The sequence below is a fragment of the Callithrix jacchus genome, chromosome 4, assembly GCF_049354715.1.
Source record: "Callithrix jacchus isolate 240 chromosome 4, calJac240_pri, whole genome shotgun sequence".
NCBI lineage: Eukaryota > Metazoa > Chordata > Mammalia > Primates > Cebidae > Callithrix > Callithrix jacchus.
In genome coordinates this window covers 92348670-92492848 of record NC_133505.1, presented here as the reverse complement: position 1 = coordinate 92492848, position 144179 = coordinate 92348670, and positions in this window count along the sequence as shown.

The following is a 144179-nucleotide window of genomic DNA, read 5'->3' as shown; positions in this document are numbered from 1 at the left end:
GTCCCTGCTATACAAAAAAGTTCATGACTCCCTTCTTGTACATGTCTCATTTTCTCTCTGAAAGGTTCTTCCCTTCTTATATCTCTTCTCTTGATATTAAACACTTTCTTCAAAATCCAGCTCCAATGTCATGTGCTCATTAAGGCTTTTCTGAATTTTCTGCTACTCTCAGGCATGGTACAGTATGTGTTCTCTCCTGCATCCTCATGCTAAACCATATGTGTCTGTGTCCCTCTGAACACATATTTTACAGTGCTCTGTTAGATTCCTGTACCTAGCAGTCCATCGCCACTAACATGTGGGTTCCTTGAGTAGAAATGGTGTCTCATTCGTCTTTTCTTCTACTAAAGTATAAAACAGTACCTGTTATGTAATAGCTGCTCAATATTTTTTTTTGGCCACATAAATCAATGGGGGGCCACATAACTGTAGAAACACAGACCAACAACTTTCTCATCTAGGAGCTGGTGGCTGTAGTGAGACCTGCTTCCTTAACATGATTTTCTCTCATAGCACTTTGCCTGGGCTCCATATGGAGAAGACTTTTGGGAGTGGGAAGAGGAAGGTGCATAAAGAAGCGCTGAAGGGGCCTAAGAAGGTCCACTCTTCACGTGAATGTTTGGATTCTCATTTGGAAATGTATTTGAGGACAATTTCAATGATGTCACACCAAAATTATTTTCAAGAGTTTAAATCTGGAAGAAAGAGAGAGAAGAAAAGAAGAAAGAAATAAAAGAAAGGAGGGAGAAAAAAGGGAGGGATGAGGAAGGAAAGAGGGAATGAAGGGAAAGACAGGGAAAGTGAGAGAATGATGAGAGAGGGGAAGGGAGAGAATGAGAAAAAGAAAGAGAAAGAATGGAAAGAGAAAAAAGGAGAGAACAAAAGAAGAAAAAAGAGGGAGGAGAGAGAAAGAAAAGGAAAAAAGAGACAGAGGCAGGGAGGAAGGAAAGAGTAAGCAAGCTAGCGAGCTTAAAAAGTAAAGATTTCTTTATTCTTTTTCCACCAAACACGATATTTGCAATCTTCTTGAGATGTGGGAGGCATTTCACAGGATGTATCTATGACTAATGATTATGTTCTCCTCTAGGGTAAGTGTGATGCTTGTGGAGTGGGTTCAGCCTCCTCTGAAACTGTCATTTCTCAGTTGGATTTAAATTCCCATACTCCAGGTGGAGCCCCCTCCTATCTCTGGGCTCAGCAGACTAGAGTGTATGCTGGGTGCATATCCGCAGCTCATTCCACTGTGAATCTGCCATGAACTCCTACAGAAGGAGCCTTTACCTTCAGTGCCCAGGGGGATTTCTTTTCTTGAAGAATTTGTTCTGAGTGGGAAAGTTCTCTCGACTGCTCCTGGCACTTGTTTGGGTGTCCCCACTTATCTCACTTCCCATAATCCATACAAAAAATTACATCTAAAAGAGCATTGAAGTACAATTTATTTTCTCTGCTATTCAATTGCAATTTTTTTCATACCAATCAGTTTATTAAGAAATAAACAACTTAAGTTTGCTCTAAGGAGTCTCCTCATTTTGTAGATAAAGAGACAGACCTAGAGAAAGAGAGGATGTGAGAGAGGTGACTCTGGATGGTGACATGGCTACAAATAGAATTCATATTTACTGAATTCTGGGCAACCTCAATCTCTAACATGCAGAATCTACTGTGTACTTTTTACTAAACTATGTGGTTTTGTGGTTTGGGATCAGATGACCTGTGTTCAAGCCCCAGAGCTATGATTTTCTAGTTTTTCCTCTTCTTGTACTGAAATCAATATTCTCTCCTATAAAATAGGCATAACAATAATTACTATTTCTATAAGGTTATTGATAGAAACAAATACAATTATGAATAAAGAAGCACTTTATAAAGACATCATATAAACATTAATTATTACTTCTTTCTAACAGTTTGCTAGTTTTTGCATAAAGATTCTAGTATAATTTTGTGCCAGTCACAAAGCTAATACAAACTGATTTTAAAAGCACTTAAAACTTCAAAAGTGTACCTGTGCCCTATACAAGATGATGGAATTTCTTGGTGAGCTCTAAGAAATGATGGAATTTCTTAGCTGGTCCTGCCTCAACATACCCCTTAATCAGTGTTGAGCATGTCACTTATTCTGAGAATTAGCCAGCATGTTCCAGACACTGGTTCTTGTCATTATACCCTATATCATTTCCCCCACATTGGGACATTTAATGCCAAACAGAATTCTAAGATGTTGTCAAATAAATGATCCATGGGCACTTTCCACAAGTTTCCTTGGAATTCAACAATTCAACAGAATTTTATCAAGTACCAACTGTAAGAATGAAAATTCACACTTGCATAGACTCTAACAATATGTAGTCTGCTCTGGCTGCTACAACAAAATACCACAGGCTGGATGATTTACGCAACAAAAATGTATTTTCTCACCTTTCTGCGGCTGGAAGTTCATGATCCAGGTACAGGAAAATTCATTTCCTGGTGAAGGCTCTTTTTCAGACTTGTAGATGGCCACCTTCTCACCATGTCCTCACATGACCTTTCTTGGCACATGTGGAGAGAGAGAGCTTTGGTGTCTTTTATAACATCAGGAATTCTACCAGATCAAGGACACACCCTTAAGAGCTTATTTAACCCTAAGTACTTTCCTAGAGACCTTATCTCCAAATGCAATCATGCCAAGGGTTAAGACTTCAACAGGCAAATTTACAGGCACACTCAGTCCATAACAACCAGTAACAAAGCTGTTATCCCTACAGTCTGCAGAGATCATGAACATCTTTTCTCATTTAACAGAGACATCTCAGTGATGTAAAGTAACTTTGTCAGGTTCCTTGGTGGCAAGTTCTGATACTAAATGCAGTGTGTTTCTTATTTAAACGCAAACTGTTGCCTCTGGCTATTCCTATGATTTAAAAGAAAGTGTAATACCTTGCAGATGCAGTATCCAATTCATGAGTACAAATGAGGGTGGGAGAAGGCCTGTTATTCTGAGACCCCTTTTGTCCCTCATTTGTAAATCCTTATACAGTATATGTAAGACTATTAGCATCCATGCTAAAGCAAAATAGTCAAATGAAAGACATTAAGGATAGGTAGTCATTATAGTTGTTTTCATGTAAATACACATTTCTCTGTGACGTGTTAGCATGAAGGAAGGAAGAAAGTGCACATTGGTGTTTCTATCAGCCTCCATGAGGACAGGCTCAAAGTTGGAAGCTGAGGGTGGGAAGCAAAAGACATTCTGTCTGCGAATATCACTCTATTTGGCAGATGTGGGCAGAGAGAACTGTGAAGTTTAGATGCATTTTGTGGTAATGCTTGCCAGCTGCTGCCCAGATGGGAGACAGTTCCAACCTCCAATAATATCTTTGCTTTTCTGTCTCACAGCCTCCATTTACCCTAGGGTTGACATAGCAAAAGCATCATGATCTCTTATTGCTTTAGACATCTGGTGCAAAGAGAAATTTTCCCTGGGCTACTTGAAAACACACAAGATATGGTTTGGCTGACCATAAGAGTTTAGAGCTTAAGTTTAGCAATAAATATATAAGAAGTTGACAGAATGACAGGAAACACCACAGCTCGGACACTGCACATCACGCATACCTCATTCTACCGGTTGCCAGCACTTGTCCTTTCTTCTTCCAGGGACATTTCTTTCTAAGGTCCTCATAGAAACCATTTAAGTGCCAGAAAACGGATTAGGAAGCTTCAAGGGAATCACATGTCCTTGAGACTTGTTGGTGTCTTCATCAAGGCAGTCCTTGAATATTCACCTGGGCTCCTGGCCTTGTGTTTACTTTAATGGGCATCCTTTAGTTCATCTGAGTTAAATTCCAAACTGGTGACTCCTATTTTCTTCCTGATTTTAGCCTTGCCTTGTTGCTGAAGATTCCTCTGCTCTGTCTGGGAGAAGCAACTCTGTCTATATAGCTTGTACAATCCAGGGCAAAATGAAAATGCAGGAACCTCTGTTCCAAAAGCAGGAAATTAAGTATTGTGAAAAGTACTAGAACATAAAGATTTGTCTTTCTCTTTCCACTTATCATGGTGGGTTTTTTTTTTAAATGTTATTCTAAGTAGAGAAAAATTAATATTTTAAATTATTAGCTTGAATATTACCATTCATTTTTTATTATACAATACTAGTTTTAAATTCAAGGATAAAAGCATTTAACTCATTTGTGGATCATCAAAATGACTCAATTTGTATTTCATAACATATACATGCATATCTCTTTTGTTCTTTCCAGAACAGTGGAAACACTGCACAAAACCAAATCAACTGTTCTTCTTTTTCTTTGTATGCACCCATTCTACCTAACGTCTCTACCTTCAATTTACGGATGAAGAAGAAAGAATGAAATGATAGGAAACTATAGATTTCCTTGTCTTTCCCTTTACTTGAATGTCATCATTTTCAGCATCAGTGGTTGACTGATCCAAGAAAGTAACATGAGTAAGAAGGAATATGATGGAGTTCCTTGATCAATCCTGTTTCTGAAAATGCCATTGCCTTCCTTCTGCATTTGAAGCAAGTTCTGGTTAGAATAAAAAGTGTGACCTATTAGGATTGTCATAACTGCCAGATAGTAATTGCTTTGGTTTCTATCTGTGTCTCCACCTAAATTTCAGAACAAATTGTAATCCCCAGTGTTGGAAGAGGGGCCTGGTGTGAGGTAATGGACCATGGGGGCAGAGTTCTTATTAATGGTTTAGCATCATGCCCTCTTTACTGTTCTTGTGATACTGAGTGAGGTTATTGTGCCATCTAGTTGTTTAAAAGTATGTAGCAGACCCCACTCTTCGCTCTCTTTCACTCGTGCTCCAGCCGTGTAAGATGTTCCTGCTTCCGCTTTGCCTTTCACCATGATTGTAAGTAATATGGTTTGGCTGTGTCCCCACCCAAATCTCATCTTGAATTGTTGCTCCTATAATTTCCATGTGTTATTGGAGGGACCTGGTGGGAGATATTGAATCATGGGGGAAGTTTCTGTCATTTCGTCCTTGCAGTAGTGAATATGTTTCACAAGATCTGAAGGTTTTATAAAGGGAAATCCCTTTCACTTGTTTCTCATTTCTCTCTTGCCTGTCACTATATAAGACATGTCTTTAGCCTCTGCCATAATTGTGAGGCCTCCCTAGCAATGTGGAACTGTGAGTCCATAACTTTTTCTTTATAAATTACTCAGTCTCATGTATGTCTTATCAGTCCCTCCCATCATAGGCCCAGATGCCTACAAGGACAGAATGGTTTCATGAGCCATGTCCAGGGCCCTGCTGCCTTGCACAACCTTGGGACACGGCTTCCTGCATTCCAGCTATTCCAGCTCCAGCTATAGCTCAAAGTGGCTCAGGTATGGCTCAGGTCACTGCTTCAGAGGATGCAAGCCATAAGCCTTGGTGGCTTCCACATGGTGTTAAACCTGGAGGTACATAAAATGCAAGAGTTGAGGCTTGGGATACTTTGCTTAGATTTCAGAGGATGTACGGAAATGCCTGGATGTCCAGGCAATTCCTGAAGCAGGAGCAGAGCCCTCATGTAAAACGTCTACTATGGCAGTGCAGATTGAAAGTGTGGGGTTGAAGCCCCATGTAGAGTCCCCACTGGGGCACTGCCTAGTGCAGCTGTGATAAAAGGGCCATAGTTCCCCAGATTCAAGAATGGGTCCACTGACAGCTTGCACCTCATGCCTGGAAAAGCCTCAACCACTTAACACCAGCTTTTGAGAGTAGCCTTGCGGGGTGGGGGGAACCCTGCAAAACCACAGGGCAGAGCTTCCCAAGGCTCTGGGAGCCACTTCTTGCACCAGTGTGTCCTGGATAAGAGACATGGGGTCAAAAGAGATTATTTTTGAGCTTTAAGATTTAATGACTGCTCTGCTGAGTCTCACACTTGTAACCCCTTTGTTTTGATAAATTTCTCTTTTTTGCAATGGAAGTATTTATCCAATGCCCAGATCCCCATTTTATCTTGGAAGTAACCAGTTTTTGATTTTTCAAACTCATAGGTGGAAGAGACTTGCATTGACTCAGATGAGACTTTGGGCTTTGGACTTTTGAGTTAATGCTGGAATGAGTTAAGACCTTGGGGGACTGTTGGGAAGACATGATTGTAATTTGAAATGTGAGAAGGATATGATATTTAAGAGGGACCAAGGGTAGAATAATATGGTTAGAATCTGTGTCCCAGCCAAAATCTTATGTCTAATTGTAATTCCCATTATTGGAGAAGGGGCCTGGTGGGAGGTAATTGCATCATGGGAGTAGAGTTCTCATTAATGGGTTTGTACCATCCTCTCACTGCTATTATTGAGATAGTAAATGACTGAGTTATTATGAGATCTGATTGTTTAAAAGTGTATAGCAGCTCCCACTCCTTGCTCTCTCTTGCTCCTGCTCTGGTCATGTTAGACATGCCTGCTTCCCCTTCATCTTTTGTCATAATTATAGGTTTCCTGGTGCCTCCAGAAACTTCCAGGACCAAGCAGATGCCAACATCATGCCTTCTATACAGCCTGTGGAATCATGGATTTCTTCATAAAAACCATTCTCAGGTATTTTGTTTTGTTGTTGTTGAGATGGAGTTTCACTCTTTTTGCTCAGGCTGTAGTCTTGGCTCACTGCAACATCTGCCTCCTAGGTTCTAGTGATTCTCCTACCTCAGTCTCCTAAGTAGCTGGGATTATAGGCATCCATCACCATGCCGGGGTAATTTTTGTATTTTTAGTAGAGACAGGGTTTCACCATGTTGGCCAGGTTGGTCTCAAACTTCTGATCTCAGGTGATCTGCCTGCCTTGGCCTCCCCAGCTGATGGAATTACAGGCATGAGCCACTGTACCCAGCATCTCTGGTATTTCTTTATAGCAGTGCTAGAATGCACTAATTAGTCCTATATGAAACAAATTTACCTTGTTTTCCCTTTGCGTCTCTCTGATGTCCCATGTACTCAGTGCACATCAGGCACCTTGTGTTCATGAGTGCCCTATGCTTATAGAGATCCTGTGCTCATGGGCATCCTGTGCTCATGGATACCCTTCCTCATGGGGCATCCTGTGCTTGTGGGCCATGATGAGTGCTATATGCAAATAAAGAGGGAAGTTATTAAGGACATACATATTGCACATATGTCCTCTATTAATGTGTATCTTCCATTGCCCCGCTGGACTTCACTTGCAAAAAAAGTAAGTGAAAAGGTGTAATTATGAGTAATTTCAAGATGGTAGCAGCAGAAAACTAAACCTGGTGTGAGGCTCTTTTGAGCATGGGACCTTGTGCAACTGCATGATTCCCTTCTGCCACATTGTAGGGAATGACATTGAAGAAGAATATGGTCATCAGGGATGTATGGGGAATGCTTTGGGATCAGTCCCTGATATTTTATGTCCTCAGGGAATATATTTATGCATAATTGTGATGGCATAATTCAATCCTTACCACATGATGAGGCATTTTCTACAGAAGATAAAACATGCAAATGCAAATAACTGGAACCATTAATTGAACATGACTCATGGGCTACATGTGATTTTTCTCCTACAACATAAGTTCTTTTAAAAGATGCTGATAATGTTAAAGAAATATTGCAGCATTCAGGTTATTGTTTCTTCTGATGAAGCAGGGAGAGTGTTCCTTGTGAAATTTCATAAAATTAATTAATTCATTCCTTTTGGATTGATACAATGTTATTTAAAAAGCAGAGTAGTGAGATAAAATTCTTTCTCTGATTCTCTCTTTTCTTTAGAGAATATTTGAAAATTCTTCCTAGTTTCTACTTCCTACTCCTTCTGTTCCAGGTGATTTAGCAGATTTTAACCTGAATTCTTATGGTTACTGCACAAATTTAAAATTCGATTTTCTTTTCATAGAAGAAAGAAACTAGACACCCTGCCACTGCCTTTAAAATTTAAAAAAGTGGTATTATTTATAAAAATTGACTTAAAATTCAACAATAACAAAAGAACCTGAGTTTAGACCTCAATGGAGTAGGTAGAATATTCGATATTTATTGGAGTGCAAGTCATCACATGGTGTTAGTATATATATATATATTTTTGTATATTTATTATATATAATTGTTTGCTATATTTAGTATATTTATATATATAATTGTTTGCTATAATTATATATATTATATATATATAAATATATATATAATATTTAGTATATTTATATATATAATTGTTTGCTATAATTTGCTAATTTTAAAAAGATTTTATATATATATTATATTATTATATATATATTTATATATATATTTATTATATATATATTTATAATATATATAATATAATATTTATATATATATAATATAATATATATATAAAATCTTTTTAAAATTAGCAAATTATCACAAACAATTTTAGGTCTTCATAAATGATAAAAGTTAATATCTTACTACTTGTATTAGGTTATTTATAACAGGAACCTCTCTGACTTTTTTCCTCTTTGACTCACAGCTGGAGAGGCCTTGCAATCATGGCAGGAGTCAATGGAGCAAAGTTACATCTTACATGGTAGCAGGCAAGAGAGAGAGTGTGTTGGTGAGCTTATAAAACCATCAGACCTTATGATACTTATTTACTATCTCAAAAAAAGCATGGGAAAAACACACCCTCATGGCTCAATTATCTCCCACTGGGTCTCTTCCATGATACATGAGAATTATGGGAGCTATAATTCAAGATGAGATTTGGGTGGTGACACAGCTGAACCACATCATTCCACCCCTAACCCCTCCCAAATCTCATGTCCTCACATTTCAAAACCAATCATGCCTTACCAACAGTCCCCCAAAGACTTAACTCATTTTAGCATTAATTCATAAGTCCACAGTCCAAAGTCTCATCTGAGACTAGGCAAGTCCTTTCCACCTATGAGCCTGTAAAATGAAAAGCAAGTTAGAGATACAATGAGGGTATAGAAATTGGGTAAATATGTTCATTCCAAATGGGAGAAATGGGCTCTATGCAAGTCCAAAATCCAATAGGGCAGTCACTAAGCTTTAAAGTTCCAAAATGATCTCCTTTGAAAACATGTCTCACACCCAGGTTACACTGGTGCAAGAAATGGGCTCCCAGAGACTTTGGATGCTCTGTCCCTGTGACTTTGCAGGGCACAGCCCCACTCCTGGCTGCTTTCATGGGGAAAATATCTCCAGGGAATGTCAGAACCTTAGAGGTAGCTTTTCCCATCACAGGCCCAGAGGCCTAGGAGGAAAAAATGGTTTCCTGGGCCAGGCCTATGCAGCCTCAGGACTTGGTGCCCTGCAGCCAAGCAGGTTTAGCTATGGCAAAAAGGGGCTAAGGTACAGCTGAGGCCATGGCTTCAGAGGGTGTTGAGTGTTTGTGTGTTTTCCTGATGCACAGTGCAAGCTGTTGATGAATCCACCATTCTGGGGTCTGGGGAATGGTAGCCGTCTTCTCACAGCTCCACTAGGCAGTGCCCCAGTGGGGATTCTGTGTGGGGGTCTCCAACCCCACATTTCCCTTTGCACTGCCCTCACAGAGGTTCTCCATGAGGGCTCTACCCCTGCAGCACACCTCTGCCTGTCTGGACTTCCAGGCATTTCCATACATTCTCTCAAATCTAGGCAGAGGTTTCTAAACCACAATTCTTGACTTCTGTGCACCTGAAGGCTCAACACCACATCGAATCTGCCAAGGCTTGGGGCTTGCACCCTCTGAAGCCATGGTCTGAGCTGTAGCTTAGCCTCTTTTAGTCATGGCTGAAGTAGCTTTGCTCCAGGGTACCAAATCCTGAGGCTGTACACTGCAGGAGGGTCCTGGCCCTAGCCCAGGAAACTATTTTTTCCTCCTAGGCCTATGGGCCTGTGATGGGAAAAACTGCCTCTAAGGTCTCTGACATGCCCTGGAAACATTTTCCCCATTGTCTTAGTGATTAACATTTTGTTCCTTGTTACTTATGCAAATTTCTTCAGCAGACTTGAATTTCTCCCCAGAAAATGCATTTTATTTTCCTATCACATCATCAGGCTGCAAATTTTCCAAACTTTTAAGCTGTCACATTTTGAATGTTTTGATGCCTAGAAATTTCTTCTACAAGATGCCCTAAATTATCTCCCTTAAGTTTAAAGTTCCACAGACCTCTAGAGCAGGGGCAAAATGCTGCCAGTCTTTTTGTACAGTAAGTGTAACCTTTACTCCAGTTCACAAGTTCCTTATCTCCATCTGAGATCAACTCAGTCTGGATCTTATTGTCAACATCAATATCAGCCTTTTTTGTCAAAGCCATTCAACAAGTCTCTAGGAAGTTCCAAACTATCCCACATTTTCCTATCTTCTTCTGAGTCCTCCAACATCTTTCAACCCCTGCCCATTATGCAGTTCCAAAGTTGCTTCCACATGTTCAGGTATCCATACAGCAGCACCTCATTCTACTAGTACCAATTTACTATATTAGACTGTTCTCATGCTGCTAATGAAGACATACCTGAGACTGGGTAACATATAATGAAAAGAGTTTTAACTGACTCACAATTCCACGTGGCTGGGGAGGCCTCATAATCATGGTGGAAGGTAAAAGAACAAAGTCATTTCTTACATGGCAACAGGCAAGAGAGAACCCATGCAGGGGAACTCCCCTTTATAAAACCATATTTTCTCATTCACTATTACAAGAACAGCATGGGAAAGACTGTGCCCCAACTACCCATGTTTCACTTGCCTCCCACTGGGTCCTTCCTATGACACATGGGAATTATGAGACCTACAATTCAAGATGAGATTTAGGTGGGGACAAATCAAACCATATCAGTTCAGTTGGGTGAGTTCTCTGTTTTATTTTCCAGATTCTTATATCAACAAAATGACCACTATAATTGCCTATGAGTATTAGGTTGCATTTTTTCTTTCTTTTTTTATTGCATTTTAGGTGTTGGGGTACATGTGAAGAACATGCAAGATTGTTGCATAGGTACACATGTGGCAGTGTAATTTGCTACCTTCCACCCCTTCACCTATATCTAACTTTTCTCCCCATGCTATCTCTCCCCAACTCCCCACCCCCACTGTCCCTCCCCTATTTCTCCACAACAGACCCCAGTGTGTAGTGCTCCCCTCCCTGTGTCCATGTGTTCTCATTGTTCAACACACACCTATGAGTGAGAACATGCAGTGTTTGATTTTCTGTTGTGTCAGTTTGCTGAGAATGATGGTTTCCAGATTCATCCATGTCCCTACAAAGGACATGAACTCATCGTTTTTAATGGCTGCATAATATTCCATGGTGTATATGTGCCACATTTTCCCTGTCCAGTTTATCATTGATGGGCATTAGGGTTTGTTCCAGGTCTTTGCTATTGTAAACTGTCCTGCAATGAACATTCATGTGCATGTGTTCTTTTACTAGAATGATTTATAATCCTCTGGATATATACCCAGTAATGGGATTGCTGGGTCAAATGGAATTTCTATTTCTAGGTTCTTGAGGAATTGCCAAACTATCTTCCAAAATGGTTGAACTAATTTACACTCCCACCAGCAGTGTAAAAGTGTTTCTATTTCTCCACATCCTCTCCAGCATCTGTTTTCTCCAGATTTGTTAGTGATTGCCATTCTAACTGGTGTGAGATGGTATCTCAATGTAGTTTTGATTTGCATTTTTCTAATGACCAGTGATGGTGAGCATTTTTCATATGTTTGTTGGCCTTATGTATGTCTTCTTTTGTAAAATGTCTGTTTATATCCTTCACCAACTTTTGAATGGGCTTGTTTTTTTTCTTGTAAATCTGTTTTAATTCTTGGTAAATTCTGGATATCAGCCCTTTGTCAGATGGATAGACTGCAAAATTTTTTTCCCATTCTGTTGGTTGCTGATTCACTCTAATGACTGCTTCTTTTGCTGTGCAGAAGCTGTGGAGTTTGATTAATTACTATTTGTCTATTTTGGCTTTTGTTGCCAATGCTTTTGGTGTTTTGGTCATGAAGTTCTTGCCTACACCTATGTCCTGAATGGTTTTCCCTAAATTTTCTTCTAGGGTTTTTACGGTGTTAGGTCTTATGTTTAAGTCTTTAATCCATCTGGAGTTAATTTTAGTGTAAGGTGTCAGGAAGGGGTCCAGTTTCTGCTTTCTGCACATGGCTAGCCAGTTTTCCCAACACCATTTATTCAACAGGGAATCCTTTTTCCATTGCTTTTGTCAGGTTGGTCAAAGATCGTATGGTTTTAGATATGTGGTGTTGCCTCCAAGGCCTCTGTTCTGTTCCATTGGTCTATAACTCTGTTTTGGTACCAGCACAATGCTGTTTTGATTACTGTAGCCTTGTAGTATAGTTTGAAATCTGGTAGTGTGATACCTCCTGCTTTGTTTTTTTGGCTTAGAATTGACTTGGCTATGTGGGCTCCCTTTTGGTTCCATATGAAGTTTAAGGTGTTTTTGTCCAGTTCTGTGAAGAAGGTCATTGGTAGCTTGATGGGGATAGTGTTGAATTTGTAAACTACTTTGGGCAGTATGGCCATTTTCATGATATTGATTCTTCCTACCCATGAACATGGAATGTTTCTCCATCTGTTTTTGTCCTCTCTTATTTCGTTGAGCTGTGGTTTTTAGTTCTCCTTGAAGAGGTCCTTTACATTCCTTGTTAGTTGTATTCTTAGGTATTTTATTCTCTTTGTAGCAATTGTGAATGGCAGTTCGTTCTTGATTTGGCTCTCTTTAAGTCTGTTATTGATGTATAGGAATGTTTCTGATTTTTGCACGTTGATTTTCCATCCCGAGACTTTGCTGAAGTTGCTTATCAGTTTAAGGAGATTTTGGGCTGAGATGATGGGGTCTTGTAGATACACAATCATGTCATCTGCAAATAGGGACAATTTGGCTTCCTACTTTCCTTTTTGAATGACCTTTATTTTTTTACTTGCCTGATTGCTCTGGCTAGAACTTCCAGTACTAAATTGAATGGGAGTGGAGAGAGAGGGCATCCTTTTCTAGTGCAAGATTTCAAAAAGAATGCTTTCAGTTTTTGCCCATTCGGTATGATATTGGCTGTTGGTTTGTTGTAAATAGCTTTTATTATTTTGAGATACGTTCCATCAATAATGAGTTTATTGAGGGTGTTCAGCATAAAGGGCTGTTGAATTTTGTCAAAGGCCTTCTCTGCATCAATTGAGATAATCATGTGGTTTTTGCCTTTGGTTATGTTTATGTGGTGAATTGCATTTATAGACTTGTGTATGTTGAACCAGCCTTGCATCCCTGGGATGAATCCTACTTGATCATGGTGGATAAGCTTTTTGATGTGCTTTTGCAATTGGCTTGCCAGTATTTTATTGAAGATTTTTGCATCTATGTTCATCATGGATATTGGCCTGAATTTTTCTTTTCTTGTTGAGTCTTTGCCGGGTTTTGGTATTAGGATGATGTTGGTCTCATAACATGATTTGGGAGGGATTCCCTCTTTTTTTGGATCATTTGGAATGGTTTTAGAAGGAATGATACCAGCTCCTATTTGTGTGTCTGGTAGAATTTGGCTGTGAACCTATCTGGACTTGGGCTTTTTTTGTGTGGTAGGCCCTTAATTGCTGCCTCAACTTCAGACCTTGTTATTGGTCTATTCAGGGTTTTGACTTCTTTCTTGTTTAGGCTTGGGAGGATGCAAGTGTCCAGGAATTTATCTATTTCTCCAGGTTTACTACTTTATGTGCATAGATTTGTTTGTAATAATCTATGATGATTGTTTGAATTTCTGTGGAATCTGTGGTGATACCCCATTATCGTTTTTTATTGCATCTATTTGATTCTTCTCTCTTTTCTTTGTATTAATTGGGTTAGGGGTCTGTTTATTTTGTTGATCTTTTTGAAAAACCAGCTTCTGGATTTATTGATTGTTTGAAGGGTGTTTGTCTCTCTCTCTCTCTCCTTCAGTTCTGCTCTGATCTTAGTCATTTCTTGTCTTCTGCTAGGTTTTGAGTTTGTTTATTTATTTATTTATTTATTTATTTTGATATTGCTTCTCTAGCTCTTTCAATTTTGATGATAGGGTATCAATTTTAGATCTCTCCTTTCTTCTCATATAGGCACTTATTGCAATATATTTTCCTCTAGGGACTGCTTTCAATGTTTCCCAGAGATTTTGGTATGTTGTGTCTTTGTCCTTTTTGGTTTTAAAGAACATCTTTATTTCTGCTTTCATTTCATTGTTTATCCAGTCAACATTCAAGAGCCAGTTGTTCAGTTTCCATGAAACTGCAATTCTGAGTTAGTTGCTGAGTTCTGAGTTCTAACTTGATTGCACAGTGGTCTGAGAGACTGTTTCTTATGATTTCCAGTCTTTTGCATTTGCTGAGGAGTGATTTACTTCCAATTATGTCGTCAGTTTTAGAGTTGGTGTGATGTGGAGCTGAGAAAAATGTACATTCTGTGGATTGGGGTGAAGAGTTCTGTAAATGTCTATCAGGTTTCCTTGTTTCAGGTTCAAGTCCTGGATATCCTTGTTAATTTTCTGTCTGGTTTATCTGTCTGATATTGACAATGGGGTGTTAAAGTCTCCCACTATTATTGTGTGGGAGTCTAAGTCTCTTTGTAAGTCATTAAGAACTTGCCTTATGTATCTGGGTGCTCCTATATTGGGTGTGTATATATTTAGGATCGTTAGCTCTTCTTGTATCGATCCTTTTACCATTATGTAATGTCCTTCTTTGTCTCTTTTGATCTTTGTTGCTTTAAAGTCTATTTTATCACTGATGAGAATTGCAGCTCCTGCTTTTTTTTTTTTTTTTGGTCTCTATTTGCTTGGTAAATCTTCCTTCATCCCTTTATTTTGAGCCTTTGTGTATCCTTGCATGTGAGATGGGTTTCCTGGATACAGCATACTGATGGGTTTTGGCTTTTTATCCAATTTGCCAGTCTGTGCCTTTTGATTGGGGCATTTAATCCATTTACAGATAGGGTTAATATTGTTATGTGTGAATTTGATCCTGCCATTTTGATGCTAGCTGGCTGTTTTGCCAGTTAGTTGATGCAGACTCTTCATTGTGTTGATGCTTTTTACCATTTGCTGTATTTTTGGAGTGGCTGGTACTGGTTGTTCCTTTCTATGTGTAGTGCCTCTTTCAGGAGCTCTTGTGAAGCAGGCTTGGTGGTTATGAAATCTCTGAGTACTTGCTTGTTCACAAAGAATTTTACTCTTTCTTCACTTATCAAGCTTAGTTTGGCTGAATATGAAATTCTGGGTTGAAAATTCTTTTATTTAAGGATGTTGAATATTGGCCCCCACTCTATTCTGGCTTATAGGGTTTCTGCTGAGAGATCTGCTGTGAGTCTGATGGGCTTCCCTTTGGGTGTGACTTGACCTTTCTCTCTGCTGCTGTTAGCATTTTCTCCTTCATTTCAACCCTGGTGAATCTGAAGATTGTGTGCCTTGGGGTTGCTCTTCTTGAGGAATATCTTTGTGGTGTTCTCTGTATTTCATGGATTTGTATATTGGCCTGCCTTGCTAGGTTGGGGACGTTTTCCTGTATGATATCCTGAAGAGTATTTTCCAGCTTGGATTCATTCTTTTTGTCACATTCAGGTACACCTATCAAACGTAGATTAGGTCTTTTCACATAGTCCCAGATTTCTTGGAGACTTTGTTCATTCCTTTTTACCCTTTTTTCTCTAATCTTGCCTTCTCATTTTATTTCATTGAGTTGATCTTTGACCTCTGATATCCTTTCTTCTGCTTGGTCAATCTGGCTGTTGAAACTTGTGCATGCTTCATTAAGTTCTTGTTTTGTGTTTTTCAGCTCCATCTCTTCACTTATATTCTTCTCTAAGTTGTCCATTCTCATTAGCATTTCATCAAATCTTTTTTAAACGTGCTTAGTTTCTTTGCATTGGGTTAGAACATGTTCTTTTAGCTCACAGAAGTTTCTTATTACCTACCTTCTGAAGCCTAATTCTGTCATTTCATCCCACTCATTCTCCATCCATCCTTGTTCCCTTGCTGGTGAGGAGTTGTGATCCTTTGTAGGAGGAGATGTGTTCTGGCTTCACATGTTTTCATCGGTTTTGTGCTGGCTTTTTCCTATCTTTGTGGATTTATCCACCTGTTGTCTTTGTATTTCCTCACTTTCAGATTGGGTCTCTGAGTGGACATCCAGTTTGTTGATGATGAAGTTATTTCTGTTTCTTAGTTTTTCTTCTAACAGTCTGGCCCCTCTGCTGTAGGACTGCTGAGGGTCACTCTAGGCCCTGCTTGCCTGGGGATCACCTGCAGCAGCTGCAGAACAGTAAAGGTTGCTACCAGTTTCTTCTGCTGCTATCTTTGTCCCAGAAGGATGCCCTCCAAATGTCAGTCTGATCTCTCCTTTATGAGGTGACTCTGGATATACAGGGGTCAGGGAGCTGCTTGAGGAGACAGTCTGTCCTTTATAGGAGCTCAAGTACTGAGCTGTGAGCTCTGTTGTTCATTCAGAGCTGCTTGGCACGTATGTTTAAGTCTGCTGCAGCAGAACTCATAAACCCCTTTTTTTCCCTAGGTTCTCTGTACCAGGGAGTTAGGGCTTTATTTATGAGTTTCCATTGTGCAGCTGCCTTTTTTTCAGGGCTGTCCTGACCAGCAAGGGGGCAGCCTATTAACTGTCTGCCTGCAGAGGCTTCACTGAGCTGCTGTGGGCTCTGCCCAGCTGCCATGTGAACTTCCCTGCAGTCCTATTTATATGGGTGTAGTTAGAACTGCCTCGGCAAAGATGGCTCACCTCTGTAATGGCAGAGTCTTTCTGTAATGGTGGGTTGCCTCAGCAACCGTAGACTGCCTCAGCAATGGCGGACTACCTCCATTGTGGTGGAGTACCTCGGTAATGGCAGACACCCCTTCCCTACAGAGCTGTACCATCCCAGGTTCAGCTGTGCTTGCTGTGAAACTCTCAACCCAGAGTTTTCCCAATTGCTGTTTTTCTGTGTGTGGGGGTAGGACCAGCTGAGCCTGATCACCTGGTTCCCTGCCACCGAGCCCTTTTTTTTTTTAGTGGAATGGGAGACTCTCTCCCAGGTTTTCCAGTCACCTGTTGAAAAGGCGCCAGGATCTGTGTGATTTCCCATGTAGCAATCTACTGCGCTGACTGAAACAGTGGTGCTGAGATTCTTGGTGCTTTTTAGCCTGGGAATTTCCTGGTCTGGCTCCCTTTTCCAGTCCCCCTTTTAATCAGATGAATGGGCAACTCCGCCTTCCCAGAGCTCCAATCGCCAGCTTAAAAGGGCACCCAGACCAGTGTATTTTGTACAGAGAACCACCACACTGGGGCACCAGCAAAACAGCTGCACCAGCCAAAACAGCCATGCTGGTGACCTGTGGGGCTCCTCCGCCTGGGAATGTCCTGGTCTGTGGGCAATAAAGATCTGTCTGGAAAGTGGCATCCACTCATTCTCTGTGCTTTCACTGGGAGCTGCAATCCTGAGCTGCTTCTAATTGGCCATCTTGGAATCTTCCTATCTAGGTTGCATTTCAAAAGAGCAGGGCCAAAGCCAAATAATACCAGCACTTAGCAGATGAAAACTGAGTTTCCTTTGGTTGCAATTGTTGGTACTCTTGGTCTATTACATACCTTTTTAACCCTGCATCTTATAGTTACTCTACACTGAGACACTCTTAAGGAAAAATAGGAGGTATGGGTCCTTTCAGGTGAGTTCACTTTTTTTCTTGATATTTTTTAGAAGATAACTTCTAAATTGATAATCCTTTTCTTTGCAGTGGCACATTAGTAAATGTTAAAGAACCAGCACTAGGGGAAGGAAGAGGGATGGAATGAACTGATTTGTATCTCTTGCTGAGTTCCATAATGTAAATATTCCCACCATGGCTGATTCTGAGTTACCAGCTTGTCATCACTGAATGGGGAGTTGGGAAGAAATGTTAGCAACCAGGTATTATAAGCTGGTATAGGCCTGCTTCAGTACACACAACTGCTACCTTGATTTTAGAAAATTATTAGAAAGATTATCAAACAAATCAGAAAGTTAAATAAGTCTAAGTCAACCTCTTGAAGAGGCAGCAATACATCTGCTTACAATATTTTCAAACTTTGTCAATTGGGATATTTTGTACAACTTTAAATTTGTATTTTACTCAATTTGATAAATAGATGCTTCTACTTCTCTACCTCATCAATTTCTTGGACTGTATTTTTTCCCCTAAATCTTCTAATCTGTCATGTTTACTTACCTTAGGTTTTTCTAATGTAATGATTTTTCCTTCTATTTCATTCTAAAGCAGAATGGTAGTAATTTTTATAAAATAAAATTGAATAGAGATAAGTTTAAGATTCTGACCTTGGTCCAAAAATTCAACCTCTTGCTATAGAATAGGGGCATCAGAATTTAGCAACAGTACCAATAAAAATAATTTGGACTACTAGTTTAATATATCCATATGATATAGCTGCTGAAGACAGAACAGAATTTTAACCTACCTTATTAAAGACTGTTATCATTCTCTAACAGTTGTTCTGAGGCATGACTGCACCCTTGAATGACCTTCAAAATTGCAAACCATCCTCAAGCCCAGACCATACTCTAGTTTTATCTCTCAGGGATCCAGACATCAGTATTTTGAAAAATTTCCCAGGTGATTCAGATATGCTGTCAACTTAGAGAACTACTGATCTGGAACAATGTTTGAAAAAGTTAATATGAGTTCATATGTCACCTGGAATTTCACTAAAATAGAAATTTTGATTCAGTAGACCTGGAGTAGGGCTGTGAAATTTTATTTCTAACAACTTCCTGGGTAATTCTACTGATTCATATGACAATTGTAGTAAGGGTTTAGAACAAGGGAAGTGTCCTCTCTTGTTCCAGGTCATACCTGGATTATTGAGTTAATTTTGTAGAGTGACATTCAAGCACATTTATAGAGGCAGGGATGATGAAAATTTTACCTCTTGTCCTAAAATGAGCAGTTGAAGGAACTAGAGCTATTTAGCTAGCTGAAGGGAAGACATTGTAGAAACATGATCGCTAGCTTTAGAGAACTGAAGAATGATTATATAGAACAAAGATTAAGTTTGTTTATTCTTCCTCAAGGAATATAAATACAAGTAATGGGTAGACACTACAGCAAAACAGATTTTGGATAAATATACAGTAGAATATAGTAGCCAGAGCACAAGAAAGAGGGAATAGATTGCCTTGGGAAGAAATGCATATTCCATAACAGGATATGATTTGGTGATAATTTTGTGAGGCTTCCACAGAAATAAATTAAGCATGGGATGGAAAATGGATCAGTCAAGATGACATTTAACACACTTTCCAAAGCTGAGTCTATGATGTTCTACATCTCTTTTCAGTCTAGTGCCTGTAGCTTCTAGTTTATGGTAGGCAGTCAAGCCTAGGATTTTAACAGTGCCTACAAACCAGGGATATCTTTCCCTTACTTTTTCATTTCTTTGTGAAATTACAAAGTTTTGTTTACCTGAATCTTTAAGCAGATACCTGCCATTTCCCTAAGCCTCTTACATCTTTTCTGATTTCATTTTGAATACGTGCTTCCTTTTGAACTCAACTGGAAAATTCTTACTGACGAGCAACTAAAGTTGGTATTCTGATTAGTCTAAGCATCCTTCCTTATCACATCATTTTAACTCTCTCATTTATGGATGCTGATAAAGCATTTAATTTATAAGACTATTTTTTCCCCAAACTGGTAATCATTTTAAAGGATCTCTGTAATTTATCTTTCTTGTTTATTTTTGCATCTGGGTGATGGCCTGCAATTCTATAAACCCAATTATTCCAAAAAATAACAGAGTACCTGAAGAGGTGAAACCTTTGCTTAATAGTCCTAATCAACATATTTGGTTTATTTCTTTCTTTATGGATTAAACTGAGAGTGGACAAGTCAGTACAACCTGCCTTTTATTTAATTTATGGTTAATTTAATTCCTAGTTGTGTATAATGGCTAGGAAGTAATATTTCTGAATGCCTATACAGAATTTTTCAGTAAATTTCAGATTCTGAGGTGCTAGAAGTATACTAATAGACTGGCAATTTAATATGGCAGCATAAAAATTAATGTGGTTTCTGAGCTATGGGTCTCATAGATACTGAGACCTGGACATGTTTATAGTTTTCACCTTGTTTTTTTAATCCTAACCTCATGAGTTATTTAAAGCTCCCTGCTGTTTCACAAATCAGTGTTTTTCTTTATTTCAGTTTAATTCAGTTTGTTTTAACCTCACTTGTCAGAATTTTATGGAGTTGTTTAGAACCTCAGTTTTAATAAAGTTTTCATATGCAATGATTTTCATGTCAATACATTTTTATGTGTTTGACAGTATAGTCAAAGACTTTTTAAGAAGTTCCGGGTGTTATTATCCACAGCAAGGTATATTGTATTCTCAAATAGTGAGGAATAGTGAACAAAATTGTAGTTCTATTCCCAGTGTTATTTTTCCACAAGTGGCCTTCCATGTGAAGAAATTTGATGTAATGCTATTGTCATACTCCTTTATTTTAGCCCTTAAAAATCACTCTTGTCCATTCTACAACAAATACCATTAGCCTCTATCTAACAAAAAATCAAAAATTTACTTAGGAAAAGAAATAAAATCTAAACAAATAGAGAGCCACACCACGTTGTTAGGTAGAAAAAATCAGCAGCATAAAGATGTCAATACTGTATAAGTTAATCTGTAAATTTAAAGTAATACCAACATGATATTGTTCATTAAACAAGCTGAGTGTAGAATACATATGGCAGAATAAGCAAGCAGGAATAATCAGAATAATTCTGAAAACTAAAAGGAAGTAGACATATGAGATATGAGAACACCTTGCAATCGCTGAAATAATTAAGATGGTGAAGAACTAAAACAAAAATTATTATGGTAGAGACTGTTCATTTTTATTAATAATTTTACTGGAAGCATCAATGTACCCATAGTTTAAGAATACACTTTCTAGCATTTTGTTGCAGTGGGTGGACATGTGACTAAATTTGGGTCAGTGTGGATTAACTAGAAGTTCTTGGCTGAGTGTATTAGTTTCCTATTGCTCTTGTAACAAGTTGCCATAAACTGAGTGTCTTGAAGCAACACAAATTTATTACCTTATAGTTTTGGAGGTCAGAAGTCCAAAATGTGTCTTATGGGGCTAAAATCATGTCAGTGGTGCTCTATTCCTTCTGGAGGCTCCAAGAAAGAATCCACTCCCTTGCCTCCCAGCTTCTAAAAGCTGTTTGCATTCCTTGACTCATGGCCTCCCTCTCTCATCTTCAAAGCAAATCACTCCAACCTTTGCTGCTGTCACCACAAATGCCTTTCTAATCTCGACTCTCCCACTTCCCTCTGTGAATCCTTTTGATTACATTGGGCCCACCAGGTATTCAGAATAATCTTCCTATCTTATGACCCTTAACTTGACTATATTTGCAAAGTCTCTTTTGCCATAGAAGGTAACAAATTCATAGATTTCAGGGAATAGAACGTTTTTGGAGTAGCAAGAGTCTGCCTGCCACAGTGGGCCTTTGGAAAAGCTTGTTGGAAGAAACCTGAGAACTCCCAATGCCAACCATAGTAGCAAAAAACAGGACTTGCCTTCTCGCCATAAACATTTAGAAAACTGAAAAAAATATCTCAAGCATCTGCTTTCAGTTATTGTAAAATACTCAGCACCAGACTTATCTCTAAAATAGGGGCACAGATTAAATGACCACCACAGTGACCCTGGATTTCTTTCTGGAGGTAGTTTCCAGACATGTGAAGGTAAAGGAAACCAGTCTTGGGGGCTCTGAATTAAAGAGAAAAAGATTGGAATTCAGTTGGCTAAAAGTGGCAGAAAGTTGCAAGCAAGAGTTCTAAAAGTGAAAAAGCTACACAGAAAATGAACTTCAAGAATTTGTGTAAGGATCACCTTGAGTCTTTAAAGAATATTAAGCCATGCATGCAGAAAGTAAAATTTCACAAAGCTGGCCAAATAACTACCAGGGATTTGTGAGATGAATAATAAGAGGATGCATAGGCATGGAGATTTTGCATCCCAACTAAATAGAATAGAAGTCCTTGGCAGTTACCAGGTCATTCAGTGGAGACTGAGGATCATGCCTTAGCAGTGGTACTGAACTATCACTTAAGTGAAAATTACTTTGGAGAAGGAGAGAAAAAACAGCATGGTACTGGTACAAAAACAGAGATATAGACCAATGGAACAAAACAGAGGCATCAGAGGCAACACAACATATCTACAACCATACAATCTTTGATAAACCTGACAAAAACAAGCAATGGGGAAAGGATTCCCTGTTTAACATATGGTGTTGGGAAAACTGGCTAGCCATGTGCAGAAAGCAGAAACTGGGCCCCTTCCTGACACCTTACACTAAAATTAACTCCATATGGATTAAAGACTTAAACATAAGACCTGGCACCATAAAAACCCTAGAAGGAAATCTAGGCAAAACCATCCAGGACATAGGAGTAGGCAAGGACTTCATGACCAAAAACACCAAAAGCATTGGCAACAAAAGCAAAAATAGACAAATGGGACCTAATCAAACTCCACAGCTTCTGCATGGCAAAAGAAACAGTCACTAGAGTGAATTGGCAACCAACAGAATGGGAAAAAATGTTTGCAATTTACCCATCTGACAAAGGGCTGATATCCAGAATTTACAAAGAACTCAAACAGATTTACAGGAAAAAAACAAACAAGCCCATTCAAAATTGGGCAAAGGATATGAACAGACACTTTATGAAAGAAGACATATATGAGGCCAACAATCATATGAAAAAATGCTCATCGTCACTGGTCATCAGAGAGATGCAAATCAAAACCACAGAGATACCATCTCACGCCAGTTAGAATGGCGATCATTAAAAAATCTGGAGACAACAGATGCTGGAGAGGATGTGGAGAAAAAGGAACACTTTTACACTGTTGGTGGGAGTGTAAATTAGTTCAACCATTGTGGAAAACAGTGTGGCGATTCCTCAAGGCCTTAGATATAGAAATTCCATTTGACCCAGCAATCCCATTACTGGGTATATATCCAAAGGACTATAAATCGTTCTACTATAAGGACACATGCACACAAATGTTCATTGCAGCACCGTTTACAATAGCAAAAACCTGGAATCAACCCAAATGCCCACTGATGATAGACTGAATTGAGAAAATGTGGCACATATACACCATGGAATATTATGCAGCAATCAGAAATGATGAGTCTGTGTCGTTTGTAGGGACGTGGATGAATCTGGAGAACGTCATTCTCAGCAAACTGACACAAGAACAGAAAATGAAATACCATGTATTCTCACTCATAGGCGGGTGATAAAAAATGAGAACACATGGACATAGGGAGGGGAGTACTAAACACTGGGGTCTATTGGGGGGAAAAGGGGAGGGCCAGTGGGAGGGGGTGGTGGGGAGGGATAGCCTGGGGAGAAATGCCAAATGTGGGTGAAGGGGAGAAAGGAAGCAAAACATACTGCCATGTATGTACCTATGCAACTGTCTTGCATGTTCTGCATATGTACCCCAAAACCTAAAATGCAATATAAAATTAAAAAAACAAAAGAAATAAAGGGGAAATGTAGGTGCATGCAGAAGAAGAAAGAAATAAAAATAAAAGGCAAAATTGGCAGGAAACTGACTCAGCTGTGTTAGCCATTTTGCAAGTTTTCTCTTTCTTTTTCTGCACCAAACTTTCATATGATTCCTGGAGTTACAGCAGTTATATTACCACTATGAAACACTTGAGGCTGAAAGCCAGCAATAAGGTTGTCAGAACAGAGTGATGGAGAGAGCTTGGTGTATTAATGATATTGTTGGACCATGCAATGGTGCTGCCTGCCTGTACCAGCCTTTACATTTCATGAAAGATAAATACAACCGTCTTGTTTAAACAACTATTATTTTGGTTTTCTTTTACATAAAGCCAGACTAAACCTCAACTTAATCACAGATTAGTACAATACACTGACAAATTTTTAAAATAGATGAAAATATATACAATGTTTGGTTAAGAAGATATGGGATAAAAATGACAACAGTGACGTTTCAATTTAGTAAGGAGAATTTAGATAACTAAAAAGATGTTACTGGGAAATGGGATAACCATCTGAAAAAATGTAAAGCGAGATAAATATCTTACATTATTCAAATTGAATTTAATATAAATCAGATGCTTAAATGTTAAAAGTGAAACTAAAAAAGAGCAAAAAGAAACCAGGATAATTTTTAAAATCATCTCAGAGAAGAAGATCTTTTTAAGTTCAACACAAAATGTAAAAGCCATAAAATAAAAGACTGATAAGGGATCTAGAAAAAAAAATACCATTTGACCCAGCAATCCCATTACTGTGTATATACCCACAAGATTATAAATCATTCTATTGTAAAGACACATGCACACGTATATTTATTGTGGCACTGTTCACAATAGCAAAGACTTGGAACCAACCTAAATGCCCATCAACGATGGACTGGATAAAAAAAAATGTGGCATATATACACCATGGAATACTATGCAGTCATAAAAATGGATGAGTTAATGTCCTTTGCAGGGACATGGATGAAGCTGGAACCCATCATTCTCAACAAACTGACACAAGAACAGAAAAGCAAACAGCACATGTTCTCACTCATAAGTGGGTATTGAACAATGAGAACACATGGACACAGGGAGGAGAACATCACACACTGGGGCCTGGGAGGTGGGGGGCTATGGGATGTATAGCAAGGGGTGGGGGAATTGGGGAGGGATAGCAATAGGAGAAATACCTAATGTAGATGATGGGGCAATGGATGCAACAAACCACCACCATGGCATGTTTATAGCTATGTAACAAACCTGCACAATCTGCACATGTACCCCAGAACTTAAAGTATAATAAATAACTTTTTAAAAAATTGATAAATTCAATTACATAATAGTAAAGAAAATGCATGGCAAAAATAGGCAGAGTCAAAAGAGAAGTAAGACAAAAATATTTCCAACTGATATAGCAAAGAGATACTTTTCTTGATATATGCATATAAAGATCTCTCTAGCCAATAAATAAAAGACCACTGATGCAACAGAATAGTAGAGGATGTGAACAGATGGATCACAGAGAAAAAGCAAATGACTCATAAACATATGGAAAGACATTTAATTGCACTCATGACATGAGCAATACAAGTTGAAATTAAATGGCATAGCATGTTAGCACATCAGATAAACATGGTAGTGATGAGAAATAGAATTCTACTCCTGCACAATGTTAGCGAGGGCATAAATTGCTTCAAACACAAGTTTAGAAAATTTGGAAGTATCTTTTCCAATTAAAAATGTGCATACCCTTTGATTAATCAATTTGATCCCTAGTTATGTAACCCAAAATACACTCTCAAATGTGTGAAAGAATTTATTCCTTCATTCAACAAACAAGTGCCTACTCTATTTAAAGCATTCTTTCAGGCACTCTCAATATAAAAGTATTTACTGGATATCACGTATTTTGTGCTAACAACAAATTGAAAACAATTGACATGTCCATGAATAAAGAACTGATTAAATAAATTATAATACGTGAAACAATAAATTATGAACCTATTACAAAGAAGAAAGCATAAGCAAATGTGATATGAAAAGATTTTCTGAAAATCTTTCAGAGGGCAGGGATTTTTGTCTTGCTTCTGTGTCTCTAACACATAGAACAATGTATAGCACATATTAGACTTTGAATAAATATTTGATAAACTAACAGAGAAAAAACAAGGTGCAGAATGGCACGCTACAATTATATGTGGAAAAACATGAATAAATGCATGCATATATTCACTTCTAAATGACTAGAAACTGGTAACAGGGCTTGCTTCTGAGGACAGTGCTAGAATATGTGGAACCAGAAAGGGAATTAGGCTGCCTTTATCCCATGCAACATTTTGTAACTTTAGAATGTTGTGCCATGTGCAATAATTACCTCTTCAGAAGAAAAGGGCACCCATTCATCACATTTGAATCTCTTCATATCCTTTTTTCCTTCCCCACAGGTGTTGGCCTGAGTAGGAATTAGCATTCCTTGGTGGTTTCTGACATGTTTTAAGCAAAATTTTAGGCATTTTTCATAAATATATTCCTTTTGCTAGCATTTAAAAGGGGCGCATCTGTTAACCCTGCACCTACTCACAAGTGATTCAATTGAGATGACAAAAAGTGCAGTGACTCATCTCCAAATACAAAGATGTGTGTGGGCCTTCCAGGGCCTTGTGAAAAGATAGTGACCTTCATGGCCACCCAACAGTTTTAGCAGGTATTATTTGTTGGGTCAGCACTTCTCAGAAGCATCCCCATTCCACTCCCACCTCCAGACATACACACTCATGCCTTCCCACATGCATACTGCTCCCAGCCTGGGCCCACCTTCCACAGCTGTGTTTCAAAACACCCCGTGATTACATATCTCAAAGCTCTCACTCAGGACTTGTAATTTTTATATTCTTATCTGTCTCCCACATTAGATGGAGAATCAGCTCCTTGAGACAGAAACCTGGTTTTAATGTTTTAGAGGTCTGACATCTAGCACGGTGTCCAGTTTAGTAGTTCCTTAGTAAATGCTTGATGAATAAATACATGAGGAATGAATGAATAATTCCGATGCCTGTTGTAATTAAATTCCAGCCCCACTGGTAAGAATTTTAGTGACACTGTTGAGGCTTGACCAGATCAGTGCAACTCCAAGTGGAGAGAGGACCCAATTCAAGGGGTCAATGTAAACTGCATTTGCTGAAGAAGCCACCATCAGTACCAGAAAATAGTGCTAAGATGCTGATAGAAAGACAAGCAAGGCACAGATGCAGTGGGGAGAAGAGGTAAAAGGATTTAGGCTCCACAAGAACATCAGGTGCACAGCGTAAGAAGAACAAGTTCGAACTTTAAGAGGTTGACCCTGAATACTCCAAGAGAACTTGGGTCTCAGCTATTAGGGGGCCAGAAGCTCAAGGAAGACAGGATGGCTACAATATGCAAGTCTGGGCTGGCAAAGAGTCAGTTCTGAGGTGACAAGATCAGCACTGTTATCCTGCTGTGTCAAGAATTGTTTCTACATACACCATCCTACCTGTACAAGACATTGCTGACATTTCCCCATTTTGCGCAGTGTTCAAATCTAGCTCACTTGGGATTTTACTAATGGGCCTAGAGGAGGACTGAATATTCAGATTTCAGTGGTTGAAGTTTGAGTCAGTACCATTCAGTGTTGTATTGAAATGTTCCTAATGATTTTGTGGATGATAGTTGTGCCTCCTAACCATATTAGGAGCTCTTCCTGGGCATGACCATTTCTTGGTATCCTTCACGGGTCTGCAGTGTGCTGGGCATATACTGGTTTTATGATCACTTGCTGACTGACTAACTGACATATGCATCTGCCCACAGATAAGACTCAAAATAGGGCACAGTATTCTTGCTTAGATGATGAATCATGTTTGAACTCTGTCATTTGCAGATCCTTTTCATTCTGCTATGGAATTTGCCTTTTTAGATTAATATACGCATGTACTAGAGTAATGTTAAGTTAGTTCTCCTTGGTAGAGACTGGTTTTCACTAAGATTTATATAATTTTCAAATTCCTTTATGCAAGCCCTTTATAGGATAAAATTTATTCTGGACTTAGGTACACATGTATTGGTTGAGAGTATTCTGATAAGGCATGAATGGGGAGACCCAGGCCCTAGCCTCAGTCTCCTGCCAGCTAACCATGAAAATTGGGCAGGTTCTCCACTCATCACCTCTCTCATTCCCACCCCTGGCCTCAGTTTCCTTGACGCTAAGTAGGGTGTGGGCTGAATGGGTGCTAAGGTCTCTTTTAGCACTGCTCTTTTCTGAGTTTATGTTATAATGGCTTTATCTGTGCTTCCCTTTGCTGTTAACAGTATACCCTGCCACCAAAGAGCTGGAGTAATAGGGAACAGTCCACATTTAGCTTTTCTTACAATGTCAAAAATTAATTTAAATGCTGGGAAAATAAGCTAAGGAGACTCCCTCCACCATATTATACCTGAAAAAGACATTACCATGCAGGTGATCTAGAAATATTACTGGTAATAATTTTGTTTATGTAAAGGTATCCAGTATCCTTGTTAAGTATGCAAACATTTGGGCATAAAGGGTAACATATTTTTGTTGGCTGGATGTTTTAAACTGATCCCTGCATGGAAAAGATTCTAAGGGACCAAACAATGGATGCGGCATTAAACAGTGGAAAGAACAATGAATTTACACAGCTGTGTAACATCTGGGACATAGTGTCTTCATCTGCAAGACAGGAATAATAAAGCCCTTTCTAAAATATAATGATGAGTTTTTAAAATTTGTATTGAGCATTGTTACTATATTGTGACCTTTTGGCAGAGGTGGAGTCTCATAAAAGGTGAGGAGAGGAATCAAGAATGGAGATAAAGAATGTTGGTGACAACATGAGCACCTTGAAGCCAAAAATAACAAGCATTTCAAAATAGGTGCATTTTTTCCAACAACAATATTTTGATATTTTCCAAATAATTGTGACATCAGCCATGTCCTAAGACTGGAAAAATTACTACTATTGACATGGTTTGAACCAATGGAGATGTTACTGAGCAGTACATGCCCACGCATAATCTGTGGATGCCTTTGGTGCTGGTATGGTCAGGGGACAACCATCAGATTACACACTGGACAAGCAGAAAGAAATGAGGGGGACAAACCCTTCTAGTTGGAGCCCATGTGTCATAGTAACCCCACAGAAATGCAATCGACCTCCCATCCAAATTTGGGTCCACAGTCAAGACTAATGATGGCGCAAATATATCAAACAGGAGAGATTCATTGCTCATACATGGAACATCTTCTGAGGAGAGCAGGGCAGGCACTCAAGCTGGTCTGAAAGTAGCTTGAGCAGCTAGAAAGACAGTGGGAAATGGTGGTCTTGGTTTTCATTGTGGGTAGGGGTGCAATCTGGGGATTACATAATTGAACTTCCTGCCAGCACTAAGAGAGGGAGGACACTGGCTTTCTTTTTGGCTTACATGGATGTAGCACAAAAGGGGAAAAGAGATAGGAAGCTTTAAAGTTGTTAGTAGCCAGATATAAAAAATAGAGTTGGGCTCTTCATTGTAGAGCTTTATTATAGATTCTATTTAGACTTTTACATTTATTATATACTCAATGGCCAAGTAAAGGAAATGCAAATAAGCCTTTATGACAAATTCAGTGTCTTTAATTTTCACTGCAAATCAACTCTACTCTAACCAACTCTGAAGTATCTAAAACATTTGGGTCTATTTTTTCAGCCAACATCACCGAACATCTATACTTCAGATATTCTATAGAAAGCTCAGTCTTAAAATTTCTATTTCATTCCTGGCTAACCATGTTAAGACAAATGTTAAATGAATGATTTGTCTCTGAGTTCTGTAAATTTTCTCCTTGCATTAAGGTGAGGTACCTGAGAAAAATGTTTTGACCAAATAACAGTAGTTTAGCTGCCTTGAGAATGTCTCTACTAAGCTGCTGCACTTATTTATTTATATTGCATTTTAGGTTCTGGGGTACATGTGAAGAATATGCAAGATTGTTGCATAAGTACACACATGGCAGTGAGATGTGCTGCCTTCCTCCCCTTCACCTATATCTAGCATTTCTTCCCATGCTATCTCTCCCCAACTCCCCACCCCGTTGTCCCTCCCTTATTTCCTCACAACAGACCCCAGTGTGTGATGCCTCCTCCCTGTGTCCATGTGTTCTCATTGTTCAACACCCACCTATGAGTGAGAACATGTGGTGTTTGATTTTCTGTTCTTGTGTCAGTTTGCTGAGAATGATAGTTTCCAGGTTCATCCATGTCCCTACAAAGAACACGAACTCATCGTTTTTGATGGCTGCATAATATTTTATGGTGTATGTGTGCTACATTTTTCCTGTCCAGTTTACCAACTCAGGTTCCAGGTCTTTGCTATTGTAAACAGTGCTGCAATGAACATTCATGTGCATGTGTCCTTATAGTAGAATGATTTATAATCCTTTGGATATATACCCAGTAATAGGATTGCTGGGTCAAATGGAATTTCTATTTCTAGGTCCTTGAGGAATCGCCACACCGTCTTCCACAATGGTTGAACTAATTTATACTCCCACCAACAATGTAAAAGTGTTCCTATTTCTCCACATCCTCTCCAACATCTGCTGTCCCCAGATTTTTTAATGATAGTTATTCTAACTGGTGTGAGATGGTATCTCAATGTAGTTTTGATTTGCATTTCTCTAATGACCAGTGATGGTGAGCATTTTTCATATGTTTGTTAGCCTCATGTATGTCTTGTTTTGTAAAGTGTCTGTTCATATCCTTCGCCAACTTTTGAATGGGCTTGTTTGTTTTTTTCTTGTAAATCCGTTTTAATTCTTGGTAAATTCTGGATATCAGCCCTTTGTCCGATGGGTAGACTGCAAAATTTTTTTCCCATTCTGTTGGTTGCAGATTCACTCTAATGACTGTTTCTTTTGCCTTTCAGAAGCTGTGAAGTTTGATTAGGTCCCATTTGTCTATTTTGGCTTTTGTTGTCAATGATTTTGGTGTTTTGGTCAGGAAGTCCTTGCCTAAGCCTATGTCCTGAATGGTTTTGCCTAGATTTTCTTCTAGGGTTTGTACAGTGTTAGGTCTTATGTTTAAGTCTTTAATTTATCTGGAGTTAATTTTAGTGTAAGGTGTCAGGAAGGGGTTCAGTTTCTGCTTTCTGCACATGGCTAGCCAGTTTTCCCAACACCATTTATTCAACAGGGAATCCTTTCCCCATTGCTCGTTTTTGTCAGGTTTGTCAAAGATAGGATGATTGTAGATATGTTGTGTTGCCTCTGAGGCCTCTGTTCTGTTCCATTGGTCTATATCTCTGTTTTGGTACCAGTACCATGCTGTTTTGATTACTGTAGTAGTATAGTTTGAAGTCCAGTAGTGTGATGCCTCCCGCTTTGTTCTTTTTGCTTAGAATTGACTTGGTTATGTGGGCTCTCTTTTGGTTCCATTTGAAATTTAAGGTGTTTTTTTCCAGTTTTGTGAAGAAGGTCTTTGGTAGCTTGATGGAAATAGCATTGAATCTGTAAATTACTTTGGGCAGTATGGCCATTTCCCAATATTGATTCTTCCTAACCATGAACATGGAATGTTTCTCCATCTGTTTGTGTCTTCTCTTATCTTGTTGAGCAGTGGTTTGTAGTTCTCCTTGAAGAGGTCCTTTACGTTCCTTGTTAGTTGTATTCCTAGGTATTTTATTCTCTTTGTAGCAATTGTGAATGGCAGTTTGCTCTGGATTTGGCTCTCTTTAAGTCTGTTATTGGTGTATAGGAATGCTTGTGATTTTTGCACATTGATTTTGTATCCTGAGACTTTGCTGAAGTTGCTTATTAGTTTCAGGAGATTTTGGGCTGAGATGATGGGATCTTGTAGATATGCAATCATGGCATCTGCAAATAGCGATAATTTGACTTCCTCCTTTCCTATTTGAATACCCTTTATTTATTTTTCTTGCCTGATTGCTCTGGCTAGAACTTCCAGTAATATATTGAATAGGAGTGGTGAGAGAGGGCATCCTTGTCTAGTGCCAGATTTCAAAGGGAATGCTTCCAGTTTTGGCCCATTCAGTATGATATTGGCTGTTGGTTTGTCATAAATAGCTTTTATTATTTTGAGATACATTCCATCAATAATGAGTTTATTGAGGGTTTTTAGCATAAAGGGCTGTTGAATTTTGTCAAAGGCCTTCTCTGCGTCAATTGAGATAATCATGTGGTTTTTGTCTTTGGTTCTGTTTATGTGGTGAATTACATTTACACAGTTGCAAATGTTGAACCAGCCTTGCATCCCTGGGATGAATCTTACTTCATCGTGGTGAATAAGCTTTTTAATGTGCTTTTGCAATCAGCTTGCCAGTATTTTATTGAAGATTTTTGCATCTATATTCTTCATGGATATTGGCCTGAAGTTTTCTTTTTTTGCTGAGTCTCTGCCAGGTTTTGGTTTATTTTTAATTGAGTTAGTATTACCATGGTGGCATAAAAAATAATCTAAACACTTAATTACTTAAAAGAAAAATAGTCATTTATTATTCCCCACAAATTCTATATGTCAGGAACTCAGAGCTCCCCTGGACAGTTTCCACGTGCAGTTGCAGATATATTTGTCTGGGGTAGTAGTCATCCAAAGGCTTAACTGGTATTAGAGCATCCACTTCTCCAATAAGTTAATGACATGGGTTTCAAGTTAGTGCAGTCTCTTAGTCATGAACCTCAGAGACTCATGGGTGCCTTGATGGGCTGCCAAAGTGTCCTCAGAGCATGATGACTAGCTTCCCCCAGAATAAGTGATCTAAGAGTGTACCAGGTAGAAGCTATGTTGCTTTTTATGATTTAGCTTCTGAAGTCATTCAGTATCACATCTACCCCATTCTATAAGTCAAGGCAATTATTAGGTTGGTTTAAAAGTAATTGCAGATTTGCCGTTACTTTTAATTGCAAAATCTGCAATTACATTTGCAGCAACCTAATACAGAGATCTTCCCATTTTCAAGGAAAAGGAACACATGCCCTTTTTCTTGATGGGGATGTATCAACATCATATTGTGAGAAGAATATGTGGCAGCCATCTCTAGAAATATAATTAATAGTGGATTGATGTAATAGTGATTAAGCCCATTTTTTCTGTAACTTTCTAAGACTACTATTAAAAACTTGGTTCAATGTGTTATTCAATGTTTTTTTTTTTGAGACGGAGTTTCACTCTTGTTACCCAGGCTGGAGTGCAACGGCGCGATCTCGGCTCACCGCAACTCTGCCTCCTGGGTTCAGGCAATTCTCCTGCCTCAGCCTCCCTAGTAGCTGGGATTAAGGCATGCGCCACCATGCCCAGCTAATTTTTTGTATTTTTAATAGAGACGGGGTTTCACCACGTTGACCAGGATGGTCTTGATCTCTCGACCTTGTGATCCACCCGTCTTGGCCTCCCAAAGTGCTGGGATTACAGGCTTGAGCCACCACACCCGGCCCTATTCAATGTTTTATACATACAGTTCCTTGTGATAGAATCTTTCCAAAGTTTAGTATTAGGAGAAAGCCTAGTCTTGCTGATATTTATATATTTTCTTTTATCAATAAAAAGCATAAAATATATACTCTTTTTCTTTTTATCATGACTTCCATAAGCTTAGAGTTAAATTTCCTATTCATTTATAATAACTGCCTTATTACTGAATTATAACATAAACATTTCCCACATTCTCTAAATGAAATGATATCATTATTCCATTCTTTATGAAAAAGGCATTTAATTATAATAATAGATTATGTTAATTTTTAAAAGTTGAAAATTAACTTTCCACAGTTAGCTAGAACAAATGATTTTACTGTATCTTTTTTGAGACTGTCCCTCTCCTTTCTCTCTCTCTCTGTCTCACACACACACAGACAGACACACACAAACATCCCTATATGTAAATACAATATTCACATTCTTCATTTGTTTCACAAACTAACATCTTTACTATAAACGCAGTTCTTTAACTTGCTTTCTTCTCCAGTTTACACATCATAGACAACATTATAAATTATTATGTACAGACCTATCTCATATGTGCCATATGTATTTAACTATTCACCCACATGCATCCATTTCATATAACTTTATTGTTTACTATAATAAATAATGCTACATACAAATCTTTGAACATAATTGTTTTCTTTCAGTTGTGCAAGTGTTTGCCATAGGGCCAATTCCTTGAAGTAGAATTACTGGGTTAAAAAGAATGCATATTTAATATTTTGATTAAGACTGCCAAATTACATTTAAACACATTGTAATATTTTTCATTGTTTGTCTTTTTATTAAAAACCATCCTGTATTTCTCAATATAAGTAGCCTTTTATAATTAAAAAAATACATGGGTAATTTTAAAATTACTTGGCATGCCTGTATCAAAATATCTCATGTACCCCACAAATATATACATCTGCTATACATCCATGAAAATTAAAAATTAAGAAAAAGTACTTGGCTAAAAGTAAAAGATTTCAGTCCTAAATAATCAGGCAGCAGATAAAAATCTGACTTTTTTGTGTTGATAGCAGAAGTCAGAGCAATAACTTCCTCTTACTGGATTGGCATAATCAGTCACCTGCCTTGTTTCAATATCACAGAGGATTATTCAGGCAGACTAATTTAAAATGGGCTTTTTAGTCCTGCACTATTCAAAGAATCATAATCCAGGGCCACAGAGAAATAAAGATTTGCTTTTTTCCCTTTGTACCACCTAGCATATAGGAAAATAAATAACAGTAACTTTCAAAGTGTTCAACTGATCCTGTTTACATTGTATTACATTTCTGTAGAGCATGGAAAAATGTGGAGGCTACGTAGACTGTACAAAAATGGTATTATATTCTCTGTAGCATCTTTCTAGGTTAAAGCTCAGGTTTTGTATCTTGGGAGGAGGAATATAAAGTCAGTTAGATGTGGAATTGTCAGTTAGAATGAGAATAAATCAGCTTCCAAAACCAAATATCTGATTTTCACTACAGAGAGTTTCTACATACAGATCAACCCAGCAGGAAGGTTTTATTTTGCTTTCAAGATCTTTGTCAAATAGAGCTGCTGTAAGCAGTAGCACAACATATCAAAAAGTGGTTCAGTGCAGAATTTTTATTTTCAATAATTATTGGAAAGTAGAAATTGTAACAAATTAGAAGAGATGAGCAGACATGAGATGGGAATATCATTAAAAAGTGGGTTCTGGAACAAAGATGAAGGAAGGGGTGCTGGGAGATCCCTATCTTCCAAAGAAAGGATTTTTACATGCCTGAAACATCCTTCAGACCATGCAGTCATGGACTTGTGTGTAAGAAACAGACAACATGGTGGAAAGGTTGAATGTCTTATAGACTGGAGTAGGACAAAAATTGATTATACATTATAATAAAAGATTTTGGGAGATATTTGAGCAGGCAGAAGGAAGAATCAACAAACTTGAAGACAATTGAAATTATTGTGTCTGAGGACCAAATATATGATTGAAGAGAAGTGTGCAGAGCCTAAGGGACTTAAGGGACAACAGCAAGTGGACCAACATATACATTGTGTGAATCTCAGACAAAGAGAGAAAAGTGAAGTGATTACTTAAAAAGGCTGAAAATTTCACAAGTTTGATTAAAGACATAAACATTCAAGATGCTCAATGAATTCTAATTAGGATGAACTTAAAGAAAATCATACTAACACACATTATAATAACAGTGAAAAGGTAAACACAAAGAGAGAATCCTGAATGTGATTCATCACATACAAGAGATCCTTAATAAGTTTGTCTGCAAATTTCTTATTGGAAACTTTGGAGGCCAGGAAGCAGTGGGCCAATATATTCAAAGTGCCAAAAGAAAACTCTCAATCAAGAATTTTTAAATACAGCAAAACTTTCCTTTATAAGACAGTGGGAAATGAAGATGTTTCCATATCAACCAAAGCTGAGAGAGTTAGTTATCACTAGATCTGTTGTGTAAGAAAAACTGAAGAAATTTCTGCCTGTTTAAATGAGTACATTAGAGAGTAATTAAAAAGATTATGAAGATACAAAGATCTCACTGAATATAAATATGACAGCAATTATAAAAGCTAGTAATAGTGTCAAAATAATTTGTAACTTCAATTTTTTGTTTTCTACATGTTTTCAAAAACTAATTTTTAAAAATAATAATCTAAAAGTTTATATTATTGTAATTTTGGTCTGCAATGCCACATTGCATTTTCTATATAAGAGATTTATCATTATAAAATTATTAGTTTATATTTTTGAACACAAAATGCATAAATATATAATTGATTTTGTGACAACTGAAAGGGCAGGAAATCTGGTTTAGCTCTGTGTTCCCACCCAAATCTCAGCTTGAATTGTAATAGTCCCCATGAGTCAAGGTCAGGACCAGGTGAAGGTAATTAGACCATGGGGATGGTTTTCCTCATGCTGTTCTCATGATAATGAGTGAATTTCACAAGATCTGATGGTTTCATAAGTGTCTGATATTTCCTCTGCTTATACTCATTCTCTCTCCTGCCTCCCTGGGAAGAGGTTCCACCCTCCATTTTTGTAAGTTTCATGAGGCCTCCCCAGCCATGCATAACCATGAATCAACTAAACCTCTTTTCTTTATAAATTACCCAGTCATGGGTATTTCTTCATAGCAGCATGACAATGGACTAATACAGTGGGGATGGAGATATATAGGAGCAGAGATTTTTGTATACTATTGAAATTAAGCTGGTATAAATTCCAATTAGGCTGTTATAACTTTAGGATGTTAAATGTAATCCCCATGGTAATCACAAAGAAAATACCTTTAAAATACACAGAAAAAAATTAGAAAGGAATTAGACTTTTACTTTAAAAAATCAGCCTACCAGGCCAGGTGTGGTGGCTCACTCCCATAATCACAGCACTTTGAGGGGCTGAGGCAGGTGAATCACCTGAAGTCAGGAGTTTGAGACAGCCTGGCCAACATGGTGAAACCCTGTCTCTATTAAAAATACAAAAAAATAGCTAGGCAAGGCAGTGGGTGCCTGTAATCCCAGATACTTGGGAGGCCGAGTCAGAAGAATCACTTGAATCTGGAAGGCAGAGGTTGCAGTGAGTGAGCTGAGATGGCACCATTGCACTCCAGCCTGGGCAACAAGAGTGAAACTCTGTCTGAAAAAAAAACAGTTAAACATCAAATACAAGAAATGAGGGACAAAAAGCTGCAAGGCACATAGAAAATAGAAAATTAGCAGAAGTAAGTTTTTCTTTATGAGCAATTACTTTAAATGGAAATGAATTAAAACCTTCAGTCAAAAGACAGAGATTGAAAAATGGATTTTAAAAACCTATAAACCATATGCTGTCTACAAGAGACTCACTTTAGAGCCAAAGATGCAAATAAGTTGAAAATGAAAGAATAGGAAAAGACATTCCATGTAAATAGTCAACAAAACAGTGCAGGGGTAGCTCTACAAATATCAGTCAAAATAGACTTTAAACTAAAACATTTACAGGAGACAAATGAAAACATTATATATTAATAAAAGTTTCAAAACACTAATATATAAAACTATGAACATTTATGCACCTAACAAGTGACCATCAAAACATAAGAAGCAAAAGTCAATAGGGAAAAAATAGACATTTACACAATAATACATAGTGCCTTCAATGCCCCACACTTTCAGTTATTGAGAGAACAACCAGACAAAACATAAAAAGGAATTAGAAGATCTGAACAACACAATAAACCAACTAATATAACAGACATACTCTACTTAGGAACAACAGAGTATATATTCTTTCCAAGTGCATGTGGGGCATTTTCCAGGATAGTCCATACAAGGGTTGGTGAGGATGTGGAGAAATTGGATCATTTATACACTCTTGCTGGGAATGTAAAGTGGCATAGTCACTGTGGAAAATAGTATAATAGTTTCTCAAAAATTATAAATAGATTTACCATTCAATCCAGCAATTCCACTTCTAGATATATACCCAAATAAATTGAAAGGAAGATCATGAAGAGATATTTGTATGACTATGTTGATAGCAGCATTATTCACAACATCAAAAATGAGGCAAGAACCCACTTGTTCATTGACAAATGAATAGATTAACAAAATGTTTTATATGCATACAATGAAGCATTATTCAGCATTAAAAAGAAAGGAAATTCTGACACATACTAAAACATTAACCAACCTTGAGAACATTATACTAAGAATGATAAGCCAAGCACAAAAAAACAAATGTTATGGGATTTTACTTACAAGAGATACCTAGAGTAGTCAAATTCAGGCAGAAAATAGAGTGGCAGTTGGGACTATCTAGGGAAAGGGGGAATGGAGAGTTAATATGTATTAAGAAATATATTTATAATGATGATGTTCCCTCCAAAATTCATCTTGAAACTTAATTCCCAATGCAACAGTAAGAGGTATGACTTTTGGGAGGTGCTTAAGTTATGAGAGGCCTGCACTTATGAATAGGATTAACACCCTTTTATATAAGGCCTCAAGCTTTAAGGAAGTGCTCTCTGGTCCTTCTACCTTCCTCATTGTGAAGGCACAGCAACAAGTGCCATTCTAGAAACAAAGCAGCCCTCGCCAGACATCAATGCAAGCACTTTGATTTGGACTAGTGTGTTAGAGCAGTTTTGCATTGCTATAAACACATGAAGCTGGATAATTTATAAAGAAAAGATATTTGATTGGCTCACAGTTCTGCTGTACAGCATGGTTGTAGCATTTGCTTCTGGTGAGGCCCCAGGAAGCTTCCACTCAGGGCAGAAGGTGAATAAGCATGCACATCACATGATGAGAGAGTGATAGAGTTTGGTAATGTACCCATTCAAATCTCATCTTGAATTGTAGCTCCCATAATTTCCATGTGTTGTGGGGTGGACCTGGTGGGGGATAATTGAATCCTGGGAGCAGTTTTCCCCATATTATTCTTAAGGTAGTTAATAAGTCTCACGACATATGATGGTTTTATAAGGGAAAACACCTTTTGCTTGGTTCTCATTCTCTCTCTTGCCTGCTGCTATGTCAGACATGACTTTCACCTTCTGCTATAATTGTGGGGCCTCTCCAGCCACAGAGAACTGTAAGTCCATTAAACCTCTTTTTCTTTATAATTTTCCCAGTCTTGGCTATGTTCTATTTTTATCAGCAGTGTCAAAATGGGCTAATGCAATAAATTGTTATGGGTAGAGTGGGGTGCTGTTGTAAAGATGCCCAAAAATGTGGAAGCAATTTTGGCACAGGTTAACAGGCAGAGGTTGAAACAGTTTGGAGGGCTGAGAATAAGACAGAAAAATTTGAGAAAGTTTGGAACTTTCTGGAGACTTGTTGAATGGCTTCGACTAAAATGCTGGTAATGATATGGACAATAAAATCCAAGCTGAGGTGGTCTCAGATAGAGATAAGAAACTTCTTGGGAACTGGAGTAAAAGTGATTCTTGCTGTGTTTTAGCAAAGATACTGGTGGAATTTTATACCTGCTCTAGAGAGTTGTGGAACTTCAAACTTCAGAAATACAATTTAGGGTATCTGAAAGAGAAATTTCTAAGCAGCAAAGCATTAAAGATGTAACTTGGGTGCTGTTAAAAGCATTCAGTTTTAAAAGGGAAACAGCATAAATTTTTAGAAAATTTGCAGCTTGACAATGTGATAGAAAAGAAAAACTTATTTTCTAAAGATTAATTCAAACTGGCTGCAGAAATTTGCATAAGTAGGGAGAAGTCAAATGTTAATCACCAAGACAATGGGGAAAATGTCTCTAGAACATGCCAGAAACCTTTGTGGCATCCCCTCCCATCACAGGCCCAAAGACCTGGGAGAAAAAATGGTTTTGCTGTCTGGGCCTAGGGCTCCCCCACTGTGTGAAGCCTAGGAACTCTACCTTGTGTTACAGCCACTCCAGCTATGGCTAAAAGGGGTCAAGGTACAGCTCAAGCTACAGTTTCAGAGGATGTAAGCCCAAGCCTTTGCAGCTTCTACATAGTATTAAGACTGCTAGTGGACAGAAGTCAAGAATTGAGATTTGATAACCTCCACCTAGGTGTATGGAAATGCCTAGATGTCCAGGCAAAAGTTTGCTGCAGGGCAGGGCCCTCATAGAGAGCCTCTGTTAGGGCAGCACAGAATAGAAATGTGGAGTTAAAACCCCCAGACAGTGTCCAGCTGGGACACTGCCTAGAAGAGCTATGAGAAGAACGCCACCATTCTCCAGACTCCAGAGTGGTAGATCCACCAACAGCTTTCACATGCATCTGGAAAAGCTGCAAACAGCCTGTGAAAGCAGCATGGAGGGAGGCTGTATCCTACAAAGCTACAGGGGTGAAGCTGCCCAAAATCATGGGAACCCACCTCTTGCAAAAGTGTGACATCGATGTGAGACATGGAGTCAAAGGATATCATTTTAGAGCTTTAATATTTGACTACCCCACTGGATTTTGAACTTGCATGAGCTTGTAGCCCCTTTGTTTTGCCCAATTTCTCCCATTTGGAATGGCTGTAGTTATCCAATGCCTGTACCCCCATTCTATCTAAGAAGTAACTAACTTGCTTTTGATTTGCCAGGCTCATAGGGGGAAGGGATTTGCCTTTTCTGAGATGAAACTTTGGACTCTGGACTTTCGAGTTAATGCCAAAATGATTTATGACTCTGAGGAACTTTTGAGAAGGCATGATTGATTTTGAAATGTGAAGACATGAGATTTGGGAAGGGCCAGAGGTTGAATAATATGGTTTGGCTCTGTGTCTCCACCAAAATCTCATCTTGAATTGTAGCTCCCATAATTCCCACATGTTGTGGGAAGGACCTGGTGGGAGATAATTGAATCATGGTGACAGTTCCCTCATACTGTTCTCATGGCAGTTAATAAGTCTCACAAGATCTGATGGTTTTATGAGGAAAAATCCCTTTCACTTGGTTCTCATTTTCTCTTGCCGCTGCCATGTAAGATGTGCCTTTGACCTCCTGCCATGATTGTGAGGAATCCCCAGCCATGTGAAACTGTGAGTCCATTAAGTCTATTTTTCTTTATAATTTACCCAGTCTTGGGTATGACTTTATCCTAATCAGAAATGTCAAAGCAGACTAATGCAGAGAAAAGGCAATGAGTTGGGGGGAGATGCCACACACTTTTAAACAACCAGCCTTCACATGAACTTACTTGCTATTGTAAGGATAGCACCAAGCCATTCATGTGGGATCTTCTTCCATGACCTAAAAACATCCAACCAAGCCCTATCTCTAATGTTGATTATATTTCAACATGAGCTTTGGAGGAGATAAACATTCAAACTATACCATTCTGGCCCTGGCCTCTCGAATCTCATATCCTTTTAATGTTGCAAAATACGATTACCCCCTGCTAATAGTCCACAAAAGTCTTAACTGATTCCAGCATCAGGTCTAAAATCATGAATCTCATCTTCCACCTACAAGCTGTAAAATCAAAACAAGTTATTTTCTCCAAATATACAACAGTAGTAGAGGCATTGGGTAAATATTGCCTTTTCAAAAGGGAGAAATTGGCCAAAAGAAAGAGTTAATAGGCCTCATGCAAGTCGAAACCAAGTAGAGCAGTCAGTAAATATTAAAGCTCCAAAATAATTTTATTTAACTCCATGTCCCGTACACAAGGCATACCAGTGAAAAGGATGGGTTTTCAAGGCTTTGGGCAGCTCTGTCTCTGTGATTTGACAGGAAACAGTACAGTTTCCATGGTTGCTCTCATGAATTGAAGTTGAGTGCCTACTGCTTTTCCAGGCAGAGTGCCAGCTGCAATTCTGAGGTCTAGAGGAGTGGCCCCCTTTGCACAGCTCTACTAGGCAGTGCTCTAGTAGAGGTTCTCTTTGGGGGCTCTGTCCCTGTGGCAGGCTTCTGCCTGGGCACCTAGGCTTTCTGATACATTCTCTTAAATCTAGGTGGAAGCTGACAAGTCATCTTTACCCTTGCATTCTGTGTGCCTGTAGGCTTAACACAACATGGAGGCTGTAAAGGCTTACAGGCTTCCCCCTCTGGAGTGGTGGTCTGAGCTGCACCTGGGGCCTTTTGAGCCACAGTTGCAGCTGGAGTGGCTGGTGTGTATGGAGTGCTGCTCTGAGGCTAAGCATGGCAGCAGTGTTCCAGGTCTGGTTTCTGAAACCATTATTTCCTCCTAGGCCTCTTGGTTTGTGATGAAAGGGTCTGCCTCAAAGATTCTGAAATACCATGAAGACTTTTTTCCATTGTCTTGACTATTAGCACTTGGCTCACTTTTAGTCATGCTAATCTCTCTAGAAAGCTATTGCTCCACAGCCTGTTTGGATTCTTTGCCACATGGCCAAGTTGTGAAATTTTCAAACTTTTATTTTCTGATTTCCTTTTAAATATAAGTTCCAATTTTAAGTCATTTCTTTGCTCTGATTGTAGGCTGTCAGAAGCAGCTAGGCTGCATCTTGAATATTTTGTTGCTTAGGCAGTTCTTCCACCAGATGTGAAAACATAACTCTTAAGTTCAAACTTCCACAGATCTTTAGAACATGAACACAATGCAGCCAAGTTGTTTGCCAAGTTCTTTGCATGGGTGACATTTACTCCACGTCCTAATAACTTCCTTATTTCCATCTGAGACCTTATCATCCTGAACATCACTGTCTATATTTCTATCAGTATCTGGTCACAACAATTAAACCAGTCTCTAAGAAATTTCAAACTTTCTTTCATCTTCCTGTTTTCTTCTGGGCTTTCCAAATTCTCTCAACCTCTGCCCATTATCTAGTTTCAAAGTTATTTTTACACTTTCAGGTATCTTCATAGCAACACCCCACTCCTCAGTACCTATTTTCTGTGTTAGGCCATTATTGTATTGCTAAAAAGAAACACCCAATGCTGGGTAATGTATAAAGAAAAAAGATTTGATTGACTCACAGTTTTGTCAGCTATACAGGAAGCATGGCTTCAGCACATACTTCTGGTGAGGGACTCAGGATATTGCAATCATGGCAGAAGGCAAAAGGGAGCTGCCTTGTCACATGGCAAGTGAGGGAGCAAGAGAGAGATCAAGGAGGTGACACACATTTTTAAACAGCCAAATCTCACTAGAACTTACTCACTCATGAGGACAGCATGAAGACATTCATGAGAAATCTGTTCCCATGACCCAAACACTTTCCACCATCTCCTACCTCCAACATTGAGGATTATATTTCAACATAATATTTGGAGAGTACAAACATATAAACTACATCACTCATTCTCAGGTATTTTGTTATAGCCATACAAATGAACTTAATACAATAAATATAATTTTAATTTTGCAAGATAAAAAGAGCCTTGGTGATGGATCATGGTGGTGGTTGCTCAATGGTAACAAATGTACTTAAAAACACTAAACTATAAACTTAAAAATGGTTATGATGGTAAGTTTTACTGTATGTATACTTTATAATTTTAAATGTTGAAAAAGCAAGATTCCCTTTAAACATTCAGTCAATCGATATCCCCCTATGCAAAATAACTTTAATCTCGATATGCCTGTCTCTTCCAAATGGAACTATAGACTCACTGACAGGCCTCATGACATGGCTTAAGTCTGTATCTCCTCAGTCAAGAAGTAGAAAAAAAAATGCATCTTAGTCTGAATGCCAGTTTGGCAGAATAGTCACCCCTTTATCTGAAGGGCTCTCATGACCCTTTCAGAAGTGAAAGCTATGATGGAATGAGGTTTCTGTGAGCAAGTGAACATGAGAGAACATTCATGAGGCACCAGGAACACGAAGACTGGAACTCAATATTTCAGTATTAATGTGTAGATGAGAATGCCAAATGCTAAAGGAAAAGAGTAAAAACAGAAACAAGTCTCACCTAAGACCAGTTAGCATGGACAACTTTTCAGAACCCAGCTGTAGATATTCTTTTTCCTTGAGCAGAGAGAAAATTCAAAATCTGGGAGACATCAAAAAGAAAACTAAATCTCTCTCAAGTGGATTTAATGAGTATTGATTAATGCATAATTATTCCCACTAGTCTCATCTCTCAGCCAGGTGAGGTTTTCTCTTTCATTTGATTTATCAATACTATCATCTGTTAGAAGTTCTCAAACCAGCAGCTATTACACTCCCTAGAAGACTCACCAAATGGCTGCTTGTCAAGTCTCCAAGACATAATCTTTCAAAGGGAAGAAAAATGGTCTATTTAATTCTTTTAGTCTAGTAGCATGTATAGACATTAATTTCATTAGTGTTTTATGTTGCAGTTCATGGTCATTGTTGACATTTAATTTAGAAATCTAACCTGGAGAACTGGTTCCAAGGTGCCCAAGGCTAATCTGGAAACATATGTGTTTCTTTGGTGGAAATGGTAGTTTTACTGCAGGGTACTTAGAAAATAAGTAAGACATTTTGGGACTGTTTTCAAGTGACTTAAACATCTGAATTCAATACTCTCAGAAGACACTGGGGCTTATTGAATGTAGCCTCCTTTCTTACTTTGAAAAAGAGTTTCCCCATTCTCCTTGTTTGCAAGAACTCATTTTCTAACAAAGCCACTCAGAATTAGGGTCCAGCTCTCATTGAGAACTCTTTTAAGAAAAAAGATACTTTTAGAAGACTTGTGCTGCACTTGCCTCACCACCAGAAAGCGCTGCAAACAGGAGCTTTTATTAGTGCTGCTCAACTTAATACCAAGTTTCTAGTTGCAAAAAATCCTGCCCTGAGACAAGAAAAGTTCAGGATCCTATTGAACTATCATGTCTTCTAACATAAGTAACTATTTACAAATAGAAGGACAGACTTCTACTAATCAGTTAAAATTGGGTTAAAGTTTCTCCTGAATAAACAAAGAGTCAAATGTTTAAGCCAATTACCAAAATTCTAAACCATAATAGACTCTCAGAGTCCTGACCCTCAGTGTGTAGCCTCAGGAAGAAGATAATTACAATAAAGTGAAGCACTTTGGGCTGTGTGTGGTGCCTCACACCTGTAATCCCATCACTTCAGGAGGCGTAGGTAAATGAATCACAAAGTCAGGAGTTTCAGACTAGTTTGGCCAATATGGTGAAACCTCATCTCTACTAAAAATACAAAAATTAGCTGGGCATGGTTTCACAGTCTTGTAGTCTCAGCTACTTGGGAGGCTGAGGCAGGAGAATTGCTTGAACCTGGGAGGCAGAAGTTGCAGTGAGCCCAGATTGCACCACTGCACTCCAGTCTAGGCAGCAGAGTGAGACTCCATTTCAAAAAGATAAATAAACAAATAAACAACAAAAACAAAACAGTGAAGCACTTTGGGCTAATCATTTTTAATCTCACTAGACTGAAAGACATATATCATGTATTCAGTTATTGGCAATGGCATATGACACTTGAAAAGTTAATGAAGAAAGATTGGAGGAAAGAATTGAAGTTGTATTTACAAAGTTCTTATACATCAAAGTAAACTTGAGTAAGGGGCATAACCATTTCTTCTACTTTCTCCTACCCCAGCCACCTGTTTAACACTGCATCATCCTTATGGTGTTATGGAGATCAATATTTATTTAGCTTGCAATTAAAAGACACAGCAAATAGAGCTATTCCTAGAAAGTAATAAAAACAGGGGAGTCTACCAGTCATTGTATTTTTATAATAAAATAATTTGTAAAATTTCATTTATTAGCATAAACCAAATCAGATCTTTCTTTTTTTCCTTCTTTATAGGCAGAATTGTGTACCTCCCAAAAGTCATATGTTGAAATCTTAACCCCCAGTACCTCAGAATGTGACTGTATTTCGAGATAGGGTCTTTAACGGCTGTAATCCAATATAATTGGTGTGCTTTTAAAAGGAGGTGTTTAAGGCCAGTTGCAGTGGCTCATACCTGTAATCTCAGCACTTTGGGAGGCCAAAGCAGGTGGATCATGAGGTAAGGAGTTCAAGACCAGCCTGTCCAAGATGGTGAAGCCCTATCTCTACTAAAAATTAAAAAATTAGCCAGGTGCATTGTCAGGCACCAGTAATCCCAGCTACTCAGGAGGTTGAGGCAGTTCAATCACTTGATTGGACTTCCAGCCTCCAGAACTGTGAGCAAATACATTTTTGTTGTTTAAGTCACTCCGTGGTATTTTGTTATGGAAGCTTTAGCTGACTAATACACCTTGTCTCTTTTTAATGGATTCATCATTCTAACCATTCATCATACTAAACCCTTTATACACACACACACACACACACACACACTCACACATAGAGTCATATGCTGCATAATGGCATTTGGTCAATGATGAATCACATTTATGACAGTGGGCCCATTAGATTATAATGGAACTGAAAAATTTCTATCACCTTGGGATGTTACAGCTCTCATAACATCCAGTATGGCACATTACTCACGTTTGTGGTAATGCTGATGCAAGCAAACCTACTGCACTGCCAGTTACATAAATGTATAGCACAAACAATTATATACAGTACATAAAACTTGATAATGATAATAAATAACTAGGTTACCAGTTTATGCATTTACTATACTACTATAGTTCTATTGAAGCGTACTACTTCTACTTATACCTTTTAAAAACTGACTGTAAAAAGCCTTAGGCAAGTCCTTCAGTAGGTTCTTCCAGAAGAATGTGTTGTTAACATAAGGGATGACAACTCTATGCATGTAATTGTCCCTGACGACCTTCCAGTGAGGGAAGATGTGGAGGTGGAGAATAGTGATATTGATGATCCTGACCCTGTATAGGCCTACGCTAATATGTGTATTTGTATTTTTAACAACACAATATAAAAAGTAAATATATATGTGTACATATATATTTACATATGTATATAATTTTAAAAATTGAAAAACGTTTATAGGTAAGAGAATAAAAAAGAAAACATTTTTGAACACCTATACAATGTGTCTGTGTTTTAAGCTAAGTGTTATTACAAAAGAGTCAAAATGTTAAAAATGAAAAGGTTATGAAGTTATTATGTTACAGTAAGCTAGGGTTATGACATAAATAAGAATATGTTTAGTAAAGTTACAGTAGACTAAGTGTATAGTGTTTATAAAGTCTACGGTAGTGTATATAGTAATGTCTTAGGGTTTCATATTAACTCACCATTCCCTCACTGACTCACCCGGACCAAGGCCTAATCCTGGAAACTCCATTTATGCTAAGTGCCTTATACAGGTGCTTATATACAGTGCCCTATATATATTTTATACCATGTTTTTACTGTACCTTTTCTATGTTTAGATATATTTAGCTACACAAATAAAATCAGCCTTCTGTATCCATGTGTTCTACATTTGTGAATTCAAGCAACTGAAGATCAAAAATATTCCAACCAAAGAATGGTTGTGCCTGTACTGAACATGTACAGACTCTTTTACTGTTGTTATCCCTAAACAATATAGTATAAAACTATTTACAGAGCGTTACATTGTATTAGGTATTATAAGTCATCTGGAAATGATTTCAAGTATATTGCAGGATATAGGCAGATGCTATGTAAATATAACACCATTTTATATTAGTGACTTGAGCATTTGTGGATTATGGTATCTATGGGAAGTCCTGAAACCAATCCCATATAGAGGGATGACTGTATTTACCATTGTGTTACAGCTGCCTACAGTATTTAGTACAGTAACATGCTACACAGGTTTGTAACCTAGGAGCAATAGGCTATACCCTAAAGTCTATATGCATAGCAGTCTGTATTACCTGTTTGTATAAGTACACTTTATGATGCTGACACAATGAAAATCATGTATAAATGCATTTCTTAGAACTAATACCTGTTTTTAAGTGACAGTTGACTATATATATTTGATATGTATATGATTCAATCTAACTGCATGATTTACTCCTTAAATGTGTTATTTTAAAATTTGATGATGACTAAAAAGATTTAAACAAACTTTTCTAATTTGAAACTCATGTTTCTGTGACAGTTGTGAAAGAACTAAGATTTTACCCTTCTTGCAAGCTAAGAAATTAGCCTTCTACAGTATCATGCTAGCAGAAGACACAAGAGTCCTGAGTGAGAAACAAAGCACTTTATTACTCACAGGACAGCAGGTGAGAGGAGCCTTATATGCACATTGTTTTCTCTTGCCTTTGAAGTTTCATGATGGTTAAATGAGGTGGATATAACTCCAGGGGAATGCTGTATACACATGGGGTTCCCATCACAACTAAGAAACCCAAGCTTAGAACACTTTTTTCTCAGAGTGAGACATTGAGACATTATCTTTATTATATTGGATAGTAAACAAACCACCTTCTCTTCTGGAAGGAGACACTATGTCTATCTTCCACAACTGTTATACAATCTGCCCTCCTCATCCACAGATTCAACCAACCACAGATCAAAATTATTCAGAAGAAATAATAAAAATGACAACACAATAATAAAAAATAAGACTAAGAAACAACACAGTATAACAACTTTCTACATAGCATTTATTTATATTAAATGTAAGTAATCTAGAAATGATTTAAAGTATCCAGGAGAATGTACATAGGTTTTATGTAAATATGCTGCCATTTATTTATTTGAGATGGAGTCTTGCTCTGTCACCTGGGCTGGAGTGCAATGACATGATCTCGGCTCACTGCAGCCTCTACCTCCAGGTCTCAAGTGATTCCCCTGCCCAAGCCTTCTGAGTAGCTGGAGTTATTGACATGACCACCATCCTGAGCCAATTTTTGTATTTTTAGTAGAGATGAGGTTTTGCCATATTGGCCAGGCTGGTCTTGAACTCCTGACCTCAAGTGATTTGCCCACCTTGGCCTCCCAAAGTGCTGGGATTAAAGGCATGAGTGGCCATGCCCCGTCTGCCATTTGATATAAGAGACTTAAACATCTGTGGATTTTGGTATACATGGTGTGGGAGTCCTGGACACCCACAAATATCTAGGGGCAACAGATATCATCCTTGAAAAAATAGTCTGGAACAAAGGCAACAAGTGTCTCTGCTCAAAGAAACACAAAAGTGGCCCATGGAGAATTGCTCCCAACAATCATTTCAAGGAAGAATGTATTTGCTATACATATTAATAACTATCCAAAATTTTAGAAGTTCAGTTTGTGAAAGTTTACTTTAAAGAAAGGACTTGGGTCATTATAAATTAGCAGAGCCACAAATTAGTAGTAGATTGGTTTGACAAAGTAGATAACTTACTTTCTCTCTGGAGAATAATACTTTTAACTTTCTTTAACTGCACATTTAAACAAATTCCCTATGAATAAAAAATGCATTGTTTTAAAGAGATTCATACATCTCTATTGTAAGAAAGAATTTTCTCTTAAAGCTAAAGTTTGGGAAAATAATGATTCAATGCTGCTAAATTTCTCTCTCCTTCTTAGGAACATTGTCTTCACTTTGTTACCAGGACAACCAACATTCATCTGGATTTTCTTCTACTGCTCTGGCTACTTGTTCTCAGTTTCCTGGCTGGTTCCTGCCCTTTACCCTCACATTCTAATATTAAGAGTGGGCCAGGGCTCAGTTCCAGACCTCTTCTCTTCTCTATTTACCATACTTTCTTGATGCTTTATCCACCCTCTTGTGCTGTGACCCTAACGTATATACTTCTGGCCTGGCTTGCTCTTCTGTACAGACTTACATATTCCACTGTCCAACTGCCCTCAAAACAACTCCCTTGGATGTCTAACTGACATCTTAAACTTAGCATGTCCCAGACTGAACTTCCGATTGTCACCTAATCTTTTCCATACACAGCCTTCTCATCTCAGTCAATTGCAACTCCAGCCTTCTGGTTGCTCAGGCCTCAAAACTTGGAGTCACCTTTGTCCTCTCACTTTCTTTCACATCCTATATCTGGTTCATCAACAAACCAGTCTTTTCTTTCTCTGGAATATAACTGGAGTCTACTTCTTACCTCATCTACTGCAACTACTTCAGTACAAACCAGCTTAAATTGTTACCTTCTCTCACCAGGATTAATACAAAAGCATCCTTGCTGACCTCCCTGCTTCCACCTTCATCTTGTAGTGTCTATTCTGTACATAGTAGCTTTCCTGATCCTGTTAAAATATAAGCCTGATCATGGCTCCCCTCTATTAAAAAACCTTCAGAGGCTTCCAATGTCCCTTAGAACATATAGTGTATAAAACCCTAGATGACCTGACCTCCCATTATCTTTCCAGTCAAATCTGCTACTATTCTCTCTTATATTCCCTCGGCTCCAGCTACACTGGCTTCTTTCATGTTATCATTAATACCAGACATGATCTCTGCTGTGGACATTTGCACCAGCTGTTCTTTCTCCCTGGAGCCCTCTCCCTCCACATGGTTACTCCTCCATCTTGCTCACCTCCTTCTAGTTCTTTAACAGTGGCATGTGATGAGGCTACCCTGTTGGTCTCATTTAGACTGCAACTGCTGCCTTCACATGACCACTCAATCTCCCACTCTGCTCAATTTCCTTCCACAGCATATATCCCCTTCTAACATACTATAAAATGCGCTCATTTATTATGGTCACATATTATACTATACAATTATTATATTATGTAATTATCATATATATAATATGGCTATTCATTATACTATATACTTTATTTATTTATTATAACTTTTATTCATTGTGTGTGTCCCCCAGCTTGAATGTAAGTTCTGCCATGGCACAGAGTTTTTCTGTTTATTTATATATAGCAACAATAACTAGAACGCTTTCTGGAATATACAAGTGAACACAGAGGTACACAAAAAATATGAACAAATGTGAGTGTCCACATTTGATGGACTAAGAGATTAATTATCTAAATAACATTTAAATGTTACATTTTTAATATAATTTAATAGCTGAACAAGTTTTATATGTAAGCATATACCCAAAAGATATTTTCAAAAATGTGAGTGGAGTTAAATGAGAAAATATATGTTCTCATGTTTTTTTTATTAAAAATATTTGAAATATGTATATTTCAAATATATACATTAGGGGGAATTGCTAACTGAATTGTCATATGTCCCTTGGATATAGGAACTGAAACAGTATTAGCAAAGATTGAAATATAATAAAACTGTAAAAACTACAATAAAATATATTCTTTTCTTTTTGAATTTCTATATAAAAAAGTTTGTCCTAAATTATAAACCAAAGAAAGAAATTAGAAGGAAAATATTCAATAAAATTTATTACATAAAATCGATATTTTTCTATGAGAAGAACATTTTAAAATACATACTTTAAGAGCCAACACTAAAAAAAATTAACAACCTGTAAAAATAATTTGCCCTAAATATCACCAAAGAATTAAATCCGTAGAACATTTCTGTCTCTATCTGTTTACATTGGTAATATCTAACAGAGAGAACCACTTTCTTATTGGCTTGGCTAGGAGGATGTTGTTCTCTCTGTAGTCTTCCTACCTCACTGGCTATTTGTTCAATCTCCTTTGCTGGTTTCTTTTTACCTCCCAACTTCTGAATGTTGGAGAGCCCCAAGACTCAGTTGTTTATGTTTTTCTCTTCCCTATCTTCACTGTAATGTCTAACGGGCCTCTCATATTCAACATGGACAAACCCAAATTTTTGCTCTCACTTTCTCAATCTGCTTCTCCTCAGTATTCCCCATTTGATAAATGTCAACTCACTCTTCCAGTTGCTCAGGTCAATCTTGGAGTTATCCTTTTCCTCTCTCTTTATCCCCACCCTTGAATCCGTTTTTAAATACTACTAGCTCTACCATCAAAATGTGCCTTGACACTAAGCTATTTCATGACCTCTACTGCTTCTATACAGGTCCAGAGATGAAAAGTGTCTCTTGCCTGGACTACTGTAATAGTCTCTTTAAGTGGTCTCCTATTTTCCCCCTTTTCCTTCTCTAGTTCCAATTCAGAATCCAGAATTATCCCTTAAAAATACATCAGATTGTGATATTTAAAACCCTGCAATGACTTCTTATCAAAGTCAGAGTGAAAGCCAAAATTCTACTGTAGCTAACAAGGCACACAGTATAGGTAGTTAAACAGAATTTATGCCTAGAAAAGGTCATGCCTCTTCTTCTAAGTCACTAGTGCGGGTGCTCGAGTCAGTGTAGTCAGGAATTGGACTTGGTTTTGTTGTCACTAAGGTTACTTTCAGGGCATTTCTTCAAATTCCTTTCTGCAGAGCTTATAGCTTGCAGTGAACTCTAAGAATGAAGTACTCAGACCATTCCAGCTGAGCAGGGGTAGTGGGGAACTCTTCTGAGAGAGTCTACCCCAGCATCTGTCCATCAGGTATTTATTTAAAGGGCTTCTACAAACTACAAACATCCACTAGATGACCATTTGAGGTGAGTTGCTGAGGCACCTGTGACCTTGTACACACTCAAACTGCATTCTCAAGAAGCTGTTTTCAGCATTCCTTATCACACCAACACTCCACCTCCTGTCCTGTTTTGTGGGTCAAAGAGTTTTATTCCCATGCACAAATAACATACACACAGTGCCTCAGTATTTTTCCATGCCTGACCTCAAATGCCTTGTACATAAGCTTGAATATATTGCTATGCATTCTCTATATCTCTCCCTTCTTCAATTCTTAGAGTATGCTGGTCATCCAACGCAAGGTTAGCTTCTATCATTCTTGTCTGGTCATAGATGTACGGGGTGGTAGCACAGGGCCATCTGCAGATGCCTAGAAAACAGGTACAATAAAGAATAAGCTTCACTGCCATAACCCACATGTGTACGTTTAACACAGACAACCAAGTAGTTGAGTTTAACCATCAAAAGCCTTCTTGTAATTGCTGAAGGGTACCTGTTTGTAACTGCTGTGACCATTCTTTCAAGTTATTTCTTTAATTCACACTAAAGAGTGGAAGTTTGAAAAGACAAATGGTCATAATAAGCCCCTTGAAGATGTGCCTTTCTAAATTACTCAAGGTTGAATCTCCTTCCCAGCTTCAGGTTAAATTTACAGGCAGCCACAATTCTGCATGCCATTTTAAGATGATGGCATAGGTGATATTTAACTGTGTAATGTTTTGATGAGACATGGATACAGCATACCAGCTACTGAAAGAGCCTTTCATATTATGAAGGGATTGATTCTGCTTTATGTTAAGAACACCTTGCCCAAAAAAAAGTATGTAAGGACTGTATCAGTAACATTATTGTGCAAAGAAAAGGTATTGTTGCCACTGCTAGTGATGTGCCCACCATGTGAAAGAACCCATTCAAAAAAGAAAGACCTAGTCTCCAAATTTGAGTGTGAGCAGGACTTAAAGTTTGTTTCCTTTTAGTTGTAATATTGGTCCTGAAAGCCCATACTCAGGTTATAGACCTACTGGAGGGACTCCTAAATCCAATAGCCTAATGTGCAGATATAAGATAACCATTGGGGCCCCAATCAAGTAAGTTGCCATTACCAAACAGAGGCCCTTGGTGTGGTGCATGGAGATCAATGGATGGCCTCAGACTTCTATTACCATTCTCTACTCGGACAGCATACAGGAAGATCAGGTACTTGTGTAGCTTTATTAGAGACCTCAGTAACAGTAGTAGAAACAGCAGAAATAAAGGTCCTATTTACAAGCTTACTATCCCTTTTAGGCTGATAGTAAAGATACTCCTGAGGAATGAGAGTAACACATTTATCATTTGCTATTGTGGAAAAACAAAGAGGGAGATTACTAGACAATAAAGTCAACGAGTCATTAAGTTTAATCCATCTCAAATTTTCAGTTAAGGGGTAAGATAGAGGCGTCTGTCAACCTCCTGTCCAAGAAGTATTATTAGATGACAAACGTGGGTCAGCATCTCACCATGTAATAACATTAAAAATAGGGGGGTGTAGAACATGACTCCAATAAACATGTTCTTGAGCTGATCTTGGCAAAGGACAAGAATTACCAGCCATCCTGTAGAATTACCATCCATGCCTGTCTCTCTTTCTCAGAAGTTTCCCCAATTATTGCCAGATATATGAGAAACTGGTTCTCTACAGTTGCAGGGGCTTCCATGGTGGTAAGCCAGATAGATGCCTGTTGATCCAATTTCTGTAGCTATCCTCAGGTAATATCAGGTGCCTTCCAAGTCATCACTGTCATTGTCAGTTAATTCTCCAATGACATGTCCTGTTCTCAAGGAAGGATACTCATATTTCTCCTTTTTTTGTTTATTAAGATATATTTTAAGAGTTAAATGACTTCGTTTAATAATGGCCTGACTGAGTAATAGGGAATACTAGTTTTGTGGTGTATGTCTTAAGGTTGTAATGCATATGCAAATCGAGCACTAAGATAGTAAGGTAGATTATCAGTTTTTATAGTTTGTGGAAGGCCTAAAGTTAAAATAAATTTAAACAAATGAGCAATTGCATCTTTAGTGTTTTTTTTTTCTTTTCTGTTTGGCAGGGGTAGCATGTGTCAAGCTTGTACAAGTGTCTACAGTAACATGGATAAATTTTAAAGATCCAAAGGGTGGATACTGAGTAACATCAGTTTGCCAGATAGTATTAGGATCAGACCTCATGAGTTGGCACCAAGATCTAAGGAAAAAGAAGAGAGAGAATGCTGTTGGCAATCAGGACAAGTTTTAGTAATTATGTGAGCTTCAGCAAGTGTCAAATGACAATATTGTTTAAGACTCAGAGCATTCTCATAAAAAGAAGCATGATCAACTTGAGCTCAAAAAAATGCAGGGAAGTCTGCAAACCACATTTGTGTTTATACCAGAACATCAGCTTGAGCATTCCCTTTTGATAAGGGACCAGGTATCTCAGAATGAGAGCAAATATGGGTGATGTAAAGAGAGTAATGACAGGCACAGAGAAGCTCTTGTGCTGCAAGAACCAAAGCTAGTAGAGATTAATTAGTAATGCCCTTCACATGTGCAAGATCTAAATGAGTAATGCTATATACCGCATAAGCTGTTCAACTAAGGCATGGAAGGGAGGGATATTTTAAGTGATTTTTACCATATTATCTGGCCTTTGAAAGTCATTAGAATGTGACTGCAAGTCACCGGGTTAATAAACCTGCACTGAGTTAGCTTAAGTATGTAAAAAAAAAAAAAGAAAAAAAACTTTAAAAAATATCCTTAGGTGCTGGCCATTTTCTTGCATTAGCCTTTAGCTGGAATGCTCTAGAAGTGGGCTTGGGAAAGCAGGGCTGTGGTGGATTTCTTCCCATCTGTTCTGGTCTCCTTAAGCAGCCTTTCTTTTAAATAGTCTGCCAACTGTTGCTACTCTTGCCTTGGGAGGCAGGAAGGAAGACTACAAGTGGTAGCAAGAGGTCAGAAAATGACCAGGTATAAAGTGTGGGTATAAACACAGACAGGAGGCAAGAGGATAACAACAGGTGGGGAGAAAACGAGGCCCCTTACCTTCCCGGCCACCTACGCTTGGAGCCAACCCTATAAGGTAAGGTACTGACAATATATTGGGCTTTTTATTATTTTTACCACCCCCAAACAGAGAGGCTTAGGGGAGGAGCAGCCATGCAACACTGGGTCTGCTTTGAAGTTTTTCAGCCACAGCGTTTTAAAACATTTTATAAAAAAGCAAAACAATTATTTGTTACTGCTGTGTCAATCTCCTGAAGATGACAGCAACTGACAAAGCTCACCTACCCCAGCCTATTTAGCACTTAACATATGGCTATGGGAGAGCACCCTTTATTAGCAGGCTTCTCCCTCAGAGCTCTGTACTCTAGGCTGCTCCACACTCCTCTGCCCACCTTAGACTAGTAAGGTTAAGGTCAGGGTGCACATGACTGTTTCTTAGCCCTTTCCATAGGGGGCCAGGAACAAGGAATTGCTTGTCAGCTTAGACATCTGAGGGGTGGAACGGAAGGGTAGAAGTAGGAAAAGCAGCAGTACAGCAAGCAGCAGGCCACTTTCTGGGCACAGTTACTAAGGTATGTGACCATGGTGAGGATTCTCAGGACAAAGCTGGAGCTGCCTGCAGCCACTGGGGACTCAGTTTGTGCCTTCTTCACTGCAAATCTAGAAAGGGGCAACTTGCCTAGACTACCAGTGACTAAATGGGCACACCATGGCGTCTTAGCAACTCTCCTGCCCCAGGCTTCTGTGGACAGTAAGAAAGCCAGAGCCTTCCGGGATAAAACCCAGGAGGCAGCATGCAAATTTTCCTTATACTCCAGGGAAACAGAAAAAAGGCAAGGCCAGAAGAAGAAAGTGATAACTCGCATATTACAAAGAGAATCATAATCAGCCACTTTCCTTCCCTCCTGGAGACACCCCTCCACCAGGGAAGTTTGTCAGGGAGACAAGGCAACCTGATCATATAGATGTTCACTGACCGGAGGTCTTATCCAGAAACTGTTCCTTGGGCTGCCTCTAATCTCCATAAGGGGATGGGAGGCACTGTTGCCTGAACAGGGCCAATGAATGCAGATGCCTTTAAGGGTGGAGAAAAGGACAGCAATGGCTTTTCTATAATGAGAGGAAAAGGCTTCTGTCTGTCCTTATCCTCACTAGAAAAAAATCTCTTTCTTATTCTTCATAGAAGGGAATAAAGGAGGGAGAGGAATCTCTTCCTGTTGTTCTGGTTTCTGCGTTTCCTTCTCCTTTACATCTCCTGAATTTCCTTCAGGTGGAGAAGATGAGCAGTCTGACTCACCACAATCTAGCAGATAAAGAGGATACAACAGAGAGCGTATCAGTGCCCAGGTGGTCAAAAGAGTAACATGAGTAAAATAACCTTACTCATATCCTCTTTTCAGGCAGTAACCTACCTGCTCCCACAGCTCTAAATCTAAGGTTCCTTGATTAGAAAACCAAGTGCATTCCTGCCAAATTAAGAGCATAAGCTGTGTAGAGCTCCAGGCTCTACAGTGCACTGGATAGCCTTAAGTACTGTTGCACTGTTTTTAAAAATACTTTCTGCTCTTTGGTCATTTCTTGACTCATAATAACCTATCCCCTCATATTTTAGGCATGCATCCCATCCTCCTGATGGGAGTCAGGACTGTCCCTTACTGGGATTCCCCAAAAGTTGATGAACTCTCCTTCACACATAATTTTAAGGTAATCATTTTGGGTCCACCAGTTGCAGAACTTATAGTTTGCAGTGAATGCTGAGAATGAAGTACTCAGACAGTTCTAGCTGAGCAGGTCTAGAGGATAGCTCTTCAAAGAGAGTCTGCCCCAGCATCTGTCAATATCAAGTATTCAAAAGGCTTGTGTTAACTACAAATATCCAATAGATGACCATTTGAGGTGGGTTGCTGAGACACCTGTGACCTTGTACACACTCAAACTACATTCTCAGGAAGCTGTTTTCGGTGTTCCTTATCACACCACACACTCTTCTGTCCTGTTTTCAGGGTCAAGGAGTTTCATTTCCATGCACAAATAACATACACTCAGGGCCTCAGTGTTTTTCCATGCGCAGACATCAAATGCCTTGTACATGAGTTTGAATATGTTGCCATGCACCCCCCACACTCTCATCCAGGGTGGGGTGCCAGAGGATTTTTCCAGTATTCCGACTCCACTCTCAGCTTTATGCAAACCAATGCCTCTGAGAGGGTCCCTCTCTTTCTGCCTTCCTCAAGATAGTCTGCTGTTTGTTACTTCTTGGTGCTTGTCAGCCTGGTGAGAGGTGGGAAATCTGTGTTACCTGATCTCAGAGTAGGGTTTCTTAGTGACACTCCTTCTTCAGTAGAAGAAAGCCTCTCCAGATCTGGGCTCCTACTACATGGGTAGGAAATTTACTCTTCTCCCTACCTTCATGATAGTGGCTATTCCACCTGAGCCTTGGGGTAACGGCCTTCACTATCCTTACCCAAGCAGGATAAGAACTTATTCCTTAGGAATAAGGAAACAGGCAGAATTTTATGTGTTCCTGCAGTCGTTACTGCCCTTAATTCCAGGCCAACACCACTGACAGAGCATGTCTCTAGTTGCCCTGTCCTGCTGCCTTGTTCTTTCTCTTGAGCACCCAGCAAGTCCATGAAGAAGAGTCTGCAAATGGGCACAAATGCCCCTCTGTCTTCAGCTCACAGGAATTTTATAATTTCATGCTGACTCACACTCAGCCTTTAACAATTTGACACAAATCTTGGCTTAATGTTTCTTACACCTGTACTTGTAGGGCAGGAAGCCTTGTCTTCCCTGTTTGCTCTCACAGGTGGGACAGTGCTAGTGTCCTGTCACTCTAGGGAGGTGACCCACTGTCCTTACATTCTTGGCCTGTGAATTGCCTCTGACTTCAGCTCTGTAATGTTTAGGAGTGATGTTCTTTTCAGCTTTCTAGATCATAGTGAAAGATGAAAGTCCCACCCAGATTTATTTTAAGTAATTTATCCTAAGAAAATGACGAGAAGTACGTACAATGATATTTATTTGAAGATAGGCATTTTGGTATATTTTTAAATTGAGTAAAATTAGAAAAACTCAAACTTTGGCATTAGTCAGCATAAATAATAGTAGCCACTGAAACAACCTTCATTTCCTGGAGGCTTCACACAATAACATTTATTTCTCACTCATACCACGATTTGTACAGGCTGAGGGAATTTCTTGTGTGGCTCTCCTCCAAGGGTGACTTTGAGGGATGCCTTTCTATATAAAACTCTACTGTCTGAGTCCTTCTGGTTCTGCCAAGAATGAAAAAAGAAAAGGGAAGACTGAAAGGTGTATTTTAGGAGCCAGGCCTGATATTCCTGGCCCAGATTTCATTGATCATCAGTCAGTTATATGATCTCAACCTAACTGCAAGAGAGGTTTGAAAATATCATCTTTCTGGATACCTAGGAATAGAAAATGGGATTCATGATCATCTAACCAGTGTCTGCCGCAGTGTTACCACAGAAAAAAATGTTAGATTATGCTATATTTATATACTGGAATATTACCCATTCATTAAAATTGTGCTTTTGAAACAATTCTAATGCTGATGGAAAACTTTTAAGACATAACATTAAATGAGAAAATATAAATTACACACAGTGATTCCAATTATTGTGTATATATACATATACATTTATGCCAATAAAAAGACTAAGAAAATATTCAGATAATTCATTGGCTTTTTTTATATTTTCTATAATTGTTATTGATTATAGATGATATTTTCCCTATAACATCTATATTTTCCATATTTTTACAATAAGTTTGTATAATATGATAATAAAATTGTTTAAATATTGTTTATTTTAGGGTATAATTTAGAAAAAACTGTATCAGGAGTTTTTCAGAAAACTAGGGCATTAAAACTGCAGGGAGCAAGTTCTTGTAGCAACTTCGTGATTTGTACGTATTTTATATTCACAGCCTGCAAATAATTCTCATTTTCACCGTATGACTCATTTGATCAGCTAAACATGATCTCGAGACAGCACTTGTGCTACTAAAAGTGAAATACTAGTTACTATAAATACCATCTTTTAAAGGTGTCTTTTAAGTTATAAAATGGGACCCTAGTAAAATAATAAAATGTTTCAATTAATAAATCTGGACAATTAATGGTTAATGGTTAATATGAGTAAACTATAATGCATGGAATCATATAGAGATTTTCCTTTTCACATTTAATTTTTCATACTGGATTGGGCACGAAGTCATCTTTCCTCTAACTTCTTAATTTGTACAGAGGCAATCCCTCCTCTCCTTTTCCACTCCAGCTGTTTGTATTTACCTTGACTGATACCTTCTGCTTAGTCATCCCTTCCCAGCCTTCCATTCTCAAAACTATTATTAGGATTATTTTCCAAAACACAATTCTGATCTTGGGTAGGACTAGACCTGCGAAATAGAGAGACCCCATGTTTGCAAGGCACATAGAAAAAGACCCCAGGGTGGGGGAGCACTTGGCCTAGAGTATGTGCTCAGTGAACAGGAAGATTGAAAATCTGACTGCAAGATTCATTGGGGAGACTGTGCTGCAGGAGAGGGTTCCTTCTAGGGTGCTGAAAAAGATGAGATCAGATAGGAAAGACAAACCAGGCCTATGACTTTGAAGCTGTGGCTAAAAGTTTTCATTTGACATGTAGAGCAAAAGTGAGAACTACTCAAGGATTCTGAGCGGTGCAGTGACGAGAATAGAACATTAGATCTATTTTCTTTCCCCAACTTTCCTGACATAACAATGAGCACTATTGTCCACTTTTAGAAGACTTGGATGAAAGCAGGGATTTGAATTTTCTCTTAGGCTGTTAGCTCAATTTATTTAATATTTAGTCAAGTTAGTAATATCTAAGAAGTGTGCATATGCTGCTTTGTTATTGTTTAAATAAATTCACCCTTTAAGACCAAATGGCTGGGTTAAGGTTACTGTGAGATAAAAAAAAAAAAAAAATCTGACCACCACCATTACTTCCTGGCTCCCCTCTGTGATGGCAGATAAGGAGCCCTTTCACCCAACCTTTGAAAGCCTGGGGCCATGGCCACAGGAAAGTTCTTCCCCATTCTCTCTCTTGCTATTCTCTGATAGGCAGATAAGGACCCTGGGACTCAGAAAGGAAATCTACAAAAGAAATATTCTAGAGAAAATAAAAACCATTAGGATTTAAGTACATTACCCCCTTTTATGTAATAGAAATTTAAAAAATATTAATAGCTATGATAAGATGTTCCATTACTCTAGTTAATATTACTATAGAAAAGTAGAATTCAAAGTCAGGAAATAAAATAGCAAAAAGGTTGTAATTTGATAAATGAGAAGAAGCCATTGTACCTCCCACCCAAGCACCAGCAATCTTAACTTTTTGCCCTGTCTCCATCACAAGCATGAAAAATCTTCACAAATTATACTGCATGCTCTCATTACTGTACATCTTATTACCATATATCTGATTACCTTCTCATGAACAGTTACTTAAAGGGAGATGTTTTCTAGCATAAAGACAATACATCTGAAATCTTAAACCTGAAAAGAAAGGTCTACAAAACAATTTTGGCAAGGAAATAACTAGTTTATAATAGTTCCCCTACTATGGGCCCTGCATCTAATCCTTGATCTCATTTTCAGGCCTTTGTTCAGACTCAGAGTAAAGAGTGGGGTACAAGATTTTGAAACGAGCTTCACTTGTACCCCAAAAGCTTGTGGTTGGCCATTTGAATATGTAAAGATTGGAAAAAAGGGATTCATGAGTGTGGGGGGAAAAAAAAAAGATTTAGAAGCAGCCACTCTCTGCTAAAGATACCAAAATAGAACTAAGTTGTCTTGTTCTATATATTTCTGTGTATGACTTGTCTGAAATCAGGATCTATTTTTCCTTCCCTTTCTGGAGAGAAGCTCCTCTTGTATGGAAGTTCTTTCACACTAGGCTTTTAGGTAGTGCTCCCAAACAACAAGGGGAAACAACCAGTCAGGTCTTTCTGAGGCCTCTGGTCTCTGTGAAAAGGAGAATCACCAAAGTTGAACTTGCCCTAAAATGCTGCCCTCACCACTGCATCACCTTCCTGCTACCATCTTGCTTTAAGACAATGAATTTTGTAGGGCCTAAAGCAGGGCCAGAGAGCTCCATGAAGCAAAGAGAACATGAGAATGAGAGTGAGGAAACCTGGGTAATCATACCCACTGTGCACCTTCTAAGCTTTGAGAGCTAAGGCAAACCCTGTTGAACCTTGGTTTCCTTGAGTATACAATAAGAGAATTGTACCATGTTATCTCTAAGGCTCTTTTCATTCTAGAGTTGCATTATTTCATACTATCTCATATCCTTGCCTGGCAGATCAAAAAGTGGAGTGCATAGTGGAGACTATACTGGTTTGGATGTAAAGAGCCCACCTGAGTTCTAGTGCTGGCTCTGTCACTTAGCAATTGAGCATCAAAGTCAAGTCACTGAATTTGTTCTTACTATAGGGCAATCATAGGGAAAATATGAAATAACATCCATACATTAGTAAGTTTGTAGTACATAATGAACCACACCAAAATTTAGCTTATAAAAATTAAAATTATTTTCCATGATTCTGTCTGTTAGCTGGGTTGTTTTTCTGATCTTGGCTGGTACAGTTGGTCTCTAAAATCTACAAGTCATTTGGCTGGGGCTAGGTGATCCAAGATGGCTTTACTCACATGTCTGGCAGGTGGCAGGCTGGCTGTTTAAGAGGCTCAACTGAGATTCTTCATCTCTGATCCATGTGTCTCTCATCCTCCAGGAGCCTGGCCTGGCCTTGCCTTCATCACATGGTGGTTTCAGGGTTCCAAAGAACAGAAGGGAGCACCAGATGTATAGGTGTTTTTTAAACCTCTGCGTGCATCACATTTACAAATTTCCCATTGGCTAAAGAAAAGCATACAGCTAAGCCCGGAATCAAGGAATGCACTTGATGAGAAGAACTTCAACAAATTTATGTCCATTTTGTAATTAACCAAAATACAGTGAAAATAACTTTAAAAATTATGCAATTTATTATAAATTATTTAAGTTCCACTTGTAAATATTTGGCTTAATTTTTTCCAGTGTTAAAAATACCTTTGTTGCTGCATTACCCGCTAAAAGTTCTTCATAAGATGTCAAAAATGCCCTGACTGATTGATTTATCTGAATAATCGATTATCACTAGAGTCACCAACTGGGACCTAGGATGTAAGGAAGAAGAGGCAGGAAAGTGGAGGTACATGGGCAGTGTGAGAGCACCAGATCCAGGGCAACATAAGCATCCAAAATACCCCAGATTGTGCCAAAAAACACTGGTTTTACAGTCTTTCCAAGCTGAGTCTGGCAGCGAGGGTGGTGGAATTCAAGTAACTGCAGGGAACTGACAGAACCTGTGTCATAAAGATCTGCATAAAGAAAAGATATCCTATTAGTAACTCAGGTAGGTTAGAACATGATGTATGGTGTGACAAAAGCTGATAGAAAACAAGGACTGGAACGAAGAAGTAAGTGAGCAGGTGCTAATAGGCATGGTTTTCCTACTGACTGAGAAAACTAGCCCGCTTTTGCCTATGGCTGGGACACCTGTAATGATACAGTTAATCTCCATTTAATTAACAAAGCACACAATTTGAGTGTTGCATTACAATTTTGAAGAGTCATAGTTTGTATTTTATGAATAGGGAATATGTGGACTTCACTTATCTCTGTGGCTAAATAATCCACTTTTTTAAATTACAGAAGAACACACAGGAGAATGTGAAGTAGTTAAGGTTTTCTTTAACTTTCATTTGAAGTAAATCTAATAGAGCTACCACATAGCTTCCAGTGATAAAGAGAAGAAAGCACAGATAAATGTAGAATCAGAAGAACTTTTTTTGTGGTTTATTATGAAATATTATCCACTCAACTATGGGAAATGCAAATGACTATTCTAAATTTTCATATAAAGTGGACTTCAAATTTCCACAGACACTTAAAGAGTAGCCACTTGCATTTTCCGTAGTTGAGTGGGTGATATTGGCTCATTGTCAGGCTTTTAGAACTAATTATGTCTGGGAATCCAACTTTGGGAATCACCATGGCTGACCCTACCAACCACCCCCCCCCCACACACACACACAGACACAAGTAACACTCTACTTACATTATTTTCTTTTCCTGGAATCTCAACCTGAGTGTGTATTCTAGGCAAACTGGACTTTGACTGGACTCTGTTTCCCCAAACCAAGAAAGTAGAATGAATGTAAAAGTGATTTAGCGAATGACCCAAAGGACAGAGAATTGGAAAAAACTACCATGAGTCCAAGCATTAACTGTTAACTAGCACTATGACCTTGAGTGAGTCAATGATCTCCCGTATGTCTCAAGTCCATCATTTGTCAAATGCAGATATCAATTCAGAAAGCCATAGAGCTTGAGAATTAACTAATAAAATGTACCTGCAAGTTCTTTGTACATTTTAAGGTAGAACAGTGCTCTGAGGTGTTATTTTGTATCATGCAATTTTCTGATTTGATTTTTCCAGGGAAGAGACCTCATTTTGTCCCTCATGACACCTCTTTTATCTCTTGATGCTGTGGAGCAGAGTAAAAATTATACAACTATGTTGTCATACACATCTACAGTGGTGTCTAAAGCCTGTGTGTGATCATCCCTCACACCCTAAATCCCTGAACTTCTCTTCATAACCCCTTGCTACAGCTGACCACTGAGAAGTCTTACTTTTAGAGTATATGGCTAATAGAAATACTCAAGATAGTGCACTTGGGCTGTGAAGAAACATAAAAGACATTTTTTTAATGAAGTTTTGGGGGCGGATGCATAGCAGATGTTCACTTTTAATGGAAGGCTTTCAATGTTTCACTTTATTTGATCACTTCTGTACAGCTGCTGAAGATATATTTCTCTTTGGGGGAAGCACAGGTGAGGGGCATAGAATCTTCAGAAAACAGTTGGGAGATAAAGCTTATGAAATTTTGCAAATGTCAGTGTTTGCCTCTTAATATTGCACTATGTAATTTTCCATTTTGTATCCTACATTTTAATGTCTGTTATGTTCCCTGGTTCATAGGTACTCTGTTGCCCTTGACAAATTGTCTTCCAGAAGGAGACACCAGAAAGTGCCTCCAAGTGTAGTAATAAAGTCATGCTTGCATTTTTTTCCTTTTGCAGTGATAAACATCCTTGACTACAACTGCCAAATACAAAGAAAAATCTTCAGTAAAAGCTAAATAATCCCCTTTTCAGAGGCTCTAGCCAAATCTGCTTAATATTAATTAAAATTGATGGCCACACTATTTGAAAAAACATTGAGGTCTTTGATGCTTATATGATTTGGCTATGTCCCCACCCAAATCTCATTTTGAAGTGTAGCTCCTATAATTCCCACATGTGGTGGGAGGACCTGGTGGGAGATAATTGAATCATGGGTGTGGTTTCCCCATACTCTTTTCATGGTAGTGAATAAGTCTTATGAGATCTGATGGCTTTATAAGGGGAAACCCTTCTTATTTGGTTCTCATTCTCTTCTCTAGTCTGGCACCATGTGAGATGTGCCTTTTACCTTCCACCATGATTGTGAGGCCTCCTCAGCATGTAGAACTCTGCATCCATTAAACCTCTATTTACCCAGTCTTGGCTATGTCTTTATCAGCTGCATGAAAACAGACTAATACAGTAAATTGGTGCTGGTAGAGGGGGATGCTGCTGTAAAAAATCAAAAAATGTGGAAGCAACTTCAGAACTGGGTAACAGGCAGAGGTTGGAACAGTTTGGGGGGCTCAGAAGAAGACAGGAAAATGTGGGAAAGTTTGGAACTTCCTAAGGACTTGTTGAATGGCTTTGACTAAACTGCTGATAATGATATGGACAAAGAAATCCAGGGTTAGGTAGTCTCAGATAGAGATAAGGAACTTGTTTGGAACTGGAGTAAAAATGACTCTTGCTATGTTTTAGCAAAGAGACAGGTAGCATTTAGCCCCAGCTCTAGAGATTTATGGAACTTTGAACTTGAGGGAGGTAATTTAGGGTATCTGGGAAAAAAATATTTTTTTTGTACTGTAAGTTCCAGGGTATGTGTGCAGAACGTGGAGGTTTGTTACATAGGTATACATGTGCCATAGTGGTTTGCTGCATCCATCATCATCTATGTTAGGTATTTCTCCTAATGCTCCAGAATCTATGCTCAATTGCTCTGCTTACTGCAAAAGTTGTTATAAAATTAAAGTCCCTGAGTCTTGGCAGAACAGATTCAGAATATCCAGCCAAGCTTAGGTTTCCTACTCCCAGATAGTGAATGGATCTCTGTGACTGGATCAAGATCCCTTGTTCCATTTTTTTCGAAAAGCGATTTATCCTTGAAATCCATTAGCCTCTCAATCAAACAATTTTATGAACTTGGCCACCCCTCCCATTATTCATTCATGCCCAGACATGACAGAACTCCAGCCTAAGCTGAATATAAAAAATATAGAGGCAACTTTGAAAAAGTAAGACCAAAGGGAAGAATCCTGTGTTTGAAGTGGTAACATGAGGGAGTTTGGGGCAGGTTAATGTAAATTGCTGAGTTATATATTGATTCCCTGATGATTCCAGACTTTACCCCAAAACAAAGTAGATAAGATGCCAAACTTAGATGTATCATCCTGGATGTGTAATTTTTTTATGATTTCATGCTTCATCTGTGAATTGGACTCATGGGGTGGTTATGAGAATTAAAAATGCCTATACCCCTTAAACATTTCAGATCATATTGTTTTCTGTCATGATAAGTTTCATCATTTCTATCAGGGAGGAGTCTATGAGAGATGGGACAGTTCTGAGATAATATCATCATAATCATTTAAGGACTATACCTAGCCCTTCAGATACCCTGTCTCTGTTTACCCCTAAAGTTATGGATCCAAATGAGGAATGTCTTCTAGGTCATCAGCAACATCCATCCATTTATCCATCCATCTATTTATTCATATATGCATTTGTTCACCTGTTTGACAAACATTCAAGCTTCTATCATATTTTGGGTAGATTGAGTAGCAGATGTAATTACTGTCTCTTTTCCTTTGGTAGAGAAACCTCTGGATAAACTTAGCTGGGCCAATGTCTATCGTGGCCATTGACTATCAACTTAATTTTGAGAAATGTTAAACAGAAATAATATCTTTCTCTCAAGATTACTGTAAAAATGAAACAAAATACCTGCAACACAGGGCCTAGCTCATTAGAGAATATAACTTACTAATATTCTCCCTTCAGTGGTTCAGGGCATTCTTTATGGCTGCCAACATGTTTTCCAAAAGTTTCACTTTTATTCTGCCACTGATTTATTAAGAAACGGTCTCTGTTATCTCTGTCTTCTTCAGTAATTTTGTTTCTAATATACCTTCAGTCTCTTGACTAAGTAATTCCTTTTTTTAAAATTATACTTTAAGTTCTGTGGTACATGTGCAGAATGTGCAGGTTTGTTACATAGGTACACATGTTTCGTGGTGGTTTGCTGCATCCATCATCCCGTCATCAACATTAGGTATTTCTCCTACTGTTATCCCTCCTCTAGCTCCACCCCCTATTATTCCTCCCCTAGTCCTCCACCCCCTGACAGGCCTGGTGTATGATGTTCCCCTCCCTGTGTCCATGTGTTCTCATTGTTCAACACCCACTTAAGAGTGAGAACATGAGGTATTTGGTTTTCTGTTCATCAGTTTGCTGAGAATGATGATTTCCAGCTTCATCCATGTTCCTGCCAAGAAAATGAATTCGCCCTTTTTTATGGCTGCATGGCATTCCACCGTGTATATGTGCCATATTTTCTTTATCCAGTCTATCATTGATGGGCATTTGGCTTGGTTCCAAGTCTTTGCTGTTGTGAACAGTACCCCAATAAACATACATGTGTTTGAATTATTTATAATATTTTGGGTATATACTCAATAATTGGATTTCTGGGTCAAATGGTATTTCTAGTTCTAGATCTTTGAAGAATTACCACACTGTCTTCCACAGTGGTTGAACTAATTTACACTCCCACCAACAATGTAAAAATGTTCCTATTTCTCACATCCTTTCCAGTATCTGTTGTTTCCTCACTTTTTAATGATCATCATTCTAACTGGTGTGATATGGTATCTCAAAGTGGTTTTGAGTTTCATTTATCTAATGACTAGTGATGATGAGCTTTTTTTCACAAGTTTGTTGGCTGTATAAATGTTGTCTTTTGAGAAGTGACTATTCATATCTTGTTTAAACTGGAAGCTCAGTATGATTGAAGTGATTTGTCTGTTGAATTCACTGACAACTTCTTAGTAGTAAGCCACTGCATAGAATATAGTGGATATTCAAAGGATATATATTAAATAAATTGATAAATTAATAAATAAGCAACTGGTGATTAAAAGACATGACCATTTCTCCTGAAACATTAGTTATCAATATTTCTTAGTATGTTTTCAGTTGTGGTAATCACTCCTAAATATGAACTATATTACTGGTGCAAATTTTATTTCAAATACTGAAGGTGACATGCACAGCTTGCTACCTTGAATGTGTCTGCATGGCCAGTTATTAGTATTAATCCATTTTTATGTTGCTAATAAAGACATACCAGAGACTGGACAAATTACCAAAGAAAGAGGTTCATTGGTATCTCAATGTGGTTTTGATTTGCATTTCTGTAAGGACTAGTGATAATAAGCTTTTTTTCATATATTTTTTGGCCACATAAATGTCTTCTTTTGAGAAGTGTCTGTTCATATGCTTAGCCCACTTTTTGATGGGTTGCTTTTTTCTTGTAAATTTGTTTATGTTCTTTGTAGATTCTGGGTAGTACTCCTTTGTCAGATGGGTAGATTACAAAAATTTTTTCCCATTCTTGCCAGTTCACGCTAATGATAGTTTCTTTTGCCATACAGAAGCTCTTTAGTTTAATTAGATCCCATTTGTCTATTTTGGCTTTTGTTGCCATTGCTTTTGGTGTTTTAGTCATAAAGTCCTTGACCATGCCTAGGTCCTGAATGGTATTGCCTAGGTTTTCTTCTAGGGTTTCTATGGTATTAGGTCTTACATTTAAATCTTTAGTCCATCTGGAGTTAATTTTTGTATAAGGTGTAAGGAACGGGTTCAGTTTCAGTTTTCTGCATATGGCTAGCCAGTTTTCCCAACACTATTTATTGAATAAGGAATCCTTTTCCCATTGCTTGTTTTTGTCAGATTTGTCAAAGAACAGATGGTTGTAGATGTGTAGTATTATTTCTGAGGTCTCTGTTCTGTTCCATTGGTCTATATCTCTGTTTTGGTACCAGTACCATGTTGTTTTGATTATTGTAACCTTGCAATATAGTTTAAAGTCAGGTAGCATGATGCCTCCAGCTTTTTTTTTTTTTGCTTATGATTGTCTTGGCTATGCAGGCTTGCTTTCTTTCTTTTTCTTTCTTTTTTTTTTTTGGTTGTATATTAAATTTAAGGTTTTTTATTTGTTTGCTTTTTCAATTCTGTGAAGAAAGTCAATGGTACCTTGATAGGGATAGCATTGAATCTATAAATTACTTTGGGCAGTATGGCCATTTTCGCAATTTTGATTCTTCCTAACCATGAGTATTGAATATTTTTGCATCTGTTCATGCCCTCTTGTTTCCTTGAGCAGTGGTTTATAGTTCTCCTTGAAGAGGTCCTTTGCATCACTTGTTAGTTGTATTCCTAGATATTTTATTCTCTTTGTAGCAATTGTGAATGGGAGTTCACTCATGATTTGGCTCTCTGTTTGTCTATTATTGGTGTATAAAAATGTTTGCAATTTCTGCACATGAATTTTGTATCCTGAGACTTTGATGAAGTTGCTTATCAGGGTAAGGTTCTTTTGGCTGAGACAATGGGGTCTTCTAAATATACAATTATGTCTTCTACAAATAGAGACAATTTGACTTCCTCTTTTGCAAATTGAATATGCTTTATTTCTTTTCCTTGACTGATTGCCCTGGCCAAACATCCAATACTACATTGAATAGGAGTGGTGAGAGATGGCATCCTTGCCGTGTGCCTGTTTTCAAAGAAAATGCTTCCAATTTTTGCCAATTCCATATGATATTGGCTGTGGGTTTGTCATAAACAGCTCTTACTATTTTGAGATATATTCCATCAATACCTAGTTTACTGAGAGTTTTTAGTATAAAGTGCTGTTGAATTTTTTCAAAAGCCTTTTCTGCATCTATTGAGATAATCATGTGGTTTTTGTCTTTTGTTCTGTTTATGTGATGGATTACATTTATAGATGTGCATATGTTGAACCAGCCTTGCATCCCAGGGATGAAGCAGACTTGATTGTGACAAGTAAGCTTTTTTATATGCTGTTGGATTGGGTGTGCCAGTATTTTATTAAGGATTTTTATGTCAATATTCATCATGGATATTGGCCTGCAATTTTCTTTTTTAGTTGTGTCTCTGACAGATTTTGGTATTAGCATGATGTTGGTCTTACGAAATGAGTTAGGGAGGATTCCCTCTTTTTCTATTGTTTGGAATAGTCTCAGGAGGAATGATACCAGCTAGCTCTTCTTTGTACCTCTGGTAGAATTTGGCTGTGAACCCATCTGGTCCTGGATTTTTTTTGGTTGGTAGGCTAATAATTGCTGTCTCAATTTCAGGCCTTGTTATTGGTCTTTTGAGGAATTCAACTTCTTCCTTGTTTAGTCTTGGGAGGGTGTAAGTGTCCAGGAACTTATTCATTTCTTCTAGATTTTCTGGTTTATTTGCATAGAGGTGTTTATAGTATTCTCTGATGGTAGTTGGTATTTCTGTGGGATGGGTGGTGATATCCCTTTATCATTTTTTGTTACATCTATTTGATTATTTTTTTTTCAATTTTTTGTCTGGCTAGTGGTCTATCTATTTTAAAGATTTTTTCACAAAATTAACTCCTGGATTTATTGACTTTTTGAAGGGTTTTTTGTGTCTCTATCTCCTTCAGTCCTTTTGTGATCTTAGTTATTTCTTATCTTCTGCTAGCTTTTGAATTTGTTTGTTCTTGCTTCTCTTGATCGTTTAATTGTGATGTTAGGATGTTGATTTTAGATCTTTCTTCCTTTCTTTTGTGGCCATTTAGTACTATAAATTTCCCTCTAGACACTGCTTTAAATGTGTTACAGGGATTCTGGTATGTTGTGTCTTCCTTCTCATTGGTTTCAAAGAACATCTTTATTTCTGCCTTCATTTCATTATTTATCCAACAGTCATTCAGGAGCAGATTGTTCAGTTTCCACATAGTTGTGTGGTTTTGAGTGAGTTTTTAAATTCTAAGTTCTAATTTGATTGCAGTGTGGTCTGAGAGACTGTTTGTTGTGATTTCCATGCTTTTGCACTTGCTGAGGAGTGTTTTACTTCCAATTATGTGGTCAATTTTAGAATAAGTGTGATGTGGTGCTGAGAAGAATGTATATTCTGTCGATTTGGGGTGGAGAGTTCTGTTTTCTTTTTAATTTTCTGTCTCATTGATCTGTCTAATAATGACAGTGGGGTGTTAAAGTCTTCCATTATTTTTGTGTGGGTATCTAAATTTCTTTATAGGTCATTAAGAATTTGCTTTATGTATCTGGATGCTCCTGTATTGGGTGCATATATATTTAGTTTAGTTATCTCTTCTCATTGCATTGATTCCTTTACCATTCTGTAATGCTTTTCTCTGTCTTTTTAAATCTTTGTTGGTTTAAAATCTGTTTTATTAGAGAGTTGCAACTGCTGCTTTTTTTTTTCATTCCCCATTTGCTTGGTAAATCTTCCTCCATTCTTTATTTTGAGCCTATGTGTGTCTTTGCACATGAAATGGGTCTCCTGAATACAGCACACTGATGGGTGTTGACACTTTATCCAATTTGCCCATCTGTGTCTTTTAATTGGGGCATTTAGCCCATGAATTTGATCTCCCATTATGATGCTAGCTGTTTGTTTAAGTTGATGTGGTTTCTTCATAGCATCAACAGTCTCTACAATTTGGTATGTTTTTGCAGTGGCTGGTACTGGTTGTTCCTTTCCATGTTTAGTGCTTCCTTCAGTAGCTCTTATAAGACAGGCCTGGTGGTGACAGAATCACCAGCATTTGCTTGTTCATAAAGGATTTTATTTCTCCTTCACTTATGAAGCTTTGGCTGGATATTAAATTATGGGTTGAAATTTTTCTTCTTTAGAGATGTTGAAGATTGGCCCCCATTCTCTTCTGGCTTGTAGGGTTTCTGTAGAGAGATCCACTGTGAGTCTAATGGGCTTCCCTTTGTGGTTAACCTGACCTTTCTCTCTGGTAACCCTTAGCAGTTTTTTCTTCATTTCAACTCTGGTGAATCTGATGAGCATGTGTCTTGGGGTTGCTCTTCTTTAGGAGGATCTTTGTGGTGTTCTTTGTATTTTCTGAATTTGAACTTTGACCTGCCTTGCTAAGTTGGGGAAGTTCTCCTGGAAAATGTCCTGAAGAGTATTTTCCAACTTGGTTTCATTCTCCTCATCACTTTTGGGGACGCCAGTTAAACACAGATTTGACCTTTTCACATAATCCCATATTTCTTGGAGGCTTTGTTTATTTCTTTTCATCTTTTTTCTCTAATCTTGTCTTCTTGTTTTATTTTATTGACTTGATTTTCAATCTATGATATCCTTTCTTCTGCTTGATCTATTTAGCTATTGAAACTTGTGTATGCTTCATGAAGTTCTCGTGCTGTGTTTCTCAGCTCTATTAAGTTGTTTTTCTTCTCTACACTGGGTATTCTGGCTAGCATTTCATCTAACCTTTTTTCAAGGTTCTTAGCTTCCTTGCATTGGGTTAAGACATTCTCCTTTAGTTCACAGAAGTTTGTTATTACTCACCTTTTGAAGCCTGCTTCTGTCAGTTTGTCAAACTCATTTTCATCCAGTTTTGTTCTCTTGCTGGTGAGGAGTTGTGATCCCTTGGAGGAGAAGAGGTGCTCTGGTTTTAGGAATTTCCAGCCTTTTGCACTGAAAGTATTTTTTAAGTAGCAAAGTATTTGAGAGGTGACTTGGGTGCTGTTAAAATGACTCCATTTTAAAAGGGAAATACAGCATAATATTTCAGAAAATTTGCAGCCTGGCAATGTGATAGAACAGAAAAATTCATTTTCTAATTATAAATTCAACCTGACTGCAGAAATTTGCATAAGAAACTTGGAACTAAATGTTAATCACAGGACAATGTGGAAATGTCTCTAAGACATGTCACAGAACTTTGTGGTAGCCCCTCTCACCACAGGCTCAGAAAAAATGGTGTTGTGGTCTGGGCCCAGAGCCCACCTGCTATGTGAAGCCTAGTGTCTTGGTGCCCTGCGTCCCTGCCACTCTAGCCATGGCTAAAAAGGCCAAGGTACAGCTCAAGTCATGGCTTTAGAGGGTGGACACCCCAAGGCTTGGCAGCCTCCACATGGTGTTGAGCTTGCAGGTGCACAGAAGTCAAGAATTGAGGTTTGGAAACTTCTGCCTTGGTGTCAAAGGATGTATGGAAATGCCTGGATGTTCAGGCAGTGCGGTACTGCAGGGGTGTGCCCCTCATGAGAACCTTTTCTAGGACAAGGAAGAAGGAAAATATGGCATTGAAGCCCCACAGAATCCTAACTGGGGCTCTGCCTAGTGGAGCTGTGAAAAGAGGGCCCCTGTCCTCCAGACCTCAGAATGGTAGATCCCCTGACAGCTTGCACTGTGAGCCTGGAAAAGTCATACACTCAACACCAGCCTGTGAAAGCAGCCTGGAGGGAGGCTGAACCCTACAAAACCAAAGGGGCAAAGATGCCAGGATCCCACGTTTTGCAGTGTGACCTGGATGTGAGACATGGAATCAAAGGAAATCACTTTAGAGCTTTCAGATTTGATTGCCCTGCTTGATTTCAGATTTTCATGGGGCCTGTAGCCTCTTTGTTTTAAAGAGGATTAGCTGTATTTACCCTATGCCTGTAACCCTATTGTGTCTACAAAGTAACTAACTTTCTTTTGATTTTGCAGACTTGTAGGTGGAAGGGACTTCCCTTGTCTTGGTTGAGATTTTGGACTGTGGACATTGAGTTAATGCTGAAATGAGTTAAGACTTTTGGGGGACTGCTGGAAAGGCATGATTGGCTTTGAAATGTGAGGACAGGAGATTTGCATGGGGCCAGGGGCAGACTGATATGGTTCTCCTGTGTCCTTACCCAAATCTCATCTTGAAGCATAGCTCAAATAATTTCCACATGTTTGGGAAGGGGACTTGGTGGGAGATAATTAAATCATGGGTGTGATTTATCCCATACTGTTTCCATGGTAGTGAATAAGCCTCATGAGATATGATGTTTTTATAAGGGGAAACCCCTTTTACTTGGCTCTCATTCCTACCTGCTGCCATGTAAGATGTGCCTTTCACCTTCTGAGGCCTCCCCAGCAACATGGAACTGTGAGTCCATTAAAGCTCTTTTTTTTAAAAAAAAAATAAATTAATCAGTCATGAGTATGTCTTCATCATCAGTGTGAGAACGGACTAATACACTTTCATTCTTCTGCATGTGAATATCTAGTTTTTCCAGCACTATTTATTGAAGAGACTGCTCTTTCTCCAATGTATATTCTTAGCACCTGTGTCAAAAATGAGTTTCCTGAAAGTGTATGAATTTGTTTCTGGGTTCTCTTTTATGTTCCGCTGGTCAATGTGTCTGTCAGAATGCCAGTATCTTGTTGTTTTGATTGCCATAGTTCTGTGGTATAATTTAAAGTCGGGTAATGTAATTCCTCCAGTTTTTTGCTCAGGATAGCTTTTACTATTCTGTGTCTTTTGTGGTTCCATATAAATTTTAAAATTGCTTTTTCTATTGCTGTGAAGGTTGTCCTTGGTATTTGGATAGAGATTTTATTGAATCTGTAGATTACTTTCAGTAGTATGGACATTTTAACAATATTGATTCCTCCAATCTGTGAACATAGAATAACTTTCCATTTTTTGTTTCCACTTCAATTTCTTATGTCAATGTTTTATTGTTTTTATTACAGAGATCTTTTGCTTCTTTGATTAAGTTCATTCCTAGGTAATTTATTTTATTTATACCTATTGTAAATGGGATTAGTTTCTTGATTTATTTTTCAGAATGTTTGCTGCTGCCATACAGAAATGCTACTGAATTTTGTGTGTTGATTTTTTCTTAATTCTACAACTTGACTGGATTTTTTTTACCTGTTCTAATAGCTTTTCTTGGTGAAATGTTTAATTTTTCCAAATATAATATTTTATGGTCTGCAAACAAGGATGATTTATTTGGTTTCTTTCTTTTCAATTTGGATGACCTTTGTTTTTTTCTTTTCTTCAATTCTTCTGGCTAGGATTTCCATTACTATGCTGAAAAACAATGGAAAAAGTGGGGATCTTTGTATTTTTCCAGATCCTAGAAGAAAGGCTTTACAGTTTTCCCATTCAGAATGATACTAGCTGTGGCTCTGTCATATGTGGCTTTTATTGTGTTAAGAATGTTTATTCTATACCCAGTTTTATGATGGTATTTATCATGAAAGGAGACAAATTTTATCAAATGCTTTTTCAGCATTAATTGAAATGATCATTTTTTTCTTTATTCTGTTGATATAATGTATCACATTGATTGATTTGCATATGTTGAACCATTCTTGCATTCTTGGGATAAATTACATTTGGTCATGTTGAATATCTTTTTATTGTTTTGTTGAATTTGAATTGTTAGTATTTTGTTGAAGATTTTTACATCAATGTTTATCAGATTATATCAAAAGAAAACCATAAGATATCTCTTTTGGATGTCTTTGTCTGGTCTGGATGTCAGGGTAATATTGGCCTCATAGGATGAGTTTGCAAGTATTTTCTCTTTATTTTTCAAAATAGTTTGAATAGGGTTGGTAGTAATTGTTCTCTAAATGTTTGGTAAAACTCAGCAGTAAACACTTCAGGTCCTGGGCTTTTCTTGGATTTAAAAAAAAAAACTTTTTATGACAGCTTTGATCTTATTGCTTGTGACAGTCTGTTCAGGTTTTGAATTTCTTCATGATTCAATCTTGATACATTGTATTTGTCTATAAATATATCAATTTCTTCAACATTTTCCCATTCATTGGCATGTAGTTCCTCATGCAGCTCTTAATAATCTCTTGAATTTCTGTGGTATTGGGTATAATGTCTTCTTTTTCATCTCTGATATTATTTATGTGCATATTCTTTTTTTCTTAGACTGGCTAAAGGTTTGTCAATTTTCTTTGTTACAGACATAACTTTTGTTTCATTGACCTTTGTATATTTTGTTTTAATTTCATTTATGTCTGCTATGATCTTTATTGTTTCTTTTCTTCTACTACTTTTTGGACTGATTTGCCCTTGCTTTTCTAGTTCTTTGAGATGCATTATTAAGTTGTCCACTTACATTTTTCTACTTGTTTTATGAAGGCACTTGTTGTATCCTATAGTTTTTGTTATACTGGGCCTCCATTTTTATTTGCTTTGAGAAATTTTTTCCTATTCTTAAGTTCTTCATTGATCCACTGATCATTCAGGAGCATATTGTTTAATTTCCATGTGTTTGCATAGTTTCTGAAATTTCTCTGGATTTCCAGTTATATTCCATTGTGGGCAGAGAAGGCACTTGATAATATTTAAATTTTTTAAAATGTTTTAAGCTGTGTTTTGTGACCTAACATAGGGTCTGTCCTTGACAATAATCCATCTGCTGAGGAAAAAAATGTGTATTCTGCAGTTGTTGAATAAAATGTTCTGTAAATATCTATTAGGTCAATTTGGGCAGTAATGCAGATTAAGTCTGATATTTCTTTATTGAATTTCTGCCAGGATAATCCATCTAATGCAGAAAGGGGGGAGTTAAAGTTTACAGTTACAATTGTATTAAAGCCTATTTCTCTCATTAATAATTGCTTCATCTATATTGGTGCTCCAGTGTTGTGTGCGTATATATTTACAGTTGCTATATCCTCTAGCTGAATTGACCCCTTTATCATTATATAGTGATTTTCTTTGTTTCTTTTTATAGTTTTGGTCCTGGAATCTACTTTGTCTGATATAAGTATAGTGACTCCTGCTTTTTTTTATTTTCCATTGGCATGGAATATTTTTTTTAATTTTATTTTTTAGTCTATGTGTGTCTTTTTAGGTGAAGTATGTTTCTTATAAGCAACAGGACACTGGGTCTTGTTTTTTTAATCCATTCAGCCGGTTTATGCCTTTTGATTGTAGAGTTTACTCCATTCAGTGTTATTAATGATAAGTAAGGACTTACTTCTGCCATTTTGTTATTTGTTTTTGGGGGATTGTGTGCGTGTGTGTGTTTATTCTTCTCTTCTTTCTCTCCTCTCTTTCTTTTAATATAGATGACTTTCTTAGATGGTGTGTCTTAATTTCTTGATTTAATTTTTTTTGTCTATTTTATGTTTTTAGATTTGAGGTTATCATGAGGCTTGCAAATAATACCTTATAACTCATTATTTTAAACTATTGACAATTTAATGTTGACTGCATAAACAACCAAAAGAACAAGCAAAGAGTAAACCAATGAAAACTCTATACTTCAATTTTATCTCTTTGCTTTTTAATTTTTTTTGTTTCTGTTTATATATTCTTGTACCATTTATGTCTTGAAATGTTGTTTTGTTATTATTTTGGATAGGTTTGTCTTTTAGTCTTTCTGCTCAAGATACCAGTAGTTTACATACCACAATTACAATGTTATACTATTTTGTTTTTCTGCATACTTTCTATTACCAGTGAGTTTTGTATCTTCAGACGAGTTCTTATTACCCATTAACATTCTTTCCTTTCACAGTGAAAAATTCCCTTCTGCATTTCTTGTAGGATAGTTCTGGTGTTGACAAAATCTCTCAACTTTTGCTTATCTGGAAAAATATTTATCCTACATGTTTGAAAAATACTTTTGTGATATATACTATTCTAGGATTTTTTTTTCCTTTGGCACTTTAAATGTGTTATATTATGTCATAAAGGTCATATGTCTCTGTCTTTCTGGGATTGATTACTGGGGCATTATATAATTTATTTGGTCATGTTTTCCTAGACGGTTGTGATGCTTGTGGATGTTTGCCACTTCCTCCAGAGGGAGATTATAAGACATATAATTAAGCTCCAATATATCTTACCTTTTATAACACCATATGTTACTTTTTTTTCTCTTGCTGCTTTTAGGATTCTTTCCTCTTCCTTCAAATTTGGGAGTTTGATTATTAAATGTTGTGAAGTAGACTTATTTGGATTAAATCTGCTTGGTGTTCTCTAATTTTCTTGAACTTGAATAATTATATATTTAGGTTCGGAAAGTTCTCTGTTAGTATCCCATCGAATAGCTCTTCTATCCCAATCTCTACTTCCCTTTTAAACTCAATAATTTCTACATTTGCCCTGTTGAGGCTATTTTTTATATCTTATTGTCATGCCTTATTCTTTTTATTTTTTAACCTCCCCTTACTGTGTATTTTCATATAGCCTGTCTTCAAGTTTACTAAATCTTGCTTCTGCTTGATCAGTTCTGCTGTTAATAGATGCAGATACATTCTTCAATATATCATTTGCATTTATCAGCTATGGAGTTTCTGTTTGATAATTTTTTAATTATTTCAATCTCTTTGATAAATTTATCTGATAGAATTCTAGATTCCATCTTTGAATTATCTTTAATTTATTTGAATTTTCTCCAAACAGCTATTTTGAACTTTCAGTCTGAAATGTCACACATCTCTGTTTCTCTGGGATTAGTCACAGTTTTATTATTTAGTTCACTTAGTCATGTTTTCCTGGGTGGTCTTGATGCTTGTGGGTGTTCATCAATGTCTGGACATTGAATAGTTAGGTATTTATTGTAGTTTCACAGTCTGGGCTTGTTTGTATCTGTCCTCTTTGGGAAGGCTTTCTGGGTATTTGAAAGGACTTGGGCGTTATAACCTGTGTTTGGTCACTGCAGCCATATCTGCATTAGAAGGTACCCCAAGCCTAGTAATGCTGTAGATCTTGCAGAATTGTAGAGGTACTGCATTTGTGGTCTTGGTTAAGATCCAGAAGAAGTATCTAGTTTACCAGGTAGACATTCCAAACAAATGCAGTTTCCTTCTCTAGTAAGCTTCCTGGAGGTGGGTAAGGGGTGACACAAATACCCCTTGGTCACCACCACTAGGACTTTGATGGGTCAGACCTGAAGCTAACATAGCACTGGGTCTTTTCTAGTGTCCATGTTGACTACTATCTGGCTACTACCTATATTTAATCAAGACCCTAGGGCTCTACAATTAGCAGGTGGTGAATCCAGCCAGACTTGTGTCCTTCCATTTATGGCAATGAGTTCACCCTGGCCCTGTGCATGTCCATAGATGCCAGGGCCTGAAGTCAGAAAGCTTAGGAATCTAATTAGCACTTTGTTCTATTGGGTCTGAGCTGGCACCCAAGCCACAAGACAAAGTCCTTCCCATTCTTCCCTTCCTTTATTTCAAGCAGAGAAGTCTCTCCCCATGTTCACCACCAAACAAAGCTGATGGAAAGTACTGCTTGGCTACTGCCAATGTCTACTCAAGCCCAAGGGCTCTTCAGTCAGTTTGTGGTGAATGCTGCTAATCCTGAGCCTTTCTCATTAGGGTAGTGGGCTCCTCTCTGGCCCAGAGTAGCTCCAAGAATACTTCCTGGAGCCAAGGCCTGGAAATGGGACACCAGGAGCCTACTTAATGCTCTGCCTGACTGTGACTGAGCTGGTACCCAAGGTAAAAGACAAAGGCCCCTTTACTCTTCTTTCTTCTTTCCTCAAGCAGATAAAGTCTCTCTGCATATGGCCACCACATCTGGGAATATGCTGGGTTACACTTGAAGCCAGCATGACTCAGAGTCTCACCCAAGGCTGGCAGCAAGTACTGCCTGGCTGCTACTTCTGGTTGTTCAAGGTCCAAGGGCTCTTGAGTTAGCAGTTGATTAATCCTGCCAGGACTGGGTCCTTCCCTTCAAGGCAGTGGGCTTCCTTCTGGCCCAGCATTTATAGTGTGTCTAGAAATATTGTCTGGGAGCTAGGGCCTGGAATTGGGGCCTCTGGACTCTGCTTGATGCTGTATTCTAACTGTGGTTGAGCTGGTATCTTGGTTGCAAGGCACAGTCCTCTTTACTGTTTTCTCTTCTCCCAAAGTTGTAAGCTGTACTGCCTGTGGTTGGGGGAGGAGTGGTGCAAGCACCTCCCTTTGCCACCCCAGCTGGCGTCTTACTGGGTCTCATGAACTCCAAGTTCAAATGGCTTCAAGCTCAGCACAGCACGAGGGCTTGCCCAGGAATTGCAGTTCTTATAGCATAGATTGCCTTTCAAATTTAGGACCCCAGAGGACTTTAGCCACAGTGGTGACAGGATTTGCCAGAATTCAGGTTCTGACCACTGGGAGGGGCAATCTGCTTCTGGCTAGCAGTGGTCTACATGTTTCCTGTGTGGGTACCTGCTGAGTTCTGCCCCCCTATTGCTTTTCACTGTGACAGGGCAGCACTGAGTTGTAAAGTGAAGTCCCGGAGTCACTGCAGTATCCCTCCCCCAGCACACAAATTTTCTCTCTGTGCCACATGGCTGTTGCTGTGTGATGGGGAGGAGTTGTATAGACTACTCAAGACTCTTTCCTATGCACCTTAGCTCTTTCCTTAATATGATGTTAAAAACCTGGTACTATAATCACTCACCTGATATTTCGGTTCTTAAGAAGGTAGTGTTTTTTGTGTGGATAATTGTTCAATTTGGTGCTCCTGTGAAGGGGACAATCACTAGAGGCTTCTGGGGACAATCACTAGAGGCTTCTATTCAGCCAATTTGCTCTACCTCCTATCTCTGTAGCTAGGTGTGAAGGGTCTCATGTGTGTCACTCTGTCAGACATCAGGGATATTACTGAGAACAAGAGAAAAGCCCTGGCCTCATGGTGTTTATGAAAAAAATAAGAGGTAATTAAGTGACAGGAAAAAAAACCACATATAATTTTGAATGTTGGAGTTAGACCTAGTGTTTAGTTGATCTACAAAAGAGACCTAGAGGTAGAAGGAAACTAAGAGGTCCCTTTTTGCCACAGTCACTACCCTAGCTTGATTTTCTCTGTCCAAAGGGCTCTTCCAATTTTTTTTGCATCCAACTATGAAGCAAAACTAGGAGTCATTTCATTTTACCTCTGACATCCGCACACACCTTTTTACAGTGTTCTTTCCTTTAAAGCATTTCTCAAAGTTCAAATTATGCCTCCTGCTCAAATACAGTGATATTTGTAAAATAAGCCTTTCCTCTGCCTGGCCAGACCCCTCTGGCTTTCACCATATTCTTAATCCTTTTTCCTTTTTTTTTTCTTTTTGCTTCTTGAGAACTTCTATAGCTCTACCATTTCTAATGGATACTGGAGTCTTCTTTTTTCTTTTCACTCTTTTATTTTTCTTTTCTTTTCAGATAGAATCTTGCTCTGCCATCCAGGCTGGAGTGTAGTGGCCCAATCTTGGCTCACTGCAACATCTGCCTCCCAGGTTCAAGTGATTCTCTTGCCTCAGTCTCCCAAATAGCTAAGATTAAAGGTGCCCACCACCATGCGTGGCTAATTTTTTCTATTTTTAGTAAAGACAGGCTTTCTCCATGTTGGTCAATCTGGCCTCAAACTCCTAACCTCAGGTGATCTGCCCACTTCAGCCTCCCACAATGCTGGGACTACAGGCAGGAGCTACTGCACCTGGGCAAGAAGTTTTTATGAAGAAAAAGATGACATAATTATATAATTCATAATGACTTTTTACTACTAATTGATCACCAGGCAAGAGATGAGCTGTATTAGTTCATTTTCACATTAATAAAAAGAACTGCCTGAGACTGGGTAATGTATAAAGAAAAAAAAAGGCTTAATTGACTGACATTTCTCCATGGTTGGGGAGGCCTCAGGAAACATGGCAGAAGGGGAAGCAAGAGCACATCTTACACAGATGCGGGAGGGGGTCGGGGGGAGAAGAGGAACTGTCAAACACTTTTAAAACATCAGATTTCATGAGAAAAGCATGGGGGAAACCACCCCCATGATCCAATTACCTCCTACAAGGTAATGCCTTAACACGTGGGCATTACAATTTGAGATGGGATTTAGGTGGGGACACAGAGTTAAACTATATCACCAGCACATTTAAGAATTAACTTATCATTGTCTTTCTCCAAACTCTGACCTGGACTTTCCATTTATTTCATTATTACAAGCTCTCCCCTTCCCATACATCCAGACTGTTGATGCCCTGTCATTGTTTTTTCTTACTTTTCTTAGGAAAAATATTTTATTGTCCAAATGAGAAGCAATGTGTGGAATAATTGGGTTATTTCTCCAGACAGTAGAATGGGTCCTTAGGTAGTTAGTGAAGTGTCTGAGCTGGCATCTGCATACTGAGAAGGAGTATGCAAGCACATTTTTAGTAACTTTAATGAGACTTCTGTACCCTTGACACTCAGAGCCAGGTGTGTCTGAAAAACTAGAGAAACAACAAGAATACACACTTTACCCCTGAAAAGTTTGAGCCAGAACAAAAATCTTCAAATTTACAGTGACATTAGAATAGGAAAGCCCAACTCTTTGAAAATATAGTTAAAGAGTACACGGCCAATACATTATTTCTATTTCTCAATTTCTATCAGCACTAAATGTATCAGTTCCTCAAATTCATCTCTAGCAAAAATATTAATAAGTCTTGGTAATTATTTAATTATGAAATAGACAAAGTTTAGTTTGATAATATGATACTTCTAAACCAAAAGAAAATCTATGATTGTAACTTGGATAAATGAAGATTTTATTAAAAACTTTATTGTATGGAAATACTTTTCAGATTGATGAGGAGAAAAGGAAGCTAATATTTATAAAATGCCAATGTTTTAGACACTGTTCTATATTTTTTCTACAAAGTTGTAGTCAAGTACAGTGAATTAGACACAATCCAAATAATAATGCAATTTTTAAACCTTGAAAAAGAGTATATTTTAACTTTCTGCTTGTTTTAATGAGTCATTGATTATAAAGCTGAAAGTAAAAAATGATTTTAGGTAATTGCAGTGAGATTGCTGGAGATGAGATTGCAGCTGATTTTTAACACTTGGAGGACTTATCAGAATCAGTAATCTTGATTGAAAGTCCAGGTTAAAGATAAGATTGCATTTACAAAGCAGTGGCTTGTTATGTCAGCCAAACTGTTATATTTCTAACTCTATTAACTTTTAGTTTGCATGTGTAAAGGTAGTACATTAAAAAGTTTCATTTTTTTATAAAAGGAAGCATTGATATAGAGAAGCTAAATGGTTTTTGTTTAACCTTCCAGAGAATATTGAATTCAATTTAACTTTTGGCTACAAGAATTTATGGTCTGGATGTTACCCCTTTTCTACATGAAAATAAATCCTTATTAGCCTATCTGTACAGCTTTAACTCTTAATTGCTTAGGATTAAAATGTTAAATACACCACTACCCTTACCCCTTCTTTCTTCCCTCTGCCCACAATGTTATCCATAGAGAAGATCAAGACCTTCACCTTCTGAAGTGTAAGACCTCATTATCCAGCAATGCTAAAATGAATAACGGGACCAAAATACACATAGCAGTCCACTCAGATAACACATACCATTCTGAAATAGTGCTCCTTGTAATTATCAGAGAAGAAAATCAAAGGGAAGAGAAACATAAATCAAGAAAAACAAAATTATTTTAAAATTTAAATGGATTATTTTAGAATTTTGTAGGTATTCTCATTGAATACAACCCAAATTTATTGGGCAAACATCCTAATCATTTCAATATGAATTTCATCTAGATAAGACTGGAAAAATAATGTATCAAATCTACATGAATACCACAAGGGAGCAATGTGGCCTTTCAGATTTGTCCCCTTCTCTACAGGCAGCAGGAGGGTTGCAAGAGCTCAGGGCTGGAATCAGGACATGTATGGTCTGGTCTTGGCTCTACCCTTCTCTTATTACCTGGGGCTATCACTAGACTTGTTAGAGTTTCAGTATCCTTCCTCATAAGTAAAATGAATATATTCTTTGTAACTCCTTTAGAGGTGGCTCTCACGTGTGGCAGATCTGCACTGTATTGTGTCAATTTAGCTAGACTGGAACCACATTTCCCAGAATCGTCTGCCCAACATAGTTTCCCCTTAGTGTGGCCTCAATAGGCTTTAGGCAAAATTTGGAAGGTGGAAGTGAGAAAGCAACATCTTTCTTTTTTACACCTGTTAGCTCAGGGAAGAACATGAGGCACTGCTGCCTCTCATGCACAGTGTTTCTCATCTGCCAGCTGGCCTGGATGGTGTGGGGAAGCAGCGAGGGCAGCCTCCACAGCACCTACAGCACCTTCTGGGTTCTCCTTCAACTTCTTGGACTCCTAGGTCAGAAGCATGTTAAGTTCTATGATGAAGAGTCCTGGTTTCACCTAGAGACACTTCAACATCAAAGTTGAAGTTAACATTAACTGTATGTACTTGGTTTTAGTTTTGCAATCACACTTCAACATCAAAGTTGGAGGCTTTTAGGGAAGACATTGACAAGATTTCCAGTCTATCCTTTTGGGTTACAGGTCATCAGTTCCTTGTGTCCTACACTTCACATTCATCTACCATTCCCAAATGCCTGCCCTGCAGACTCCAGGGTGCAGTTTCCGGTACAGAGGAGAAATAGCCTCCCACAGACTTAGATCCCAAAATTGCATAAGATTGAATCTCTAAATATATTATTTATCACACACATGCGTGTGCATGCAAACACACACACATACACATAGAGAAAGATATAGTGATAGATATGTATGCATGTATGTGTACTATTGAGTTTGCTTCTCTGATTGAATCCTGACAGATATTATCTGAAAAACATGTACTCTTTTTCTCAATATTCCCAGCATCAAGCTCATTGCTCATCTTAGCAAGTACTCAACAAATTATTGAATAGAAAGTATTTATTTGGCAAACATCCAATCATTAAACAAATTCAGGGCTTTTTTGTTTGTTTGAGACAGGGCCTCACTCTGTCACTCTGGCTGGAGTGCAGTTGCATAATTTTGGCTCACTGCAACTTCCACCTCCTGGGCCAAGGTGATCTTCACACCTCAGCCTCCAAAGTAGCTGGGACTACAAATGTGCACCACCGCACCTGACTAATTTTTGTATTTTTAGTAGAGACAGTGTTTCTCCGTATTGCCCATGCTGGTCTGAAACTCCTGGGCTTGAGTGATCTACCTGCCTCGGCATCCCAAAGTGCTAGGATTACAGGTGTGAACCACCATGCCTGCCCAAGTATTTTCAAAAATGCAATTATCACCAAAAAGAAATAGCAAGTAGCTAATGAGTGGTTTTCCTTGAGAACTTATTAGTCAGGCAAAGTAGCTAAGAAAAGTTTTCTCCCTCAATCAGATCACTTTATATATGTTTGCTATGCCTGGTTCTTTGATATAAAATTAAAACTTGTAAAATTTAAACATAAAAATATTTTATTTAATTTTTTTAATGGGTCAAATAGGAAAAAGTTTGTAGCCAGATAGTGGTGATTATTTCAGATTATAAATAAATATTTGTAATGAGATAAAAATAGCAAACACATTTGAACTGGATAATATTCTTATAAGTGGAATGTTTTTACCTTTTCATTTTTAAAGACAAACGTATTTACTCATTTCAGTGGTGATTGCAAAACTACAACCAAGTACATACAGTTAATGTTAACTAAATTATTACCAAAAAGAAGATATAGGCATATTTTTGAAAACAATAGAGCAATCTTTATTGGCCTCAAAAATATTTCTCCCAATTACAACCATCATGTATGACTCAGCAAAAGAAATAACTGTCACGCAGTACCAATGACTTAGAAAGCCAAGGAACTGGAGCTAGATACAATCATGAAAGGGGGGCAGCCACTGGGACTTTGAGGTACAGAAAGTCAAGGGATTTATAGCCAGGCAGGTAGGACATTACAAATAGAATGTTAGAAGGGAACGGGGGAAGTACTTGTTAGAAGTACTTGGAAGAATGTGAGAAGAAGAAGATATAAAATTCATGCAATTCCTGGACCAAGATTATAGGCCATGAGTTAAGGGACTGGATTATTCATTAATCTTTTCCCCATAGTTTCCCTTCCTCTTGTTTCTCACTCTATACTGTCCTCCTAAGTCACATTTTTATCTAAATCTGGCCTAAACCACCAGTCACACTGTTATGTTTACTTACGTTCCAGCCCAAAGTTCTTTCCAGAACATATATAGAGAGACATAATGATAGATATATATGCATGTATGTGTCCTATTGATGTGTATGTATGCGTTGACACATACATGCATACATATCACTATGTATGCATTCACTATTATACATTCACTACACATGACATCTCATGGATGCATCACAGCATCTCAAATTCAACATGTTCAGAACTTGGTTTGGTGAGACCTTCATACTCTTTTCTGTATTCCTTCACTCATCTATTATTTCCATTAAACATATGCTGAATCCCAACCATGTACCAGTCTTGGAAATCTAGCAACAAATTTGATGGTCCCGGTCCACAAGAAATTTATAGTCCAGTGCAGCAGTTTGAACTCTAGCTACAAAATAGAATCACCTGGAGAATCAATATGTTGATTTCTTTCTTTTTTTTTTTGTTTTATTGCATTTTAGGTTTTGAGGTACAAGTGAAGAACATGCAAGATAGTTGCATAGGTACACACGTGGCAGTGTGATTTGCTGCCTTCCTCCCTTTCACCTATATCTGGTGTTTCTCCCCATGCTATCTCTCCCCAACTCCCCACACCCCACTTTCCCCCAACGGACCCCAGTGTGTAGTGCTCCCCTCCCTGTGTCCATGTGTTCTCATTGTTCGACACCCACCTATGAGTGAGAACATGCGATATTTCATTTACTGTTCTTGTGTCAGTTTGCTGAGAATGATGTTCTCCAGGTTCATCCATGTCCCTACATAGGACATGAACTCATCGTTTTATATGGCTGCATAATATTCCATGGTGTATATGTGCCACATTTTCCCTGTCCATTCTATCATTGATGGGCATTTGGGTTGATTCCAGGTCTTTGCTATTGTAAACAGTGCTGCAATGAACATTCGTGTGCATGTGTCCTTATAGAAGAACGATTTATAATCCTTTGAATATATACCCAGTAATGGGATTCTGGGTCAAATGAAATTTCTATTTCTAGGTCCTTGAGGAATCGCCACACTGTATTCCACAATGGTTGAACTAATTTACCCTCCCACCAGTAGTGTAAAAGTGTTCCTATTTCACCACATCCTCTCCAGCATCTGTTGTCTCCAGATTTTTTAATGATCGCCATTCTAATTGGCGTGAGATGGTATCTCAATGTAGTTTTGATTTGCATTTCTCTGATGACCAGTGATGATGAGCATTTTTTCATATGTTTGTTGGCCTCATGTATGTCTTCTATTGTGAAGTGTCTCTTCATATCCTTTGCCCACTTTTGAATGGGCTTGTTTGTTTTTTTTCTTGTAAATCTGTTTGTGTTCTTTGTAAATTCTGGATATCAGCCCTTTGTCAGATGGGTAAACTGCATTTTTTTCCCATTCTGTTTGTTGCTGATTCACTCTAATGACTGTTTCTTTTGCCATGCAGAAGCTGTGGAGTTTGATTAGGTCCCAGTTATCTGTTTTGGCTTTTGTTGCCAGTGCTTTTGGTGTTTTGGTCATGAAGTCCTTGCCTACTCCTATGTCCTGAATGGTTTTGCCTAGATTTTCTTCTAGGGTTTTTATGGTGCCAGGTCTTATGTTTAAGTCTTTAATCCATCCAGAGTTAATTTTAGTGTAAGATGTCAGGAAAGGGTCCAGATTCTGCTTTCTGCACAAGCCTAGCCAGTTTTCCCAACAACATTTATTAAACAGGGAATCCTTTCCCCATTGCTTGTTTTTGTCAGGTTTATCCAAGATTGTATGGTTGTAGATATGCTGTGTTGCCTCTGACCTCTGTTCTGTTCCATTGGTCTATATCTCTGTTTGGTACCAGTACCATGCTGTTTTGATTACTGTAGCCTTGTAGTATTGTTTGAAGTTCAGTAGTGTGATGCCTCCTGCTGTGTTCTTTTTACTTAGAATTGACTTGGCTATGCAGGCTCCCTTTTGGTTCCATATGAAGTTTAAGGTAGTTTCTTCCAGTTCTGTGAAGGTCATTGGTAGCTTGATGGGGATAGCATTGAACCTGTAAATTACTTAGGGCAGTATGGCCATTTTCATGATATTGGTTCTTCCTAACCATGAAGATGGAATGTTTCTCCATCTGTTTGTGTCCTCTCTTATTTCGTTGAGCAGTGGTTTGTAGGTCTCCTTGAAGAGGTCCTTTACATTCCTTGTTAGTTGTATTCCTAGGTATTTTATTCTCTTTTTAGCAATTGTGAATGGCAGTTTGTTCTTGATTTGGCTCTCTTTAAGTCTGTTATTGGTATATAGGAATGCTTGTGATTTTTGCACGTTAATTTTGTATCCTGAGACTTTGCCTAAGTTGCTTATCAGTTTCAGGAGATTTTGGGCTGAGACAATGGGGTCTTCTAGATATACTATTAGGTCATCTGCAAATAGAAACAGTTTGGCCTCCTCCTTTCCTATTTGAATACACTTTATTTGTTTTTTGTTTTTTGGGTTTTTTTTTTTTTTTTTGCCTGATTGCTCTGGCTAGAACTTCCAGTACTATATTTAATAGGAGTGGTGAGGGAGGGCATCCTTGCCTAGTGCCAGATTTCAAAGGGAATGCTTCCAGTAGTTGCCCATTCAGTATGATATTGGCTGTTGGTTTGTCATAAATAGCTTTTACTATTTTGAGATACGTTCCATCAATACCAAGTTTATTGAGGATTTTTAGCATAAAGGGCTGTTGAATTTTGTCAAAGGCTTTCTCTGAATCAATTGAGATAATCATGTGGTTTTTGTTTTTGGTTCTGTTTATGTGGTGAATTACGTTTATAGACTTGCGTATGTTGAACCAGCCTTGCATTCCTGGGATGAATCCTACTTGATCATGGTGGATAAGCTTTTTGATGTGCTGTTGCAATCAGCTTGCCAGTATTTTATTGAAGATTTTTCCATCTATGTTCATCATGGATATTGGTCTGAAGTTTTCTTTTCTTGTTGAGTCTCTGCTGGGTTTTGGTATCAGGATGATGTTGGTCTCATAAAATGATTTGGAAAGGATTCCCTCTTTTTGGATTATTTGGAATAGTTTCAGGAGGTATTGTAACAGTTCCTCTTTGTGTGTCTGGTAGAATTCGGCTGTGAACCCATCTGGACCTGGGCTTTTCTATGTGTGATAGGCTCTTAATTGCTGCCTCAACTTCAGATCTTGTTATTGATCTATTCATGGTTTCGACTTCTTCCTGCTTTAGGCTTGGGAGGAGGCAAGTGTCCAGGAATTTATCCATTTCTTCCAGGTTTACTTGTTTATGAGCCCAGAGTTGTTTGTAATATTCTCTGATGATGGTTTGAATTTCTGTGGGATCTGCGGTGATTTCCCCATTATCATTGTTTTATTGCATCTATTTGGTTATTCTCTCTCTTTTTTTAAATTAATCTAGCTTGTGGTCTATTTTGTTGATCTTTTCGAAAAACCAGCTCCTGGATTTATTGATTTTTTGAAGGGGTTTTCGTGTCTCAATCTCCTTCAGTTCTGCTCTGATCTTAGTTATTTCTTGTCTTCTGCTAGGTTTTGAGTTTTTTTGATCTTGCCCCTCCCCTAGCTCTTTCAATTTTGATGATAGGGTGTCAATTTTGGATCTCTCCACTCTTCTTATGGTGGGCACTTATTGCTATATATTTTCCTCTAGAGACTGCTTTAAATGTGTCCCAGAGATTCTGGTGTGTTGTGTCTTCATTTTCGTTGGTTTCAAAGAACTTTTATTTCTGCCTTCATTTCATTGTTTATCCAGTCAACATTCAAGAGCCAGTGCTGAGTTTCCATGAAGCTGTGCGGTCCTGAGTTAGTTTCTGAATTCTGAGTTCTAACTTGATTGCACTGTGGTCTGAAAGACTGTTTCTTATTATTTCAGTTGTTTTTGCATTTGCTGAGGAGTGATTTACTTCCAATTATATGGTCAATTTTAGAGTAGGTGTGATGTGGTGCTGAGAAGAATGTATATTCTGTGGATTTGGGGTGGAGAGTTCTGTAAATGTCTATCAGGTTTGCTTGTTCCTGGTCTGAGTTCAGGTCCTGGATTTTCCTGTTAATTTTCTGTCTGGTTGATCTGTCTAATATTGAGAGTGGAATGTTAAAATCTCCCACTATTATTGTGTGAAAGTCTAAGTCTCTTTGTAAGTCATTTAGAACTCACCTTATGTATTTGGGTGCTCCTGTATTGGGTCCATATATATTTAGGATCATTAGCTCTTCTTGTTGTATCGATCCTTTTACCATTATGTAATGTCCTTCTTCGTTTCATTTGGTCTTTGTTGCTTTAAAGTACTGGTTGTTCCTTTCTATGTGTAGTGCCTCTTTCAGGAGCTCTTGTAAAGCAGGCCAGCTGATGACAAAATCTCTCAGTACTAGCTTTTTTGCAAAGGATTTTATTTTTCCTTCACTTATGAAGCTTAGTGTGGCTGGATATGCAATTCTAGGTTGAGGGTTCTTTTCTTTAAGGATGCCGAATATTGGCCCCCACTCTCTTTTGGCTTGTAGGATTTCTGCTGAGAGATCTGCTGTGTGTCTGATGGGCTTCTCTTTGTGGGTAACCCGACCTTTCTCTCTGGCTGCCCTTAGTATTTTCTCCTTCATTTCAACCCTGGTAAATCTGAGGATTATGTGCCTTGGGTATGCTCTTCTTGAGGAATGTCTTTGTGGTGTTCTCTATATTTCCTGGACTTGAATATTGGCCTGTCTTGCTAGGTTGGGAAGTTTTTCTGGATAATATCCTGAAGAGTATTTTCCAGCTTGGTTCATTCTCCTTGTCACATTCAGGTATACCTATCAAATGTAGATTAGGTCTCAAAGAGACCCACTTTTCTTTGAGACTTTGTTCATTCCTTTTTGCACTTTTTTCTCTAATCTTGCTGTCTTATTTTATTTCATTGAGTTGACTTCAACCTCTGATATCCTTTCTTCTGCTCAATTTGGCTGTTTAAACTTGTGCATGCTTCGCCAAGTTCTCATGTTGTGTTTTTCAGCTCCATCAATTCACTCATATTCCTCTCTAGGTTGTCCATTCTTATTTTCATTTTCTCAAATATTTTTTTCAAGGTTCTTAGTTTGTTTGCATTGAGTTATAACATGTTCTTTTATCTCACAGAAGTTCCTCATTACCCACCTTTTGAATTCTGATTCTGTCATTTCATCACACTCATTCTCCGTCCAGCTTTGTTCCCTGGCTGGTGAGGAGTGGTGATCCCTTGTAGGAGGCGAGGTGTTCTGGTTTCGCATGTTTTCCTCCTTTTTGCACTGGTTTCTTCCCATCTTTGTGGATTTATCCACCTGTCATCTGTGTAGTTGCTGATTTTCCGATTGGGTCTCTGAATGGACGTCCAGGTTGTTGATGATGAAGTTATTTCTGTTTCTTAGTTTTTCTTCTAAGAATCTCGCCCCTCTGGTGTAGGACTGCTGAGGTTCACTCCAGGCCCTGCTTGCCTGGAGATCACCTGCAGCAGCTGCAGAACAGTAAGGGTTGATACTAGTTTCTTCATCTGCTATCTTTGTCCTAAAATGATGCCCACCAAATATCAGTCTGATTAGTCTTTTGTGAGGTGACTCTTTGGATATACAAGGGTCAGGGAGCTGCTTGAGGAGACAGTCTGTTTTTTACAGAAGCTCAAGTGTTGAGCTGTGATCTCCCTTGTTCTTTCAGAGCTGCTAGGCAGGTCCATTTAAGTCTTCTGCAGCAGAACTAAAAAACCACCTTTTTTCCCCCAGATACTCTGTCCCAGGGAGTTAGGGCTTTATTTATGAGGGTCAGTTGTGCTGCTCCTTTTTTTTTCCCAGGGTTGCCCTGCCCAGCAAGAAGGCAGCCTAGTCACTGTCTGCCTGCAGAGGCTTTGCTGAGCTCCACCCTGCTGCCATTGAGCTTCCCTGTAGTCCTGTTTCTATGCGTGGGGTTAGAACTGCCTTGGCAATGGTGGCCCGCCTCTGCAATGGTGGACTCTCTCTGTTATGGTGGGTTGCCTTGGCAATGGTAAGCTGCCTCAGCAATGGGGCACTACCTCCATAGGGGAGGAGTACCTCGGTAATGGCGGACGCTTCTGCCCCACTGAGCTGCACCATCCTGGGTTCAGCTGTTCTTGCTGTGAAACTCTCAACCCCGAGCGTTTCCAATTGCTGTTTTTGTTTGTTTGTTTTTGTGTGGATGGGACCCACTGAGCCTGATCAGCTGCTGCCCTGCCTCCAAGCCTTTTTTTTTTTTAAGTTGAATCGTTGACTCTCTGCTAGGTGTTCCTGTCACCTGCTAGGATCTGTGTGATTTCCCATGTGATTTCCCACTGCACTGGCTGAAACAACGGTGCTGCCCAGGAATCTCCTGGCCACCTTAAAAGGGCAACCAGACCAGTGTATTTTGTATGGAGAGCTGCTGCGCCATGGCCCCACCAAAACAGCCATGCTGGCTAAAACCACCATGTTGGCCAAAACAGATGCACTGGTGACCCATAGGGCTACTCAGCCTAGGAATCTCCTGGTCTGTGGGCAATAAAGATCCATCCGGAAATGCGGCATTTACTCACCCTCTGCGCCTTCACTGGGAGCTGCCATCCTGAGCTTCTTCTAAAAGGGCCATCTTGGATCCTCCTTTTTTTCCAGTATGTTGATTTCTACAGATAGGAATCCTTCTGGGACTTTGGTTGGAATTGTAATTAATCTATAGATAAGTTTGGAGAAAATTGATAATTAACAATACTTATCTTCCAATCTACGAACATGGCATATCCCTTATTTCAATCTTTGATTTATTTCATGAGTGCTTTTTAGTTTCTGCATACAGATCTTGAATGTTTTTTGTTAAAGTTATTTATAAGTATTCCTTGGTTTGGTCTCTATTGTAACCAGTCTTTTACATTTTAATTTCTAATTATTTACTGATACTGGATAAAAATATTACTGGTTTCTAAATGGTAACCTTGTATCCTGAAACCTTGCTAAATTCACTTATTAGTTCTATTGGCTTATTTTATGAATAATTGGAATTTTTGTAGAGGAAGTCATATTGTCTGTGAATAAGGATAGTTTTATTCTATCTTTTCTCATCTGTATGACTTTTATTTCCTTCTTCTTGCCTACTACCAGGACCTACATTATAGCATTGCACAGGAGTGGATATCCTGGCCTTTTTACACATGTAACATTGGTAAAGATTTTTAAGAAGATATCCTATAGATGATTTTGAATAACCAAATGAATATTTTAGGAGGGGGCTCCTTTTGTAGGTGAAAGGAGATTGGAGTTTAGAGTGAGATACACAAGGCTTAAAAGCTGACTCTCTCATTTACCAGATTTCTAGCCTTAGTTGGCCTAATTTTAAAATTGAGGAACTAACTTATTTCACAGATATTCATGAGACTTAACAGAGATAATGTATAGAAAGAACTTGGGACAGTGCCTAGAATCTTAGAGTATTTATACAATCCAGTCTTTACCATACAAAGTCATATCTACTTTGTGACTTTGTAACCCTTCCCAGCCTCAAGTTTCTCATCAGTAAAAATGGGTATAAGTTATAATGCCCACTTCTAAGGGTCAATGTGGGGATTAAATTATGAATTTAAGCAGAGCAGAGAAAACACTGCCAATACAGATGGGGTACTATATGGATGTTAACTACTGTTATCAGCATTGTTATTATTATCATGATTACAATGCTGACTCATTTCAAGATTGGTTATTTATTGCTGCATAAGAAACTACTCCAAAAATCTGGGGCTGAAAAATAACAAAAATTACGTACTTGCTCATGATTTTGTAATGGAGAGAAATTCTGTGCTTTACATAGTATAGGCAAGAAGCAATCAGATGGGACTGGAGAACCCATGATAGCTTCACATTCATGATTGGGGCCTCCACTGGGGTGGTAAAATGGCTAGGGAAAGCTGAGCTTTTCTTTCTTTATAATCTCACATCATCCATGGCTTTTCTTCACATTGCCTTCCTCTTCAGTGTGGTAGTGTAGAATTTTTAAATAATTGCTCTGGGCTCTGAGAGGGCAAACACAAAAGCTGCAAAACCTCTTACGGTTTATGCGTGAAAATATCAGAATGTGATTTCTAACACATTCTGTCATTTAAAATGAATTACTAAAGCCAGTCAGATTTAAGGAAAAGGAAATAAACCCTACCTTTTGATGAAGGATCAGAAAATCACCTTGTAAAGTTACATAAATCATGTGGCCATTGTTGAAAAAAAGCACAGTTTTCACACACTCCCTTTGGAATAGCCTCAGTTAGCTATGCTTAGAAGCATATTCACATTGCACCAACAAATCTTGAAAATACCTTCCAAATCAGCGTCAACTCAAATTGTTATGTAGCAATTTCTAGACAAGGGCCTCTCTGTGTGCTACTGCAGGGTCTTGCCAGGTGAGTTGGCTGCATCTTGGCAGGAAGTGCTCTGGATGTGGACTTTGCATTTTTTTCCTACTGAGTTTAACTGCAGCCTCATTTATATAATGGCAGTCAAAGTCTATGTGCTAATTTGCTGTCTTTGCTGGCCTTCAATAAAGAACTCATGCCTGAAGAGAAGAGATTTCATTAAAGAATACAGACTTCTTAAATATATAATTGCAGCTGTGGTCTCTCCGTACAATCATCAGTTTTTTTGTTTACTTTTAAAACATGTAAATTATCTGTATTTGCAAAAATATCTTGACTTATTAAAGTTGGCAATCTTACTACTAATCATTTCTGGTCTGTCCACAGTTCTATTTTGATAAGCAAAACTTAGCATGTGTACCCTTTCAGGATCAAAATGTAATTCCAACTAGGGAGCTAAAATAAGGTTTCCACCTGCCCACTTTAAAATTACATGATTTTAAAGTGTTGTTTTTCTACAGTGTCCAAGCAAATCTTGGCAATACTCTGAAACGCAGCTGTTCTTTTCACCATGTCAATGTTACTTAATTAATCCATGAGGGTTAGACTTCGTGCAGTTACCAGTGATCTTATCCAGCACCCTCTTTGAGGCCAACATAAGCATTTTGCAACATTATCCTCTTCCCTCTTTTTCTAATAAATCCAACTTCTAAAGTAGTGGCAACATCAGCAGGATTCACAGAATGTTACTTAACATGTCAACAAAACTTTGAATTCCCCATCCTTAGATCTATGATCTCTTCTCTGTGAAAGTTCTCTCACTACCAGAACCCTCTGTCTCCCCTCTGCTTTCTCTACAGTTCCACTTAAAGCCCCTTTATTCTCACAAACAGTTCTAAACTTAGATACTCCACTCAACTAAACAAAGCCTTCTGTGGCTGGTTTTTAATTATCCCTTTGCACCTAGAAAAGCAGCTCTGGTACTATCAATGTTGATAGGGTGGTTCAGTAAAAAGTCCCTTCCCACTTATCCCCATTCACTTTATCAAAGATTTCATTGAACAAGGCAAATCTTAAGGCAGAGAGATTAAAGTAGGGTGGGGGTTGCTAGGGAATAAGGAGGAGCTCTGTTTATAAGAAAACTAAGAAACAATCTGTAATGGGAAAGGAGTAACTGACTTTTTGTCCTCAATTTTCCCATTCATCTATTAGACTCTTGCCCCACAGACTGTCAGGTACAAAAGTAAAATGTACAATCTCCTTTTCAAAATCAATCAACCATGAAGTTTGATTTAAACACGTCATCTTCCACCATGAATCCAGCACTAAACAAAGCAGAGGAGGGTGCAGCCGAATTCTCTTTCCATCTGAAAACCATCAACTTTGCAGAGACTCCCAGATGTGTGATATCTAAAGAGCAAGACAGTACAGGACAAAATTAGGCACATAACAGGTGATTAAAAGGTGAAAGCTATAAAATTCAGAAAAGCCAAGTGCTCAAAATTAACTGTGGGAGTCAGAAAAGGTTTCAAGATCCGTCCATGCTGGAGTGGTGACATCATGGCCCAGACAAGATATTTCTACTAGATAGAAAATTTGGGGTTGGTAGGTTTTTGTTTTTCATTATTTTGGAGATATCAACTAATTACCGTCTGGCTTGCAGAGTTTCTGAAGGAAGTATGCTGTAAGTCTTCATTCTTCTGTATGTAATATGTTTCTCTCATTTTTTTTTTAAAAAAAATTCTGCCTGTTTTTGACTACCTTTGGTTTTTAGGTGTTTGTATAGTGTATCTAAATAATTTTGGGGGATATTCACATTGAATATGGTTGTTTAATATTTCTGGGTCTATGGGTTGATATATTTCATTATTCTTGAAAAATTCTCAACCATTTTATCTTCATATATTATTGTACCCTATTCTTTCTCTTTTCTTTGGAGATTCCAATTACACCTTGTTAGACTGTTTGATATTATCTCAAACTCCTGGATGCTCTGTTTGTATTTGTTTCATTCTTTTTCTCTTTGAATTTCAGTATGAGGAATTGCTATTGGCCTATTTTCAAATTCACTTATTCTTTTTTAAACTGTGTGAAGGCTACTGGTGAAGGCATTCTTCATTTTCATATGTTTTGTTTCTAGGATTTTCATTTGACTCTTTTCTATACTTTCCATCTCTTTACTAAAATGTTTAATCTGCTACTGCATGTTTCTACCTTTTCCATATTAAAGCATTTAACATGTTAATCATACTTACTTTAAACTTCATGTCTGATAATTTCAATATCTAAATCACCTCTGAGTCTCGATGTGTTCATTGGTTTGTTTTTTTCATGAGGGCTTTTGTTCCCTTAATTTCTGTGTATCTCACAAATTTGTGATTGCCAGACACAGTGTGTCTAACAGTGAACTTAAGGAAAATAATACCTATTCCTGGAAACTTGAATCAATTTAATTAAGAACTGGGTTTTTCAATTATTATTGCCATGGTTACCTTCAGCACATCACCAACTTCAACTTCCTCTGGCATTATCTTTCATTTATTAATAGAATTTAGTTGCTTGCCATTTCTAAACCAGTTACTAGCAAGGAAAATGGAATTACCACAACTGATTTATACTAGCAAGTGGGAGTAGTTCCTGAATCTATGGATAGATCCTGCTTCCCAGTAGCATTTAGCTATCTAGTTTCTGAAGAATACCATGGTATTGTTAGGAAGGAGAAAGAGAGAAATGACTGTTAGATAGACAATCAACATTTAGGTTTATGCCCAGACTAAAGTATGGTAAGTGTTGTAGCTCATTTTAATTCTTATGTTTACAACTGCATGCCTGACCTTAAGAACTTGCCACTGTGATGGCAAGATGGAGAGCTAAACCTAAATAAGTTTTTCAGAATCCAGGCCCATTGATATTTCTTACTTTAAAATGCCACCTTGTAATATCTGCTCCAGCTGTATCCTTGAATATATGCTGAAGTCACAGATTATTCTACACCATATTGGACTGGGTGACAGTGAAAAGGGAAATTTGGTTTATGCTTTTCCTAAAGTAGTAGCTCTCAAACTCTAATGATGCATTTGTTCAATCACTCTCTTCCTGGCATATTCTCACAATAAAAATAATTGACATTCACATTGATTATTTGCCAGTATGAAATAATTTTGCATATTAAGCTTCCCCAAACACAATAAGAACAAATGAGCCAGCAAATAATCAACTACCCACATTATTTATACCAAAACATACTGCCTCTAATTTGCTGTACCTTCATCATCTAGGTGATGTCACCCTTTTTATTTTACTGATTCTTCTAAGTTTTTCCCCAGCATGTGCCTAGTACCTTTTTAATCTTCATGGTTATCCACTCAGAATTTCTTAGAGTGCTCCAGATTATTTCCTCCATTATTCTTATTAAACTTACTGTCTGAGTTTATTTTCTGTTGCTATAGCAGAACACTACAAACTGGGTAATTTTAAAAGAATGAAAGTTTATTTAGCACCTGACTCTAAAGGCTGGGAAGTCTAAGAGCATGGTATCAACATCTACTGAGGGCCTTTTGCTGTATTATGACATGGAAGAAGGCATTACATGGCAAGAAAGCAAAAGCAAGAGAGTGAGAGACAGCTTATTTTTGTAACAGAGCCACTTCCATAATGATACAACCACTCCCATGATAGCAACATTAATCGATTAATGAGTTCAGAGGGATTAAGTTTTCAACAAATGAACTTTTGGGGGAAACATTCAAACATTACAAAATTCCTATTGTGACTACCCTAGATTCAAACTAATTGTAAGAGGAAAAAATTTCAATTCACATAAAGATGTAAATTATTGAAAAAATTGTAGTGAAGGGAACATAAATGAATTGGGAATTTTATTATATCTTTGTAAGAAAATGATTCAAGCCTGAATTAGGTATTATTTTACTGCAAAGCTTGTGAGATAACATAATATTCTACTGTATATAGGTGAAATGCAATCACCACCTCTGTATTTTAAAATCTAAAATAGTTTGTAATTGATAGTGATTATGAAAAACAGATATTGTTATTACAATAGATGTCTTAGTTTATATCAAGCTTACATTTCCTTAAAATATTGCAAGGAAAAAGAACAATGAGGCTTAAATTTTCATTTATGTAGTTCCATTGCTGTATGTGTCCTACAATTGTTAAAATGTTCTGTAGCTTTGGGGATGCAGCAGAGGAAAATTGAGGCTATGCCTTTGTTAAATGACATTAATTAGTTCATAAATTACTATACTTTCTTATATTTTTACTTTGTGACACATCATGAAGGTATAGACTGTCACAGTTTCTTTTCAGCAAGGATTTGTTTATTTATTTATTGACAGTTTTATTTGGAGTCTCAACTTTTTTCTGTAAAAGTATTTATTTATTTTTTATATTGCATTTTAGGTTTTGGGGTACATGTGCGGAACATGCAAGATAGTTGCATAGGTACACACATGACAGGGCGTTCTGCTGCCTTCCTCCTCTTCACCCACATTTGGCATTTCTCCCCAGGCTATTCGTTCCAGCTCCCCCGCCCACTGTCCCTCCCCTATTCCCCCCAATAGACCCCAGTGTGCAGTACTCCCCTCCCTGTGTCCATGTGTTCTCATTTTTCATCACCCGCCTAAGAGTAAGAATATGCGGTATTTCATTTTCTGTTCCTGTGTCAGTTTGCTAAGAATGATGTTCTCCAGATTCATCCATGTCCCTACAAATGACACGAACTCATCATTTCTGATTGCTGCATAATATTCCATGGTGTATATGTGCCACATTTTCACAGTCCAGTCTATCATCGATGGGCGTTTGGGTTGGTTCCAGGTCTTTGCTATTGTAAACAGTGCTGCAATGAACACTCGTGTGCATGTGTCCTTATAGTAGAACTATTTATAGTCCTTTGGATATATACCCAGTAATGGGATTGCTGGGTCAAATGGAATTTCTATTTCTAGGTCCTTGAGAAGTCGCCACACTGTCTTCCACAATGGTTGAACTAATTTACACTCCCACCAGCAGTGTAAAAGTGTTCCCATTTATCCACATCCTCTCCAGCATCTGTTGTCCCCAGATTTTTTAATGATCGCCATTCTAACTGGCGTGAGATGGTATCTCAATGTGGTTTTGATTTGCATCTCTCTGATGACCAGTGATGATGAGCATTTTTTCATATGTTTGTTGGCCTCATGTATGTCTTCTTTTGTAAAGTGTCTGTTCATATCCTTTGCCCATTTTTGAATGGGCTTGTTTGGTTTTTTTCTGTAAATTTGTTTGAGTTCTCTGTAAATTCTGGATGTCAGCTTTTTGTCAGATGGGTAAACTGCAAAAATTTTTTTCCATTCTGTTGGTTGCTGATTCACTCTAGTGACTGTTTCTTTTGCCATGCAGAAGCTGTGGAGTTTGATTAGGTCCCATTTGTCTATTTTGGCTTTTGTTGCCAATGCCCTCGGTGTTTTGGTCATGAAGTCCTTGCCTACTCCTATGTCCTGAATGGTTCTGCCTAGATTTTCTTCTAGGGTTTTTATGGTGCCAGGTCTTATGTTTAAGTATTTAATCCATTGGGAGTTAATTTTAGTATAAGGTGTCAGGAAGGGGTCCAGTTTCTGCTTTCTGCACATGGCTAGCCAGTTTTCCCAGCACCTTTTATTAAACAGGAAATCCTTTCTCCATTGCTTGTTTTTGTCAGGTTTATCCAAGATTGTATGGTTGTAGTTAAGTTGTGTTGCCTCCAATGCCTCTGTTCTGTTTCATTGGTCTATATCTCTATTTTGGTACCAGTACCATGCTGTTTTGATTACTCTAGCCTTGTAGTATAGTTTGAAGTCTGGTAGTGTGATGCCTCCCACTTTGTTCTTTTTGCCTAGAATTGACTTGGCTATGCGGGCTGTCTTTTGGTTCCATATGAAGTTCATGGTGGTTTTTTTCAGTTCTGTGAAGAAGGTCATTGGTAGCTTGATGGGGATAGCATTGAGTCTGTAAATTACTTTGGGCAGTATAGCGATTTTCACGATATTGATTCTTCCTAACCATGAACACGGAATGTTTCTCCATCTGTTTGTGTCCTCTCTTATTTCGTTGAGCAGTTGTTTGTAGTTTTTCTTTAAGAGGTCCCTTACCTTCCTTGTAAGTTGTATTCATAGGTATTTTATTCTTATTGTTGCAATGGTGAGTGGCAGTTTGTCCTTGATTTGGCTCTCTTTAAGTCTGTTATTGGTGTATAGAAATGCTTGTGATTTTTGCACATTGATTTTATATCCTGAGACTTTGCTGAAGTTGCTTATCAGTTTCAGGAGTTTTTGGGCTGAGATGATGGGGTCTTCTAGGTATACTATCATGTCGTCTGCAAATAGAGACAATTTGGCTTCCACCTTTCCCATTTGAATACACTTTATTTCTTTTTCTTGCCTGATTGCTCTGGCTAGAACTTCCAGTACTATATTAAATAGGAGTGGTGAAAGAGGGCATCCTTGTCTAGTGCCGGATTTCAAAGGGAATGCTTCCAGTTTTTGCCCATTCAGTATAATATTGGCTGTTGGTTTTTTGTAGATAGCTTTTATTACTTTGAAATACGTTCCATCAATTTTTTGAGAGTTTTAGCATAAAAAGCTGTTGAATTTTGTCAAATGCCTTCTCTGCATCAATTGAGATAATCATGTGGTTTTTGTTTTTGGTTCTGTTTATGTGGTGAATTACGTTTATAGACTTGTGTATGTTGAACCAGCCTTGCATCCCTGGGATGAATCCTACTTGAACATGATGGATAAGTTTTTTGATGTGCTGTTGCAATCGGTTTGTCAGTATTTTATTGAAGATTTTTGCATCTATGTTCATCATGGATATTGGCCTGAAGTTTTCTTTTCTTGTTGAGTCTCTGCCAGGTTTTGGTATCAAGATGATGTTGGTCTCATAAAATGATTTGGGAAGGATTCCCTCTTTTTGGATTATTTGGAATAGTTTCAGAAGGAATGGTACCAGCTCCTCTTCGTGTGTCTGGTAGAATTCAGCTGTGAACCCATCTCGACCTTGGCTTTTTTTGAGTGGTAGGCTCTTAATTGCTGCCTCGACTTCAGACCTTGTTATTGGTCTATTCATAGTTTCAGCTTCCTTCTGGTTTAGGCTTGGAAGGACACAAGTATCCAGGAATTTATCCATTTCTTCCAGTTTTACTAGTTTATGTGCATAAAGTTGTTTGTAATATTCTCTGATGATGGTTTGAATTTCTGTGGAATCTGTGGTGATTTCCCCTTTATCGTTTTTTATTGCATCTATTTGGTTATTCTCTCTCTTTTTTTAAATTAATCTGGCTTGTGGTCTATTTTGTTGATTTTTTCCAAAAAACCAGCTCATGGATTTATTGATTTTTTGAAGGGTTTTTGTGTCTCTATCTCCTTCAGTTCAGCTCTGATCTTAGTTATTTCTTGTCTTCTGCTAGGTTTTGAGGTTTTTTTTGATCTTGCTCCTCTAGCTTTTTCAATTTTGATGATAGGGTGTCAATTTTGGATCTCTCCACTCTTCTTATGGTGGGCACTTATTGCTATATATTTTCCTCTAGAGACTGCTTTAAATGTGTCCCGGAGATTCTGGAGTGTTGTGTCTTCATTTTCATTGTTTCGAAGAACTTTTATTTCTGCCTTCATTTCATTGTTTAACCAGTCAACATTCAAGAGCCAGTGCTGAGTTTCCATGAAGCTGTGCAATCCTGAGTTAGTTTCTGAATTCTGAGTTCTAGCTTGTTTGCACTATGGTCTGAGAGACTGTTTGTTATGATTTCAGTTGTTTTGCATTTGCTGAGGAGTGCTTTACTTTTAATTATGTGGTCAATTTTAGATTAGGTGTGATGTGGCGCTGAGAAGAATGTATATTCTGTGGATTTGGGGTGGAGAGTTCTGTAAATGTCTATCAGGTTTGCTTGTTCCAGGTCTGAGTTCAAGCCCTGGATATCCTTTTTAATTTTCTGTCTGGTTGATCTGTCTAATATTGACAGTGGAGTGTTAAAGTCTCCCACTATTATTGTGTGGGAGTCTAAGTCTTTCTGTAAGTCATTAAGAACTTGCCTTATATATCTGGGTGCTCCTTTATTGGGTCCATATATATTTAGGATTGTTAGCTCTTCTTGTTGTATCAATCTTTTTACCATTATATAATGACCTTTTTTGTCTCTTTTGATCTTTGTTGCTTTAAAGTCAATTTTATCAGAGACAAGAATTGCAACTCCTGCTTTGTTTTGCTCTCCATTTTCTTGGTAAATCTTCCTCCATCCCTTTATTTTGAGCCTTTGTGTATCCTTGCCTGTGAGATGGTTTTCCTGGATACAGCACACCGATGGGTTTTGTTTTTTTATGCAATTTGCCTGTCTGTGTCTTTTGATTGGTGCATTTAGCTTATTTAGATTTAGGGTTAGTATTGTTATGTGTGAATTTGATACTGCCATTTTGATGCTAGCTGGCTGTTTTGCTCGTTAGTTGATGCAGATTCTTTATTTTTTTGATGCTCTTTAGCATTTGATATGTTTTTTGAATGGCTGATACTGATTTTTCCTTTTTATGTGTAGTGCCTTTTTCAGGAGCTCTTGTAAAGCAGGCCTGGTGGTGTCATAATCTCTGAGTACTTGCTTGTTTGCAAAGGATTTTATTTTTCCTTCACTTATGAAGCTCAGTTTGGCTGGATATGAAATTCTGGGTTGAAAGTTCTTTTCTTTAAGGATGTTGAATATTGGCCCCCACTCTCTTCTGGCTTGTAGGATTTCTGCCGAGAGATCTGCTGTTAGTCTGATGGGCTTTCCTTTGTGGGTGACCTGATTTTTCTCTCTGGCTCCCCTTAGTATTTTCTCCTTCATTTCAACCCTGGTAAATCTGAGGATTATGTGCCTTGGGTTTGCTCTTCTTGCGGAATATCTTTGAGGTGTTCTTTGTATTTCCTGGACTTGACTGTTGGCCAGCCTTGCTAGGTTGGGTAAATTTTTCTTAATAATATCCTGAAGAGTATTTTCCAGCTTGGATTCATTCTCTTCATCACATTCTGGTACACCTATCAAGCGTAGTTTAGGTCTCTTCACATAATCCCACATTTCTTGGAGACTTTGTTTATTCCTTTTTGCGCTTTTTTCTCTAATCTTAGTTTCTCGTTTTATTTCATTGAGTTGCTCTTCGACTTCTGATATTCTTTCTTCTGCTTGGTCAATTTGGCTGTTGAAACTTGTGCGTGCTTTGCGAAGTTCTTGTGTTGTGTTTTTCAGCTGCTTCAATTCATTGATGTTCCTAAGTTGTCCATTCTTGTTATCATTTTCTCAAATCTTTTTTCAAGGTTCTTAGTTCCTTTGCATTGATTTAGAAATGTTCTTTTAGCTCATGGAAGTTTCTCATTACCCACCTTCTGAAGTCTGATTCTGTCATTTCATCACACTCATTCTCCATTTAGCTTTGTTCCCTTGCTGGTGAGGAGTTTTGGTCCTTTGTAGGAGGTGAGGTGTTCTGGTTTCGGGTGTTTTCCTCCTTTTTGCGCCGGTTTCTTCCCATCTTTGTGGGTTTCTTCACCTGTCATCTGACTAGTTGCTGCCTTTTTGATTGGGTCTCTGAGTGGGTACCCAGATTGTTGATGATGAAGTATTTCTGTTACTTAGTTTTTCTTCTAACAGTCTAGCCCCTCTGCTGTAGGACTGCTGAGGTCCACTACAGGCCCTGCTTGTCTGAGGTACACCTGTAGCAGCTGTGGAACAGTGAGGGGTGCTACCAGTTTCTTCTTCTACTGTCTTTGTCCCAGAATGATGCCCACCTAATGTCAGTCTGATCAGTCCTTTTTGAGGTGACTCTTTGGATATACAGGGGTCAGGGAGCTGCTTGAGGAGGCGGTCTGTACTTTATAGGAGCTCAAGTGCTGAGCTATGAGCTCCGTTGATCATTCAGGCAGTTAGAACTGTACATTTAAGTCTGCTGCATCAGAACTCATAAAATCCCTTTTTTTCCTCAGATGCTCTGTCTCAGGGAGTTAGAGCTTTTTTTGTGTGTATCCTTTGCACCTTCTTGCCCAGCTAGGAGGCAGTCTAGTCACTATTTGCCTGTCGAGGCTCTGCCCTGCTGCCACAGGCTCCGCTCTGTTGGCAGAATCTCTCTGTTATGGCGGGTTGCCTCAGCAACAGCAGGCTTCATCAGCAATGGGAGTGTACCTCAGTAGCGGCGGTATGCCTCGGTAATGGCAGATGCCCCTCCCCCACCGAGCTGCGCCGTCCCGAGCTGCACTGTCCTGGGTTCAGCTGTGCCTGCAGTGAAACTCTCAACCTGGAGTGTTCCAAATCGCCGTTTTGTTTGTCCCTGTGGGGGTGGGACCCGCCACGCCTGATCACCTGGCTCCCTGCCTTAGAACCCTCTTTTTTTTTTTTTAAGTTTAATGGTAGACTTTCTCCCAGGTGTTTCAGTCAGCTGCTGATATGGCACTGGGATCTGTGTGATTTCCTGTGCAGCTACCCACTGCGCTGGCTGAAACATCTCTTCCCAGTAATTTCCTTGTCTGGCTCGCTGTCCAAGTCCCATTTAATCAGATGGATATGCTAATCTGCCCTCCCAAATCTCAGAGTGCTGGTTTCACAGGGCATCCAGACCAGTGCATTCTGTGTGGAGTGCCACTGCACTGAGGCATGGCCGAAACAGGCCACGTGAGCGTTAACAGCTGCGCTGGTGTCCCATGTCTCTCCTACACCTGGGACTTTCCCTATTCTGTGGGCAACAAAGATCCATCTGGAAATGCAGATTGAACTCACCCTCTGCGTCTTCCCTGAGAGCTGCAATCCTGATTTGCTCCTACTGTGCCATCTTGGCTGTCCCTTCCTCTGTAAAAGTATTTATAACCAAAGCTTTCACCAGTTAGGAAATGCAGCAGATGCCAATAAGTATATTCATTATTTTGATTATGGCAATGTCAGATTTGCAGAAAACTTCCTCCATCTCTATCTGTAGCACAACATCAAATAGAGAGAGAACATGTGCTGGTCAGGAAAAGAGCGTTGTGGCAGGAGTCCTCAGCAAGGATTTAGATGAAACCCTGCTTTATCTATGAAGGCAGTGCCTAGTCTTCAAACATTATTTGCATGTTAATCTTATCAAAGAAAAATTTGAATTTTATGAGATCTTTTCAGAAACCTCAAAAGCTATCATTGTCTTTAAAAAAAATAAGATGGGGCTGAGTGCAGTGGCTCACACCTGTAATCCCAATATTGGGAGGCATAGGTGGGTGAATTGCTTGAGCTCAGGAGTTTGAGACCAGTCTGGGCAACATGGTAAAACACTGTTTCTATCAAAATTGCAAAAATCATCCAGGTGTGATGGTGCACACCTGTGGTCCCAGCTACTCAGGAGGCTGAGGCAGGAGGATCACTGGAGCCTGGGAAGTCGAGGCTGCTGTGAACAGTGATTGTACCACTGCACGCCCGCCTGGGTTACAGAGTAAACCGCCCCTGCGCTCTCTCTCTCTCTCTCTCTCTCTCTCTCTCTCTCTCTCTCTCTCTCTCTCTCTCTCTCTCTCTCTCTCTCTCTCACACACACACACACACACACACACACACACACACACACACATTATATGGGGGTGTTGAAGAAAGATCTTTACCAGGAAATAAGAAATACTTTGGCATACAAATGTTTGGCATACTGTCCTTGTAAATCATATTGGTCTAATATTTTGCTATTTCTTATCTAACCAACAAAAATAGTCTCTGAATGATCTTAATTCCATTCTTGAGCTTCCATGTCTAATTTCCACACTGAAATCAGAGAGGTTTTTTAAAATGTGCTGAGCATGGTGGCTGATGCCTGTAATCCCAGCACTTTGGGAGGCCGAGGCAGGTGGATCACCTGAGGTTGGGAGTTCGAGACCAGCCTGACCAACATGGAGAAACCCTGTCTCTACTAAAAACACAAAATTAGTCAGGCATGGTGGTGCATGCCTGTAATCCCAGCTACTCGGGAGACTGAGACAGGAGAATTGCTTGAACCAGGGAGGTGGAGTTTGCAGTGAGATTGTGCCATTGCACTCCAGCCTGGGAAACAAGAGTAAAATTCCATCTCAAAAAATATACATATTGTAAAATGTTATATTATTTCTAATTTAAAACTTTTCAGTGACTTCTCATTATTCTTAGAATAAAGTCCAAACTTGTAACAAAACCCTAAATGATCTGGCCTCTGACTACTCATCTGTCCTAAGCACCTACCAGTCTCCCCTTTTGTACTATGCTCTAACTACTCTAGTCTTTTATCTGCTACATGAGCACATCAGTCTGATTCTACCATCAGGGACATTTCACTGCCACTCCCATCACCTAGAATTCTATTTATGCTGACTTTTTATTTTTAATATTTATGAATATATATATATATATTTATGGGGTACATTAGATGTTGTGACACAGGCATTCAATGCTTAATAATCACATCATGGAAAATGGGGTATCCATATCCTCAAACATTTATTATTTGTGTTACAAATAATCCAATTATACTTTTAGTTATTTTTAAATATGCAGTTATATTATTATTGAGTATAGTCACCCTAATTTGCTATCAAATAGTAGATCTTATTTGTTGTTTGTATTTTACACTCTTTTTTTTTAAATTTTTTATTGGATTTTAGGTTTTGGGGTACATGAGCAGAGCATGTAAGACAGTTGCGTAGGAACACACATGGCAGTGTGCTTTTCTTTCCTTCTCCCCTTCACCCACAGTATTTTACACTCTTTAACCATCCCCAACTCTCCTCCATCCTCACCCATGCCCACCTCACCCTTCTGCTACCTTTCACAGCCTCTGTAATGATCCTTCTACTCTCTATCTCCATGAGTTCAATTGTTTTTATTTTTAGATCCCATAAATAAGTGAGAACATGTGTTGTTAGACTTTCTGTTCCTGGCTTATTTAACTTAACAGAATGATCTCCAGTTCCATCCATGTTGTTGCAAATGACAGATTGTCATTTTTTTATGACTGAATAGTACTCCATTGTGTTAATAAATGAAAAGGTTCAGCCAAATTAAATGTAAAGGAGTTTAATAGAGCAATAAACAATTTGTGAATTGAGCAGCCTTCAGAGCTAGAGTAGGCTCTGAAACTCCAGTGCAGCCATGTGGTAGAAAAAGACTTACAGACCGGAAAAAGAAACTGACTTACAAAAAATGAAAGTGAGGTATAGAAAGAGCTAGATTGGTTACAGCTCAACTTTTGCCTCATTTGAACATTCATTGAACAGTTGGCTATAATTGATTGGCCAAAACTTGGTGATTTGCATAAGTGTAGGCTATGATCTATTTACACCTCCACTTGTTATAGTTCACAATATACAGAAAAGTTGTTAGGCTGAAATTAAAATATGTAAGGAGGCAGCTTTAGGCTAAACTTATAATTCCTCCCTTTTGGTCATCTTCTCAATTTTGAGAGATTAACCAAAACTTTAGTCATTGATGTCACTATCACCATTGTAAATGTTTTTATTTGATCTTGAAACCCACTTGGAAACAGTAGAACAGTGAGTTTTGCAAGGTAGGGACGAAGACTTCATGTTTATTTTTTATGGATTAGAGTTGAGGTTACCTCCTTATGCTGGAATGTCCTGTTAACAGGATAAAACAAACAAAAAAACATAACTCGGTCTGTTCTAGGATCTATGTGTTTTCTTAAAGTCTTAGTGTGATTTCCAGTTCACAAATGTGGAATACCTTTCCATTTTTGTGTGTGTCCTTTTCACCTTCTTTCACCAGTGTTTTATAGTTTTCATTGTAGAGATCATTCACTTGTTTGGATTGGTTATTCCCAAGTATTTTGTTTTATTCATAGCTATTGTAAATGGTATTAATTTCTTGATTTCCTTTTCAGAATGCTTGCTTCTGACATATGGAAATACTACTAATTTTTGTTTGTTGATTTTGTATTCTGCAACTTTATCAAATGTATCAATTCAAAGAGTTATTTGGTGGAATCTTCAGATTTTCCCAAATATAAGATCATATTATCTGCAAACAAGGCTAATTTGACTTCATCCTTTTCAATTTGGATTTCCTTTCTTTCTGTCTTTTGTCTGACTACTCTAGCTAGGACTTTCAATACTGTGTTGAATAACAGTGGTAGAAATCAGCATCCTTGTCATGTTCCAGATCTTAAAAGAAAGGCTTTCAGTTTTTTCCTACTCAGCGTAATACTATTAATATCTGTGGGTCTGTTGTATGTGACTTCTATTATGTTGAGATATGCTCATTCTATACTTATTTTTGTGAGTGTTTTTATTATGAAGGGATGTTACGTTTTATTAAATGCTTTGTTAGCATCAATCAAAATGATTCTATGGTTTTTGTCTTTCATTCCGTTGACATGATGTATCACATTGGTTGGTTTGTGTACGTTGAACCAATCTTCATCCCTAGGATAAATCCCACTTGGTCATGATGAATAAATTTTCTAATATGTTATTGAATTCAGTTTTATTCCATTGAGGTTAGAGAAGATACATGTTATTATTAGGTTGGTGCAAAAGTAATTGTGGTTTTGCTCACAGGAACCTCATTCCATCATAGCATTTACTTCTAGAAGGGCCATGAGAGCCCAAGGTTCAGCAATAAGGTGGCTGTTCTGTCAAATTGTCATTCAGACTAAGATGCAATTTTTATTTTTACTCCTTAACTGAGGAGATACTGACTTAAAGCCAGGTCCCAGAGCCTGTCAGTGAGTCTGTAGTTCCATTTGAAAGAGACAGGCATATGGAGATTATAATTGTTTTTTGTAGGACAATATTGATTGACTAAAATTTTAAAGGGAATCTTGTTTTTCCAACATTTTAATTTATAAAATACATATATAATAAAATTTACCATCTTAACCATTTTTACATTTGTAGTTCATGTTGTTATATACATTTATTATTGTTGTGCATGTCATTATTAGGTTGGTGCAAAAATTACAGTTCTGCTATTATGTTTAATGAAATACAGCAATTACTTTTGCATCAACCTAGTATTTTAATTTTTTGAATGTTTGAATACTTGTTTTGTGGCCTAACAAATGATCTATCGTTGAGAATAGTTTGTGTTGGAGAAAGAATGTATATACTGTGGCCATTAGATAAAACATTATGTAAAAATTTATTAGGTCTATTTAGTCTATAGTACAGATTAAGCCTGATGTTTCTTGATTGAGTTGCTGTCTAAATGATTTGTCTAATGCTGTAAATGGAGTATTGAAGTCTCCAGCTATTATTTTATTGGGGTCTATCTCTCTGTTTATGTCTGGTAATATTTGCTTTATATTAATATATTTGGGTGCTCCAGTGTTGGGTGCATAAATATTTACAATTGTCATAGCCTTTTGCTGGATGAACCTCCTTTATCATTATATAATGACCTTTGTCTCTCTTTACAGTTTTTGTCTTGAAATGCTTTTTTTTTCCCTGATATAAGTATAGCTACTTGCTCTTTTTGGTTGCATTTGCATAAACTATCTTTTTTCCATGCCTTTATTTTCACACTGTGTGTGTCTTCATAGGGGAAATGTGTTTTTTATAGGCAGCGGATCACTGGATCTAAAAAACACCAAAATTCAGCCACTCTATGTCTTTTGATTGGAGAGCTTAGTCAACTTATGTTCAATGTTATTATTGATAAGTAAGGACTTACTCTTGTTATTTGTTTTCTGGTTACTTTGTCATCTTTCCTCCTTATTTCCTTCCTTCCTGTCTTTCTTTTAGTGAAGGTGTTTTCTCTGTTGGTATGTTTTCCTTTTACTTTCTTCCTTTCTTTCTTTTTTTATATGGAGCCTTGCTCTGTCACCAGGCTAGAGTGCAGTAGCATGATCTCAGCTCACCTCCATCTCCCAGGTTCAAGCAATTCTTCTCTCTGAACCTCCTGAGTACCTAGGACTACAGGCACATGTCACCATGCTCAGCTAATTTTTGTGTGTTTAGTAGAGACAGGCCATGCTAGTCTTTAACTCTTGACCTTGTGATCCACCTGTCTTGGCCTCCCAAAGTTCTGGGACTACAGGCATGAGCCACCATGCCGGGCTGGTGTGTTTTAATTTCTTGCTTCTTATTTTTCGTGTATTTATTGTATGTTTTTGGATTTGAGGTAACCATGAGGTTTGTAAATATTATCTTATAACCCATTATTTTAAACCTATGACAACTTAACACTGATTGCATACACAAATAAATGAGTGAAATTAAAACTAATGAAAACTCTATATTTTAACTCTGTCCCCTGCTTTTAATTTTTTGTTGTGCCTATTTAAATTATCAAATATTTTCCAGGCATACCATCTGTGACTTGAAAAGCTGTAGCTATTATTTTTAATCAGTTCATCTTTCTGTGTTTCAACCCAAAATATGAGTAGTTTACAAACCACATTACAGTGTTATTTTGTTTTTCTGTGTGCTTACTATCACAAATGAGTTTTTAGCATTTTCTGTAGACAAGACAGGTCTGATATTGATGAAATCTTTCAACTGTTTTGTTTTTTTTGTTTTGGTTCTTTGTTCATAAAAGTATTTATTATGTTTAAGGAATATTTTCACCAGATATGCTATTCTAGGATACAGGCATTTTTCCTTCAGCACTTTAAATATGTCATGTCACTTTCTCCTGGCATGTAAGGTTTCCACTGAAGAGTCTGCTTCCAGACATACTGGAGCTCCATTTTATATCATCCATTTATTTCCTCTTGCTGCTTTTAGGATCCTTTCTTTATCCTGGATCTTTGAAAGTTTGATTATTAAATGCCTTCAGGTAGTCTTCTTCGGACTAAATCTGCTTGCTATTGTATAACTTTCTTTTATTTGCATATTGTTATCTTTCTCTAGGTTTAGGAAGTTCTCTTTTATAACTTTGGATACATTTTCTACGTGTCTCTTTACCTACCTTCTCTTTAAGTTCAATAACTCTTAGCTTTGTCCTTTTGATGTGATTTTCTAGATTTTGTTAAGATGCTTTTATTATTATTATTATTATTTTTTATTTGGCTCCTCTAACTCTGTATTTTCAAATCGCCTGTCTTCAAGCTCACTAAATCTTTCTTTAGCTTTGAGACTCTAATACATTCTTCAGAATGTTAATTGCATTTTTAGCTCCAGAATTTAGGCCTGATAAATTTGTATTTATCTCAATATTTTTCTTAAATTTATCTGATAAGATTCAGAATGCCTTCTGTGTGTTACCTTGAATTTATTTGAGTTTCTTCAAAACAGCTATTTTGAATTATCTTTCTGAAAGGTCATATATCTCTGTTTTTCCAGGATTACCACCTGGTGCCTTAGTTTGTTTGGTGAGGTCATGTTTTCCTGGATGGTCTTAATGCCTGTGAATATTCATCAGTGTCTGTGCATTAGAGAGTTTGGTAGTCACTGTAGTCTTCACAGTTTGGGTTTGTTTATACCTGTCCTTCTTGGGAAGGACTTCCCAGTATTTGAAAAGACTTTGGTATTGTGACCTAAGTTTTGTTCACTGCAGCCATATCTGCATTAGGGGGCACCACAAGCCCGGGAATGCTTTGCTTCTAAAGACTCATGGAGGTACTGCCTTGGTCTTGTATAAGAGCCAGAAAAGTTCTCTGGATTACCAGGAAGAGATTCTTTTTTCTCTTCCCTTACTTTCCCCCAAACAAACAGCCAGCCCCCTAACCCCCACCTCTGGTCTCTGTCTCTGTCTCTCTCTCTCTGTGTGCTGAGCTCCCTGGAGCTATGGGAGAGATAACACAAGCACCCCTGTGAACAGTACCAAAGGGACTGTGCTAGGTCAGACCAGAAGCCAGCATAGCACTGGGTCTTGCTAAAGCACAGGGTCTCACTGTAACCATTACCTGACTATCACCTATTTTTGCTCAAGGCCCTATGGCTCTGCAATTATCAGGCAGCAAAAGCAGCTGGTCTTGCATTGTTTCTTTCAGGGTGGTGAATTTCCTTAGGATTTGAGCAAATGCAGAGATGCTGCCTATGAACCAAGACCTGGTGCCAGAAACCTTTTGCTCTATTCTACTGTGATTAATCTGGCACTAAGACCTCAAGACAAAGTCGTTCAAATTCCCACCCCCTCCCCACCTTTTTTATTCTCCAGGCAGATGAGTCTCTCCCCATGACCACCACAAGTCAACATGTAGTACTGCCAGGGTACCACCAATGTTAATTTAAGGCCCAAAGTCTTTTTAGTCAATTTTTGGTGAATTATGACAGGCCTTGGGACTCATTCTTCAGAGCTGTAGGATCCCCTCTACATTTTGTAGGCCCAAAAATGCCATCCAAAATCCAAGGCCTGCCATCAGAAACCTCAAGGAGCTACTAAGTGCTCTTTCTCACTGTGGCTTAGATAATACTCAAGGTGTAAAACAGATTTCTCTGTATTGGCAAAAGGAGTCTCTGAATTACCAGGCAGAGACTCTTTTTTCTTTTCCCTCACTTTCCCCCAAACAAACAGACTCACACTCTCTCTCTTGCTCACTCACTTTCGCTCGCTCTCACTTGACATCCTCTCTCTCCCTCCCCCTCCCTTTCTCCCTCTTTCTCTTTTTCCCTGTCTCTCTCCCTCTCTCTCTCTCTCTCTCTCTCTCTCTCTGTTTTCTCTCTCTCCCTGGCAGGCAAAAGGAATCTCTTCTAATAGCCACCACAGCTGGTGATATGCTTGGTCACATCTGAAGCCAGCATGTCTCAGTCTCACCCAAGGCCCATGGTGTGTACTACTTCATTACCATTGCCAATTATTTAGGGCCCAATTGTTCTTTAGTCTGCAGGTGATAAATCTTGCCAAGACTATGTCCTTCCCTTTAAGGCAATGAGTTCCTTTCTGGCCCAGGTTGTGTCTAGAGATGTTGTCTAGAAGCTAGGGCCTAAAATGGGTGTCTCATGACTTTGCCTGTTTCCCTATTCTATTGTGTGGATGGGCTGCTATCCAAATTGTAAAGTCCCCTTTACTCTTCCAATTTATCTCCTCAAGTAGAAGGAAGCTCTTTTGGAGCTCTGATCTGCACTGTCTAGGGTTGATGGAGGGGTAATGCAAGCACTCCCTTAGCTACCCTGGCTGATGTCTATGTTGCATACCCCAAAGTCCACTGGCCCTGAGCTTAGCACGTCATTAGAACTTTCCTAAGAGTTTCAGTCCTTGTGACCTAGACAGTCTTTCAAGTTTATGTAGCACCCCAGAGCACTTTAGCCCACAGTGGTGATGCTTGCTGAAACTTCAGTTCCGACTGACTGCTGGAATAGGTGATTCCACTCTGGCTAGGGTTGGTCTCAACGCTCTGTCATTGAATATTGGCTGAGTTCAAATAAGTTCAATGTTGGCAGCACCGAGTTTCAGTGAAAAGTCCTACAATTGCTGCACACTCCCTTTCCCAAAGCATACAGATTATCTCTCCACATCATACAGCCACTGCCAGGGAATAACAGAGGAGTGATGTCGGCAATTCAAGACTGTCTTTGCAACCCTCTTCAGTGTATCTTTCAATGATATCAAGTTAAAAACAGATACTGTGATTTCTAACCTAATTGTTGCTTTTGATAAAGTTTTTATAAAGTTTCTTTTTTGTGCAAATGTCCAATTTGGTATTCCTTCAGGGAGGAGGATTAGTAGAATCTTCCATTTAACCATTTTGCTTCACCTCTGTTCCATCAATTAAATTTTTTGTAGCTGTTGTAAATGTGACTTTAAAAAAACTAGTTTGTTATTAGTGTGTAGAAACATTGCTAATTTTTGCATATGAATTTTATTCAGCAACTTTACTAAATTTATGTATTAGTTAACTGGTTTTGGTTTTTTGAGAACTCCTTTTTGTGTGTGTGTGAGAGACAGGGTCTCACTTTCACCCAGGCTGGAGTGCAGTGACACAATCTTGGCTCACCGAAGCCTCTGCCTCCCAGGTTCAAGTAATTCTCCCACCTCAGTGTCCTGAGTAGCTGGTATTACAGCTGTGTGCCAGCACACCTGGCTAATTTTTTGTATATTTTGGTAGAGATGGGATTTCACCACATTGGCCAAGCTGGTCTGAAACTCTTGACATCAAGTGATCTATCTGCCTCAGCTTCCCAAACTGTTGAGATTACAGGCATGAGCCACCATGCCTGGCGTTGGTGGACTCTTTTAAGTTTTCTATATACAAGATTATTCTCGTCATCAGCAAACAGACAATTTTACTTCTTTCTTTTCTGTATGTATGCCTTTTACTTCTTTCTCCTGCCTAATGTCTCTGATTAAAACTTTCAGTGCTATGTTGAATACAAATGGTAGGAGCAAAAATTCTTGTCTTATTCCTGATCTTAGAGAAAAAGCTTTCAACTTTTCAGTACAGAGTTGGATGTTGGCTGTCTACTTGTTGTATATTGCTTTTATTTTGTGAAGGTATATTCCTTTTATATCTTTTTTTTGAGTTTTTAATCAATGAAAAAATACTGAATTTTGTCAAATTCTTTTCTGCATCTATGAAGATGATCATATGGATTTTATTCATTTTGTAAATGTGGTGTATTACATTTATTGATTTCCATATGAACCATTCTTGCATTTCTGGGATAAATCACATTTGCTCATGCTGGAAAATCTTTCTAATGTATTGTTGAATTGGTTTGTTATTATTCATTGAAGTTATTTGCATCTGTGTTTATCAGACACATTGGTCTGTAATTTCTTTTTCTCATAATGTTGTCTGGCTTTGGTTTCAGAGTAATGTTGACCTCATTAAAATAAGTTTGGAGCTATTTGCTTTAATTTTTTTAAAAGAGTATGAGAAAATTGGTATTAGTTCTTCAGTGTTTGGTAGAATTCAACAGTGAAACCATCAACTCCTGGGTTTTTTTTTATGGGAAACTTTTCATTACTAATTCAATCTTCTTACTCTCTTTTTGTCCGATCATATTTTCCATGTCTTTATGATTCTGTTGATAGGCTGTATGTGTCTGGAAATTTATGTTTCCTAGGTAATCCTATATGTTGGTAATCCTATATATCACTGTTCATAGTAGTCTCATAATATTTTCAGTTTCTGTGGTATAAGTTGTAATATCTTCTTTTTGATTTCTGATTTTACTTACTTCACTCTTCTCTATTTTTATGAATTAGTCTAGCTAAAGAGTTGTAAATTTGTATGTTGTTTTGAAAAACAACTCAGTTTTATTATTTTGTATTATTTTCCTAATCTCTATTTCTACTATGATCTTTATTTTTTCTTCCCTCTAATAACTTCAAGCTTAGTTTTTTATTCTTTTTCTACTTCCCAGGGGTGTCAATTTAGGTTGTATATTTGAATTTTCTTTTATTTTTCAATGTCAGTGTTTATTACTATAAATTTTCCTCTTAGAATTGCTTTTGCTGCATTTCATAACATTTTGTATGTTGCATTTCTATTTTTTGTTTGGTGCAAAATTTTTTTAATTTTCTCTTAATTTCTTTGTAATCCATCAGGTATTTAGAAATGTGTTACTTTGTTTCCACTTATTTGTAGGTTTCCTTAATTTCCTGTTACTGTAGGTTCCTAATCTCACACTATTGTGATCATAAAAGATAATCAATATGATTTTAATCTCCTTAAATGTGTGAACACTTATTTTGTGGCTTAACATATTATCTATCCTGTAGAATGTTCCTTGTGTTCCTACGAAGATGTGTACTTTGCTGCTTTTGGATTGACTATTCTGTATTTGTCTGTTCAGTCCATTTGGTCTAAAGTGTAGTTTAAGTCCATTGTTTTATTACTGGTTTTCTGTTTAGAAAATTTGTTACTGAAAGTAGAATATTGAAGTTTTCTATTATCATTGTATTGCAGTTATCTATATCTTTATGTCTGCTAATATTAGCTTTATATATTTAGGTGCTCCAGTGTTGAACATATATACATTTATAATTGCTTTAACTTCTTGATAAATTTTATTATTATATATACAACGACCTTCTTTCTCCCACTTCATCATTTTTTACTTAATGTCTATTTTATGTAAGTATAGCTACCCCTGATGTCTTTGTTTTTCATTTACATAGAATATTTTTATTCATTCTTACACTTTTAGTCTCTGTATCCTTATGGGTCAAATAAGACTCTTGTGAGCAGCATAATTTGGATCAGTTTTTTTGATACATACAGTCATTGTATGACTTTTGATTAAATAATTTAATCTGTTTACATTTAAGGTACTATTAATAAGTAATGACTTACTACTGCTATTTTTTTATTATTTCTGATTTTTAGAGTATTTCTTCCTTTTTTGATGCATCTAATCCTTTTATGATTAGATTATTTTCTAAAGTAGTATGCTTTAATTCCTTTTTGTCTTTTGTGATTTTTGCTTATTACAAGATCACAAGTTATTACAAGGCTTATGTAAAATATGTTACATTTATAACAGGCTATTTTAAACTGATAAAAACTTAACTGTGATTGTATAAAAAGCTACACTTTTACTTCATTCCCACCCACATTTTATGTTTTGTCACAATTTATATTTTTAAATATTTTGTCATTAACAAATTATTCCAGCTTTATTATTTTAATAGTCTTTATATTTTACCCTTCATACTAAAGATATACGTTATTTAAACTTCCCATGAAGTATTATTAGGCTATTCTGAATTTAACTGGATGCTTACTTTTACCAGTGAGTTTTATACTTTCATATGTTTTCATGTGACATATGTAGTAAATGTACATTCTTTTCCCTCAAATTGAAAAACTCCTTTAGCATTCATTGTAAAATCTAGTGTTGACAAACTCACTCAGCTTTTTCTTGTCTGGGAAAGGCTTTATCTCTCCTTCATTTTTGTAGTATAGCTTTGGTGGGTAGAGTATTTTTTATTGGCAGCTTTATTTTTTCCTTCAGTACCTTGAATATATCACCTCACTCCCTCCTGCCCCGTAAGATCTCAGATATAGTTTGAATGTATGTTGCTACCCAAATCCCATATTAAAATATAATCCCCAATATTGGTAATGGGACCTGGTGGGAAGTAAATGGATCACGGGGTTGGATTTCTCCTGAACGGTTTAGCACCATCCCCTTCATACCAGCCTCATGATAGTGAGTAAGTTCTTATGAGATCTGATCACTTAAAACTGTGCAGCACTTTCCCTCTCACCCCCATGCTTCTACTTTTGCTGTATGATATGCATGCTCTCCCTTTGCTTTCCACCATAATTAGAAGCTTCTTGAGGCCTCCTCAGAAACAGATGTCACTATGTTTCCTGTATAGCCTGTGAAGCCATGAGCCAACAAAACCTTTTTCTTTATAAATTATCCAATTTCAGGTATTTCTTTTTTATTATTATATTTTAAGTTCAGGGGTACATGTGCAGATTGTGCAGGATTGTTACATAGGTATACACATGCCATGGAGGTTTGCTGTAGCCATTCCCTCATCATCTATATTAGATATTTCTCCTAATGTTATCCCCCCCCAATCCTTCTACACTCTGCTATTTCTTCCCTGCCCCCTGCCCCCAACAGGACCCAGTTCCCCTCCCCGTGCCCATGTGTTCTCATTATTCAACACCCACATATGAGTGAGAACATGTAGTGTTTGGTTTCTTTTCTTGTATCAGTTTGCTAAGAATGATGGTTTCCAGATTCATCCATGTCCCTGTAAAGGACATGAACTCATCCCATTTTATGGCTGCATAGTACTCGGTGGTATATATGTGCCACATTTTCTTTATCCAGTCTATCATTGATGGGCATTTGGGTTGGTTCCAAGTCTTTGCTACTGTAAACAGTACCTCAATGAACATATGTGTGCATGTGTCTTTATAATAGAAGGATTTATAGTCCTTTGGGTACATACCCAGTAATGGGATTGCTAGGTCAAATGGTATTTCTATTTCTAGATCCTTGAGGAATTGCCACACTATCTTCAACAATGGTTGAACTAATTTACACTCCCACCAACAGTATAAAAGTGTTCCTATTTCTCCACATCCTCTCCAGCATCTGTTGTCTCCAAATTTTTTAATGATCACCTTTCTAACTGGCATGAGATGGTATCTCAATGTGGTTTTGATTTTCACTTCTCTAATGACCAGTGATGATGAGCTTGTTTCATATGTTTGTTGAGTGCATAAATGTCTTCTTTTGAGAAGTGTCTTTCATATTATTTGCCCACATTTTGATGGTTTTTTTTTCTTTTAAATTTGTTTAAGTTCTTTGTAGATTCTGGATATTAGCACTTTATCAGATGGGTAGGTTGCAAAAATTTTTTTCCCATTCTGTTGGTTGTTGGTGCACTCTAATGATAGTTTCTTTTGCTGTGCAGGAGCTCTTCAGCTTAATTCGATCCTGTTTGTCTATTTTGGCTTTTGTTGCCATTGTTTTTGGTGTTTTTGTCATGAAGTCCTTGCCTATGCCTAAGTCGTGAATGGTATTGCCTAGATTTCCTTGTGGGGTTTTTATGGTATTAGGTCTTATCTTTACATCTTTATTAACCTGGAGTTGATTTTTTGTGTAAGGTGTAAGGACAGGGTCCAGTTTCCACTTTCTGCATATAGCTAGGAGTTTTCCCAACATCATTTAATAAACAGGGAATCCTTTGCCCATTGCTTGTTTTGGTCAGGTTTGTCAAAGATTAGATGCTTGTAGATGTGTGGCATTACTTCCAAGGTTTCTGTTCTGTTCTGTTAATCTGTATCTCTGGTTTGGTATCAGTACCATGCTGTTTTGATTACTGTAGCCTTATAGTATAGTTTGAAGTCAGGTATCATGATGCCTCTAGCTTTGTATTTTTGCTTAGGATTGTCTTGGCTATACAGGCTCTTGTTTGGTTCCATGTGAAGTTTAAGGTATTTTTATCCAGTTCTCTGAAAAAGGTCAATGGTAGCTTGATGGGTATAGCATTGAATTTATAAATTACTTTGGGCAGTATGACCATCTTCATATTGATTCTTCCTAACCATGAGCATGGAATGTTTTTCCATCTGTTTTTGTGCTCTCTTATTTCCTTGAGCAGTGGTTTGTAGTTCTCCTTGAAGAGATTTTTCACATCCTTTGTTAGTTGTATTCCTAGGTATTTTATTCACTTTGTAGCAATTGTGAAAGGGAGATCACTCATGATTTGGCTCTCTGTTTGTTATTGGTGTATAGGAATGTTTGTGATTTTTGCACATTAATTTTGTATCCTGAGACATTGCTGAAGTTGCTAATCAGCTTAAGGAAATTTTGGGCTGAGATGATGGCATCTTCTAAATACGCAATCATATCATCTGCAAATAGAGACAATTTGACATCCTCTTTTCCTAATTGAATACTCTTTATTTCTTTTTCTTGCCCGATTGCTCTGGCCAGAACTTCCATAGTATTGCTCTGGCCAGAACTATAGTATTGGTGCTCCAATACCATATTGAATAGGAATGGTGAAAGAGGGCATCCTTGTCTTGTGCCAGTTTTTAAAGGGAATGCTTCCAATTTTTCCCATTCAGTACGATATTGGCTGTGGGTTTGTCATAAATAGCTTTTGTTATTTTGAGATAGGTTCCACTGATACCTAGTGTATTGAGAATTTTTAGCATAAAGGGCTGTGTGGAATTTTGTTGAATGCCTTCTCTGCATCTATTGAGATAATCATGTGGTTTTTGCCCTTAGTTCTGTTTATGTGATGGATTATATTTATAGATTTGTATATGTTAAAGCAGACTTGGATCCCAGGGATGAAGCTGACTTGATTATGATGGATAAGATTTTTGATTTGCTGTTGCAGTCTGTTTGCCAGTATTTTATTGAAGATTTTTGTGTCAATCTTCATCATGGATATTGGCCTGAGATTTTCTTTTTTAGTTGTGTCTGCCAGGTTTTGGTATCAAGATGATGTTGTTTTTATAAAACGAGTTAGGGAGGGTTACCTCTTTTTGTATCGTTTGGAATGGTTTCAGAAGAAATGGTACCAGTTTCTCTTTGTACATTTGGTAGAATTCAGCTGTCAACCAGTCTGGTCCTGGACTTTTTTTGGTTCGTAGCTATTACTTGCTGCCTCAACTTGAGACCTTGTGATTGATCTATTCAGGGATTCAACTTCTTCCTGGATTAGTCTTGAGAGGGTGTAAATGTCCAGGAATTTATCTATTTCTTCTAAATTTACTGGTTTATGCACATAGAGGTGTTTGTAGTAATGTCTGATGGTAGTTTATATTTCCATGGAATTAATGGTGCTCTCTCCTTTATCATTTTTTATTGCATCTATTTGATTCTTTTTTCTTCTTTATTAGTCTGGTTAGTAATCTATCTATTTTGCTGATCTTTTCAAAAAACCAGCTCCTGTGTTCTTGTTGCATTGATCCCTTTAACATTATGTTATGGCCTCTGTCTCTTTTGATCTTTGTTGGTTTAAAGTTGGTTTTATCAGAGACTAGGATTGCGACCCAAGCTTTTTTTTTTCTCTCTCTCTCCATCTGCTTGGTAAATCTTCCTCCATCCCTTTATTTTGAGTCTATCTGTGTCTTTGCTCCTGTGATTGGTTTCCTCAATACAGCACATCAATGAGTCTTGACACTTTATCCAGTTTGCCAGTCTGTGTCTTTTGACTGGGGCATTTAGCCCATTTACATTTAAGGTTAATATTGTTATCTGTGAATTTGATCCTGTCATTTTGATGCTAGCTGGTTGTTTTGCCCATTAGTTGATGCAGTTTCTTCATTGTGTTGATGGCCTTTACAATTTGGTATGTTTTTGCAGTGGCTGGTACTGGATGTTCCTTTCCATGTTTAGTGCTTCCTTCAGTATCTCTTGTAAGGCAGGCCTGGTTGTGATGAAATCTATCAGCAATTGCTTGCCCATAATGGATTTTATTTCTCCTTTACTTATGAAGCTTAGTTTGGATGGATATGAAATTCAGGGTTGAAAATTCTTTTCTTTAAGGATGTTGAATATTGGCCCCTATTCTCTTCTGGCTTGGAGGGTTTCTGCCAAGAGATCTGCTGTGAGTCTTCTGGGCAACCCTTTGTGGGTAACCCAACCTTTCTCTCTGTCTGCCCTTAGCATTTTTTAATTCATTCAACCCTGGTGAATCTGATGATTATGTGCCTTGGAGTTGCTCTTCTTGAGGAATATCCTTGTGGTGTTCTCTGTATTTTCTGGACTTGAATGTTGGCCTGCATTGCTAGGTTGGGGAAGTTCTCCTGGATAATATCCTTAAGATCATTTCCCAGCTTAGATTTATTTTCCCCATCACATTGGGTTACACCAATTAAACATAGATTAGGTCTTTTCACATAATCCCATATTTCTTGGGGGCTTTGTTCATTACTTTTCACTCTTTTTTCTCTAATTTGCCTTCTCATTTTATTTCATTGAGTTGACTTTCAATATCTGATATCTAAACTTGTGTATGCTTTGCAAAGTTCTCATGCTCTGTTTTTAGCTCCATCAAGTCACTTATATTCTTCTCAAAGCTGGTTATTCCAGTTAGCATTCTGTCTAACCATTTTTTAAGGTTCCTTTTTTATTGCATTTTAGGTTTTGGTGTACATGTGAGGAACATGCAAGATAGGTGCATAGGTACATACACGGCAGCATGATTTGCTGCCTTCCTCCCCTTCACCTATATCTGGCATTTCTCCCCATGCTATCTCTCCCCAACTCCTTATCCCCCGCTGTCCCTCCCCTATTCCCTCCAACAGACCCCAGTGTATGGTGCTCCCCTCCCTGTGTCCATGTGTTCTCATTGTTCAACACCCGCCTATGAATGAGAACATGTGGTATTTCATTTTCTGTTCTTGTATCAGTTTGCTGAAAATGATGTTCTCCAAATTCATCCATGTCCCTACAAATGACATGAACTCATCATTTTTGATGGCTGCATAATATTCCATGGCATATATGTGCCACATTTTCCCTGTTCATTCTATCATCAAGGGGCATTTGGGTTGGTTCCAGGTCTTTGCTATTATAAATAGTACTGCAATGAACACTCGTGTGCATGTGTCCTTATAGTAGAATAATTTATAGTCCTTTGGATATATACCCAGTAATGGGATTGCTGGGTCAAATGGAATTTCTATTTCTAGGTCCTTGAGGAATCGCCACACTGTCTTCCACAATGGTTGAACTAATTTACACTCCCACCAGCAGTGTAAAAGTGTTCCTATTTCTCCACATCCTCTCCAGCATCTGTTGTCTCCAGATTTTTTAATGATTGCCATTCTAATTGGTGTGAGATGGTATCTCAATGTAGTTTTGATTTGCATCTCTCCAATGACCAGTGATGATGAGCATTTTTTCATATACTTGTTGGCCTCATATATGTCTTCTTTTGTAAAGTGTTTGTTCATATCCTTTGCCCACTTTTGAATGGGCTTGTTTGTTTTGTTCTTGTAAATCTGTTTTAGTTCTTTGTATATTCTGGATATCAGCCCTTTGTCAGATGGGTAAACTGCAAAAATTTTTTTCCATTCTGTTGGTTGCTGATACACTATAATGACTTTTTTTTTTTTTTTTGCTGTGCGGAAGCTGTGGAGTTTGATTAGGTCCCATTTGTCTATTTTGGCTTTTGTTGCCAATGCCCTCGGTGTTCTGGTCATGAAGTCCTTGCCTACTCCTATGTCCTGAATGGTTTTGCCTAGATTTTCTTCTAGGGTCTTTATGGTGCCAGGTCTTATGTTTAAGTCTTTAATCCATCTGGAGTTAATTTTAGTGTAAGGTGTCAGGAAGGGGTTCAGTTTCTGCTTTCTGCACATAGCTAGCCAGTTTTCCCAACACCATTTATTAAACAGGGAATCCTTTCCCCATTGCTTGTTTTTGTCAGGTTTGTCAAAGATTGGATGGTTGTAGATATGTTGTGTTGCCTCTGAGGCCTCTGTTCTGTTCCATTGGTCTATATCTCTGTTTTGGTACCAGTACCATGCTGTTTTGATTACTGTAGACTTGTAGTATAGTTTGAAGTCCAGTAATGTGATGCCTCCTGCTGTGTTCTTTTTACTTAGAATTGACTTGGCTATGTGGGCTCTCTTTTGGTTTCATATGAAGTTTAAGGTGGTGTTTTTCCAGTTCTGTGAAGAAAGTCATTGGTAGTTTGATGGGGATAGCATTGAATCTGTAAATTACTTTGGGCAGTATGGCCATTTTCATGATATTAATTCTTTCTAACCATGAACATGGAATGTTTCTACATCTGTTTGTGTCCTCTCTTATTGCATTGAGCAGTGGTTTTTAGTTCTCCTTGAAGAGGTACTTCACATTTTTTGTTGGTTGTATTCCTAGGTATTTTATTCTCTGTAGCAATTGTGAATGGCAGTTTGTTCTTGATTTGGCTCTCTTTAAGTCTGTTATTGGTGTACAGAAATGTTTGTGATTTTTGCACATTGATTTTGTATCCTGAGACTTTGCTGAAGTTGCTTATCAGTTTCAGATTTTGGGCTGAGATGATGGGGTATTCTAGATATACAATCATGTGTCTGCAAAGAGAGAAAATTTGGCTTCCCCCTTTTCTATTTGAATACCCTTTATTTCTTTTTCTTGCCGTTTGCTCTGGCTAGAACTTCCAGTACTTTATTGATGAGGAGTGGTGAGAGAGGGCATCCTTGTCTAGTGCCAGATTTCAAAGGGAATGCTTCCAGTTTTTGCCCATTCAGTGTGGTATTGGCTGTTGGTTTGTTGTAAATAGCTTTTATTATTTTGAGATACGTTTTGTCAATACCGAGTTTGTTGAGGGTTTTTAGCATAAAGAGCTGTTGAATTTTGTCAAAGACCTTCTTTGCATCAATTGAGATGCAAAGTGGAGAAGTTGGACATCCCCCTCCCCATTGTTGTCCTGATTGATTTTGCCTACATTTCCTGTGCAGCTACCATCCTTCTCTTCTGGGAGACACAGTTGGATTATGAGAATGCCTTCTATTTCTGCTTTGTCACACTGACCACCATTGGGTTTGGGGATACTGTTTTAAAACACCCTAACTTCTTCCTGTTCTTCTCCATTTATATCATTGTTGTAATGAAGATCGTGTTCATTGCTTTCAAGTTGGTGCAAAACAGGCCAATTGACATCTGCAAAAATGTTATGCTATTCTTTGCAAAAGGGAAGTTTTACTGCCTCATTAGAAAGTTAAGGTTTCATTATCTCTCAAGTGACAGACACTGGCTGAGCTGGTTTTCTTGTGTTGTCTTTCAGGGTCATGTGATTAGATCAGTGGCACTGCAGCCTGTCACCTGAGACATTGAGTCTTGGAGATAAATCCCCTATGAGAGCTGAGTTCAGTCTTGAGGGCCTGCAGAAATTTGGCCAATGCCCTTTGTATCAGGACATTAGGAAAAAAAATTATTACCATTCTCCAAGGTCCAATAAAAAGAATAATAATTTCTTTACTGCATCTATTTGGTTATTCACTGTTTTCTTTTTTATTAATCTGGCTAGAGGTCTGTCTGTTTTTTTAATCTTTCTGAAAAACCAGCTCCTGAATTTATTGATTTTTTCAAGGGTTTTCTGTGTCTCTATCTCCTTCAATTCTGCTCTGATCTTCATTATTTCTTGTCTTCTGCTAGATTTTTGAGTTTTTTGATCTTGCTCCTCTAGCTCTTTCAATTTTGATGTTAGGGTGTCAACTTTTAATCTCTCCACTCTTCTCATGTGGGCACTTATTGCTATATATTTTCCTCTAGAGACTGCTTTAAGTGTGTCCAGAGATTATGGCATGTTGTGTCTTTGTTCTCGTTGGTTTCGAAGAACTTCTTTATTTCTGCCTTCATTTCATTGTTTATCCAGTCAACATTCAAGAGCCAGTTGTTCAGTTTCCATGAAGCTGTGTGGTTCTCAGTTACTTTCTGATTTCTGAGTTCTAACTTGATTGCACTGTGGTCTGAGAGACTGTTGGTTATGATTTCTGTTCTTTTGCATTTGCTGAGGAGTGATTTACTTCCAATTATGTGGTCAATTTCAGAGTAGGTGTGTTGTGGTGCTGAGAAGAATGTATATTCTGTGGATTTGGGGTGGAGAGTTCTGTAAATGTCTATTAGGTTTGCTTGTTTCAGGTCTGAGTTCAAGTCCTGGATATTCTTGTTAATTTCTGTCTGGTTTATCTGTCTAATATTGGCAATGGGTTGTTAAAGTCTCCCACTATTATTGTGTGGGAGTCTAAATCTCTATGTAAGTCATTAAGAACTTGCCTTATGTATCTGGGTGCTCCTGTATTGGGCCTGTATATATTTAGGATTGTTAGTTCTTCTTGTTGCATCAATCTTTTTACCATTATGTAATGTCCTTCTTTGTCTCTTTTGATCTTTGTTGCTTTAAAGTCTATTTTATCAGAGATGAGAATTGCAACTCCTGCTTTTCTTTGCTCTCCATTTTCTTGGTAAAATTTCCTACATCCCTTTATTTTGAGCCTTTGTGTATCCTTGCATATGAGATGGGTTTCCTGGATACAGCACACCAATGGGTTTTGGCTTTTTATCCAATTTGCCAGTCTGTGTCTTTTTATTGGGGCATTCAGCCCATTTACATTTAGGGTTAATATATTTATGTGTGAATTTGATCCTGCCATTTTGATGCTAGCTGGCTGTTTTGCTCATTAGTTGATGCAGATTCTTCATTTCGTTGATACTCTTTACCATTTGGTATGTTTTTGGAGTGGCTGGTACTGGTTGTTCCTGTCTATGTGTAGTGCCTCTTTCAGGAGCTCTTGTGAAGCAGGCCTGGTGGTTGTGAAATCTCTGAGTACTTGCTTGTTCACAAAGAATTTGATTTTTTCTTCACTTATGAAACTTAGTTTGTCTGGATATAAAAATCTGGGTTGAAAGTTCCATCCTTTAAGAACGTTGAATATTTGCCCCCATTCTCTTCTGGCTTGGAGGGTTTCTTCTGTGAGTCTGATGGGCTTTTTTTTGTGGGTAACCCAACCTTTCTCTCTGGCTGCCGTTAGCATTTTCTCCTTCATTTCAACCCTGGTGAATCTTACGATTACGTGCCTTGGGGTTGCTCTTTTTGAGGAATATCTTTGTGGTGTTCTCTATATTTCCTGGACTTGAATATTGGCCTGCCTTGCTATGTTGTGGAAGTTTTCCTGGATAACATACTGAAGAGTATTTTCCAACTTGGATTCATTTTCTTCATCACATTCAGGTCCACCTATCAAACGTAGATTAGGTCTTTTCACATAGTCTCATATTTCTTGGAGACTTTGTTCATTCCTTTTTGCACTTCTTTCTCTAATCTCGCCTTCTCGTTTTATGTCATTGAGTTGATCTTTGACCTCTGGTATCCTTTATTCTGCTTGGTCAATTCGGCTGTGGAAATTTGTGCATGCTTTGCGAAGTGTTGTGTTTCTCAGCTCCATTTATTCACTTATATTCCTCTCTAAGTTGTCCATTCTTGTTAGCATTTTGTCAAATCTCTTTTAAGCATCCTTAGTTTCTTTTCATTGGGTTAGAACATGTTCTTTTCGCTCACAGAAATTTCTCATTACCCACCTTCTGAAGTCTGATTCTGTCATTTCATCACACTCTTTCTCCGTCCAGCCTTGTTCCCTTGCTGGTGAGCAGTTGTAATCCCTGTAGGAGGAGAGGTGTTCTGGTTTCGGGTGTTTTCCTCCTTTTTGCACTGCTTTCTTCTCATCTTTGTGGATTTATCCACTTGTCATCTTTGTAGTTACTAATTTTCAGATTGAGTCTCTTAGTGGATGTTTAAATTGTTGATAATGAAGTTATTTATGTTTCTTAGTTTTCCTTCTAACACTCTGGCCCGTCTGCTGTAGGACTGCTGACATCCACTCCAGGCCCTTCTTGCCTGGGGATCACCTGCAGCAGCTGCAGAACTGTAAGGGTTCCTACCAGTTTCTTCTGTCTTCTGCTATCTTTGTCTCTGAATGATGCCCACCAAATGTCAGTCTGATCAGTCCTTTGTGAGGTGACTCTTTGGATATATGGGGGTCAGGGAGCTTCTTGAGGAGACAGTCTGTCATTTATAGTAGCTCAAATGCTGAGCTACGAGCTACATGGATCATTCAGAGCTGCTTGGCAGGTACCTTTAAGTCTGCTGCAGCAGAATTCATAAACCCCCTTTTTTTCCCTAGGTGCTCTGTGCCAGGGAGTTAGGGCTTTATTTTTGAGTTTCCGTTGTGCTGCTGCCTTTTTTTTTTCAGGGCTACCCTGCCTAAAGGAGGCAGCCTAGTCACTGTCAGCCTGCAGAGACTTTGATGAGCTGCTGTGGGCTCTGCCCTGCTGCTGTGTGCACTTCCCTGCAGTCCTGTTTATATGTGTGTGGTTAGAACTGCCTCAGAGATGGTGGCCCACCTCTGAAATGGCGGACTCTCTCTGTTAAGGCAGGTTGCCTTGGCAAAAGCGGCTTGTCTCAGAAAAGGCAGGCTGCCTCAGCAATGGCTAACTACCTCTGTAGGGGTGGAGTGCCTCGGTAATGGCAGCCGCCCCTCCTCCACACAGCTGGACTGTCCCAGGTTCAGCTGTGTTTGCTGTGAAACTCTCAACCCAGAGCATTTCCAATTGCTGGGGGATTTTTGTTTTTTGTTTGTTTGTTTCTGTTTTTTTTGTGTGTGTGGGGGTGGGACCCACTGAGCCTAATCACCGGACTCCCTGCCTCAGAGCCTTTTCTGAATGTTGAACAGTTGACTCTCTCCCAGGTGTTCCAGTCGTCTGCTAAAAAGGTGCTGATATCTGTGTGATTTCCTGTGTGGCAACCCACTGCACCAGCTGAAACAAGGGCATTGAGATTCGTGGCACTTTTTTGCCCAGGAATCTCCTAGTCTGGCTCCGTTTCAGTCCCCTGTTTAGTCTGATGAATGGGTGACTCTGCCTTCCTGAAGCTCCAATTGCCAGCTTAAAAGGGCAACCAGACACGTGTATTTTGTATGGAGAACCACTGCGCCTGGGCACTGGCAAAACAGCCACGCTGGCTGAAACAGCCGCGCTGGTGACCCATGGGGCTCTTCCACCTGGGAATCTCCTGGTCTGTGGGCAATAAAGATCCATCTGGAAATGCGGTGTCCACTCACCCTCTGCACATTCACTGGGAGCTGCAATCCTGAGCTGTTCCTAAATGGCCATCTTGGATCTTCCTCCTATAATTTTTATTTTTTTCATATAGAGTTTCACTCTTGTTGCCCAGGTTGGAGTTCAGTGGTGTGATCTCAACTCACTGCATTCTCCAACTCCTCAAGGTTCTTAATTACTATGCATTGTGTTGGAACATGCTTCTTTAGCTAAGAGAGGTTTGTTATTCCCCACCTTCTGGAGCCTGTTTCTGTCAATTTGTCTAACTCATTTTCCATCCAAATTTGTTCCCTTGATGGAGAGGAGTTGTGATTTCTTGAAGGAGAAGAGCTATTCTGGTTTTTGGTAATTTCAGCCTTTTCACACTGGTTTCTTCCCATCTTCACGGATTTATCTAACTTTGTTCTTTGAAGTTGGTGACCTTTGGATGTGGTCTCTGAGTGGACATCCTTTCTGTTGATGTTGAAGCTATTTCTCTCATTTTCTTATTTTTTCCTTCTCCTATAGGAATGCTGGAAGTCCACTCCAGACCCTGCTTGCCTGGGAATCACTCACGGGGGCTACAGAACAGCAAGAATTGTTGCCTGTTTTTTCTCTGGTAGCTTTGTCTCAGAAGGGTACCCATCAGATGTCAGACAGAGCTCTCCTGTATGAGGTGTCTCTTAGGATATATGGGAATCAGGGAGCCACTTGAAGTGGCAGTCTTTCCTTTATCAGAGCTTAAGTGCTGTGATGGAAATTTCATTGTTCTCTTCAGAGCTGCTGTATCAAAACGTTTAAGTCCACTGAAATGGAACTTACAACTGCCCCTTTTCCCAGCTGCTCTTTCACAGGAAGATGGGGCTTTATTTATAAGTCCCTGATGGGCTGCTGTCTTTCTTCAGAAATGCTCTGCTTAGCAAGAAAGAAATCTAGTCATAGTCTGCCTGCAAAGGCCTTGCTGAGCTTCTGTGGGCTCCACCCAGCTGCTGGGTAAACTTTGGTATGATTTTGTTTACATCAGTAAAGTTAGAACGGCCTCAGAAATGGCAGAGGCCCCTCCCCTTACCGAGCTCACCCATCCCAGGTTGAGCTCATACTGTTCTGCTGGCTGTGAGAATTTCAAGCCAATGTGTCTCAGCTTACTGGTTTTTGTGGGGTGGGACCCACCAAGGCAGATCGTTTGGCTCCCTGCCTTCACCCCCCTTTTTTCTGGGGAATGAGCCATTCTGTCTCACTAGTGTTCTAGGTATCAGCTAAAATGACCACGAATGGACTCAAATGTCTCTGCTCAGAACATTGCTGCAAGCCTTATTAAAATTTTCTTATATGTGACATGCTTTTTTCAGGATCTACTTTTTGTATTTGATTTTTGACAGTTTAATTATAATATATTTTAGTGTAGTCTTGTTGGGATTGATTCTCATTGGAGGCTTTTGATCCTCCTATAATGTATATATAAATGTGTATATCTCCCTGAATATGTATATCTCCCCCTACATCCAGAAATATTTCTGCTATTACTATTTTAAATAAACCTGGTCTTTTGTCTCTCTTTTTCTTAAAGTCCTATAATTTGAATATTTGCTTTTCTAATGCTGTCCCATAAATTCTGTATTTTAAAAATCCTTCTTATTTGTTTTCCTCTCACAATATATTTTTGAATAATCTGTCTTTGAATTTACAGATTCTTTCCTCTGGTGAATCAACTCTGCTGTTGATGCTCTCTATTGAAATTTTTATTTCATTTGTTATATTTTTTAGTTCAAAATTTATTTTTTAAGATATAATTTTAATCTCTGCTAATTTTTTTGGTCTTTTTATACTTTATTGAATTGCTTCCATGTATTTTCTTGAAGTTTGCTAAGCTTTCTTAAGTATTTTGATTTTGTGTGTGTGTGAGACAGTTTATATGTATCTATTTCCTTAGGACCCACTATTATGAAATTATTGTTTTCTTTTGGTAAATATGGTTCTTTTTTATTTTTGGGTTTTTTTTTATTGCTTTACATTGATGTCTTTGCATTTGGTGAAACAATAATCTCTTCCAGACTTTACAGGCCAGTTTTGACATGGAAAGGCCATTTCTTACAGGGGAATATGAGGGTACATGGTGGTTATGGTGCAGCAGCTCTGAAACTAGCTAAGCTGTGCAGTCTCTGTGTATCTCTGATAGCTGAGATTGGTGTTGACAAAGATTGTAGGAATCCTTAGACGCTAATGATGTGGATGTCTACAGTGGCACTGAGGTTTGCTGGGGTCTTAGGGGGTGATGGCTGCTAGGTTCTTCCAACCTCTTATTCTCCTACTGTGGAAGCTGTGGTTGAGGGGATCCTTCTTGGCACTGGGACTGGCATGTGGACTCACTTGTAGTGGCAGTGGCCATCACTATCTGATGAGTGATGCCCATGAGGTGCCACCAAACTAATGCCTGACACATAGGCACATGTGGAGAGACTGGAGTAGTAATGTCACTTGTGTCCAGGGTACAGACACCCTTGCTACCATTTTGGTAACAGTATGCAAGGCACAGATGCTTATGAAGCAGCTAGGATTCAAGAACAGGGAGCACAGGCATGAGAAAAGTTACTGTGACTCCAGGGTCAGGACAACACCTACCTCTCTATGGCAGCTGAGCTAGTGAATAGAACATGGCCTCAGAGAGACCTTGGCTCTAGTTTCCAGAGTACAAACCAGTTCACTACATGAATGGCTCCAGTGTCTAAGGTGTGGGCAGACAGAGTGTAGCCAGAGAGCTCAAGTTTGGAATGCAGGCAGTCATAGGCAGCTTTGACTCTGGGGTCAGGGCATGCACAGGATTGGGAGAGGTGACAGCACCTTTTCTGAAATGGCTCAGAAGTAGCATCTTCTTGGTGGAGGCTGGGGGTGCAACCATGCCTTTCTTTCTGGGGTTCCCTGGCAAAAATGGTCACTGGTTACTTCAGTGGTAGTAGGTGCTGCTGTACTGCTGTCCTCTGCAGAGAGGCCACTAGGGACCACAGTAGTTCCCACTATATGGCTGATGCCAAGAGCTTTGATTTTTCTTCTTTGTTTCTAGCTATTTCCTGGCATCTCAACTGTGCCAGTCTCACACCTGAGCATGGTGTTTGTTCTTAAAGGATTCCTTATGGTGGAAAAACTGCAGACTTTGGCAAAGTCATAATAATTGTATACTGCAAGAAAAATTCTTCAATGCATTGTTATGCAAAGTAAGTATAAAAATAGGAAAGGTGAAGTGAATGACAAAGAAGAAAACTTCATACTGTTTGAAGAAAATTTCATGTTCTTTCAATTAGTTTCTGTAGTTTTTTTAACTACAGAAAGCCAAAATATTAAAAGTAATTTTTAAAATAAAATGTCCTACCATGAGGAGTCCTTTAAAGACAAACACCATGCTCCCTCTCTACCTTCTTTCCTCTCTCTTTTTAGAACAAGTGTGATAGAAGGGGGAGATACCAAGATGGCCAAATAAGAGGCAGCTCCAGAAAACAGCTCCCAGTGAGAGAGATGCAGAAGCTCAGTGGTCTCCACAATTCCAAAGAGGTTCATTTTGTGAGTCTGGTTGGACAGTGGGTATAAACTAAATAGGGCAAGTTCAGGCAAAGTGGGGCACTGCCCTACCCAGGAGATACATTCAACCAACCAGAGGACTGGAGGTTCTCCCCATCTGGGACTTTGGCTCAGATAGAGTGCTCCACCCAAGCCCTCTACAACCCACAGAACAGGAGATATTCACCAGGCTGAAAAGCCTCAGCAAACTGCATGAACAGGGCAGAACAGCAACTTTGGCTGGCACCAGGGGCTGTCAACATAGATCTAGGTGGAAGCACTGGCTGATGCTGAGAAAACCAAAAAGCTGGTGGGACAGAGTTACCTGCCCCCCAGTAAGAAGGGTAACATTACACAGGGAAACAGCCAAACAGCAGGATGGCTCCCCCCTCTACTCTGCACAAAGCCCAGCAGCCTAAATAACTTTCACTCCAGAGTTATGCATCCAGAACCTCAGTTGGGAAGCCACCATTATAGAAGCTAGCCTAATTTTCCTCAGTAAATAAAAAATGCAGCAGCTCCACTGACCCTGTGGCAACCCAGTAGTGCCTCTGCAGGCAGACAAAGGAAAGGCCTCCTCCCCAGTCAGCTACCTAAGATCAAAAATATATAAATCCAAGAGATGGAAAGAAACTAGTGCAAGAAGAATAAAACTATTGAAATCCAGAATGTCTCTCCCCCACCACAAGATCACATCGTCTCACCAGCAAGGGAACAAAGCAACACGGAGAATGAATTTGCTGAATTGACAGAAGCAGGCTTCAGAAGGTCGGTAATAACAAACTTCTCTGAGTTAAAAGAACATGTTTTATCTCAATGCAAATAAACTAAAAACCTTGAAAAAAGGTTAGACAAAATGCTAACTAAAATAACCAGCTTAGAGAAGAACATAAACTACTTGATGGAGCTGAAAAACACAGCACAAGAACTTCATGAAGCACACACAAGTTTCAATAACCAAATAGATCAAGCAGAAGAAAGGATATCAGAGATGAAAGATCACCTCAATGCAATAAAATGAGAAAGCAAGAAAGGTGAACAAAGAGTAAAAAGAAATGAACAAAGCCTTCAAAAAATATGGGATTATGTGAAAAGACCTAATCTATGCCTGATCGGTTTACCAGTAGATGACAGGAAAAATGAAATCAAGCTGGAAAACACTCTTCAGGATATTATCCAGGAGTATGTTCCCAACTTAGCAAGGTAGGCCAACATTCAAATACAGGAAATACAGAGAACACCACAACAATACTCCTCTAGAAGAGCAACCCCAAGGCACATAATCATCAGGTTCTCCAGGGTTGAAATGAAGGAAAAAATACTAAGGGCAGCCAGAGAGAAAGATCGGGTCACACACAAAGGGAAGCACATCAGACTCACAGAGGATCTCTCAGCAGAAATCCTACAAACCAAAATAGAGTGGGGGGCAATATTCAACAGCTTTAAAGAAAAGAACTTACAACCCAGAATTTTCATATCTAGCCAAACTAAGCTTCTTAATTGATGGAGAAATGAAATTTTTTATGGATAAGCAATTGCTGAGAGATTCTGTCACTACCAGACCTGCCCTACAAGAGCTTCTGAAAGAAGCACTAAACACAGAAAAGAAAAACCAATACCAGCCACTGCAAAAAAGAACCAAATAGTAAAGACAAATAACACAATGAAGAAATTATGCCAACCAAAGGGCAAAGCAACCAACCAGTAATAAAATGGCAGGATCAAATTCACACATAACAGTATTAACATTAAATGTAATCAGACCCACTGCTCCAATCAAAAGACACAGACTGGCAAATTGGATAAAAGGGCAAGAACCATCACTGTGATGTATTCAGGAAACCCATCTCATGTGCAAAGATACACATAGACTCAAAATAAAGGGATGAAAGGACATTTACCAAGCAAAAGGAGAGCAAAAAAAAAAAAAAAAAAAAAGCAGGGGTGGCAATCCTAGTCTCTGATAAAATGGACCTTAAACCAACAAAAATCAAAAGAGACAAAGAAGGGCATTGCATAATGGTAAAAGGATCAATACAGCAAGAAGAGCTAGCTAACTATTCTAAATATATATACACCTAAAACAGGAGCACCCAGATACATTAAAGCAAGTCCTTAACAACCTACAAAGAGACTTAGACTTCCACACAGTAATGGTGGGAGACAGTAGGGACACCCTACTGTCAATATTAGACAGATCAATGAGAGAGAAAATCCAGGACTTGAATACATATCTAGACCAATCAAGCTTAATAGACAGAACTCTTAACCCCAATCCCCAGAATGTATATTCTTCTCAGCAACACATTGCACTTACTCTAAAATAGATCACATAATTGGAAGTAAATCACCCCTCAGCAAACACAAAAGAAAGAAAATCATAACAGTCTCTCAGACCACAGTACAGTCAAATTAGAACTCAGAATTAAGAAACTAACTAAAAACCACACAACTACATGGAAAATGAACAACTGGCTCCTGAATGTAGAATGGATAAATAATGAAATGAAGGCATATATAAAGACGTTCTTCGAAACCAATGAGAATGAAGACACAACATACCAGAATATTTGGGACATATTTAAAGCAGTGTCTAGAGGGAAATTCATAGCAATAATGCCCATAGCAATAAATGAGGAGCAAGGACTGGTCCAAAATCAACAGCCTATCATCAAAATTGAAAGAGTTAGAAGAGCAAGATAAAAAAAAAATCAAAAGCTATCAGAAGACAAGAAATAACTAAGATCAGAGCAGAAATGAAGGAGATAGAGATACACCAAAAAAAAAAAAAAAAAAAAAACCCTTCAAAAAATCAACAAATCCAGGAGCTGTTTTTTTGAAAAGATCAACAAAATAGATTGACTGCTAACCAGACTAATAAAAAAGAAAAGAGAGAAGAATCAAATAGATGCAATAAAAAATGATAATAAGGACATCACCACTGACTCCACAGAAATGCAAACTATCATCAGAAATTACTACATACAGCTCTATGCACACAAACCAATAAATCTGGGAGAAATGGATAAATTAATGGACAGTTGCACTCTCCAAAGACTAAACCAGGAAGAAGTTGAATCCCTGAATAGACTAATAACAAGGGCTGAAGTTGAAGCAAAAATTAATAGCCTACCATCTAAAGAAAAAAGCCCAGATCCAGAAAGGTTTACAATCGATTCTACTAGACAGGCAAAGAGAAGCTGGTACCATTCCTTCTGAAACTACTCCAAACAATACAAAAGAGGGAATCCCTTCCAACTCTTTTTGTGAGATCCACATCATCCTAATACCAAAACCAGGCAGATACTCAACTAAAAAAGAAAACTTCAGGCCAATATCCATGATGAACATCAACACAAAAATCTTCAACAAAATACTGGCAAACAGAATGCAACAGCAAATCAAAAAGCTTATTCATCATGATCAAGTAGGCTTCATCCCAGGGATGAAAGGCTGGTTCAACATACACAAATCTATAAGTGTAATCCATCACATAAACAGAATGAAAGACAAAAACCACATGATTATCTCAACAGATGCAGAGAAGGCCTTTGACAAAATTCAACAGCTCTTTATGCTAAAAACTCTCAATAAACTAGGCACAACAGTACATTTCACAAAATAATAAAAGCTATTTATGACAAACCAACAGCAAATATCATCCTAAATGGGCAAAAACTTCAAGCATTCCCTTTGAAATCTGGAACTAGACAAGGATGCCATCTCTCACCACTCCTTTTCAATATAGTATTGGAACTCCTAGCTAGAGCAATCAGGCAAGAAAAAGAAATAAAGTGTATTCAGTTAGGAAAAGAGGAAGCCAAATTGTTTCTATTTGCAGACCACATGATTGTATATTTAGAAGATGTCATCATCTCAGCCCAAAATCTCCTGAAACTGATAAACAACTTCAGCAAATTCTCAGGATACAAAATCAATGTGCAGAAATCACAAGCATTCCTATAAACCAATAACAGACTAACAGAGAGCCAAATCAAAAGTGTACTCCCATTCACAATTGCTACAGAGAGAATAAAATACCTAGGAATGAATACAACTAACAAAGGATGTAAAGGACCTCTTCAAGGAGAACTACAAACCACTGCTCAATGAAAGAAGAGAAGACACAAACAGTTGGAAAAACATTTCATGCTCACATTTGGGAAGAATCAACATAGTGAAAATGGCCATACTGCCCAAAGTAATTTATAGATTCAATGACATTCCCATCAAGCTATGAATGACCTTCTTCACAGAACTGGAAAAAAACACTTCAAACTTCATATGGAACCAAAATAGAGCCAGCATAAGCAAAACAATCTTAAGCAAAAAGAACAAAGCTAGAGGTATCAAGCTGACTTCAAATTATACTACAAGGCCACAGTTATCAAAACAGCATGGTACTGGTACTAAAACAGAGACATAGACAGCAGAAAAGAATAGAGGCCTCAGAAGCAACACACACATCTACAATCATCTGATCTTTGACAAACCTGACAGAAACAAGCAATGGGGAAAATATTCCCAGTTTAATAAAAGGTGTTGGGAAAACTGGCTAGCATTGTGCAGAAAGCAGAAACTGGACCCCTTTCTGACACCTTACAATGAAATTAATTCCAGATGGCTTAAAGTCTTAAACATAAGACCTAACACTAGAAGACCTAACACTGTAAAAACACTAGTAAAAACACTAACACCTAGGCAAAACTATTCAGGACATAGGCATAGGCAAGGATTTCATGGCTAAAACACCAAAAGCAATGTCAACAAAAGACAAAAATAGACAAATGCGATCTAATTAAACTCCAGAGCTTCTGTACAGCAAAGGAAACAATCATTAGAGTAAACTGGCAACCAACAGAATGGGGAAAAAATTTTGCAATCTACCCATCTGATAAAGGACCAATAGCCAAAATCTACAAAGAACTAAAACAGATTTATAAGAAAAAAAAAACCCATTTAGAAGTGGGTGAAGGATATGAACAAACACTTTACAAAAGAAGACATCGATGAGGCCAACAAACATATGAAATATGCTCATCATCACTGGTCATTAGAGAAATGCAAATCAAAACCACTTTGAAATACCATTTCAGGCCAGTTAGAAAGGTGATCATTAAAAATCTAGAAATAACAGATACTGGAGAGCATGTGGAGAAATAGGAACACTTTTACACTGTTGGCAGGAGTGTAAATTAGTTCAACCATTGTAGAAGACAGTGTGGCAATTCCTCAAGGACCTAGAAATAGAAATACCATTTGACACAGCAATCCCATTACTGGGTATATGTCCAAAGGATCATAAATCATTCTATTATAAAGATACATGAACACATATGTTCATTGCGCCTCTGTTTACAATAGCAAAGACCCAGAACCAACCCAAATGTCCATCAACGATAGACTGGATAAACAAAATGTGGCACATATACACCATGGAATACTTTACAGCCATAAAAAACATTGAGTTCATGTCCTTCATAGGGACATGGATGAATCTGGAAATGATTATTCTCAGCAAACTAACACAAAAACAGAAAACCAAACACCACATGTTGTCACTCATAGGTGGATGTTGAACAATTAGAACATGTGGACACAGGGAGGGGAGCATCACACACTGCTGACAGTTGTGGGGGGCTAGGGGAGGGACAGCAAGGGGTGGGGAGGATGGGGAGGGATAATGAGGGGAGAAATACCAGATGTGGGTGATGGGTGGTTGAAGGCAGCAAACCACCTTGCCGTGTGTGTACCTATGCAACAATCCTGCATGATCTGTGCATGTACCTCAGAACCTAAAGTACAATTAAAAAAAACAAAAACAACAAATGTGATAGAAGTTAATTAGAAAAATTAGCCCCACCTAATTTATTACTGCTTTCAGAAAAAAATAAGGAATTCTCTGAATGCAAACAATTTTTATCAGCAGCCCTAGCAAGAAGCACATTTGAAAATACTGGAGCTGATGACTTCCCTTTGGAGAAAGACTGCTGTCTTGGCCCAGAATTATAGTTTATCCTCACTGAGTGTATGAGAGGAACAGAGCCTAATTCTGGTCCCTGCCTTCTTCTTGTCTGTATGTCCTACTTTCTCATATGTAATACAGTTAAATACTCCAATTTCTACTTATTTAATCTTTATATAATTAGCTCAGGGCTTAGAGGGAATTATTGTATTTCTATAAGCCTCCTCTCTTAACCCTTATTAACTCTTTCTTAACCCTTATGCCCCAAACTTACACACATAAATACACGTTCACATATTTAGAGAGCAAATAACCCTCTTGTCTACACAAACGATGTGCCAAATTTAATTTTAGAATTACAGGCCTATGCCACCATGCCCAGCTAATTTTTATATTTATAATAGAGATGGGGTTTCACCATGTTGGACAGGCTGGTCTCAAACTCCTAAGCTCAAGTGATCCACCCACCTCAGCCTCCCAAAGTTCTGGGATTACAGGCATGAGCCATAGCACCTAGTCAAATTTTCTCATTTCTAAGCTGAATAATATATTGAAATAACATATCCATAGACTTATTGTAAAATTTAAAAGGCACTGTATATATATATATATAACATTAATATATACATAGTATATTAATAACAAGGAAAACATGAGATTGGGCTGTGATACAATAACAAAATAATCTGTTTTCTCAGAAAGTTAAAAAATTTATCAGTGTTTATTAGAACTAACGCATCCAAATGTGTGCTGTCTTCACAGTAGAGACCATGAGAGGTACAATTATTTAATAAAATGCTACTTGCTCAAAACATCTGAATTTTTTGAAACTATTATCAGAAATCAACTTAGAAGCCGCAAGAAAAAAGTCTATCCTATTAGCTTGTTATTAAACCTTGTTAAGCACCAAAACCAATATTTCTAGTTTGATTCCTCCATACATTCATTCAGAATTAGCTCCATGTGGCTCACAGCACATAAAAGGTTAGTGACATTCAAGGAGTTTTAAATGGTTACAAACTGTAAAAGCAATTCTAAAATAACAGTTCCAGGTATTCACTTTTTTGGTAAGGCAGTGTCATAGAAACCATTGTATAGCTTTCCAAAATTACTTAGAGAAGAATGGTACTTATTTACCTATCTAAGTTTTGATGGTGTTTTTCAAAAATCATTTCTCATGCTTAGTAGTTCTAGTTCCCATGAGGGAGTACAAAATTGACTGTGAAGTCATTAATACCTGAGGCCAAGCCGGGCACAGTGGCTCAAGCCTGTAATTCCAGCACTTTGGGAGGCTGAGGTGGGTGGATCACGAGGTCAAGAGATCGAGACCATCCTGGTCAACATGGTGAAACCCCGTCTCTACTAAAAATATAAAAAATTAGCTGGGCATGGTGGCGTGTGCCTATAATCCCAGCTACTCAGGAGGCTGAGGCAGGAGAATTGCCTGAACCCAGGAGGCGGAGGCTGCGGTGAGCTGAGATCACACCACTGCACTCCAGACTGGATAATAAGAGAGAAACTCCATCTCAAAAAAAAAAATACCTGAGGCCATTTAATTATGAAATTATGATGCATATAAAATTCATCTTAGACTATAGTAGATTTTGAAATATTATTCCTATTCATTAAATTCTATTTATCAATTAAATCTTTAGTTTTAAAGATCAGACCTTGTCAGCCAAAGCATAATGAAGTGATACCAAGTATCAAGTCATATACAAGAACCCAAAACTCTCCTGGATCATTAAAGCAACAGGTGTCCCAGATAATTTTTGTTTGTCTGTTTCAATTAGTCAATACTTATGGTGAAATAAAGGCAGCCCAAATTCTTTTCTCCTTTTTTCAGCATCCCCTTCATTTGAATCTCAGCTGGCCCTATGACTACTTTGACCAAGAGAATGCAGCAGAAGTAATGCTATTAATATACAAATGCAGAAGCTGAGCCTTAAGAAATGTTCAACTTCTGCCATTATGCTTAAAACAGTTCCTCTGCCACCATACTATTAGGAGCCCCATAAAGCGTCCATATGAAAAAAGAATGAAGATACTTTGTTGGTACCAGCTGTGCTCCTAGTCAAAGCCAGAACACACTGGTAGTCTGTAAGTGAGCCCTCTTGGATGGTCCAGCTTCAAGAGCCTCCAGTTGATGGCAGGTCCAACTAATACCACTTAAAATGTAATCTGACTCCATTACATACTAGCCATGTTTCTGGGGCTGATTATTTAATCCTCTGTGCTTCAGTTTCCTCATTTCTAAACTGTAGCAATAAATAATAATGCCTTCCTTACTGATTTGTTGGTGATATGAAGAAATAAAACATCTGAGACATCTTTGTGATAGAAAAGATTTCATCAAATGAATAAATAAATTTGTAATTTTTACATTGTTTTTACTTTAACAAACCTGTCAACAATTTAGTTTAAGCTGAGGAGCACCCTCATACCCAAGAGCTTACCTCAAGGCTCTCTCTCCACCACTTATTCTCTATTTTTATTTCTAGGAAATGTCACAGTGCTTAAAGGGACTGACTCCTACCTGTTTCTTGATGAGGACATTGTCAACAATTCAATGGAAGTTTCTCTGAACAGATTTTTCTTCAAAGCAGCATGTTCTGATGGTCACCATCAACATCATCATTGCTGTCACCTGTTCATTTGACATGACGTCTGTAAGTTTTTCATTAAAACTTTTCATTCAAACTATATTTATCATATATAACTACAGCTTCTCTCATCCATTGAACAAATTCCCTAGAACCTGAAGTCCAGTCATGTCATGGAATACTACCCCACAATAAATGTTACATATAATACATATGCATTAACTTGGATGTATCTCAAGGGCACTACGCTGAGTGAAAAAAAGCTAATCTCAAAACATCACCTACAATATGATTATATTCTTGAAGTGATGAAATTATAGAGATAAAGAATAGATCAGTCATTACTAAGAGCTAGATATGGTGGGAAAAGGGAGGTAGAAGTGACTGTAAAGGGATAGTGCAAGGAGATCTTCATGGTGTTGGAGTAGTTCTGTATCTTGACTGGAACATTGGTTATGTGAATCTACATATGTGATAATAGAACTATATCTGCATGTTTTATCAATGTCAGTTTGCTGGTTGTGATATTTTTCAGTAGTTAAGTAATGTGTAATCATTGAGGGAAACTGGTTAAAGGGTACCCAGGACACCTCCATACTATTTTGCAATTCCCTGTTAGTCTATAATTATTTTAAAATTAAAAAAATATAAATGCTTGGTAAAAACGAGGAGCAACAGAAAGATTCAAACACTTTGGAAACCATAAGTAACTTAGTAAATGAACCTATACCTGTTACCCACCCAAGAGATATAAATCCTTATGTCCACTGAAAGATATATACAAGAATATTTTGAGAAGTTTCACTAACAAAAGTCAAAAATGGAGACAATCCAAATGTTTATCATCTGAAGAATAAATAAATAAAATGTGTAGTAGAATGTGGCAAGACACATAAAAATATCAAACTACCAATATATGCAACAACTTGATTGAACTCACATATACCTTGTCAAGTGAAAGAAGCCAGATACAAAAGAATAGATTTTGTGTGTAGAGAAGTCAGAAGGATGGTTAGCTCTGGGACTGTGGTACTAACCAGCAGGGGGCATGAGGAAACCTAGAAATTGTTTCTATTTACATATGTGTCCCTGTACATAAAAATTTATTAAGCTGTACACTTCAGATTTACATACATCGCTTCATGCATTTTGTGATTCAGTTAAAAAATAGTGAAAAATGTAGAATCCTGAACTTAGTGACAATGGTGTAAATCATAATATATTAATGAAGGCAAGACTCCTAAAGCAGCTAAGTATTAAGATCTCCCTCTTTTGCCTCTTTTACTTTGTGTGGCAGTGACAATAAGAAGTAAATGAAACTGAGGAGAGATAAAAGAAGGTATTCTAATATTGGGGCTAATAAGATCTTGTGAGATTTGTGAGTCAAGCTTGAACCAGATCCATGACTGAATTTGTAGAATGATGGATACACTATGTGATTCACACAAATACCTAATATGGTACACATGCTGGTCTCTGTGTCCCTTTAAAATGCCCCAGAATTCCAACAAGCCACTGGCACTAGATGACTGACCTGGGACCAGCAGCATAGTATGGATCTCGCAGATTCAAAACATCTTCAGGGAAAAAAGCAAATCAAAGTAGCATTATTTCAAAGTTGTGCCAATTCCACAAAAATAATGTGTATTTAGTTTAGAACATTACAAAGCGGTTTCTTCCAAAGACAAAATCTTTTCTTGTCAAGAGGCCACAGGATGAACAATGGAACAGGAAGAGTATAAACTTCATAGCTTTACCTTATATTTTAATTATGTTGCTATTTTTATTTGTGGTTCTGTCACCATCACAAAACACTGGAGGATCCTCTGACGTCTAACATAATACCAATTAAGCCGCTTACTCAGTAATGCAGAACTGCAGGCCTATTGTCACAAGCTGGGGATTACCAGCCTTTTGCAGGAGAATTGTCTTTATTGGTTTCATTAAAACTGTTTTGTTATCTTGCTGAAAAAAGCAACAGGATTATGACATCATGGAGCTTGGATGGAAGTTATCTGCTCTTTGCCTCTGTAATCACAACAGTTTAGGATAAAATTCCAATTGCATTTATTGTAAACCAAACAGCATTTTTGTGACTCCAGTCTTCTCAGATTCCTCTTGGAGTCACTAGAGGATGTCTTTTTTGGGTACATGAAGCAGGTCTTTGAGTCTCCTTGTGAAGATTACCATTTCCTCCTATCCCCCTGGATTACTGAAAGCCTCTTGCAGAAGGCAGTGAAGCCTGGCCCACTAATATCTGTACAGTGGTGCCAATTTTATACCCTTCCTACTTCTGTATTAGTCTAGCCATATGTTACCTTGTGTGCCTTAATATGGTTCAACTGTGCCCTTTTTAAATCTCTATGCCACATTGTAGAGAATCAGAAGAAATGAGACCTATGCCTTAAAAATATCGGAGGATTTAATATCAAAATAGTTGGGTAGGTTCTTCTTCCTTTTTTTTTTTTAAATTACCTCTTAGTTTTTACTATCACTTTTGTAAAAGCTCCTCTTCCAAGGGCTCATGTTAAAATAGGTGACAGTATTGTCTCTACATAATCTATAAAATTGCTTTCCTTTATATCTTAAGTCTATTGTCCTTGAGCCAAATTTGTGCATGTTTACTTTTCTTCCCTTAGTGTAAATTCTTCATAGAAATCTCCTGAGTGCCATGGGCAAATAAGACCTAAGCAAACCAATCTTTGTGATGACCACAGCGTTGAAATGACACCCTCCAACACACCCCCTTGCTCAGCTGGCTCAGAGACACTTTCCAGATCTCATCAAAGTGAAGGGAAACTGCCAGCTTCTTATCAACCAGCTTGGCACACAATTCATGTAGAGACCATAAAGAAAATCTGGTTTGAGCTTTTTGGCTCTTATTTCAGCATTCTGTCTCAGAGTACAACATTTTTAAAGTGGACAAAATTGGTCCCAATTAGGCACAATTTCACAAATATATTCTCTCAACACCTCCATCCTTGTGGCTTTCTAATATCATCTCCTATAGAAATGGTCACCTCCATGTCATTTAGTACTTAAGCCCTACATTTCCCCCAATTTTCCCCTATAGGGACCAGTTAATTATCGTTGTGACTGGGTCTTACTGGCCAAGAGCTCACTAAAATAGTGAAGAAAAGATTTAGATTAATTGGATAATACATCCTGAGAGAGAGAAAGGGAATTTAATCAGTAACTTGATTCACATTTTATTATAAAGTGTTATGAGACCTTCATTTCTCTATCACACTGTGTGTGTGCCCAGATTTGAAAACAAAAGTTATCTTTTCTCACTCAGTTGTATAGATGTGACCAGAAATTAGTAAATACTGTTTCCATTTTGTAACTAATTCCAGAGGCAATTTCACTTTCAATAAGAGTTTGTTTAGTTCTGTTTCTTTGGAGGAATCAATTGGCATGGAGCATCATTTTGTGAATATATGGATCCTCTCTATCTAGTGCAAAAAGAAAATCCCTGCGGGCTGCCATGTCAGCAGGCGACAAGAAAGTCACAGATGTTAGTGGGTTTGTGATGACATTTGAAATGTGTGCTATCTCCTCCAGGAACTGCACCAGGACTTTCTGTGCTTTCAAAAAGTAAAATTTACTAATTCTATTTCTTCAAGATGTTTATGATTTGTCCACACTTTTCGGAATGCTAATGTTATTTAGTTTTCAGACAAGCTCTTTGAAACCTCTTCATAGATTTAAGCATCTTTAGAACTGTGAGAAACTTTTAAGATCATCCAAATCATTTTATAGACCCAAGGAGTCTAAGTGACTGGCTTGAGGCCACCAGACTACTTGTAGCAAAGTTGGGACAAGTCCAGTACACCTAATACCCAGTTTTAAATATAGTTGGTTTTTGGTCCTATCCAACAAGAAGCATTACAGGATTGAACCTCTCTCCTCTGAGATTTTACTTTAATGCATTGAAGGCAGTGGCTGATGTTGTCAGAACAACCTGTAGGAAGTATCTAGAGCTTAATATGAGGAGCCTGAGATCAACTTGTTTTGGTTAACTGTGATACAATCCAAGTGATTTCAGCTCAGTTTTGTCCTTCATGAGCATGAGAATCAAGCTGGTGTAGCAGCTTATCTACAGGGCTGTGTTAGGTTGTCACTTTGAAAATAGATTCCAAAGATAAAATGGTATACTTAACATTTTATTATTATGGTGCATGTGTATTTCCTTACTTTCTGACAAAAATTTAAAGAGTCCACCTTAAAGGTATGTAGCATTGCATTGATTTATTAAAATATAAAACCAATACTGCTTTTAGATCACTTACCCATGTAAACATTGAGTTCTTAAGAAATCCCTAAGCTCAGCCAGGATTTCTTAAGATTTACGGGATTTATAGTGGCTCACACCTGTAATCCCAGTGCTTTAGGAGGCCAAGGTGGGCGGATCACGAGGTCTGGAGATTGAGACCACCTTGGTTAACATAATGAAACTTTGTCTCTATTTAAAAAAAAAATGCTGGGCTGGTGGTATGCACCTATAATCCCAGTTACTTGGGAAGCTGAGGGAGGAGAATTGCTTGAACCTGGCAGGTGGAGGTTGCAGTGAGGCAAGATCATACCACTGCACTGCAGCCTGGGTGACAGAACAAGACTCTGTCTCAAAACAAAACAAAACAAAAAAATGCCTAAGCTCATGAAGCCAAGAGAGGAGGGCTATGTCCATCGATTTGTAAAACATTCAGATATTATAATTAAGAGTTAGACCTTGCCCTGTGCTTTGTGAGATATTGTGTCTCTAGCTGGACTGTTCTTCACAGACATCTTACACTGATACTCTCTCCAAGGCTTGGTCTCACCATTTGCCAGAGATGCAAAAAAACTAATAATCAGAAGCATGTCTC